Source organism: Harpia harpyja, chromosome 14 (assembly GCF_026419915.1).
Source record: "Harpia harpyja isolate bHarHar1 chromosome 14, bHarHar1 primary haplotype, whole genome shotgun sequence".
NCBI classification, from domain to species: domain Eukaryota; kingdom Metazoa; phylum Chordata; class Aves; order Accipitriformes; family Accipitridae; genus Harpia; species Harpia harpyja.
Genome location: NC_068953.1, coordinates 1,658,616 through 1,764,209, shown reverse-complemented (window position 1 = coordinate 1,764,209; position 105,594 = coordinate 1,658,616). Strand labels below are relative to the sequence as shown.

Below are 105,594 nucleotides of genomic sequence, written 5' to 3'. Positions count from 1 at the left end.
ACCGGCAGCTCTACCCTCTCGCGCGGGGCCAGCGCGCCTTAATTGAAGACCGGCACGGCGCTGCTCGCCTCACCTGATGCTGTCACAGGAGCACGGCGCTGGCTGAGACAGCGCAGTCAGGAGGGATTAACATCAGCCGGCTGGTGGGAGCCGACGGCGAAGGCTCCTGCGGGCTGGCCTAACTCTGGCTGGGAAGAGCAGGCACCCACTCAACTTGAAAAACTGTCTGGGAGAGATGGGCCCTTTCCTTTCTCCTCTGCGGCAGCTTGGGCAACACAGAGCCCTGGGGCTGGATCCGGCCTTGGGGAGATGGCAGCAAGGTCGGGGTGCTGGGAGGCTCAGGATCAGGGAACGGGTGGCTGCATCGCTCCCACCCTTCCTGAACCCGTCACCGGTTCCTTTTACTGCTTCTCAGCAGCTTTTGAAAGCAGAGAAGAAAAAAAGAAAAGGCTTGAAAAGCACTTTGAAAAGCAGGGCAGGGAGAAGCGCCCGAGTTTCCCAGCAGCCCCGTCCCCTCCTCCTGCCGCCAGCGCCTGCCAGCTTTGTCTGCCGACACAGCCTCGGCCGCGCAGGAGATGCTGCCGAGCGAGCCTGGTGCGTTCCCCAAGCCTCGGTGCTGCAGCAGGGCATGGGGATCACTGTCCGGACACCCCAGGGTGCTGGGAATGGGGCATTGCCCCCCCAAACCCCTCCAGCCCCCAGGCCCAGTGCTGGTTGCTGCCAGACACCTCCCCAATAGTCCCCGCCAACCCCACGGACACCAGCTTGCACCCACAGACGTGGGGTTTCACCCCTTCCCCGTGCCGTTCGCCATGGGATGAGCGGTTATCCGGCGCACCCCCGGCAGAACCACACAGCCCGCTCACCGCTGGCACCCGTGGGTGCACGGGTGAGCTCCAGGACAAGCTGTGCGCAGGTCGGAGCCTGCCACAGGAGAGCTCTCCCTGCAGCCGCTCGCCTTTCCCACCCGGCACGCTCCCCTGGCCGGCAAGTGCCGGGGAACAGGCTCGCAGAACCCGCTGCCCACCCGGGAACCCATCGCCCGGCCACAATGCAGCCACCCCGGCTTTCCCCAAGGGGATCCCACCTGGAGCGTGGCTGCTGCAGGGACCCACCGTGGCCGGCAGCACCCGTGGAAACCCCCTGCCCCGGCAACAGCTTCGGCGCAGGGACCCCTTCGGATGGGGTGCCACGGCGTGAAGCGGGCACCCGCGCCCGCAGGACAGGGTGCACAGACCTGGGTCCGTCCTCTCCGCCGCTTTCCTCTCCCCGCCGCCCCGGGAAGGCTCCGCTGCCGTCCCTGCTGCCGGCAGCTCTGCCCATGCCGCCGGCTTCGCAGCCTGGCACGGCGCAGGAGGCGGCAGGGCCTGGGGCACGTGGGGCTCTGAGGATGCGTCGAGTCCCGTCTAGCCCCCAGCATGGCAGGAGGGGCTGTCCCTGTCCCCGCAGCCCAAGGCAATGGAAAGGTGGGGACACTTGGCTCTGCCCCGGGAGCCGGTGGGGAATCGGGAAATCTGGAGGAAAGGGTAAGCCCGGGCTGCGAGGTTGCTTCTCCTCCACTGCACACGGAGCAGTTCTCTTTGCTCTGGTTACTCCTTGCTTGATCTAATCTCAACCTGGAAAATAAACTGTTACTACCTGACTCCTCCAACACCAACACCGCTTCAGCTAAAATAAATACATAAAAATAAATCACGGAATTCAGCCCAGCTTTACAGGTCGCAACCCCCATTTCTGGCACGTAAACATCTCTCCATCGCATCAAGGGCAGCGAGCGGGTACCGCTCCAGTGCTGCCCCGTCCGCACGGCAAGGTCTGAGGGTACAGCTTCTCCCCTCTGCCCCGCTTTGGCTCACCCAGCCCTGCTAAGCGAGCGGTGTTTTGCCCTTGGGAGAACCACAGGCCACTGCCGAGCCGCAGTTGAGAGATACGTCAAGGCCAATTCGGTCCCTGGGGACTGATTGCTACCGACAGCTCGCCCTGCCTGTCTGCTGCACAGAGCCGGCAGCGCAGGCAGCAGCGGGGCTGGGCACGGGCAGCTCAGACCTGCCTGGAGGGACTTTTGGAAAAAGCCGGTTGTGGCAGCAGCATGGTGAAAGCCAAGGTGGGAGAGGGGTGGCTGTGCTCAGCAGGGAGCACGGCATCTTCCCCCACGAGCCCAGCCGGTCCGGTTGCATCTGCGCCGTGGGGAAACTGAGGCAGTACAGGTGAGCGAGAGGTCCCGCTAGTGCCACTGGTACTCAGCCCACCTCTGCTGTGCCCATACTGGGCTTTGTGTCCTGCACAGCTCCCGGACCGTCCTGAGGAGGTTCCCTGGTGAGCAGAGAGCGAACCCACAGCCGCAGCGGGATGTGGGATCCGCCGATTCCTCAGGTGCTGCATCCTTCAGCTGTGGGAAACCACGAGCAGAAAGGGATCGCCTTGGCTTCGCCGCCACCGCTGCCACAGGGCCCCAGGTCCTCCGGCCACAGCCACACCGGTGGCTTCACCTCCCGGCACGGCACAGGTCCAAACCTGCCGCAGACGTTGCTGCACCCTCTGGCTTCTCCTCCTCATGGCCAGGGATGGCGAGCAGGGGGGGCCGGGGCTCTGCTCTGCCTCGGCTGCCGGGGCTGCGGCACGCTGCCGTGCTGGGGAGCACACGCAGACCCCACGCAGGAGACTCCTGGGACCTGCATCCCACTGTCCCTGCAGTGGGGGACACATCCAGGGACCGCGTCGGTGGGTCATTGCTGCTCACAGGGGCCGGCACATGCCCTGCGCTGGAGGGGAGCATCCCTCGCACGGGGAGCATGCCTTGCATGGGGAACTCGCCTGTGTTGCTCGACTCCTCAGACCTGCTCTGCCCCGCGTCTCTGGCGGCTCCGCATCCCAGTCGCGGTGGGAGGAAGGTCTCTCTTGCACAAGCCGGGACGCCTGGGGCTGGAGCTGGGCTGCAAACGAGGGGCAGGATTTGGCCAGCCAAACGCAGACCCCCCCTCCCCGACTGCCCCCGTGCAAAACATCTCCATCCCAGCGGAGCATCGGGGCTCTCTCCGCTGCCCAGGGAGAGGACGGGCACCCCTGGGTGCTGTGATCCCTTCGGCGCCAGCTCCCAAGTAGGTCAGATGAGTCACCTGCCAGAAATGCCCTCTGCTCCCGGCGATGCGCCAAGGCGGGGACGGCTTTTCCATCGGCGGCCACCGCAGCATCCCTCCCGTTTCTCCCCAGCCCATGGGATGGCCGAAGGGGGGCTGTGGCACTGGGTTGCACCCCCCCCCCCAGCTCCAACCGTTTCCCCAATGCAGCACCTGCAAAATGCTCCCTCTGGCAGCCTCAGACCCTTCCCCATGTTGGGGTGAGGGTCCGGGCATGTGCCCGCAAGGGGGTCCGAGCCCTCTGCGGGGTCCTGCGGCAGGAGGCTGTGCAGACCCCACAGCCCCCAGTCCTGGTAGCCCCCAGCAAGGGAACAGCCCCCAGCCAAGGAAGCGGGGGCCGGTGCTTTGCTAGCGCTGTCGGCAGGCTGAGCTTTCCCCAGCCCTTGGCTCCAGAGCCATGCTGTTTGCTGCCAGAGGGGTGAAGGCGATGAAACCCGAGCACAGCACCTGGATTTTCCTGCCAGGCTTGAAGGGCAGAGCAGCCCGCACCCGGTGAGCGTGACGGCGAGGGTGGCTGCAAACCGCCCCAGGAGAAATCCCTGGCGCTGGTGATGCGGGACTGCTGCTGGTGATGCTGAAAGCACCCAGTGCAGTGGGGTCACCTCCCTCCTCCCCCTGTCCCACCACCAGGTCCTGTTTTCCTCCAGCTACAGACCCCACTGGGATGGAAACACGGCCATCACGGCTCCCCGCACCGTCCTGGACCTTATCCCGGCACCGCAGCCTCTGGCACCCTCTGCCCGGCTCCTTCCCCAGTGCCATAGGGCCGACAGAAGCCCGGCCAGGGCAGCAGGACAGACGGACGCATCCCGCCAGCCCCTTCGCCGACGCAGCAGGGTGACAGAGAGGCGAGACCGGCTGATCCTCAGGCTGTTTATTGGCATCTCCCTCGGCTCAGCCCGGGCGCCACGGCCCCGCCAGGCTGGTGCCTGGCTCACCGGTAGGCACTGCGGGGGTTTTGCCATGCAGAGACCACCACCACGGCCACGGCCCTGTAGCCCCCCACCCCCCCCAGGGCATCGCTGCCCCCTCGTGCTCCCAGGTCTCTGCACAAAACCCCATTAAAAAAAAACCCCAAACCACCAGAAATGCAAAGGGGTGGTTACGGTCACCACATCACCCCGTCTGAGCCCTTGCCAGAGCCTCTGCACGGCTCCGGGGTGCAAAATCAGTGGGGACATCAGCACCTCGTGCACCCCGGTGGGGCTCTCCTGGGGTTTAAGTCCTGGGTTCTCCGGGGGGGGGGGGGCTGTGCTGGGCCAGGCACAAATGAGGGGAGGAATTAATTGCCCCTTGGTTCCTAGCACAGTGGCTGCCCCCTTCTCCCAAAGGCTGGGGGATCCAGGGTGGGGGTTTCCTGGCCAGCGCTTTTTAAGATCAGCAGAGCTCCTCTTCTCCTCTGCAGTCGGGGGTCTCTGTCACCGCTTGTCCCCAGGTCCTGGGGGAGCCAGAAGCGGAGGCTGGCGGAGGGACCGGGGTTTGGCACGGTGAGAGCCCCTGCACCCAGCCCGGCAGCACCCATGGGACCCCAGTCAGCAGCTCAGGGGCAGCCACGGCAGGCGGCAAGGGCAAAGTCCGGTGCAATCCTGCCGGCACCCCGAGCCCTCCAGCCCCACCTCGGCCGAGGAGTCCGTAACGCAGAAAGCTTTGGCCAAAAAGAGGAGCTGGGTTTTTTTCCCTAGCCCCAGGGAAGGCGCTCGGCGTTCTGCTCCGGCACTGCTGAGAAAGCGAAACACCCGCCGGAGCGCCGAGCCTGAGGCCGCTGCCCACCACGGTACTGCTGCCATCCCCAAGGCCCTTCGGCCTCTCTGCTTCCTCCTCCTCTTCTCCCCCTTGCCGCTTTTTTCTTTTTTCTTAATTTCTTGGGGCTTTTCTTTTTTTTTCTTTTTTTTTTATGTTTTTTTTTTTTTCCTCCTGTTTGTTTTTGCTTCTGTTTAAATATCAAACAAAAGAAGAAAATCCAGCGATGGGGGCTCTGGAGCCAGGGGCCAGGCTACTGGGTGGACGGTAGAGTGTACCGGGCTGGCTGGGGGGGTTGCCGGGGGTCTGGGGGGTGGGAGTCCTGCTGGCTTTGGGGCGGAAGAGGCTGCCCTGCTGCGTGGAGGTACTGTTGGAGAGGGGCGCGTGGTCGGGCTCCCCCGAGTCGCTCTCGGTGTAGCTGTACGCCTGCGCCCGTGAGATGCCCTTCTGCTGCCGCCGCCACGAGTTGTAGTAGGTAGGGTCGCTGATGTAGTGGTTGACGAAGGAGTGGGCTTTCTGGTGGCCGGGGTCCACCTCGTATTCGCTGTCGCTGCCCTAAAAGAACAGGATGGGGAGGTGAGCATGAGGTGGGGGGGCATCACCCACCAGCCCCCAAAATAGGATGACCTCTCCCACTGCTTTTTTGGGGATGCTGGCAAGCACATCTCAAAAGACTTTAGGGGCTGGGACGGCTGCAGCGCCGCTGGGGTGTTTCTGCCTCTTGCTAAAGCAAAATAAAACCTCATACAAAAGGGCTGCAGGGTCCTGGGGTTCTGGGGGGGGGGGGTCCCCGAGGCCGTGATGCCCCCAGGCTGACGGGGAGGGTGTTTTTGGGAGGCGGGTGCTGGCGGCCCTGCCTGCCCGCTGGCAGTAATTGGATTCAGCTTCCCCTGGCCGTGCACAAAGGGCCCATTGAGGGCGGTGGGGAAGCTGCTCCGAGCCAGCGCCAGCTCCTGCCGCTCTTCACAGCTCCTCAAAAGCCACTCGAGCCTCGCTCAGGCAAGAGGGAGCGGAGCCGGCATCTGCTGCGCAAAGGCAAAAGAAACAGCCGGTGTAGGCAACGACTGGGGGCCCCCCTGGGGCCGATCCCCCTCTCGCTCGGCAACAGCCGCGGGGACCCCCGGGACCTTCCCCTGGGCTTCAGCCTCGTCTTTTCAGATGCCGCCCAGCATCCATCCCGGGGGCAACGCTCCCATGGCCTCCCCGGAGCTGCTTGCCTGAGGAGCTGCCCGCGGCCACGCTCCTGCCCCGCCACAGCTGCCCGTTTCTCCGGGAGGAGACAAAGATGCCATTTTGCGGGGTTGGCAGAGCCGCGGCCGTTGCCACCAGCGACCGGGCAGCGGGACAGTCCCCAACCCCGCTGCCCTCCCGTCCCCTGTCCTCGGCAGCCCTGAGGCTGGGGGCTACACACGGGCTGGGGGCTGTGCCAGCTTCGCTCTGGCTCCGTGCCACGAACCCACGGGGGATGCTGCTGCCTAAAAAGCAGGATGGGGTAGGAGAGAGGGACCAGCATTGCTTTTCCCAAATGCGCACCAGGACCTGCATCGTGGTGGGCAGGGGTGATGCTCAGGGAGGGCTCCCAGCACCGTCCATCCTCTCCAAGGTCCCCGTCCCCATGGGCAGCCCCGGGCGGTCACCTGAGAGTCGGAGACCTCGGAGGGCTTCTCCGTCAGGCTGCTGCTCTCGGCGGGGATCAGGTCGTTGTACTTGGTCACGTCCTCGTCCGAGTAGTGGAGGCTGCCGGGGCTGGGCCGTGGCGGGGACCTTGGGGAGAAGTGGGTGCTCAGCGTGGGTCCCCCATTGCGGCTGCGCCACGCAGCGATGAGCCCAGCCGAGCCCCGGGGCAGGCGCAGGGACCACCCCCTAAGCTGTGCTGAGCCCCCACCAAGGACCCTGCCTATGGTCCATTCCCAGCTTTTCAGGCTGTTCAGCATCCTGGCACATCAGGTGCCAGCCTTCCCCAGCCCCGTGCCCATCCCACGGCGAGTGCACGATGGAGGGACAGGAATGACATCTGAAAAACTCCCCCCTCCCCTGTCCGGGGAAGGGGCTGCGGCGAGGGGTTCCTACCGGGTGTAGATGCCATTCTTTCGGCAGAAGGAGTTCTTGACGGAGAGACGCCGGTTGTTGAGCTCCAAGGCGGGGAAGCTGCCTTCGTCCAGGCTCACCATCTCGCCGTGGCTCAGGGCGGTCGCCTTGGAACCGTTCCCTGCGGGATGGGATGCTCAGCCTTCCCCAGACCCTCCCCGGGCAGCACAGCATGGAGGGGCCTGGAGCCTGCACAGGGGGGGCCCAGGGAATGGCCCAGGGAGGGTTGTGCCAGCTCGAGCGTTGGACAGACCAAAGCCTGGGGATGCCCACGATGTGCCAGTCCGGGGGCAGCGGCCACGCATCAGCCCCGTGCCCAGCGCCGCCGGCCGTGCCGAGCCCTGCCCGCCTTGGCTCACACCCTGACCTGCCCCATCGCCTCTGGCTCCCGGCTCAGCGGCTCTGTTTGCTTAACGAGGAGGTCTGGATTTTCCCCACAATTTGAGCCCTTGATACAGCTAAGAAAACAGAGCTGTGTTTGACTAATCCCAATGACCTCTGCTGAGCCCCTGGGCTGCCCTCCCTCTGCAGCTGACAGTGGGACAAGTCACTTATTTAATCTCTAGCTCCCAGTGCTCTCCGGGAAGCTCACAGCATCTTTATCGGATATCACCAAGTCTCTGGAGGAGCCATGCCCTGAGGCAGGCTCCCACCACCCCGCTCAGACCCCAAAGGCAGGCAGGGAGGCCCCGGAGAGGCTCCTATGGGATTGGGGCTCTGCATCCCCCAGCAGGCACCCCAGAGGGTCCCATCACCACCCACCACATCCCCGGCACGCACCTGAGTCTGACTTCTTGGCGTACTTCTTGCTCTGCCCGCGGATGATGAGCACAAAGACGAGCAGGAGGATGAAGATGAGCCCCACCAGGGCGATGACCACCAGGAACCACCACTCCTCATAGAACGGGTTGGCTTTCTGGGCTGGGGCACAGCAGGGAGGATCAGAGGGGGACAGGCATGGGGGGAAAACCAGTATGGGTGGGTAGACCCTGCTGCAGGGCATGGAGTCTCCTTGGGGAACTTTGTGAGACCTGGATCCACGTGAGGGAGGGGGTTAAAGGGGGATAGCAGGAGGCTTTGCAAGGGGAGTGCTGGCAGAAGCTGCTGGCAGCAAGAGCTGGGGCCCTGTAGGAGCCAGGCAGGGTCAAGGAGATGGTTTCAGTGATGGCCATGGGAACAGAGCAATGCCGGGACTCTCCCTCCAGCACAGGGGTGACAGCATCCCCCCGGGGACACCCACATGCTGCCCCCACTGGCTACCTGACACGGAGGGGGAAGGCGTGCTGGGGGTCCCGTAGCCATAGTCATTCACAGCGATGACGCGGAAGTCGTAGCTGACCCCCTGCTTGAGGATGTCCGTGCTGAAGGTGTAGGAGGTCACCTCCTTGGGGATGTCTTTGATGAGGATGTCCCAGAGCCCCTCGTCTGGAAAAGAGAAGGGGCCTAGGAGGGGGAGACCGGCTCTGCAGGATCTCCCTCCATCCAGGAGCGTGTGCCCTCCGCCATCTGCCTGGCCCTCCCAGCCCTGGCAGGCACCGAGCTCACTCGCTGCAGCATCATTAAAAAGCCGTAGCGATGCACGCAGCTGATTGATCTCCTGCCCTGCTCAAAAGCCCAGGGCAAGGCAGCTCCCTGGGGACCTGCTCCCACTGCAGCCCCGGAGCAGCGCCAGCAGCTCCACAGGAGTGAGGGGTTTCCCTCCCTGGCGCTGCTCCCAGTGCGAGGAGTGGTACCGACCCCCGTTAGCGATCGATTGGGTCGTCTGAGCTGCGGTCTCTGCGGCAGGGAGAAATAATTAACTCGGGGCTGCAGGAGAGAGTGTGGCCGTGCCTGCTGGCTCCCTGCCGCGGGGATGGGGAGTCCCAGCTTCCAGCCCTGCCTGCCCCTGCATGCACAGGAACAGGGCCTCCCTGTTTTGGGATAGCCTTGGTACCCCTCAAACCCCCTTGCGTGGCTGGGGGAGCATCAGGACCTCCGTGCCTGTGAGAGCAGCAGCATCGGCAGCGTGGTCCTCATGGACCGGCACAGAGCCGACATGCCAGACACCCGGGTCCTAATCCCCAGCCCAGCCTGCCGGGTGGCCTGGGAGAGGTCGGCACTCCCTGCCTCAGTTTCTCCTGAATCCAAGGCACTGCTGATATTGAGGTAGGGATGGAAAGCAGACAGGAGCTGCAGTACCTGAAGGACGGGCTTCGATGACGTATCTGGTGATGGGTCCTTGGCCGGGGTCCCCGCTCGACCAGTGGATGGTGATAGCCGAGCCGTAGCGAGAGATGAAGGGCTCGCCAGGGGGGCCGGGGGCACCTGAGGACCCAGAGCAGAGCTGGAGGCGTGGGGGTACAAACTGGCATGTGGCCATACCAGCCCTGGTGGCACTGGGGGAACTGTCCCCACCGCACCTCCTCCCTCACCCCGGCACAGCCGTCCCGCACGCTCCCCCCCCTACCTTCCCCAGGCCCCGTGGTGATGTTTGCCTCAACGTCTGGCCCGTAGGCGAAGGTTTTGGCCCGGATTCGGAACCGGTACGTCACACCCTCGGCCAGGTCCTTCACCTTCATCCACAGCGGGCTGTTCCCCTTCACATCCACTGTCACGATCTTACTGACACCTGCGGGGACGGAGGCTGAGCTGGGTCTTCCCCGGAGCCCTCCCAGCTCCTGCCAATGCCCCCAGCCTCCCCCCAGCACCCCCGCCGTGCCCTCACCGTCCACGGGCATGCAGGGCTCGTAGACCAGCCTGTAGCCCTCGAGGACGCCGTTGGGCTGTGGTGGTGGCTCCCAGGACACGTTCACCGACGTGGTGGTCAGCTCGCTGAACCGTATGGAGCCGGGAGCGCTGGGGGCTGTGAGGGAGCAGGGTGGCCGGGGCCGGCTCAGCGCTCCCAGGGGTGACCCCCAGCACCAAGCCAGCCCCCCTCCCTGCCTCCACCTTAACGGGGCTGGGGCACTCGTCATCACCATCTCACACCACCCTGGTGCCACCCCACTGCGCCCTCATCCCCACTAAAGCAAAGACCCTGCCAGGCCACCGCGCACGGCTGGGGGAATGAGTCTCCTTCTCCTTGTCCCTCCTCCTGAGACCTTCGTCCTTCTCAAGTCTCAGCCAAGACCTTCACCTCCACGTGCCCCCCAACCCACAAACCCTCTGGGGTGAGCCCAGGGCTGGTCTCTGCTTGGGATTGCAGGAGCTGGGGTGCAGCTGGGATGAAGGGGGCATCAGCCAGACATCACTGGAGCTGGACCCATGGAGACAGCTCCCCGCAGAGCCCAGGGGCAGGAGGGTCTGGATGCGACCGTGCTGAGTGAAGGGCTGGGGGCAGCCCTGCCATGGGCCCCACCTGCCTGCTGCGTTCGGCCCTTGACGGGGGGGCTGCGGGGTCCGTCTCCCGCAGCATTGAAGGCGGCGACGCTGACCCAGTACGAGGTGTACCCCGTCAGGTTCTTCAGCTTCACCCCGTTCTCGGGCAGAAAGAGCGTCTTCACCCGCGCGCTCTCGTTCTGGCTCTGGGCCTCCCAGAAGTGGATCTGCAGGAGGAGGAGGGGGCATGGAGACCCCGGTGATGCACACATCCAGCCCATCTCACCTTCCCCACACCCTTTGCTATGCCCAAACACCCTGCACAGCCCTGTCTGGGCTCCTAAGCCCCTGTCCCAGAGTGGCTGGGGGTCTGAGCATGCTGGAGTGAATGGAACGGCCTCTCCTCCAGGATGGCTCCAGGCTGTGCTGGGCATCAGACATGACCCCCGCTCGCAGCTGGCTCAGGGCCCAGCATCGCTGATCTCCACACCAAGCACGCTAAGGTCACCTTTGAGCTGTGCCTAATTCTCAAAGGACGGCGCCGAGCAGGAGGAACCACCGTGGATGTGACCAAGGAGGTGCCCAGAAGCGTGGGGCTGGGCATCCCGGCTCCATCCCGGCTCCATCCCGGCTCCATCCCGGCTGGATCCGAGGACCGACGGCGCCATCTGCCGCCCCGCGGCCGCTCGGCACCGGGATGGGACACCCGGCATCTCCCCCGGGATACCCAGCATCTCCCCCGGGATACCCAGCATCTCCCCCGAATCCCTTCCCCAACGGCATGCATAGCATCTCCCAGGGCACCCAGCATCTCCCCGACACCCGACATCTCCCCAGATCCAACAACACAGCGTCTCCCAGGGGAGCTCAGCACCCCCCAAAGACACCCAGCATCTTCCCAGGGCGCCCTGTGCCCCTCCTCTGCCAGGAACCCAGCACCTTCCCAGGGCACCCTGTGTCTCCGAGCCCCGGCTCGGTGCCAGCTCCCAGGACGTGGTACCTTGTAGCCCTGGATGTCCCCGTTCTGGCTCTCGGCCGGTGGCGGTTCCCAGGTGACATCCAGCTGGGTGGCCGTGGCCGCCTGTACCGCCACGTTCTGCGGCGTGCCGGTGGGCACTGTGCCGAAGGAGGGGACAGTGTCACAGCCCAGCCGGGACCAGGGAGGGGAAAGCCCCCCCCTTGATGCGGGGGACGCGCTGCCTTGTTTTGGCACGAGCGTGGGGTACCAGGGCAGTGGAGCCCCCTCCCCGCAGCTCCCGGCTGTGGGCAGCCCCTCGCAAGGCAGGACCGTGCCGGCAGACTCACCCGCTTCACCCACGAAGACCTCCTGGGGGGGGCTGGGGGGGCCCTCACCCACAGCATTATACACACTCATGCGGATCTCGTAGCGCCGGTGCTTGCTTAGGTCTGCGGGGGGAAAGGGGAGAAGGGGTGAGCGGAGCCCTCCCCGCAGCCAGAGGTGTGGGGGTCCTGCTACCCCCGAGGGACCCAGCAGAGCCCCCCCTTGCTGGGGGGGCTCCCCAAGGAGCAACAGGAGCAGACAGGCAGAGGTGTCCCCTGGGCACGGGGCATGCGGTTCACCCCACGGCACAGGCAGGCAGAGGGGAGGGACACACGGGGGGGGTGGCAGTGGGGAGGACACGTACGGGGGGGCAGGGGAGCGGTGACTTACTGTCCAGCTCATACTGGGTGAGGGAGACCTCGCTGAGGTTGTGCACGGTGTAGACGGCTGGGTGGCACAGGGCAGGGAGAGCAGGCAGCTGGTTAGTCCCGCAGGTGGCATAAGTGGGTTCCCACCTCTGAGCACCCACCCCAGCACAGCTGCCCACCCCAGGGTGGGCCAGGGGTCCCCTGCAAGGGTCCTGTCACCCCCTCAGGAGCCAATGGAGCTGTCACAGCACCAAGGAGCCTTTCCGTCCTCCAGCCCCATCCCCTGAGCGGCACAAGCTGGGCATCGGGGTCTCCACGGGGGGGGTCCGACCACAGCTAAGAGCGGTGGATGGGGCGAAGTCCGGTCTTGGGCTCTGCCCTTGTCACTCGTGTCTCTGCTGTCCCCAGAGTGGATGTGACCCTGTTCCCTTTGGGGTCTGAGGACGGCAGCAGACCCAGACACACACAGCGGGACGTCACACAGACACCCACGTTAGGTGCAGACACATGGACACCCACACTACAGGGACACGGGGGCTGAGCACAGCGGGACTGAGCCAGCGACAACACAGACAACCGTGTTAGGGACCATGGACCTGGTGGCACGAGGGGGCCGGTGACAGCTCCGTGGGGCGCAGCCCGACCCTGACAGCTCCAGGCTGGTACCCAGGAGAGGCCGTGGAGCGCAGGATGCTGCCCTGTGCCATCCTCCATCTGCCACTGCTGGGTCGCCCCCCCCAGCCACACACCCCCAGGGTCCACGGGGCCGCGGGCACTCACGGGTGAGCTCGGCCCACGTGGCGCCGGGGTTGCCGATGCCGCGCAGGGTGAAGCCGCGCAGGCTGTCGTACACCAGCTCGCGGTAGCGGAGGCGGAAACCCAGCAGGATCCCGTTGATCTTGTCCTCGGCTGGGGGCTGCGTGGGGAGGACAGTGAGGGGCTGCTCTGACCCGGGGCTCCCCGGCACCCCGAGATGGCTGTCCCCAGTACGCCCCGGTGTCACCTCCCAAGGGGGCAGGCGGCCAGCCCTGTGACACTCCGCAAGGCGGAGGGTACTGTACCTGCCAGCGGATGAGCACCGACGTGGTGGTATGCGGAGTGACGGAGAGGATGGTGGGGGCTTCCTCGGGGGCTGGTGGGGGGGGGAGAAGCGGGTGGTGAGGCTTCAGAGATGCCCTGGGCATGGGGGGATGCCCAAGCAGGGGGGCAACCCCTCTCCCTGCCCCAGGAGCCGCAGCCTGCTCTGACCTGCCTGCAGGGTGGTGAGCGACTCCGACTCCTCGCTGTACTCGCTGTCCCCGATGTCGTTCGTCGCCTTCACGCGGAACTTGTAGGAGGTGAAGGGCTTCAGCCTGCATGGAAGCAGAGCGGGTCGGTGACAGTGAGACCGGTGGATGACCCCGTAAGCCACCCTCCCTCCCGCAGGGCACATCGGCCAGTGCTTCCCGACCTCGGTGCGAGCCCTTCTCATCGGACGGGGAAACCGAGGCACGGGGCAACTGCCCAAAGCAGAGCCCATCACCTCCCCGGCTCCCCATCGCACCAGGGCACTGTTGAAGGCGAACCCGCGCCTCACCTGTCCACGACGAAGGCGGTCACGTTGTGGCTGACGGAGGCAGAGTGCAGTGCCCACTCGCCGTCGGGCAGCTCGCGGGTCTGCACCGTGTAGTAGCGGACGGGGGAGAGCCCGTCGCTGCCCGGCTCCCAGGAGAGCATCACGCTGCGGGCTCGCACCTCCTCCTGCTGGGCCAGCGGCTTCCCGGGGGGCTGCGGGCGGTCTGGGAGAGGCGAGGGGCTGGGAGCACCACGGGCACGCCGCAGGCATGCACAGCCCCGTCCCGCAGGCTGGACCCCCCCCCCCCCCATTACCTCTCTTCTCCGTGGTCACCACGAGAGCTTCGGCCGCCTCGCCCCAGCCCTTGCGGGTCTGCGCCGCGATGCGGAAAAGGTACGTTGCCTCGGGCTGGAGGCTGGTGGCCGTGTACTGCCGGGCGCTGGGCTCCAGCACCTCCACGGCGGCCGAGTTGACGGCGGTGGTGTTGAGGCGGTGGGTGACCTGGTACGCTGCGGGGAAGGGAGCGGCACGGTGGGGCTGGTGGAGGGGATGCCGTCCTGGGCTCCCCCCGTCCCGTGCATGCCTCCCTCCTCCCGCCCTGCTCACGCAGAGGGCCAGCAACAAGGGGTTTTTGGCTCCCTGCACGGGGGAGCTCACACGCAGCCAGGGACCCAGCACAACCTGCTGAGTGGGGAAACTCCAGCCCTGGGGATAACGGGCTTCGAGATGCTCAGGGGGGTCTCAGGGAGCTGGTCTCTGCCACCCCATGCTGATCCCTGCTCTCACGGGACCTCCGGACCTGTCTGCAGAGCATCCCACCGTGGCACAACCGGGATGGCTCCCCACCTACCCAGGATGATGCCGTTGGGTGCCGTGGGTGGCTGCCAGATGAGCCGCACCAAGGTGGTCCTCACTTCGGGGAAGAGGATCCCCACGGGGGGCCCAGGCACTGGAGTGGGGAGAGACAGGGTTCACCGGGGAGTGCACAAGCGCGTGCAAAGTGCCAGTTCCCATCCCTTGGGAATGGGAGCCCTGGGTGTCCTGGTCAGGAGGGAGAGGGATCGCCCCAGGGAACAGGGATGGGATGGGAAGGCCTTAGGCACCCAGGGGACCCCCCAGCCCGTTTGGGTCTCTCTGCCCATCTGGGTGCTATTACCCACCATCATCCAGCGTCCGCTCGAGGATGGGGGGCCGGCTGGGCACACCGTCACCGATCCTGGTGAAGGCCAGCACACGGATCTCATACAGCGTGTATTTGCCCAGCCCGGTCAGCTGGGCGCTGCGGGAGGCATTGCCCTCCGCCAGCCAGAACCGGGCACGCGTGTCTAATTCCTTCTCCTTGTACACCACCTGCAACAGACCCCGTGTGACATGGCCAGACAGGGCTACAGCCCCAGGACGGAGCAGGGTGGCAAAATTTGGCACAGGTGGGCACCATTTCTTGCAGGTGGCACAACCGGGGACCTGGCAGGCTGCAGGGTGATTCCCCCCCCCAGGGAAAGCCATGCTTCCCGGGTCTGCGGGTGAGGTTGGCAGGGCACGGGGCAGGGTTGCAGGCAGGCAGGCAGAGCCGCAGCACCGGGGCTGGGGTAGGTGCTCACCTTGTAGCCCAGGATGAGGCCGTTGCAGTCTGCCTCGGGGATGTCGCTCCATTGCACCAGCATGCTGCTGGAGGAGGTGGCCAGCGCCGACACGTTGCTGGGGCCGGAGGAGGGCACTGGAGGGGGGAGTGAGAGCGGGGGTCAGTGGCCAGATCCAGCCGGGGTGGGTGGCCGGTGCTGCGGGGTGGGCAGCGGTACCTGACTCCCGGGTGCGTCCCACCACCGAGCGGCTCCAGGGCCCCGAGCCGATGGCGTTGAAGGCTTGGACCTGCACCCGGTATTCGGTCCACTCCTCCAGGTCCTCGATGGTGTACTCCCGCTCCACGCGGTCGTGGACGACGTGCATCGCCGGCTGCCCTCGCCCGTCCGAGCGTGCGTACCGGATCTTGTAGCCCACGGCGTCGGGGTTCCCGTTGTACTCCTGCTCCTGGAGGGGCTGGCCCCAGCCGGCAGAGATGGGCACCGTCACTCCCACGTTCCCGCAGCCACCCCAGCACAGCTCCCCACGCTCCCGCCTGCCCCCACAAGCCCTGCGCCTGTGGGCACAGACCCCCCCCCAGAGCCACGGTCCCCCCCCCCCCTCACCATCCAGCGCAGCCACAGGCTGGTCTCACTGGCTGTCCTCAGGGTGACGTTGGCGGGTGCCATGTCCGGGGGGGCCTGGAGGGTCTGGATTCTCCGGGAGGGCAGGCTGGGGGGGCTGGTGCCCACGATGTTCACCTGCCGCATGCGGAAACTGAGAGACAAGGGGGGGGGGGTCACGGCGGGGGGCAAGAGGGCTCCGGTCCCCTGAGGACGATGCCACAGAACCATCCTGGCCACTCGCCTGTAGTAGGTGTAGGGCTTCAGGTTGGGCACCTCCATGGAGCGGGCATCGGGCTCGTTAGCGAGCTGGTGGACGAGCCCCCACTCTTCAGCCTCGCCGCTCTGGCCCACCTGTGGGATGGGAGTGGGGTGAGCTGTTCCCCAGCACCCCCTGACCCCCCCCTCCCCAGCCGCCCCATACCTGTGCCTCCACCTGCCAGCGGGAGATGGAGGTTTTGCCGTCGTAGCCCGGGCGAAATTGGAGGGTGACGGAGCGGGGTCCGATGTTGGAGATGCCCAGGTTGGTGGGCGCACCGGGGAGCTCTGCGGGGAGAGGGCAGGGTGGGTGGCACCGGCCGCTCGCCCCCAGCACCGCCTGCAGCCTGCCGGCATCCCCGCACCGCCGCGCTCACCTGGTGGTACCCCGGAGGAGATGGTGGAGGAGGAGACCTGGCCCTGGCCCTTGGACGTCATGGCAGCTACCTCGATGGTGTAGGTGGTGAGGGCGGTGAGACCGGTGACGCGGTACTCCAGGGTGACGTTGGGCAGGTAATGGGTCACCCGCGTGTTGGTGCGGTTGTATTCTTCCCAGGAGATCCGGTAGCCTGAAATGTGCCCCGTGCCGTCAGCCCCCATTGTTGCCTACCCCGAGGGGCTGAGTGGGGCCAGGGGAGATGCTGTGGGGTGGGAAGGGGACCCGGGGGAGGATGCTGCGGGGTGGGAGATGCTGCAGGGTGGGAAGGGGACCAGGGGGAGATGCTGCGGGGCGGGAGATGCTGCGGGAAGGATGCTGCGGGGCGGGAGATGCTGCGGGGCGGGAGATGCTGCGGGGCGGGAGATGCTGTGGGAAGGATGCTGCGGGGCGGGAGATGCTGCGGGGCGGGAGATGCTGCGGGGCGGGAAGGGGGCCGGGGGGAGGATGCTGCGGGGTGGGAGATGCTGCAGGGTGGGAAGGGGACCAGGGGGAGATGGTGCGGGGTGGGAGATGCTGCGGGGCGGGAAGGGGGCCGATGCAGGAGCTGGCTACCTGTCGGTGCTCCCTTACCTGTCAGGATGCCGTTCTTCTCCAGCGGCTCTTGCCAGCTGACTTTCAGGGATGTGTCCAGGATGTCACTGAAGCTGAGATGTCCCACGGGGCCAGGCACTGCCCAAAGACACCCAGGCTCAGCACGCAGCCGCACACCCGAGGGCAGGAGCCCTCGGCACCCACGGGACCCCCGCAGGGAGCGAGCGTGGAGGGGACTCCCCTTGCCTGGGGCTTCCCGGGGCTCAGCGGCACCCTGGTTCCACATCCCCACAGGCAACACCAGTGGGACCAAGTCCCCCATTTCGGGGCTGCTCCCACCCTCCCCGGGAGCCGCGGGTGGGCAGGGTCCGTCCCGCGGGAACGCAGAGCCTCCCCGTACCGTCCTCGTGGGTGCGCACCAGCTGGGGGGGGCTGCGCGGGCCGTCCCCCGGCGTGGTGAAGCACAGCACCGAGGTGAAGTACTCGGCGAATTTCCGCAGCCCGGCCACATAGCCCACGTGGACGCTGTCCTGGAAGTTGGGCCGCACCGTCACCACCGTCGCCTCTTCCTCGTGCTCCGGCTCCCAGGCGATGAGCTGCGGGAAGAAGGAGCTGGGACAACGATACCGGGTACCGGCATCCCCACCGCGCACATCGGTACCACAAATACCCTCCTCCGGGGCACCTCCGGCCTCTCCTTATTTATTCAGAGTTGATTAAATATCAATTAATTGTGCAGGGAACACTTGATGCCTTTAACAGCATGTGTTTACCCGTACGAGCCGATACGGAACGCGTGCTTTGTGATTAACTCCCATTGATAACGGCGTGTAATCGCCCACTCGCCTGCATTTAGGAGGGATGTTTGGGCATTTAATTGGTATTGTGTGAGATAGCCTATAGCAACTTAATTAAATACTAATTAGGCCCTAAAAATACTAATCAAAAATACTAAGTGTCATTTAATAAGAATGTTAAATATCCTACTTGCTCTGGTTATCTCATTCAGTGGCAATTAAATTCCTGAACTTCTTTTGAGTGGATTAAGAAACAAGTTGAATGTTTTAATTCAATTTCATTAATGTAAATTTGAATTAATTGCAATTTGGAATTAATTACAGAGCATGGGAGGCTCCGAGCCCATGCAAGTGTTAAATCTCAGTAACTATTATTTTAACAGTCAGGCCGGAACCAATTAAAATCTGGGGTTTTGTCGAGAAGTCGAGCCAGTTTGTGAAGGTCGGCTGAGGGGCTTCCCCTCCCCGGCTGCCCCGATTTTGGGGAGACCCGCAGGAATCGCCCCTCACCTTGTACCCCTGGTTGATGCCGTTGATGAACTGGGGGCTGGGGGGGTTCCAGGTGAAGCGGATGGTGGTGGAGTTGGTGGCCTCGGTCTGCACGTTCCCCGGGGGCACCGTGGGGACTGCCGGGATGAAGGGATGGCTCACAGCGGCTCCGGCTCCGCAAGGTCCCCTCCATCGGCCAGGCGTCAACCCCTTGGGACCCCGAGCACCCAGGGTGGTGCCCCAAGACACCCCTGACTGGGCCAGCCCTGCAGCCCCTGCTCATCCCTCCCCAGCAGGTCCCAGTCTCCCTGGGACCCCCAAACCCATCCTCCTGCCACCCATCCCCAACAGCCCCATGGCACAGCCTGTCGCCATCGGGGCGAACGCCAAGCTCCTGCCCGTCCCTGCCCGTCCCTGCCCGTCCCTGCCTACCTCCCTGCAGCGTCCACTCGGTCACCTTCATGCTGTAGACCCCCAGGCCGGCACTGTTGTACGCCGCCACCTCAATCTCATAGTTGGTCCAGATGATGAGGTCCTCCAGGAGCAGGTTGTTGACATCGGCGTTGGTGATGTTCTTGAACTGGTAGCCCACAGGCAAACCAGCCAGGCAGTACCTGGGGACCAGGGGCTGTCAGAGCTGCCGGCGTCCTCACCGGCACCCTGGGATGCCGGGGATGGGGCACCCGCGCTCCCCCGCTGGTGCCTACCGGATGATGTAGCCCTTGAGGACACCGTTCTGGTGGCTTTCGGGGGGCGGCTGCCACTGGATCATGATGGACTGGTTGGTGCGGCCGCTGGCGATGACGTTCTGGGGAGGTGCGGAGGGGGGCTCCTCAGGCAGGGACACCCTGGAGGGGGGGGGGGGGGATGAGCCAGAGATGAGCACCCAGGGCCACCGGCCCCCCCTGGGACCCCCCGGCCACGGCTCACCTCTCCGTGTCCTTGCTGAACTGCCCCCTGCCCACGTCGTTCACAGCGCAGAGGCGGAACTGGTAGGAGCGAGCGGGGACCAAGCCCCGCACCATCACCGACGTCGACTCGGGGTCCACGCTGGCCAGCAGCACGGTCCAGGGCGCGTCTGGGGGGGGGGGGGGAGAGAGGGGCAGCGGGGTGGAGGACCCGACCTACAGGACATCGGGGTCCCCTGCCCAGCTTATGAGTCCCGTGGTCCCCAAGCTCCCCGCAGCATCCCTTGCCCACTGCCCCCGGGTGATGCCAGACTTTGCCCGGTGCCAGCCTAGCTGGGGCCAGCGGTGCCGGGGAGGTGGGAGCAGCCCCTTACTGTTTTCGGAGACCTCCACGACGTAGCGGAGCAGGGGGCTGTTGCCATCGAAGGGCTTGGCCCAGGTGAGGTTGATGGCCCGTTTCTCCAGGGGGCTGAGGGTGGCCGTGGGGCTCTCGGGGGCATGGGGGAGCTGCCTGGACAGGGGGGGTTAGGGAGGGGACGGTTAGGGAGGGGGCACAGCCCAGGGCGTGGGGTGCCGGTGGGGATGAGGGGGGGGGGGGGTCTCACCGGACGCGGAGGTGGGCGCTGCGCGAGTCGTTGCCCCCGGCTGAGACCACCTTGCAGGTGTAGGTGCCGATGTCGCCCGACCAGGTCTGGGAGATGTGCAGGGTGCCCAGCTCGTCCAGGCGCACCCGTGGGCCGCTCTCCGGGCTCAGCGGTGCCCCGTCCTTCTCCCAGACGTACCTGTGCCGGGGGGGGGGTACCCAGAAGTCCTGACACCCTGCAGCCCCTCACAAGGAGAGGGGCCCAGGGGTCCCGCCGGTGTGCCGGGCTCCCCGTGCGCAGGGCACCAGGTGGCACTGCAGGACCAGCAGTGCAGGGCTGGGGATGGAGGCACCCACCATTTGCCCACTCCCTCCCCAGGCCCCCCCGGGAAGCGGTGATGGCAGGCAGGAAGGCTGGGGGTGCCCAGACCCCCCCCCAAGCCTCCCAGCCCCATCGCACATACCTGACGTCCACGCTGGGGTCGTGGGTGACCCCGCAGCTCATGATGGCTTTGGTCCCTTTGATGACGCTCTGGTCCTGCGGCGGGTCGGTGATACGTGTCCTTGCTATGGGTTTGGGGGGGGGGACATGCAGGATGAGGCACTGGCACCCGGAGGGCTGCAGGGGTGGCATCGGCAGGGGACAGCCCAAGTTTGCACCCACGCAACCCAACCAGCCACGTGCCAGAGCCCATCCTCGGCACCCCCGGAGAGCTCCATCCCGCACCACGCACGGTGGGAGACAGCACCCGGCTGCCCACGGAGCTGGGCAGGGTCCATCCTGCGCCGTGCAGGCAGGCAGGGCGGCAGGCAGAGCCCGGCTGCCGCAGAGCCGGGTGACGCGGGCACGCCGGCGGGTGCCTTACCCCAGACCACCAGGTCGGCAGACGCCTCGTCCACGCCGCGGGAGTTGGTGGCCAGGCAGGCGTAGGTGCCGGCGTCGGCGAGGTGCGCGGGGCTGACGAGCAGGCTGCCCGACTCCAGCAGGGTGAAACGCGGGAGCTGCACCGAGCCGCTGGCCAGGATCCGCTCCCCTGGGTGACGCAGGGGAGCCCCATCAGCAAACAGTGCCCCCCGGCCATCGGCCAAGCCTGGTGGCCACTGAGCCAGGTGGCCGTGGAGCTTGCGGAGGATGCCCTGGGGCCACGCTTGCCCGCACCCCAGCGCCCTCAGCCCCTTTACCTTTCTGCCACGTGATGGCCGGGCGCGGAGCCCCCGAGGTCTCGCAGTTGAGGATTACGGACATGCCATCAATCACCGTGCTGTCCTGGGGACCCCTGGTGATGTTGGGGGCGATGCCTGTGGGGTAGAGAGATGCACAGCCCCCCCTGAAGCCCTTCCCAGTGCCCAGCCTGGAGCTGACCCGCTCCTGGGGCATGGGGGGGGGGGGGTCCCATCACCACGGGAGGGTTTCCTGGGGTTCCTGAGCCCCCCGTGGAGCCCAGCCAGGGTGTCCCAGGCACATCCCACCCACTGCCCAGGCAGGGCACCCTGGGCTCCAGGGTGGGGGGGCTGGCACCTACTGGTCACGGCCAGGTACGTGGTGGTCTGCACCTCGCCGGCCGCGTTGCGGGCAAAGCACTGGAACATGCCGGTGTCGTCGGGGACCAGCCCACTGATCTGCAGGCTGCCGTCCGCCAGGAGCTGGAAGCGGGACAGCTTCTCCAGGCGGATGAGGGCAGCATCCTTGTACCAGGCCATCTCGGGGGGGGGCACGCCTGCAAAGGCCAGGGCCAGGTCAGGCACGGGACCGTGGCAGCACGGGGAGGGCGGCTGGGGAGCGGCTCACCTTTGGCTTGGCAGGGGATGGCGACCACCTTCTCCATCTCGGCTGTGATGTGCCTCTCCGGCTCCTTGATGAACTGTGGTGGCTCTGCAAAGGGAAGCCCGACGATGGGCAGGGGGTTGCATTAAAGCTCGGGTCCTCTGGCCCCACCATCAAACGACCCCCACTGACTCCCCCGCCTGTTGCTTCCCATCTCAGCCCCGGGGGCTGAGACCGCCTCAACTCATTGCACGTGTGGTTTAGGCTACCCGTGGCCAGGGCCTCACCCAGGACGGAGAGGTAGGCACCCTCAGCCACGGCGGGCACGCTGCTGCTGCGGAGCACGGCCTCGCACTCGTAGTAGCCGCTGTCGCTCAGCGTGGGGTTGAGGATGGTGAGCCGGCGGCTGTAGTCGCTGATGCCGCTGGAGAGGGGCACCCCGTCCTTCTTCCAGATGATGTGCAGCTTGATCAGCGGCCTGGGGGGGGGGGGGGGGTCAGGAGCATGTTGAGAGACAGCCCCAGCCCCTCCAAATCCCCACCTCACTCCATCCCATGGTACCCAGGAGCCCTGGTGGGAAGGGACCTGGGGGCACCCAGCCCTGGAGCCGGGCGATGCCAACAGGGAGATGCCCCGTCCCCATCCCGTGTGCCCCGACGCTACTCGCCTGGCGTTGGCCACACACTCCATGGTCACCTCCGAGGTCCCGGCCACCACACTGGTGTTCCTGGGTGGGACAATGATGGTGGGTGCGATGGGATCAGCTGGGCCACCCACATCTGGGGAGAAGGAGGCCAGAGGGACAGCCATCAGCACCCCCTGCTCACCCCTATGGCACCCCAGCCCCCAGCGAGGCTGATGGGGCACCCAAAGCCCCATGCTTGCTCTGCCTGGCATGGAGGAGACAAAGGTAGCAGGGACCAAAGGGCCGTGGGCTCTGCTCTCCCGTGGAAAGGACGGGCAGGTCCAGCCCATCACCTTGGCATCAGGGTGCCTTCATAGCTCTCCCTAAGCCCTCTCCTCCCGCAGGAGCCTGTGGCACCAGCCCGGACCCCAGCCTCCGTGGCAGCACCGGCTGGCAGGGAGGAGGGAGAAGGGGAGTATATAAAGCAAAATGATTGCAACAATAAAAAACCCTCATGTAGGCGCTGTAAAAATGTGATCGGCTTGAAAGCTGCTGATATAGCTGAATCCATAAACATGGGCTCCAGGTTGTTTATTACGCACCAGGATGCCCGAGGTACAGAAAAACAGATTAATGGGGCAGGAGGGGAAGGGGGACAGGCAGAGCCCTCAGTGGAAAGGGATAAACCCCACCACAGTGCAGCAGCAGGGGGAAATGGGATGAGAATACCTGGAGGATTGATTCCACTTTGGGGCATCTTCCCCGGGATGGGCTGTCACCACCTGAACGGGGGCCGGGGGACCTTCGGCCAGGTCCTGCAGGGTCCAAGGGGACCAGAGGGATGGGGGCCACAGGGGTGTCCCCCAGGCAGGGGCTGATCCGGAGCGGCGTGGGCTGAGAGGGGAACATGGGCAGGAGCGGGGCAGGCTGTCCCACAGCAAAGCTGCTCCCGTTGGGAACACCATCCCATCCCGCAGACCAGTCCCGGGGCACGGTCGGATCCAGCCCCGGCGGCAGGGACGGCGGGGGAGGCTCTGCCCATGGTACAATTAGTGCCTGCAGCACAGCCCAAAGTGCCTAAATAAATTTTGAGGCGGCTGAACTGTTAAGTCAGCAGAAGCCGGAGCCTCCGAAGAGATTTACTGCAAATTAAACTCAGGGGTGAGCCAGGCGGTGCAGGGGGAGCGGGGCCAGGGGGGGCAATGCCCCCGCACTCACTGGCCACGGTCAGCGTGATGGGCTGGCTCGTCTTGTTGTCCCCGTTCTTGTCATTCACCGCCTGCACGTAGTAACGTCCCGCATCCGGGGCCACGGTGGAGAGGATGACGAGGGTGTTCTCCAGCGTGATGGCTCTGCGGGGACGAGCGGGCGGTGTGAGATGAGGATGTGAACCCAATGGGGATACCGATGCAGCCAGCTGGGATCCCGCACGCAGCATCTGCACCAGCCCCAGGGCACCCAGGTGGGGTGGGCATGGCCCCCAGCCTTCCTCCCGCCTGCCCCCGGGCAGGGGCTGGGCTCAGCCACTGGCCCCAGGCGAGAGCCGGGACCATGCTGGGACCAAGCCCCACACCCCCGCACCAAGCGGAGCACATCGGACGGTGCAGATTAATAGGACTTTTTTTATTTTTTTTATTTTTTTTTTTTTATGGAACGATCTAATCTGCTGGAAACATAAAATGGTTTGGGGAATATATTTTTTTACCATTAAATATGAGATAAAGGAGTTTTATCTCCTCAATCCTGCTTTGCAAATAGAAAGGAGACCAGTTCAATTCCTGCATAATGTGGGTTACAAATTCAATTCCTGCACGCTGCGTCTGCCAGCGCTGGGCTTGCCGCTCCGGTGGCGCCGGGGCCTGCCGCAGCTCCACAGGGATGCCTGGCACACACGCGTGTGCCGTGCCCGGCTCTGTCACGCTGGCTGCTGCCCCAGCACGTGCTGTGCCCCTTTTGCCCACCTTCCTCCCTCTTATTTTCATTTTTTTAAAAAAATTCAATGACAGAGCCATTAGTCACCAAGTCTGTCTCCGGGTTTTAGCACGACGCGCTCAAGACGTCCGTTAAACATCCTTATTGCAAGGACGACGGCAGCCGAGGGAAACGCAGCCCCCCTAGATGGGATGCTGGGGGGATGCCGGGGGTACTCCCCCCCCAGATGGGATGCTGGGGGGATGCCGGGGGTACTCACATGCGGCTGCTGGGGGAGATTTTTCGGCCATCACGAAACCAGGTGACCTGGGGCTGGGGGAAGCTGGCGATGCGGGGCGCACGGATGACGGCCGCCTCCCCGTGGGACACGCTCTGCTGCGTCTCGCTGTCCTCAAAGCTCCCCATATCTGCAAAATGTGCCGGAGAACCATGTCAGGGGTTGGGGAGGGGCCAACAACGCAGCCGGGGACCCAGCAGGGTCGGACCCTGGGTCCAGCTGGGGAGCAGGCTGGAAGCTACGGGGATGGGCTCCCCCAGGGGATGCCCTGGGGTCTGCACTCTGCTCCCCTCCTCGGCTGGGGTGGCTCAGTTGGCACAGGGCATGGGATGGCGGTGGGCACGCTCCTTTGTGCCAGGGGCTGCGCTCAGATCAGGATCCGTCCCTGCAGTACCCGGAGCTGCACAGCCCCATCGTCCGCGTGCCAGACCGGGGACCCCTGCCCATGCGTCCCCCACCAAGGATGGGGTGCAGGCGCAGCAAGGAGGGCTCAGTCCTGGGGCTCCCCAGCATCTCTCCCTGCCCCAACCTATAGCCCAGCTCCGGGAGGACGCCGGAATGACCTTGGCTCCGCGGGCAAGGTTGGGGCACCCGCTGCCTCCATCCTGCCCAGCCGTTTGCAGGCTGGAAGCACGCAGCAATTGAGGAAAGCAGAGCGAAGCAGGGTGCACGGAGAAGGGGGGCAGGGGATTTTTATTGACTTCGCTTAATTGCTGTAATTAAAAACATGTAAAGAATCTTTTTTTAACGACTTTGCCATTATCATTAGTTGTTAGCACAGCTGCCTTATTAATTTCTCATTAGTTTCCTGATTTGTCACTGCTCCTCAGGAAGGGGTTTAAGTGGATGGGATTGGGGACATCCCGGAGAGAAGGGGTGACAGAGAGGGGCAAGTCCCCTGGGGCACAGAGCCAGCATCCCGGGCCTCAGCACCCTCCTGTCCTGCTTAAACCCCCCACGGTGCCTCTGCATCACCCCCCAGCGCGGACCCCCGAGGTCTGGCGCATCCCGCTCGGGTTCGCTCATTCGCAGGATCCATGCCGAGCCGTGGCAGCAGCACTCGGGACCGAGCCGCCAGCCCAGCTACCCGTGCTGACGGATGCAGCCGCCCAGCCCCACACGCTCCTGTTTGCTTTCAGTAACGATTATAAACGGTGTTTGCTTCCAGCACTCCACGCAGCCGGGGAGGAGCGGGGCTGCTTTCACGCTGCAAAGCGTTTTATCCCTCCAGGGAGCTGAAGCCGCCTGCCCGGACACGGTGCTGTGGGTTTCCCGGCCCCAGAGCTCTCTGCCTGCACCCTGTGCTCTGCCCTGCCCTTGGGGTGCCCCCCCTGCACCCCCAACCACCACGGCTCCAGACCGGGCAGCGGGAGCAGCAGAGGCAGCAACAGCCCCATCCCTGCCAGCATCACCCAAGGGATGCTCCGGACTTGCGTGTGCCGGCCGTGGGCTGCACCAATGCCCGAGCCATCCCGCAGTGCCGGGGAGCTGGGTGTCCCCGGCCGGTCCCCCCCCCCCCACGAGCGGGGCTGTCACTTACAGGCCACCTGCACCTCGGTCTGGCGCTGCAGCAGGGCTCCCATCCGATTGCGGACGATGCAGCGGTAGAAGCCGGCGTGCGTGCGGTCCAGTGAGGTGATCATGTACCTGCGGGAGAGAGGAGCCACCTCAGCGGTGGATGGGGACATCCAAGTCACCGCCACAGCCCCCCGGGAGAGGCTGCGGGTCCTACACAAGCCCCCCATTTACTGCTAGGCAGCAACCCCAGTGCCAGGTACCGGCTCCTTCCCCGAGGAGCGGCTGCTGGAGGTGGGTGTACGTGCACGTATGTGCGTGTCCGTGCAGGCACGTATGTGTGTGCACGCCGGGGAGACAACACGGTGTCCCTCGCCGCCGCAGAGCGACTCGTGGCCACGCACACAGGAGGTAATTTCACGGCACCACGCGGCACGAGCCGGTGACCGTCGCCCGCCCGGTGCCGGGGGTGGACGGTGACTCACTGCCATGAGTGGGATGCGCTGGGTAAGTGGCTTCGAGCTGTCAAAAGCGGAGGCGGCTGCCGGCAACCTGGCACCCGCTGCCCCGACCCCTGCGCTGAGTCCCGGTGGTGCGCGGCAGAGGCACGCCGGGGTCTGCCGGTGTCACTCTGCCTCGGCCCCGTGTGCGGCCGAGCCCAGCACCGCTCCGATTAGCCGGGGCTGAGCCGCCTTATCATCCCCAGCGGCTGCTCTTATCAGCCGCCAGCGCCAGCAGCTGATAAGCAGATAAAGGAAATAACCACGTCTCGATTCGCCCACCGCCCCCGAGCATCGCCCCGGTCCCCAAGCCGGACCCTGCTGCCACCAGGCCTCCCCAAGCAGCCCCCAATCCCAGGAGGGATGCAGGTGCTTCTGCTCCATCACCCCCCAAAATAGGCTGGACCCCCCCAACAACGGTGCAGACGGGTGACCCTGGGCGGGGGGGAGCAGGCGCCGCAGCATCACCTTCCCCAATGGGGAGTGCTTGGAGATAAACTAGAAAGGGAATAAATAACCAAGCTCAACCCTCCTTGCCCAAAATCTAATCTTGCATTAAAACATGCCGCGGGCTGTTTCGGCAAAGCTTTGTTTGTTCTTTTGATAACTGAGCGTAAATTAAACTTTCGTAAGACACAAGGAGCACGTCCCCTCTGCAGCGGGGCCCCTGTGCCCACCCCCCTGGTGCAGGAGATGGTGCCGGGGACACAGGGCTCCCACCTCGCCCAGTGGCACCACCGAGCCATGGTGGGCACAGTGGGACTGGCATCAAATCCACTGCCGACACCCACCCACCCATGTGGCGTGCCAGGGATCACCCATCCCCGTGGGATAAGGGAGGATGCCCTTCGGGAACACATCCTTGAGTGTCACAGCTGGTATTTAAAAATGATCCCCAGAGGCTTTAAATAAGATATTTCAATTCCACGGAGCTGTCAGGAACTGATGCGGACACCAGGAATAATGGGCCCGCTCTCCTTGTGGTGTCCTCGTTAATAAATCACACGCACACACTGTGACTCCTAAACACACACACGCACGCGGATGGATGGACGGACGGACGGACACTCGCTGATGCCCACCTGCCCACTCAGCAGCGGAGGGTCACGCACGGTCCCCACACAGACCCCCTGCGCATCCCCCTGCCACGTCCCCTCCAAACCCTCATCCCAGGTAGGGGCCAGCACAAAGCCCCCGGCGCAGCCCGTGAGCTGCCCTGTGGGACCCAAACCCCCCCTTGGGGCTCACGTGCACCCACGCACGAAGCACCCACCGATGCACAGCCCCACTGCAGCGCCTTGTCCACACACACGTGGAGCCGGGACACCTCCGTGGGCACCCCCCCCGCGATGGGGACACCCCTGCAGATCCAATTAATGGGGTCTGGTCCCCGCACCACCGGAGCTGGAGGAGCTATTAAGGAGCCGAGCTTCTGCACACACCTAAGTGGCTGAAAATAGCCCAGAGAAAGGAAATCAATTACCGGGCGCAGCCTGGCCCGCAGTCATTAACCAAATACGAGCAGAGACTTTGTTCTCTGCCGCTCGGCTTCCACGGAGGCTTTTATCCAAGACTGCTCTGATTTGATTTCCTTCCCCCATCACGCCTGGCTGTAAGGGGACGGTAACCAATTTCACCCCCTCGCAGGGAGAAGCGCTGCGGGCAGGAGGAGGGGTGAAGCATGCAGCCCCAGCACCCCACGCAGCTCCCCCCCCCCAGTTTGAGCAAGCAGGAACGGCCACGAGCCACAAGCCACGGCTGCTCCTCCGTGGCCAGCAGCTCCTGGCTCCACCGTGCCATCCAAGGAGGAGGCTCCTCCACTTGGGACCGATCCTGCCACCCGGTGCCGGCAGGCACTGCTCCAACCGGGTCGCTTTGCCCATCTGCCAGCCCAGAGGCGCGTTTCGCACCGCTCAAGCCGGGACGGAGGTCTGGCCGTGCTCCCGGCGCAGCCCTTGCTGCTGACTCTGCTGTTTCGAGGGGTTTGTTTGGTTTGTTTGTAAAGACAGAGGTTGACAGGGCATCGTCTGTGGGGAAAAGCACTTCCGAAGCGAGAACTGACCTGCGCTTCAAAAAAAAAAATAAAAAAAAAAAAAATGCACTGATGGAAAACAGCGGCGGTCTCCAGGCTCGGTCAGGAAGCGGCTGTGCCACGCTCAGCCCCGGGGTCAGGAGGGGCCTCCGGAGCCAGAAGCTCCGTGCCGGGGGACCGGCGGGTTTGCAGAAGCAGCCGGCCGGTGGAAGGCTTTGGCACCGGATCGATCTGACAGATGGATGGGCTGCACGTCAGGAACGACGACCTCCCCATCCATCTACCCAGCAGCTCCACCGCAGTGAGGCAGGACAGGGCGCAGCACCGCGCTCAGCCATAACCCCCCCCTCGCCGTGCAACCCTGGCAAGGCACCGGCAGCACCGGTACGCTCGACACGCCGGGCTGCACGCACCGCCTTGTTATGGTAGGGTTGCTCACGGTGCCGCGAGAGTGATGCCCCAGTCCTGGCTGATGCTCCCAGCTCGATTATTGTAGGGTTGCTGAGAAGCGTGGGGCTGACGCTGCCGAATTATTATTAGATTGAGGGGGTGGAGAGGGGCCAGGAAAAGCATCAGCCAAAGGATTTGATCCATCAAATTGAAAGCCAGAAGAGTGCAGAAATCTGTGTGGTTCTTCCAATGTCGCCCAGTAACAGCAACAGCTGGATCGGATTTTGGATATCAGCACATTGGCATGGTCCCCTTTGATTAATATCCTGTATAACGACTAATTCATTCTAGAGGGGACATGTATTTGAATAGTTACTGTGCAATAATGAAATGTCAAGCGAGCATTAAAACACACTTAGCAAAGGTTTAACGACTCCCAGCACCTGAGCCACGCGTCCCAGCACCTCCGCTTGCACCCAGCCGCCGCGCTGGGCTTCCGCTCAGCATGTTTTTAAATAACCCCCCTGGTACTTCATCAGCCCCTGTTAACTGTATTATCGGAACTCAATTAGCTCCTGATTGGAAAGGGCTCTGTTTTGATACACGTGGTGGGAGCTGTCACCTCTCCGCTTGCCGAAGTGTTTTCCTTTGGTCAGGGGAATTCGGCGGGTGCCAGCAGCCCTGTAAATCGCTGCCTCAATTGGCCCTGCCAGAACAATGAGCCATTTAACAATTAATGCCCACGTATTAATCTGCCACCTTCCTGCAGAGCGGAGAGGGGAGCGAGCGCACAAGCCTCAATCCGTGTTACGGCATCCGGAGGGCTCCGGCACATCCCTCTCCAGGAGCTCGGCCACGGCTGCCGCCCAGCTCAGGTGGCGTCTTTGGGTCCGAGAGCCCTCTGCCTGTCTCCTTCCCACAGCTGCCTGAACCCACGTAAGATCCCAGCAAGGAGATCCCCTCCATCGCCTTCCCCCCCACGTGCCTCCCGCCAGCCCCGATGCCTCCCGGGCACCGCTGCCCTGCACCCGGCAATCGCTGCCGCTTGCTCACACCAACCCCCCCGTGTCCCCCTCAAAGCCGAACGAGGCACAGAGAAAGGCAGGAGCCTTCACAGCACGAGCATCACCAGCAAAGCCCACCCCACGCTGCCCATTACCGGCTCCGTGGTGCCTCACCGGCACTCCTGGGGGCTTTGCCGCATACGGCAATGCCAAATACGAAGCCGGCCACGCTGGAGCCACAGGCACCAGAAACTCACTGCTGGGCTCCCACTCAGCCTGGCTCCAACCCCTCCAATGCTCATCAGCTGCCATTAATTATATTACTGAATGGCAATTAGCTCCCCAGGGGAGAGGGCTGTGCTTCACACCTGGGCTGGCAACGACCTGGTCCAGCCACAGCAGGGACCTGCTCCTGGCGAGCAGGGGCACAGGTTGGGGTCCCAGCAGGGAGCCAGGCGTGAACTGCCCCGTTTGCCACCAGGTCTGTGTTTTTGAGAGCATCTTGGCTCCATATTTAACATAATTTGGGGACAAAGTATAGGCATCAAACATCCGGGGTTCTCAAAAGCCATAAAGGCTTGGCAGAGTCCCGTGTGCGCAGCATGCCGTGTTCCCTGCATCCCTGGGGGAAACGCACCCCAAAACATCCCAACCCAGCAGGGTGGGGTGTCGAAACAGCCCCAAATCTGCCTCTCCTCGGTGAGCCCGTGCAGGGTGGCTCCTGCCAACCCTCCCCACGCATGGAAGTAGATGGGGATGGGTAGAAGGCACCACGTGCTGGAAAAACAACCCCGGCACTCAGGCGGTCTTGGTGAGGGGCCGTGGGGCTGCGCCGTGCCCGAGAAACCCAGCGGAGCACCGGGAGGCTCAGTCGTGCAAACCCGGTTTTGCTGGGGGAAGGCACGGTGAGCACAGCAGCGGCAAAGCCAGCCAGCATCAGAGATGTAATTACACTTTCCCAGGCTCCGAGCTCCCGGCAAAGGGGATCCAGGCTCTTGGGAAGAGACAGGGGATCCTTTAGTAGCTGCTGGGCTCCTGCACCAGCTGCGGAGGGACATGGGGAGAGGAAAGAGGGCTGATTTAGTAGATAGAAGATGCATCTCTACGGATGGGAGTCTGTCCAGAGGTAATCTATGTGTAAGGTAATTTCCGAAGGCAGCAGGACTCGGTGCAACCCTTAATACGACAATCTCATGTGATAAATTACCAGACCCAACTAATCTGCATGTTAAATTTCTTGTATGAGAAATAAATATCCCCAATTCACCAGAGAAGCGCTTTCCTTCTGAGGATTTCATTAAAGACATCAAGCTGCCTGATTTGCATGTTATGATTCCTCGTACGAGAAGAAGTCAGGCTCTGGAGAGCTCGCAGGAGAGCCCGGCACCGGCGAGATTATGCACGGAAAAACAGAGCTGGCCCTGGAGAGCGCAGTGCCGGCGTGCCAGGGCACGGGAGCAGAGCGTGCGGGAAAGACTCCACCGCCCACCCGCCTCGCCGTCACCTTAACGAAGGTCACGACGGGCATCGGAGGGGACGGGGTTTTGCTGTGGGGTCCCCACGCGCGGGAGGCAGCTGGGGTCCCATGGGATAGCTGTCTCCGTGCACCCCATGCCAGCGGCAGGCAACGGAGGCAGCAAGTGGGTGAAGGCAGGCTGGTCCTCGATCTCCCGCAGTCCCCAGGGATGCTCCCAAGCGGGGATGACTCCATGCACACACAGAGCCGGGCTGGTCCCCAATCCCTCTGTGGTCCCTGATTACACTTGATCCCCAGGGATGCTCCCGAGGGAGGACAGCTCCACACGCACATGGAGCCAAGCTGGTCCCCGATTCCCCCGCGGTCCCGAGGGATGCTCCCGAGGGGTCGGCTCCAGCTGCACGCAGAGGCACTGCCGTGGCCCTCGCCGGCTCGGGGCCGGGGATCTGCCGAGCCCACTCCCCACCTGCCCTTTGCCGCACGCCAACAAGTCGCTCGGGTGGCAAGCTGGCGGCTGAATCGTTGCGGGAAGGAAAGGGCGGTCGCCATGGAAACACGCTCCCAAACTGGGAGAGTGGCTCCTTCCCTTAAAACGCGGCGTGAGCTCGTCTGACCATCAGACGAGGATGAACCGAGGTGGTTCGTGGGGAGCGCGGGGCTGAGGGGCCGAGAGCCCCAGCCCCCAGAAAAATGGGTAAAATGCACAAGGGCGATTAGCAGCCGGCGGTGCCGGCGGGATGCCCTGCTGCAGGAGAGGATTTGGGGAGGAACGGTGAGGATGCCGAGGACGAGATGCTCGCTGACATGCCATCCTAGCTGGGAACCGCGAGGTGATGCCACCAAGCCCCGCTGCTCCCCCCCCCAGCACATGGCCTTGCTGCAAAGGACGATGCCTCCTGTCACGGGCATGGCCAGGCCCCGGGGAAGGTCCCTGCTGTCCCCAGAGTGGGGACATGCCAGGGGCCACGTGCCAGCCCCAAGCTGGGGGGCGGTGGCGACTGCACCCCGCATCCCTCACCCACGCTGCCGATGCACCCGCAGCCATTCCCGGCCCCCGCACGGACAGGAGCATCCCTGAGCCTCCCTGGCCATAAACACCAGCCCTCCCCTCTCCAAGGATTACTCTGTTTCTAAACTCGTTAACTTTTAATTACTACCTTCCCACTGCCTAAGCAGGCTGGCTCCGTGCCACCGACATCTCTATTAAAATTCAATTTCTGCCCATCATAACTAATTTTGGTACTTCGCCTTCCTCACCGGCAGCCTTCAATTCCAGGCAAGGTGTCCAAACTCTCATCTCGACACATTAAATCCCCGCGGAGACCCGGGGACAGGCAACACACGCCAGGCAGAACGAAGCTGATGCCAGCAGGTTGCGTCCTCGCTGCTGAGAGGACGGGTTAAAGCCAGGCAGCGATTTGCATAGAGGCTGTTTGCTTCATTAGCTGCGGCTGGGTTTGTTTGGGTTTTCCCTACGTGTTTGTTTATTTTCTCGCTTCCTTCCTTAATCCTTTCTGGCTGGATGCTGGAGCTGGAGGCGGGGGCCGGGGGCTCCGGGGAAAGGGAGTCACCTTGGCGCAGGGACACGGGGCTCCAGAGCTGCCGGGCATCCCAGAGCAGAGATACGAGTGGTGGCTCCTTTCCTACAGAAGGGTAAACTGAGGCACGGAGCAAACCCAGGAGCACAGTCATGAAAGGAAGCCAGGAATCCCCGTTCTGGGTTTGGAGGTGCCCCCCAGGTTCCCCGACCCCCTCCAAGGATGGGGGAGAGCCTGATGCCTTTCTCCTGCCTGGGGCGGGTGGCTCTGCCCCAGTGCTGTGCAGCTGCCCTGGAGGAGCCCCTGCACGGGCCCTGCGTCCCCCCACCCTGCTGTCACCATCTTCCCCACAATCCTATTTAAAGGTTGACGTTTTGCCTTGTTCCCGCTGCAGCCAACGTGACCGCCCGACAGGCGTGAGCTGTGCGAATCGCGGGGCTCAACAGGTCTCTGAGCTTCGACACCGGGACTAGGGACAAGGCACCTGTCCCACGGGGCACCCAGCACTGCTAAAAACACCCAGCACCGAGCCTGGGGCATCGGGGACATCGCAGAGCTGCAGTCACCGTGGCTTGGTGGGGGACAACCCCCCAAAGATTGTCCCCAAGGATGGCCACTGCTCCAGCACCCAGCACGGCACCGTGCTGGGGAGGGGACCCAGCACGGCACACGGTGCCGGAGAGGGGACGTCACCCAGCCACATTGTCTGCGTTCCTGGCATCCCGGAGCAGCCCCGCGTTGCTACAGCAACACGAAGCCTTTGGATTCAATGCCTTTAAACGGGGAACGGCTTGTCTCCGGCTGAATTATTGATTAAAACAGAGAGGATGACACACGCACACAGAAGAGACGGCGAGAGGTGCCCGGCTTGATTTGGAGGTGAGCTCCAAGCGGGCTCTGACGTGGGGGACGGCCACTCTGCGGCAGGATTAGTCGGCACATGGGGCTGGATGCCCGAACCCGGGGCGATCTCTCGTGCCGCCCTTCCCTTGCTCTTTCCCCGCATCGGGCCGTTCTTGGGGAGCCACGAGCCGGCCGTGATCTGTGGCCGGGTGTTAATCCCGCTTGTGCAAACGCCTCCTCCCTGATGTTGACCTGCTTAAATCCACCATTTGCTCTCCAAACAGAGGCGGCAGCTCCCGGCGTGCTAACCGCTGCCTCCACGCCGCCTGCCTCCCCGGGGACGGCATCCCCTCGCAGGGACACTGGCAAAGCCCTCTGTGCCACAGCGATTGCCGGCAGGGACCGGCGTGCCGGGCGGGATTCGCTGCGGATGCTCGGCAGCGGCGGTGGTGGGGACTCACCGGTACTCCAGGGAGAACTTGGTCAGCTCCCGGCTGTTGTGAAGCCACTTGAACTCGAGGGGCCAGCTGCCCTCCGCCATGCACGTCAGGACCAGGCGGTTCCCCTCCAGGTGGACCTGGCTCCGCACCGGCTCCGTCTTAAAGTATGGGGAGACATCGTCTGCGGAGAGAGGAGGGAAAGGGGGTGAGAAACATGCCCGGCCCCATAGCCTGCCGGCCCCATAGCCTGCCAGCCCCACGGCAGCAGGACCACTTCATCACAGGCATAACCATAAACCTGCAGCACGTGGGCAGGGGGATGCTGGTGGTCACCTCCCTGTCCCCCTGTCCCAAGCAGGGCCCCCAGACCCCTCCACTGGCCATTTTCCTCCCCCGAGCCATTTCACAAGCCTATCGACAAGAGCTTAGCCCATCTAGGGTTTATCTAAGCTGCTTGCTTTGCTTTATTCCCGGCTGCCTTTGTAGCGTTTCAGAAGCACTGAGCTTTTAACTCGGGGGGCGAAGGGGGCGGAGGGGCTGGGAGCAGAGCGAGACATAAACACTTACTCCTCTCCTGTTTTATTTGCTAAGTAAAACTATAAATCGAAACACACAGCTCCATTTTCTGCTTAACAAATGGAAGCCCTTTTACTTCAAAGACACATTCATATTCCCCAGCAGCTTTCAAGTGCGCTTTCAATCACAGCTTTAGGTTTTTTCTTTGGGGTAGGGCTTCACTTTCTTGTGTGCGCGAGCTGAATTCCTGCCACGGCTCTCCGCACAGTGAGCCGGCACCAAAGCGGTGCCCGTGGGCTCAGCCTGCTCCGCTGCCCCACTGCCCTGGGGGGATGTCACGAGTTTGCAGGAGCTCAGAGGCACCCAGACACCGCCAGACCTGCACTGGGGGTCCCTCTCCTCTCCTCGCTGGCAGGGCATGGCTCCTGCACACCCTGGGGTGCCCGCCTGGTGCACCCACGTGGAAATGCCCATCTGATTTACACCCGGCTGCCCTGTCCTGCCTGTCCCCGGGGCGGGCACGGTGATGCTAAATGCCAGGCAAGTCATTAGGCAGGGAAGGAGCAGCTCGTGGCTCCTTAATTCAATCCTCCTCTTTGACCTTCAGCAGCGCTGGCTGGCACAGGCAGCTCTCACCCCGGTGCTCCTGCCCCAGGTCCGGGCTTGATCCGGGCATCAGGGCACCTCGCAAAGCAGGCGTGGGGCACGGGGGCCAAATCCTGCCGCAGCCCAGCTCCCCAGCAAACCCCAGACGCCGCAGGGGCAGAGGGGTGCCCACGGGCACGACGGCAGCTCGGTGCCCCAAACGTGGGGTTTGGCACCGAGGGCAGCTGGCTGCGAGCCCGGCCCGTGGCCGTGTGGTTCCCCGGTCTGGAGGGATGCCCAAAGGGCTTTTGGGATGCCCAAGGAGCGAGGCACACGCGTGCCGCTGGGCCTGACCGAGCCGGGCTCGTGGGAACATCCAGGGCGCAGGATCTGTGCCTGTGCATGACGCGTGCCACCTCTGCACGCGTGTGCGTGGGGGTGAGCACACGTGTCCCCACCACGGCGTGGCAGGAGCTTGACCTGCAATGCCGGAGCTTCGCCCACGTCGGGGCTGGACGGCACGGCGGGACTGAGACCCGGCGTGTTCGGTGCACCCCCCCCCCAACTGAGCCCAGCACCCAGCTTTTGGGAGGTGTTTGGGAGGCGTTTGGGAGGCAGGGTGCTCCTGGTGCACCTTCCCCTGGGCCCGCACGCCGTTTGCATACATCCTAATTTGATTTTAAGCAGCTAAGGCTCATCTCGCTTTGAAGCACCCGAGCCATCTGTTCTGCATTAAGGGGTGAAAAACAGCACAGAGGAGGAGAGGCGGCTCCTAATTCCACTATTGATCGTGCGATCATTATCCACCCGCGAAGGTCACGGCAGCCGCCTTGGACCGAGCGGCTCCCGTCCCCTCGCCCGCAACCGGCTCCTCTGCTCCCCTGGGAAAGCCAAAAGAGCCCAGCTGCAACAGGGGACAGCGGGGCTGGGGATCCCGGGTGCACCCCGGGCATCTCTTGGGGGGGGGGCGAAGGCGGGCACCGAGCTCTGGCCGTGCTCCTCCGGGACGGCTGTGCCGGAGCAGCTCCGGCTGCACATATGGGCGACCGCGCGTGAAATCCTCATCATCCTCCCAGCCGGCCGGTGCCTGGCAAGGGCAGAGCCGCCTGGGAGCCCCGCGCCCTGCCAGGGACCCCAGCCCAGCGCCGGGGACGGCAGGAGGAGCGGAGGGACCCGGGGAGGGCAACACGGCTGGTTTAGTGCCGACATCTCTGGAGAGGCCTCCGGGAACAAGACAGGCTGTTCAAGGCGGCTGCCCGCACCGGCTCTCGCCGTCAGCGCGACGTTCCGCGGCACCGAGGGGAGACGAGTGGGGGGCCCTGATGTTGAGCAGCGTGGCACCTCCTCGCACCCCAGCCCTTCTGGCAGCCCTCCCTGCCTCAGTTTCCCTCTACTCCCCGGCACGCTGGCAGCACCCAGCATCTCAGCTCTGCTCCCGGCAAGCCGGGGGGGAGCTCCTCTCTCCCGCCATCCTGGTAGCATGACAGGCTATGGCATCACCAAATTCGGGGTGCACGGGGGTGCCCACCACCTCATCACCCCACCGCCGAGCCGGCGTGGATGGGGGCTGCTATTGCCCCCATCCTGGACCCAGTAGGAGGTTTCCCGGTGCATGACAGCCACGTCCCCAAAAATGAAGGGTCACTATTGCTAATTCCGCCTCTCCCCCATCTGTTGTGACTGTTTACACTCCACTTGCTAATTAGAGCCTAATTAGTTGGTGCAGAAATTCATCACTTTCCAAACACAGGCGGCAGCGAGAGGCGTCCCCGGGAACATCTGCACATCTGCCGGTGGCACGGGCCGGTGCTGAGCTCCTAGGGCCGCCGGCCGGGTGCTGTGCCAGCTATGCCAGCACAGCACGGTCACCTCCATGCAGAAAGGTGCCTCCAAACCACGCCGTCCCCATCCTGCCCGCACCGGTCCCCCCAGTACCGGTGACCCTGGTGCTGAGCCCTGCCAGGGAGCAGCGCAGGGGACGCTGCCTCCAGGCTGAGCCGCTCCAGCCGAGCTGCCGGCGGTGATGGATGGGATAAATGGGATGCCAAGAGCTGGCAACAGGGAAGGGGGACAGGAACAGGGATGAGCCCAGCTCTCTCCCTCCACTGCGGATGACATTTTAATGCCAGGGCCTCACAAGGCACTAATCCTGCCTAATGGGATCACAATCTTTGCCCCTGCACTTTATTTACATAAGGGTTGCCGGGAGCTGGGTCTGAGCCCGGTGCATTAGTGCCGGGGAGGGGTGCGGATGTAGGGCAGGGAGCCCCGGTCTCGTCGCAAAAGCAGTAATGGATCCTAATTCCTGGGTGTAATGGGAGAGCTGGGAACTAAGCCCCCCTCTCCCCAGCTTCAAATCCCTCTTGATGGGAAGGGACGGGGAGTTTTAAGCCCGGAGGAATCCTGGAGTGCCTGCCAAGGGCAGGGCTCTGCCGGGCAGCTGCTGCTGGTGGGGGGGAAGGAGGGTGCGATCCCCCCTGCGCTTGGCAAACCCTGACAAACAGAGACGAGATGGGGATGGGGGCACAAGGCGTGACTCCACAGGTCCCCCCTGGCCACCCCCAAAGAACCAGCAGCTTGTGGGACACCCGGGTCCTTCTCCCATCTTTGCTGTGGATGCCTCGCACGAGCACCGGCAGGCGTGGGTCCCCCTCCTGCCTGGCACGGTGACCCTTGGGACAACACGGTCCCCCCCCAGCTTGGGTTCAGCCCTCCTTCAGCACGGGGTCACCACCCCGCTGCCCCTTAGGGACAGGGGGTGACAGGCAGCCGCTCCCCTCCCCAGCTCGCTAATTGGAAGCTGATCAGCCCAGCACCCATTCCTGCTAATTGACATGAATCGGGGTGAGAAACAGCGCGATGTACCGGGAAGCCCCAACCGAGCCGATGCTCACCAGCACCGGTGGGATGCCCTGAATCCAGCCCGTGGGCTCCAAGCACCCAACAGAACCCAACCGACACCGAGTACCAGTACCCAGCACCGTGCCTGCCACCTCGGCCACCCAGTACCGACATCTGCCTCAGATAAAATAACACGTTCACCTCCCTCCCTTCCCACCGGCCCCTCTTTGGTCTGGCCAGGATGCGGCCGGTGCAAAGGGGCAGCCCTGGGAAGGGAATGCTCCGCTGTCTGCACCCCACCTCGACCATGGGAGGGGGGACAGAGCTGTGTCCCTGGTCCCCCAAGCTTTGCAGGGCTCCCCCATCCTTCCCTGGGCATCACTGCCCAGAAAGCAGGATGGCAGCCCTCCGGGAGCCCTGGCACAGCCACCGAGCAGCCCCGCGCTCCCGCTCCGGCCCCCCTGTGCCCCCCCAGCACGGGGAGATGGAGCTAAATCTCTTCTGCATCAGACTATCGCTGGCGCTCCGCAGCACGAAGAGATTAAAAAACAATAAAGAGAAAGCGAAACCCTCTGCTATAATTACCAGCCTTTAGCCGCCAGCGGAGGCAAGGAGGGAGGGAGGGAAGGAAAAAGGGGGAAAAAGAAACAGAGAAGAAGCAATCCACTAAAATTTTAATAGGAACCACTGCATTTAATTTAACGACACATTTTTTCAATTACCAGAATAATTGTTTTATTCATAAAACGAGTTTCAATAAGAGGGTAATTTTCCTTTGTTTTTATTATTCATTTGTGTAACATATTCGCAGCGCAGTTCCCCGGCGCCGCAGCAGCCGCTCCGCATCTGGGGGGGTGGAGGGGGGGCGCGGGGGGGCCCTGCGCCAGCACGGCAGGGAAGGGGTTAACGTCACCAGGGTACCCCATAACCCCCAGACACAGCACCCATGGGGGACCACCTGAGCACCCAGGTGGGGTCAGAGCCCTGGTTGGGTGCGATGAGAGATCGTCCCGGGGAACCCATCCTGGCCAAGGCACGCTGTCCCTGGGGACAAACCACGTCCCCTCCGTGGCCACCCCGGCTGGGTGACCCTGTGCCCAGGGTCGGGCGAAGCCCTGGGGCCGTGCCGCTGCCCGAGGAGCCGTCTCTTGGCTAAGTTACGTTTTCTGCTTGTCGGACGGCAGCGTGCGGTTGGGAGGCACCAATTTTTCAGTGGATGTTGGTAAAGTCACTGGGCTGATTAAATGGCACATGTCCCCGCGGGTACGGAGGGCACGGCCCCGCCGCGGGGATGGGAACCGCTGTAACATCCCGGCACGGTCCGCGGTGTCCCCACCACGGTTCCCTCCCGGGGAGGTGACAGGGACCACGCAGGGTGGGTGGCCGGCAGGTGCTGGGGGATTAGCAGCGCTCTCCACCGCTGCCGGAGCCATTAGTATTCCTGAGATGAGGCTTCATCCCCTTAATAAAAAGCAAACACAGAATTGAAATGCCGAACGCTCCGGGCACCTGGGGAGCTATGGAGCACAACGTGCTGCTGAGCAGGGACCCAGGCGTCCGGCGGGGGGGGGACCCAGGCATCCAGGTGGTGCCAAGGACAAAGCCAAGCACGGGGTCGAGATGCCGCAGGCATCTTCGCTGAGCCCGGTTTGTCCTCCTCCCAGCACCTGAGCAGGCACGAAGCAACCAGAGTCGCTGCCCCCCAAGCGCAGCCCCCCCAAACTCGCCGCACGTGCGGCCCCCGCTTGCCAGTACCCATCTGCTCCGCTGGCAGCCCCCAGCCACGCCGGCCTCATCTGGCACAGAAGGGCCAGCGCTGAAGCCGTGCCCCGGTGCCCGCACGCACGCTCCGGCAGAACGCGTCCCCTTCAATTCATCGTCTCTCCCGCAGTGACTCGATGCCGGGTTCAAATTTAGGGGAGGGGTGGCAGAGAAAGCACCGAACCCAGCCGCACGGCGATGGAGAAGCACCGGCAGGAGCAGGGATCACGGCACCCACGCAGCACCGCTCACCTGCGGGGACATCGGAGCCCCGAGCGTGGCCGTGCCGTGACACCCCGCCGGCACGGGGCTCTCGGCAGAACCCAGCTTTCATCTCACCGCCTGGCAAACGCAGCAAAACCTACCAGCAAAGGGTTTTGGTGCCCGGCGGCAGCGTGCCGAGGCGCCGTGCCAAAGCGCCTTTGCTCCTCTCTAATCTGCCTGGCTCACGCGAATGCCCCTGTGAAGCGTGGCGGCGGCGTGGCCGTGCGTGGCGGGAGGCACGGCGCGGCGTTTGGCTCGGCTCGCTCCAACCGGGGATGAAAGGCAGCGTTGCCGCGCTGGATGCAATGGGGGAAGATGCCCTTCGCGCGGCACCGGCCCCGCTTTACTGTGACCCCCAGTCCCTCCACACCCCCCAAAGCGTCACGGCCGCGAGCTGCAGCACAGAGACACAGTTGGGGGTTGAGGGACTCCCCTTCCCGCTTGCACCAGGACCGGGTGACCCTGGGGGCATGGGTGTCCCCACGTCCCCTGGTACAACTGGGGGGGGCTCCAGCCCCGGCCGCACGCTGCAGCATCCCTGGGGCTTGCACGGGGCTGGCAGCGGGGCAGGACGGCTCCATCGTCCCCAACCCATCGCCCACCAAAGCCGATATCCATCCCAGCATCCGCCCTCGGTCCGGATCCCAGCGGAAAGGCCTGGCCCAGGAGCACAGGGTCAGCCACAGGGGACACCCCAGCCGTCCCTTGTTCCCCCTAAGGCTGGGCGGGTGGCCATGGGGTGCCGCGGGGTGGCCTCGGTCCCCACTGGCACACCGAGTGGGGCAACCGCACACAATCCTGCCCGGCACAGGATCCGGCACAATCCTGCCCATCTCAGCCCCGCGGATCAGTCAGGCCACGCTGCGGACCCATGGTCTGCCTTTTAATGTGCTTTTTTTACTTTTTACTAAGAAAAAGACTTATAATTGCAAACGATCTGTCTTTTCATGTGTGTTTTTTACTTTTTACTAAGAAAAAGACTTATAATTGCAGATGTGTCCATTAATCGTCACAACTTACTTTGTTCCCTTCCTTCCCTGCTTTTCCCCTCCCTCCCTTCCTTCTCCCCCCACTGAGACCAAGAGCTTTAAAACTCTCCTTCTGGCTATTAATCAAAAGCAACCTCTCTGCTATCATGAACGTACTTGCCATAAATTAATAGGGGCCTTCTTAATCAAATCTTATCTCCTCTCCGAGCACCCGGCACACGGTGCTGGGGTTGGTATCCCAATCCGCCTGGCCGTGAAATGCAATTTCCAATACTCCGGTGGACTCGGCAGCTCTGCTCAGCCTCCTCCTCCCTGCCCGTGCCTGTACCTGTGCCGGCCTGGCAGCACGGCCGAGAGAGAGGGAGAGGGATTCAGCACACTAACCGCGGAGGTGGCTCCCAAAAGACACGCTCCATTTCTCCGCCATTTACCGTGTTTATCCACAGCTCCTGCAGACAGCACTCGCCTTCCCGTATTATTTAGAGGGCGCAGCCCGAGCCAGGGGGTTCGGTGCTCGCCGGCGGCAGGAGGCTGTGAACAGAGCAATCGTGGGAAATCCTCCTGCCCGAGCTGGGGCCATGGCAAGGCAGTAGGGCCAGAGCACAGCTTCTCGGAGGGTCAGCCCAGAGCTCTTGGACCTGCAAGCTCACGGTGCTTCACTCACCATGGCACGCTAGAGAACACCGTCCCTCCGGTCCCCGCAGCACAGCCCCCCATCCTTGTCCCACCAGGTTTCCCTTCTCCCCATCCACACGGTGCCTTCTCACCCCACACCCTTTCCCAAGGGCAGCTGCAACCCCAGCGTGACGACGAGGACCCACGCGTCCCAGGCAATGCCACCCCAGGGCAGCCCTTGCCCCACGCACGTCACCGTCCATCCCGGCTGCAGCTCCGATCCGTCCCTGGGAGCCCACCTCAACCCCAGACCTCCCCTCCAGCCCTGTCTGAGCTGCAGCAGTTCCCCAGTCCCGTGGGGTTCCCAGGCAGCAAACGCTGAGCTGGGACAGAGGGGGACCTGAAAACAGTGCCCTACAGCTGCTGCTTCGCCACGCTGGGGCTGCTAATTCCAGCCCTCTCCTTTGCCGCTCAGAAAATCCTGTGCCGGTTGTGATTTTCCTGCTTGACGGAGGCAGCCCTGCCTCCCCAATGGTCTGAGACAGGCATGGGGGCCTTCGGCTTGGTCCCTCCTGCAGCTCCATAGTCCAAGCCAAGCCCCGAGCGGCGGGGAGACGATGGGGGCTGCAGCCGGGAGCCACACCAAAAAGGAGCTGCTTCTCGTAAAGCGATTGCAGAACAGAGCTAAGAGGGTTTTTAACCGAGGCAGAACAACCTGGAGAGCCTCCCTCACTCGGCCCCAATCACACCGAGATCACAGGAATAAAACCATCTTTGTTGCATGGAAGAGAGGCCACGGCCCTGAGCCATCGGCAGGTCGGAGCAGGGCTCCGCTGCCTGCGTTCAGAGGACATGGGAGCATCTCGCAGCGGCCGCATCCCTCCGGCAGCAAACCCCAGAGCTGTGCCAGGTGCCATGCCCATCCTGCCCAGGACCGGGCACCAGTGCAGCCCTTGGGAAAAGAGCCAGAGCAGGATGGTGCAGCCGAGAGGCTCCCAGGCTGCACGGACCCCCGGTGCCCTCCAGCCATCTGCCGCCGGCACGCACCCTGCAATGACCTTGCTGCCGAAACGCATCCGTCTCTGCTCCGATGCCTCACGCCGAGCCCATCAGACTGCTCACGGCACAGGGATCTGCCGCTCTGCCACGGCAAAGGGGCACGGGCAGCGGGAGGGCTGCCAACCAAGGGCACGCTGCTCCGTGGGCTCGGGCGATGGCTCTTGCCCTCTTGGAGAGACACAGCTGGAGCCGGGCACCTTTTCATCTCCATCCAACCCTCCACGTTTTTGTGCGATTGCTTTAGCAATTTCCTCACGGAGGCAAAAGGTCGTCTGGGTGGTGGGGGAGCCCTCGGGACATGGAGCTACCTCCCAGCAAGGGTGCAAGGACACGTGCATGTCGCCCACGCCGCAGGAGGGTCCGGCAAAGGAGGGGAGCCGGGCTGGACCTGGTAGAGCCCACGGCTCTGGCACCGCTGCCCCGCTCCCCTGCGCCTCCCTCGGAGGAGATTTGGGGTTTCTTACATGCCGTAAGCTGATTGCAGAGGTGTGTTAACTGGATTAGGTGGGAGGCTGAGAGAGACGCAGACCTGGAAGAGCTGCTCAGCGGAGCACAGCTCCCGTCCGTGTGACGCCGGCAGGATTTACAGAGCCGTTTTTTAAACTGATTTTCTTCCCTTAAGCCTTCGGAAAGGTGAAGCTGCGGGGGGGACATGGGCTCTGCCACCTCCTCGTCCGCTGCAAAAGTCCTGCAGGGCCCTGGCGTAGGCTGGCAGCGGGGTCACGTCCCCACATCGGTCCCCACGGCCACCCCTGCCCTCGGCGCTGGCAGTGAGACGGGCAGGGTGACACCGCACAACCTCGGGCAGCACCAGCCCGGCTGGGCACCCGCAGCACCTCGGGGAACAGCACAGTGACCCCGAGCCCCCGCACGGCCCCATCAGCACCCACCCACCCACCCATGGAGATAATCCCCGTGGGCAGCAGGCACTAGCTCGGGGCTCTCGGTGACAGCCCTGCGGTTAATGCAAGCTGACCGCTATAGGGCACAGCCGGGGGGGGGAAGGCCACGGCCTCAGCACCCCCCTCCCCAGCTGCACCCAGCCCAGGGGAGCTCCCCAAATCCCCCTGCCCAGACCCAGCCCGGGACAAAGAGGACACCGACGGGGACCACAGCAATCCCGGGATGCAGGAGCAGCCCAGCAAGCGATGTCCCCCGCACGGCACTGGTGTCACCTGCAAACCGCACAGCAGTTTTGCCGGTGTCACGCTTCATCCATCTCCGCCGGAGCTCTGTCGCGGCGCTTCCCAGCCTCAAGGGCAGGGGGAAGAGGCAGCGGGTGCAATTTCCAGGGCCAGCGGCGTTCACCAAAGCCCAGGCGGAGACCAGGAGCCCCAAACCCAGCCAAGGCGGCCCCGGCACGGTACGTAGCCGGATCTGCTGTGGCACAGCCAGCACGAGCCGGGATCCAGCCCCTCGCACCCAATGGCTCCGAGCGGGGTTGGCGCTGCCCGCCAGGGCCATGGCATCCCGCGGGACAGACAGATGGATAGACGGTCGCCCTCCTCCCGCGCTGCCTCCCGCCAGGCCGGCGGGGACACCCCAACCATGCTGCCATCTCCCCTTCCTCCTCCCACATCTGTCTCCAGGCCCATACTTATTTATTTATTTGTTAATTAACTGCCGTTTCCATAACAAACGCTCCAGCTTCTCCCAGCCTCCAACAGCCCTGGGGCTGGATTGTTAACTAGGATTTTAATTTGTTAATTAAAAGCAGGATGGCTCCATAACAAGCTCCTCTTCTGCAGCCGGGCTCTCAGAGGGCTCAGCGGGCCATCGGCTGAGCCGGCAGCCTCGCCGTGCCCAGCCGAACCCTCGCACAGGGATGGGGAATATGGGCAGGCGTGAGCGTGGCTCCCCCAGGACAAGGGGTGTTTGGAAAAGGGACATCGAGCTCGGCAGCACCGCGGTGCCTGCTCAGGACCTCCCTTCTCCCAACAGCGGTGCTGGAGATGACACCACCTCCCTTCGCGATTTCAACCCGGCGATCCCTTCCCCAAACACCACGCAACCCCCAGCACACGTCCCCGGCCATCGGAGGGTCCCAAACCTGGCGACCGACCCCCCCTCTGCCCACCGCGGCAGAGCCGGAGCTGTGCCAGCATCATCCCCTCTCAGCTCCCACGCTTCTGCCCAAGGACCGCAGCCCGGGGCAGCCCTCAGCACCCAGCCCCTGCGGCACTGAGCACCCAGCCCGGGTGCACCCCGGTGCCGACGTGGGCCAGGTAAGGCTGGAGATGCTCCTGGAGCCAAGGGAGAGACGTCAGCCCTGGCCGGGGAACAGCGTCTCATTCAGCCCCGCGGCGAGGCCGTGGCTGGGAACAGAGCGGGGCTGTGTGCCTGCCCGTCCCTGCCTGCCTTCGCACACCCAGCCCCTCTGCCTGCCCGCCCCGGCAGCGCCGGCTGGAAAAAATAACATTTCCCCTCGCGGGAAACCCCGAACAGACGCACACACGGCACCGTTGTGTGTTGCCAGCCCGCGAGCCCGAAGGGGGCCGACAAACAGAGCTTTGTGCTCTGAAGCACCGCGTGGCCCCTACGGACCCCCACGCCTGGCCCTGAGCACACGGACCCCGGGAGCATGGCCCCAGACCTGACCCCAAAGGCACAGACCCCAGCACGGAGCTCCAAACCCAAGCCCAAATGCACGGAGCTGCAGGGAGCTGCAAGGGACCCGCAGCAAAGGGGCCATGCAGGGATGCTCCTGGGGGGGACAGGAGCTCCCCCAGCCCAGGGGCACGTCCCCAGCTCTGCCCTGCTGCGGGTGGCATAGCTGGACATCACCGTGGGCTGCAGCGAGCCTTTTCCCCTGCCGAGCATGTCCCCACGCAGGGCACAGCCCCGACCCCAGCCAGGGATGTTTAACAAGCTCCAGGCTCCAGCTGAAACTCCTTCCCCAGCAAACTCCTTCCGATGCCACAAATCCTCCTGACCCCGCGATTACGCAGCTCCGCCGTATCTGGGTCACTGCTGTGAGTCACGGACACCCGGAGAGTGACTCAATGCAATTAGAGGGGCCAGATCCTGCGGCTGATTTCCCCAGGAGAGACTCCAAAACAGCAAGGAGGGGAAGGACAGACAGACATCACCTCCAGACCCCCCAACAGCCACCAGCCAGACACTCTCCGGGCAGGAGAGAGGGTGAACACGGATCTCCCTCCCCACAACCTTGGAGGGGTGGAGGGGCCCTTCCCAGCCCCATTCCCAAAGGCTTCGCAGCCAGGACCGGAGCTTCCCCGCGAAGGTTTGGCAGGAATGGGCTCCACACCCAACTGCCAAGCAAGGCGGGGGTCCCGACAGCCCCGGCCCCCAACCCCAGGGTGGTCCCAGCACTGGGTGGGATGGCTGGTACACGAGCCCGGTGCAGCGCAGCACAGCTCGGGGCTGGATTTGGCCCCATGGGACATATCGAGTGTATCCTCCAGGTATTCCTGGAAGGCAACCACAGCCCCGGGCTGCGGTGGCTCCCAGGGCCACCGCGGCCGAGGAGGGGTGGGAAAGCAAAGCCACCACCAGACCTGCCCTGCAGGAGCCCCGACAGCACCGGGGATGTCACTTCTGCAAGGGACATCCGTCCCCCTCATCGCCATCCCCGAGCTCCTGCCGCCCCCCGCATCCCCCAAAAACGCTCAGCACAACCCTCGCCCTGCGACCCCCCTCGCAGACAGACAGACAGCCGCTTTCCAGGCTCACCGCGAGAATCTCAACAAGGCGACATTTCCCAACTGAAAAAATACAGCGGGGAAAGAAAAACAGGAGACAGAAACCACAAGAAAAACCCCACTCAGCCTTTCCCATGGCGCTGACGCAATTAAGTCGCCAGCCCCGCGGGATGGAAAACACTTTGCCAGCTCCCTGCCCCCCCCATGCCGAGCGGGACGAAGGCACTGGCGGCCACGGTCCTCCTCCCTGCGGCACAGCCCCGAGCCAGCAGGCACCGGGCACTCGCCGATTTACTGGGGTGTTGCCCAGACATCCTTTTTTCCAAAGTATTAATTAGTCATTGCATTGCTCACTTGAAACATAAATAGCTGTAGCATGACAGCGAACACGAGTTTTCCTTGGAAAAAACCTTTTCCAAAGCTTTTCCTTCCCAGACGCCCCTGTTTGCAGATGGGGGACAGGAATAACTCGCAGCCTGGCAATCCCCCCTCCAGCCATCCACAACAGCCCTGAATTTCCAGGGCAGAGAAGCGAACTCTGGTCATTGCACTTATTTACACACTTGTGGCTCTCCCAGCCAGAGGGGCTTTTCCAGCCAACGCCGTGATGCCGGGCCAGCGATTCCAGCGGCAAAGCCAGCGCCGCTGCCCAGCCTGACGTGAAGCTTATGGGGGAGAAGCCAAGCGAGCAAGACTCCACCACCGCCCCAGGTGAAGCGCTCCGGCAGCTCATTGCCCCCGCTCGCTGCACGTTTCCACCCTCCACTGCACAGCTCGGCTCCCCGCCGCTGCCCTCCCAGCCCTTCTTTCCACCATGCAAGCGAGGAAAATGGAGAAAATGGGGAGATGATCCATTCGCCTTCCTCCGCTTGCACCCCATGCGTGCAGGCAGAAGCCGGGTGCTCAGCGCTTCCCGGTGCTCAGCCAGCGGGGAGGGCTCTCCCAACGGCAGAACTCTGAATTAAACATACCACCCTAATGAGTTGATTTTATTAGTTTGCGAATGCATTGAGAACTCATTATCAAAATAAACATCAATTCACTCCACCGAGCGCGGTGCCGCACAAGCGCACGCCCCGGCAGCGCCGCAGCTGGGGCCGCACGCGGCTCCCACCCCGAGACGTGCCGCTGGTCCCCTCTGCGCCCCATCTCTGGCACCCACCACGGGCTGGCCCCAGGGTGGTACAGGGGCAGCAGGCACCTATCCATCCCCAAAACCCAAAGCCTCTTGCACTCCATTTTGGCTGCCGGGCTTCAGGCTGGGCACCCAGTGTTGCTGCTTGCTGGGGTGGGACAGTCCCCGGCTCCTGCCACCGCCGCAGCGGGCTCTGCGAGGTCCCCTGGGACCCGCTCGGTGCTGCTGGAGGGCGAGAAGCCGAGCCACGACCCCTCGGGGCTGCTGCGGGGCAGGCAGAAGCCCCCACCCTGCCCCAGAGTCTCCAGTCCCTTGCAATCACCCCCGGGAGCCTGTGCAGCACCCAGCGCCGGTGCATCGGGGACTTGGCAGACCCCCAAGACCCCCCAGGGACAGCCAGGGCAGGAGGCAGCACCCCGGCCCCGGGGAGCCAGCGCCGAGCCCCTCTCCGGCAGGGCCGGCGCGCCGAGGCGTGAAGCGGGTGCACAGCGGGCGCATTGTCCGGCTCGGCAGGACGCGCTCCCTTTGGAAACAGCAGCTAATCCCATTTCATCCCCCTTCACGGCCATCAGCTGTTTTTCAGGCATTCAGGAGGCGGGTTGCTGAAACCAGAGCTATTGTGTCCGCCTCGCCCCAGCCCCCTCCATCCATCCATCCATCCATCCATCCATCCCGGCCCCACGCTGGGCCGGGATCCGGCAGCACGTCCACACCCAGCTCCTGCCCCAGCACCGTCCCCAGCCAGACCTTCACGGACTGCCGGGAGATGGGGATGCCGGACCCACGCAGGACTCACTCCCCTTTGCCTCCCCCCAAGCTCTCAGCCTGACCCCATGGTCTAAGCCCAGGCAAAGAGGAAGAGGAGGGGAAGCGCTGAGCATCTCACCATGCTGAGACCCATGGGCACAGGCTGAGCCCCAGAGACAGCCACCTGCACAACCCAGCGCTCGATTGCTCCTCACGCAGGCTCCCAGAAGGGATGAATAAGGAACATAAATGACCCCAGTTAATGTCCAGCCTGTGCCCTAGATTCAGCCCGGTTTCCTCACCCAGCCGCGGCTCACAGCCAGTGAACTGGGATGTGCTGGAGGCGGATGGCTCTGCAGGACAGGGACAGAGGAACAGGCTCCTCCAACCATCCTGGCAAATGCAGCCCAGCCCTGCAGGTCCACGCAGGGAGTGGGTCCTCAGCCCCGCTCTCGCCCCAGGGGAAATGCCCTCTGGCTCGGGCAGTTCACACAGGAGTGGGCATAGGCACCCTGATCTATGAAGGGGCTCTAAAAATAGTGTTTCTCTTCATCAGCTTGTTGTAAGCCATGAACACAGCCATGCTGCCGAGTGCTGGGGCTCTCCCACCAGCCAGGGTGACCTGCTGGCCTCAAGGGACAGCCAGAGTCTTCCCCCCATGCCACATGTGTCCCTGCTCCCCAAGAGGCACAAGGGACACCCATCCTTGCAAGCCAGGGGTAGCAGGACCCTGCCAGGCACCCCAACCCCTGCCAGCTTCGTACATGGACCCGAGTATCCTGGAGAAACCCCTCCAGGGACCGGCGCTCCCACCAATAAATCCACATCCCGCTCCTCACCCCGGCAGGACCCGGGCGACGCTGCTGCACGGAGCCAGGAGGGCTCAAGGTTACGGATGAGGACTTGCAGGTTGTCGTCTCACCCAGCAGTGCAAAAAGCAATTAGCTATCGCAGCTAAAATTAGCTCAGCGGTTTCTTTCTGCTAATGGTCAAACTCATCAAGGTTTCCCTACACCGGGGGCCTCGGCACCTCCGCGTGGGCAGGCAGTGATTGATGAGAGCTGACGGAGCCGCTCACGTGTGCCTGCGTATGCAGGGCAGCGGGACACCAGCCGGCACTGCACTGCAGTCCCCTTCCCACCGTAGCCACTGCCACCTTTGCCCAGTGCCTCAGTTTCCCCCCCCAGCTACCCAGGGACAGAGCTCCCGGCACGCTCAGGACGGCCAGCCCGGAGCTGCCACGTGCCGAGGTGGACGATGGGGACGACGATGGGGACGACGACTGCTGGCGGGGAGGGTGGGTGGTTTCGGCATTCCTCGAATCGCCACCGCGCCATCCCCGCTGCCGGCCGGGATGCCCAGCTGCTGGCACGCCGCGGCAGCTGGTCCCAGTGCCCAAGGCCTTCCCCAGCCCACGGTGGCTGCCGGCCAGGAGGTGACACCGATCCACGCAAGGAGGTGACAACGCGGAGCAGCCGGCTGCTGCCAGTCACAGCATCCCCAGAGCCCCCCGCTCCCCAAGTCTCTGCTCCTGGGGGGCTGAGGATGGGAGGGGGGGGAGCAGAGCCACCCCATCAGAACGGGGAGACAAAGGGGGGGCCGGGGACCAGCTGCAGCCCGGGAATGTCCCCTGCCCTCGGCCCCGTTCCCAGGGATCAGGTTACCCAGTTCCCAGGCAACCCGAGCCCGGCATGGCTTTCCAGGCGCAGGCATTCCTGCACCCCGCGGGGCTGGGGGCGAGGGGAGGGGGCCGCCGAGGGGGCCTCTGCCTTCCCTGGGTGCAGGCAGGTGGTGGGCGTCAGGCAGGGAAGAAAGGGGGGAAGGCGAAGCATCGCTGGGAGCGAGGTGGGGGATGCACCCCCAAAGCGTCGCTGGGAGCAGAGGGCTGCACCCCCAAAGCAGCGCTGGGAGCGAGGTGTGGGATGCACCCCCAAAGCAACGCTGGGAGCAGAGTTGCACCCCCAAAGCATTGCTGGGAGTGAGGCGAGGGTTGCACCCCCAAAGCATCACTGGGAGCAGAGGGTTGCACCCCCAAAGCATCACTGGGAGCGAGGCGAGGGTTGCACCCCCAAAGCATCACTGGGAGCAGAGGGTTGCACCCCAAAGCAACGCTGGGAGCAGAGAGTTGCACCCCCAAAGCATCACTGGGAGCGAGGCGAGGGTTGCACCCCCAAAGCATCACTGGGAGCAGAGGGTTGCACCCCAAAGCAGCGCTGGGAGCAGAGAGTTGCACCCCCAAAGCATCACTGGGAGCGAGGCGAGGGTTGCACCCCCAAAGCATCACTGGGAGCAGAGGGTTGCACCCCAAAGCAGCGCTGGGAGCAGGGGGCTGCACCCTGACAGCCGGTCCCCAGCCCCACGGAGGGGGTACTCAGGGCAGGGCCCACACAGGCGACATTGCCGGCGTGCCCAGGGTGTGAGGGATGCCAAGCGGGACCAGCAAGGCAGGGAGATGCTGCCAGCACATTCCAGCCTGCCGGCGGGGCGAAGGGTGGCGGGATCGCGCTCTGAGTCCGGACAGACCTCCACGGATGGCTCTGGGGATGCAGAGGGTGGGAACCTCAAAACAGAGCAGCAGCCCCGGGGATGGGGGACGTCCCTGGCATTATCGCTGCTCTGAGTGACCCTGGCCCCGTGTCCTCTCCAGCAGCTCCATGCAACGCTCCTCTGCACAGGAGGAGAAGCTCCCAGGACATCACTTTGCTCCCACCACCCCCAGTCTTCCCAGTCTCATGGGTGCTGGATCCCCACGGGTGCTTTGGAAGACCAAGGCCCGGTGCCATGCGCAAGGAGCCATACGGTACCGGCAGAGCACCGCAGCCACCGGCTTCTCCGCACCACCCTGTGCCCACACACCAGCTCCGGCACAACCACGGAGACTCAGATCGCCCTTCATTAGCACGATCACATCACCACTGACAGCAGTATATTTATTACTGGCCTGGCACTGACCATTTTTTACCCAGTGACATGCGACTTACTAACAAGCTCGGGGAGGTAATGAGGGCTCGGAGGCAAGGGGACCCAGAACCCAAAGAGTTTTGCTCCCACACAGCTCTGCACCCCAGTCTGAGCAGGGCCTTAGTCATCCCAGGCAACAGTCTGTGATGCTGCTGCAAAACATCAGCGCACCCCCAAACAGTAATGTGTGTTGTGGCTGGAGCTCATCCCCAGGCAGGAACCAGCCACATCAGGGATCAGCTCCAGGCACAGGCTGGGGACGAGGACACGGTTCATAAAGACACAGGGTCACCCCTCATCACACCGCCCTGCCGGCACCCCGCGAGCCAGCCTCCCTCCTCCCAGGTTTCATTATCAGCATTTTCCCAGGTTCACAAGCAACCTGCATCTGCCTGCCTCCCTCCTTCCCTCTCTCCAACTCCTTCATTTGCTCCCACTGAGCAGAAATGCCACCGAGCAGAAATGCCACCGCATCCTAATCCCCATCACTAAGGGACGAGCAGCACTTGTCACTGCCACCCTGGCTGGCACTGGGGCAGGAGCCGCTCAGCCGTCCCCAGCTATCCCAGCCCACCGATGTGTGCCCAACCATGCCTGCAGCTCCAGCCCTACCAGGCAGCCGAGGTGGGTATGAGCTCACAGCTGCCCTCCTTCCCGCTGGCAGCCCTCGTCCTGCCTGTTGTCCCCCCCGGGAGCCGGCTCCCAGCCCGCGGGCACGGTGGCATACCCCAGTGCTGCTGTGGCTCGCATCACTGGCACCCCAAACCTTTGGGGACCGGCCAGGGCACCAAGCACAGCGATGGGGCATGGCGACACGGGCTGCCTGGGATGTGACTGTATCCCCCTCCCCTTACGGTTATCAGGTCATCAAAATTTCATTGCTGTGCCTGGTCACTAATGGCTTCCAAAGCAGCATCAAATTTTAATCTTTCCTTCCTTTCCCCTAAAAGCCACTTTCCTTCCTGAGCCAGAGCTTTGTACAAGGCCACCGGCTAATGTGACGGCCACGCTTGCGGGGAAGGGGAAGCCGGGGCAGGAGACATCCACGCTCAGCCATCCCTTCCCCAGCAGCACCCTTCACAGGAGTCCTGGCGTGAACCCGTCACCAGCATCACGTCCCCGGGAAGGAGCAGGGACTCGTCCCCCTCCTGCTCTGCCCCACGGGGCTCCACGCATGTGGACGTGCCCAGGCACCATGCATGGGTGCCAGAAGGTGCCAGCACCCCCCCACTCCAGTCCCTAATAAGCCTCTTTGGTGGAAGCTGCCCGTCTCAGGCCCCTGCCCCAAATCCCATCTGGAACCTTAAGCCTCCCAAATCCCTCCTGGGACTGGCTGCAGCCTCCTCAATCCCATTAGAGGTGCTGTGCTAGCACAGGGGGTCCCAGGCTGTGCCCCCAGCCCTGGGTGGGGGGAAACTGCACCCCTGGGGGTCACAAAACCTACAAAAGGTGGGAAGGAGGGGACTGGGACACCCCCAGACACCCAGCCCCCCCCCAGCTCTTGGGGGGCTCTTTATTGTCTTGCTAATCGGCTGAAGGCACCTTTGCTGCAGGCGTGGGCTGGCTGGGGCAGGGCTGGCAGCAGCAGGCTGCCCGTGCCCCCCCCGGCCATGGCACAGCCTCCCGGCCGTGGCACCGGCGCTCGGCCCCGGCACAGGTCGCACTGCGACACAGCTCCCGCCCGGGCGGCGCTGACTGATTAGCCTTCCACCCAGCACCGCATTCGGCTCCGGGTAATTAGCGCAAGGCCTCTAATCAATAAGTTATTTTTTGCCGTGGATAATTAATAATTACACAGCACAGACGGGCTGTAATTAAACTTCCATCCCCTCTCTCCCTGGCAGAGCGGGGCCTTTGTTTTACCAACTGCAGGTATTAAAGTGTTTCATCCTGCGCCCGGGGAGCCCCCATGCCCCAGCCAGGGAGGTCTCGCGCCGTCCCCTCCTCCTTCCCTTCTCTATTGATCCCATTTTCTTTGGCTGCCTGAATCAATAGCACCGGCACAAAGCGCTGCCTGCCTCCGTTCCCGCTGCCAGCCCCGCCGGGATGCCCAGGCAGGGCTGCCCTGCCTGCCCCACCGCAGCGGGGCTGAGCCAGAGGCCAAAGCCGATGCGGAGTTGCCCACCCGCACGGCAACTCCTTCGCCGGCTCCCTCGCCCCAGCGCCCAGTCCGCCCCAACGGGCTGCAGTGGTGAGCGTCGGCAGCCCATGCGTGCCGGGCACCGCAGGCAAGGAGGTGACCCTGCCGGTGCATTCCCGGTGCCATCTGCAGCGGGGGAGACAGGCACGTGCCAGGTTTTGGCAACGCTCCCCCCACCGCAACTCTGTCGCGGGCAACCACCGCTTTCACTCGCCCGTGGCTGCTGCCTGCCACGCAGCGCCGGGGCCGGGCACCGAGCAATGTCACGCCGCCCGCGAGGACGTGACACACACCGCAGGGAGCCGAAGCCGCAAAGCTCGGCTCCCGCACCAGGAGAGGGGAGCAAAGCCCCTTCCCCAACGCTCGCGAGGGCCGAAGCACGGGCAGCCCCAGGTCTTCCACCCCACGGCAAGACCCCAGAGCCCAACAGACTAATGGAAGGAGATTCGGTCACACCAGGAGCCCGTCCCGCAGGCGGGAACAAACGGACCACGGGGGACCCGCCAGCCGGAGACGCCAGCCAGGAGAAGAGAAACTCGGCAAGGGAGTGAATCAATCAAAGAGACCTTCACAGCTCCCCACACAGGGCCTGCCCAGATAATATACTGCCGCTTTAGATGTTATGTTCTGAACTTAATTACTGAGAAATTATAGCAGTGCTGGGGGAGGCTCAGGGGGAGCAGGAGGACGGGAGCGCACAGGGACTTCTGGCTCCGCTTGCTGCCACAAACAAGGGCAAGAAATGTCGTGGGCGAGGACCCCCAGCGCTACGCCCCACTGTGCCCCCTCCCCGTTTCACAGCCTGGATCCGCTCGGTCCAAGCGGCAGGGACGGAGGCGGCCGTGCTGCAGCCCTGGCAGCTGGGAGCCTCCTCTGCAGCCCCGTGGGGAGCCTTGCTGCTGGGGAGGGGACGGGACCCCAGGGCCCCCCGGCATCTCTGAACCCCAGCTGCACCCCAAAGGGCCACAAACTATTTCTACATCCCTCTCAGGCAGCTAAAACCAGGCTGTGCCATGCCACAGCTCCAGAGGTGACGAGCAAAGAAGGGCTCACCCTGCCCAGCAGTACTGCCTCACCCCAAGGGCCGGCTGGGTGCACAGGGAGCCCCAGGCACCCACGGGGGCTCAAGGCTGCAGACCCCCTCCGGCCCCAGCCCCCTGCCCAGTCTGACCAGCCAGCTGGAGGTCGATGGGACCAACCCCAGGGCAAGAGTTGCTCCCTGGGAGCTCCCCAAACTTGCGCCCCAGGTCTTGCGGTTCAATGGGAGTCCCTCGGGAGGGGGTGAAATGGGTGCCTTTACCCTCCGCCATCCCCGGGGAATGCTCACCCTCCCAAAAGCGGTCCAGGGCAGTCTCTACCCCATGCTCAGAGCAACATTTCCCCCTCTCATCCCCAGCCTGGGGGCAGTTATTTGGGGCAGGGGGATGGAGGAGGCAGAGCAGAGCCGTGCTGCTCGCCCCCGCCGAGCCCTCCCGGACACCGCGCTGTGCTCAGCACCAGCGGGCCCCGGGCCCCCAGCTCCGGGGGGGGGGCTTCTTGAACACCATCGATGCTGTGCCCCCCCCAACAGCAGGAGCTCCGGGGCCACCTCGGTCCCCACCCCCCAAGCTGGCACAAAGCTTCCCCAGCCCGGGAAGGTGAGGGCTCGGCTGAGGGGAGCAGCGCCGGGACCCCCCCAAACCCTCTGCGGTCCATCTCCAGCATCAAAGTCGGAGCTGGAGGGTGCCCCCCCTCACCAACCACATCCCCTTACCTTGGGCACCGGCTCCCGGGGGGCCGGGCAGGGCGAGCACCGCGAAGAACAGCAGCCCCCAGCTCCCGAGCCGGGCCATGGCTCCGCCGAGATGGGGTGGGGGGGAGTGTGGGGTGGGGGGGGGGCAACTTCCCCCGACTTTATAATCCGGTCCCCGCTGCTGGCCGGGCACCGGGGCGTCCTCCGGGCTCCGGCACAGGGACCCCCGCAGCAGCTCTGCTCGGGGGGAGGCGAAGACGTTGGGCTGAAAGGCTTCTCGTAGAGCTTGGGGGGGGGGGGGGGGTCCGCAGGCAGCTCCCCACCATGTGCAACTTCCCCGGGGACGTGCGGCGCCGGGACCCCCAAATCCGGAGCGGGGGCCGGCAGCCGAGCCCCTCCCCAAGCGTTGCGCCCCGCGTCAGGGAAGGGAACGGGAAGCGCAGGGCTGCTCGCCCCCGGCCCCTCCTGCCCACCCGGGCACCATGGGGGCCGGGCCCCCGCCGCCGAGCGCACCGCAGCCGCTGAAAAGTTTGGGGTCCGGGGGCTGGGGGCGGCAGGCGGCCCCTCCCCAGCGTTCAGCTCCTGCCTGAGGACATCCCCGCCTGGGCGGCTCCGGGCGACGGGGGGGTTGGGGGGGAGCCCCCTCTCCCCCCGTTGCCTCCCGCTGCGTCCCGGCACCCGCGGGGAAGGGGGTGGGGGGGGGGGGGAAAGTGCGGCGGCGGCGCTCGGCGGCGCGGGGTCCCGCTCGGAGCCGCCGGCGGTGCGCGGCGGGCGGGCTGGCGGCGCCGCGCCGTCCCCTCTCGGCGCTCCGGCCGGCTGCTTGCTTCTCCTGCGCGGCTCGGCGGCGGAGTGAGCCGCGGCGGCGGGGTTCGGCGGAGCCGGGGGCAGCCCGAGCCGGGGAGGCGGGGAGACGGCGCGGCTCCGAGCGCTACCCAGCGGCCGCTGCCGGGCGCGCACGGAGCCGCGGGGGGAGCGGGCGCGGCAGGCGCGTCCCCCCGGCCGCCCCCGGTTCGTGCGGGTCCCCCGCCCCCGGTATTCCCAGCTGTAGAAGCAGGAGCTCCCGTCTGCAGCTTTCGCCTCTCCAAGCGCCTGGAGCCGCCCCCCAGCCCCTCCGACAGCACTCCGAGCATCAGCAGCCCGTCCCTGGGAAGGGGGCACAGCGTGTCCCCGAGGTAGCTCAAAAGCAGAACTCATTGCCACAGGATTATCAAAGCAAACATTTTAGGGTTCTCAAAAAAAAAAAAAAAAAAAAGTTCTAACCAGCAGCACCTCCCAGATAACATATCACCTCTTCAGGCCTGATCCTCCAATTCCTCAAGCCCAGATCTCCTGACAGGATTAGGCCTTGAATGCACATCCTTCAGAGATGTCTGTGCTTTATGCCAGTACAGTGCCTTGCATTTGGTGGGGAAGAGCGGCTCAGTCACGGCTGCTACCGAGCATTAACACCCAAGGACCTACACCATCTGCATAGAAGGAAATATCCACCCTGAATGCTGGATCAGCCTCCTGAGCACACACAGTACCTCTGAGCCAAGGGACCTACAAGGATCAGGGTGAAATGAAAGCGTGAGCAGATTAGCCTGAAGCCAAGCCCAGCACCGCCGGGTCAAATCAGGGCAGGGACGGAGGGAGCACTCTCCCACAAGCATCGATACGACTGTGTGCATTAGTGCCTGGGCACCGGTGTGCATTTCCACTATATTATACGCACTCACGTGTAAATCATGCACAGTCCTCGGGGGGACAATGCCTGTGTGCACATCGCGTATTTGGAGAGCTACTGCCAAATTTCCCATCGACCTCTTGAAGAGAGACTGAACAATAACCCAGCACTTGCCCACCCCAGCATTAATCAGCTCCGTGGCTGGCATTCTCAACTGAGATGACGGGGATCGATGTGCTGTGGGAGGCTGCAATCCTGGCTCGCCCCTTGAGGAGGTGTTTCCCAGTACAGGCTGGAACAAGCACAGGGAGAGAGGCTGCCCTGCCAGGGGTGAGCTCAGACCCCTGCGGTGGGCTTGGACCCCGCTCCCCAGGCACCGACACACGTGCTGCAGTGGGGAGCAGCCGCAATAATGCTCAGCAGGCTCCCAAGCCCCTGCAGGATCAGGGCTTTGTTCCATAAAGAACAGGAATTCCTGTCTCCAGGGCCATAAATTCAGTGCCTGCCCCTGGTGTCTGCACTGATTTATGGTTATTACAATTAATCTTGCCAAGGTGTGAGCCATTTATTACCCACTTGCACAGGTACCTGATTCCCCACCATCACCCGGGCAGACTGGTTGAATTTTGATCTTGCAGCAACACTCCCACCAGAGCATGTCCTGCCTCCCAGCCCTGGCAGCACAGCCCTGCCCACTCCATACCAGCTCTCCCCTGCCCAAATCCATCCAAGCAGGAGCACGTTCCAGCACGCAGCACTACAGCTGTCTCCAGGAGTGGGTGGAAAAGCCAAGAGCTGCCCCATACAATGCTGGCACATCCCAGGGATCAGAGGGCAGCAGGCTCTGCTGGCACTCACATTGCCACCAACCTGGTGACCCTGAGGACATGCCAGGCGATGCCCAGGTGGCCACTACATGCTTCTGGGTCACCGCTGTCCCACACAGGGCAGCCCCTTCTCTCCATATCTAATGAGTTTTGGCCCAACCCTCTAGGAACATCACATGGCTTATTGAGAATCCCAACTCTTAGCTATGATTTGAGGTAGCGTCACTTGTAATTGCACCAGGAATCACAATGACACATGCACACAGACCAGCTACAAGACATGTTGCATGACTCTCGCCTCTCCGAGACTCTTCTTGAAGGGGTGAAGGCGCACAGGTCTTCAACTACAGTCAGGGTTGGGGCTTTTGAGCTCATCTCTAGACATCCCTGAGCCCCAGTTCAGGGGGCTCCAGCCCCCAACAGCAGCAGCACATTCACCGGCTGCTGCTGGAGACCTCGGCTAATGAGGGGTTCGCCTTGCACAGCCGCCGCACCGGCCCCGCGGGCAGCAGAAAGCTGCCTCAGGCCTATTTGTAGATTTGAAAGCTGTTATTTTGCCTCCTGCTTGAAGAGGGCGCATCAAAGTCAAACCCAAAATACGTTGCTGGGCTTGAATTAAAAACTCTTGTCTGAAACCAAGGCAAGTTCCAAAAAAAGATCAAGGCTTTATTTGAAATGTAAAAGTCTTTGCTGGGATGTCAAGCACTTTGGGGACCATCAGCATTATCCAAAGGCAGCAGGACAACAGCCAAGAGCTTCCTTTGGCTGTCCTCAGCATGCCTTGTCTTCCTTGGAAGAGGCACCAACTCTCAGCAGCGCTGCTGTTCCTTGAGCACAAAAGCAGTATCCCATGGGAAGCACCGTGCCCCCTCCAAGCTCCCTGCTTCAGGAAGGGGCTGGGAAGTGTAAGGAGAAGCAAGGTCAGAAGTGCTGCCTGCGAGTGAGAGACTCCAGGAGCTCAGTCCTTCGCTGTCAAAGGGGAGAGAAGGTAGATGTAAACACAGGCTGTCAGCACCAGCATGAGGAAGAGAAATTGGATAATGGAGGCTCTGCAGCCTCGCAGACAGAGGTATAACAAGCTCCCACAGGCAGAAGCTGAAGCCAGACCCATCCAGACTAGCAATAAGGTGCATGTTTCTAATGGTGAAGATAATTGACTGGCTGCAGCGAGGCTCCCCAATACTTCTTTTTGTAACTGAGATTGGAAGGGGCGTTTTAATTTCTTCAGAAGCATCTGCTATCCCAGAAGACTTAATTCAGGGTAGTGCTGTAGGCCACAAGCAGTCTTTGTGATCTGTTAACTCCTCTTTTTAAACCTGGGTTTAGGTCCCCTCTCCCCAGGAGAACACCTGCAGCACAGGGTGAGATGCAGCCATCGCACACCCCCGAGCCGTGGGGATGCTTCCCAGCCCCCAGGCAGGGCCACATGCAGGCAGATGCTCTGTTTTCGGTGGGACTGAAGCTGCCTCCCCTTGAAGGGCATCAAACAGGGCTCCATGCTGCCCTCAAATGCTGTGCAAGGAGCCTCCAAACCAGCTCGGAGCAGAAACATCTTAAATATTTGATGTCTTCAAAAAAATACTGAGAGAAGGAATAGCAACAGGAGCAAGCCCTCTCCTTCCTGCCAGCACAGCTCCTCTTCCCAGCCCAGAGCTCTCTCCCAGCATCAGCTGCTTAGGGATTCTCGGTCCAATTAAGATCTTCCTTCAAGCCCAGAGCAAGACCATGCCCAGTGCTGGGGCTGCAGAGCTGGGGAGCTCCGAGCTGGCAGAGAGCAGAGCAACAGCATCTCCCCAGCAATGGTTACAGGAGCCCCATTTCTGAGCAGGATCTGGCTCTCTCCTTGGAGAACAGCGGTTTGGGAACAAGCCAAGAAGGGTCAGACACTTCCCAGGGAGACCTGCCCACAGCTGCCACAACTCTGCTCCACCTCCACACCCACGGGTCCCCACTGTCAGACAGATCCATGTTCTCAATGAGCCCCTGGGGCAGACGGGGGGTCCCAGGCAGCCCTGACCTTCCCCAGAACCCCTCACTGGGGGTCCACATCAGCAGCATCTCCCCAGGAACAACACGCACCAAACCCAAAGGGCTTCCCCAGCACTGCCGACAGCGCAGGAGCAGCCCTGCCCAGTGCTCCCACCTCCCCGCAGTGGGACATGGGGACCGGGACGGGGGGCTCAGCCCTGTCTCCACTGAGCTCAACTGCCCCCCATTGCCCCCAAACACGAGGGTTTGGCACATGCAGCACCACGAGGCTGGGGCCTCCCAAACCCGCTGCCGTGCAGACAGTGCTGGCGTTAAAGCTCTTTCGCCTGCTCTAAACTGCTTCTCATTGAGCACCCCGAGACAGGCTGCACACCTTCCCTTCCGCCGGCGAGCAGGAGATGCAAGCGGAGAGGAGGCATTAATCCCAGCAGCCATCCTCTGCCGGGGAAGCTGGCACAAACAGGAGCCTTTGCTCCAGCCCAAAGCTTTTATCAGCCTTCCCGCAGCGTGGCCAGCTCTGCGGAAGAGCTCGGGGCAGCACGGCAAGAGCTGCTTGCAACTGGGGTGGGGGGCCCTCTCCCCCATGCAAAAAGCAGGAAATTGGGGATCCCAGCTGGATCCCCACATGCTGCTCCAGGCAAGAGGGTCTGCAAGCCCCACAGTGGGGGGAAACGCTGTTCCTGCTGCTCCAGACCCATAGCCCTTCCTCAGCTGGGGAGCTCACCCTGGCAAATCCTCGTCCAGAGTATCTTCTCGAGGCCACAGGTACTGGGGTGCAGAAGCATTTTTAAATGTAAAGCAACCCAAAGCCACAGCTGTGGGACCAGGAGCCCCACAGCTCTCAGACACAGCAACTGCTCCTCCACCACCCTGCAAAGCTGAGTTTTGCTTTTTTTTTTTTTTTTGCAAGATGGAAAGAGCCGAGAGGAGCCCCCGGGATGGGCCATGGGGAAAGCTGGCTCTGCTGTGTACTGGCAGGGTAAAGGTGCAACCACCGGCTTCGTGGCAGCCAGCTCGGTGCTGGCCCCGTGCCCCGAGACCACCGGCACAGAAACGCCTGCTCAGCAGCACCAGCCCCTGCCAACAGTCCAGGCCTCAAGGCGGATTTTTAAATCAGAAGATTAAAAATTTAAACTAAGGCTCTGGCTCATTTTAACATGATCTCTTAACATTTAAAGGCCACCTTCCTGAGCATTTCTCAAGAGTAGCAGCTGGGGACCAGACGGGTTTGCTAGGGGCCAGATCCAAGACTCTCACTTAATCACACACTTCCAGGAGTTGAGGTTTTAAAGGCACTCACTGCTGAACCCCACACACCAGCCAGGGCTGGGCTGGGGGTGCCAGGAGCCCCCCCAGCTCTACTCCCCTTGGCCAGAGCATTTGCAATAGACACATTTCCAATCCCCAGCTCCCTGCATGCCCCAACATCTCATGCTCAGAGAGGGGTTTTTTTTTGCTGGGCACTTCAGACCTGAAAGCAAAGAACTTGGGCGTACACGAGGTCACTTTTTAGGAACACATATCACATCTGCTCACGCTCTCTCCAGCGCCTCTGCCTTTACAATCACCACACTGAAGCACATCCAGGTATGTGTGTGCCCGCTGCAGCCCTGGGCACTGCTCACACCCCACAGCTCAGGGTGTCTGCAAGCAGAAGCTCACAAAAGCAGCAGAAAAGCAGCAAAGCCCAAAGCCCATCTTACCGGTCCCCCATGAGCATCTGCTTGTGGTTCATCCCTCACGGAAAGGGCCAGCTCCAGCATCTTCTTGCCCTGGCATAAGACTGGGCATCCCCAGCATTTCAGAGCAGCAACACAAAGCTCCTCACCCCAGCCCTGCTGCATCAGGGTCATTTAACTCCTCTGCATTAAGCCAGTGGATTTAACCCACCTGCAGGTTAAACCCCCCCAGGTGTGTGCAGGGAGTGACTGCAGCCCCCAGCTTCCCCAATTACTACACTGTTACCCAAGGAAGGGGGAAGCCCCATCCCCGACAGTGGGACAAGATCCCACTGGAACAAGGGCAGGGGGCTGCTGGCTCCTTGCCCGTGGTGGGCTGCAGCACACGTTGATCCCCAATGGGATATAATTAGGAAGCCACAGAGATGCCCCCAAAGTGGCCGGCTGCTCCCCAGGGCCATCAGAAGGGTGGCAGGAGGCTGACCCGCCATGTCCTTGCCCCCCACACCCCAGCCTCGCCATGCCCACTCGGCTCGGCCCCGGCCTCGGTGCTCTAGCCCGGCGTATTGCAGGGGCTCTCCATCATCCGGCGGGCAGTTTCCCAGCACAGGGTGCTTCAGGTGCTGCGCTGATTTCCAGCACTACAAGATTAGGTGATAAATAATGGATAATAATAGGAGAAATAGTAAATAATATATTTATATACTTGCATAATGAATAACACCGAGCACAGCCTGCGCGGGTGATCGCCGGTGCCTGGCAGAGCTGGCTGCCGCAGCGCTGCTGAACCGGCAAAGGGGAGTGGGCGCAAGCTGGGACCCGGGAAGGGGGATGCGGGGGTCCCAGAGCCCGTCACCCCCCAAATATCAGCCGTTCGGTCCCTGGCTTTTGTTCCCACAAAGCCCCAGGGACATTTTAGGGAGATGTAATTACAAGGTCCTCAATCAATCCTGTTAGCAGCAGCAAAACCCGAAAGTGAATTACTCCATGCTCGTGGGCAAAAAATCGGGTTGGGATCAGGACTGGGGGGGAACCCCGGCAGAGGGGTCCCTGCCCAGCCCCCTCCCCACACCGAGCCCACCGGACCTGCTGGGTTCGCTGCTCCAGCCAGCTCTGCTCTGCTCCTTCTCGGGGCTCCAACTGCTCCCAGGGCCGGTGGGATGGGGGGCAGCGCCGGGGGTCACTGCACCCCGAGCATCGCCCCACGTTGCCCCAGGGAGAGCCGGGGAGCACGCAGACGCTCGGGAAATGGATTCTGGCTGGTTCCTGCTGAGTAATTACGCTCAATAACGGGCCGTCGATGGGATTTGCTGTGAGTTGTCACCCCGTGCAGGGGGGGGAACGGGCTGCGCGAGAGCTGCTGACTCATTAAAAATTAGCGAAGGAAGCGGAGGCCGTTCGGCAGCGGGGTGGTGGGGGCAGGTCTGTGCTGCAGGGCTGCTCCGCCAACACATTTCTTCCCACACCAAACGGCCTCATGGAATACAGCCGGAGAGACCCAACCGCTGGGTCCAATTCCCAGCCCAAACCTCGCAGGCAAAGGTTGACTTGGGGGAAAACAACCCCCCCGTGCCTCAGTTTCCCCATGCCCAGAGGTAGGAGAGCTCAGGCGGGTGAGGTCTGGCACGGCAACGCCGGCTGCCGCCATGTGCCGTGGGTGAGAGGGGGACCGGTGCGGGATCACGTGGAGCCCTTCACAAATGGCTTGTGCCATCATGCCGGCCGGGAGCGAGGCGGGAAGAGATCCATCTTCCTGCCTGCCAGATAAAACGGCTACGTTTCAGATAATTCCAGATAGTAAATTTTTTGAGTCCCTATAAGCTAAAATCAATATTGGCACAACTGTGCGTCATTAAAAACTAAATGAACATGACAAAGCCAAACTGCTGCCTATTAAACAAATGAGTTTTCTATCCACACAGGCACAGCGGGTTATTAAATTCTTTATTACAGGAGCATTGCTTTTTATAAAAGGGGGTGGGAACACATCTCCCTGCAAGGTGCGCTGCCGCGATGGAGCGAGCGTGTGCCTGCCCTTCCCGTGACACCGGGGACACACTGTACTGGGAGCAGAGCAATATATTGGGCAGCCCTCGGCTTTCTGAGCTCAATGCATGGACCGATGTGGAGAAGCCCAGCCCCAGCCCCTGCACTCAGTCCCACGGGCCCCCCTCCTCGACCGGGCTTTGCTGCAGCAAGGAAAAGTCACCAGGATAAGAGACCTCTGTGGCATTCAGACTTCAGAGAAAAGCTGAGGGGGAGAAACCCTATCAAACCAGTGTGCTCCTGGGGCTGTGCTGGATGCAGGGCTGTGCAACACCTAGTTGGCAACGATAGGGTAATGCGATGAAAATGGTACAGCAATGCAACGGTAACACAATGGCAATGCAATGGCAACACCATGGTAACGCAATGGTAACAAAACAGCAATGCAACGGAAACACAACGGCAATGAAATGTCAATAAAACAACTGCACGCCCGTGCGGGGCGGTGGGTAACCTCCCTTCCCTGCTCTTGAAAGCCGGTAGCATGGTAGGAAGGCTGCACCGTGCCTTTTCAGCCCAAATCTTGGAAGTCCTGGGAGTGCCCGCCATCCTCCGCGGGGAGTGGGAAGACCAGACTCTGCCTGTCACCCTCATCTGCCACCATCACTCCCTGGTGTCACAGGTACCACCACGTTGGACACGTTGCCAGCAACCCACTGCCTGTCCCCATGTAGTAATTGCGGTGTCCTGATTGTGTCCAAGTTCTCACCGCACACCCAGAGGTATAAATATTAATAGGTGCTGGATGAGTGCTGGGGAGGAGAGGGCTGGGAGGGGAGCGGAGCGGGGGGAAGGGGCTGGGGCTGCTCATCTGCAGCCGCTCCCCCCCTACCTCCCACCCGCGCCGAAGCGGGCAGCCGGCAGGAGCGGCGGCTGGGGGCTGAGCCGGGAAGCGCTGGGAAAGGTCAGCGTGCTCAGCCATGGAAAGGAGAGCGCTGGCGGGCAGCTGCTGGCTGAGTTGCTCCGACAAGTGCCAGCGGCTCCGGGGATGCTGGGGAAGGTCTTCCCATCACCTTCCTCCAGGACAGACTCCCCCCCCCCCGCCAAACGCAGACACACACACGGGGCCAGCACGGTGCAACGGGTGCTGTGCTGAGCTCTGCACCCATCTGCACCTGATTTGCACTAGCATCGCATGATTCCTGGTGACGCACGGTGACCTGCACCACAGCCCCTGGCCGTGCCCTCCCCCGGGACAGACACGGATCCTGCCTGCTCCGCGCCGGTGCTGTCCGCACAGCTAAGGGGGATCTCTGCAGCTGCGCACATCGAATGGTACAGCGGGCTGGTTCGCCCTGGCTGCTGTTGGACACGGCTGCACGCCAGGGCTGATGCCCATGTCCTGCCTTTGGCAGGGCCCACAGCCCCCGGCACTTTCCAAAAGCAGGGACCAGTCTCGCTGCAGGCACGGGGGGAACAGAGCTCCCTGTCCCTGTCCCGTTCCCGACTGGCTGGGCTGTCCTTCCCAGCTCCCGGAGACCCGCTCGGGTTTGGTGATGATGAACTTGTGCCGACACACTGATTTATGCCTTCCCCGCGCCACCGGCTGCCCGTGGCACACGAGGGGACCTGTGATGATTAATGCTGATGAGCTGCAGGCAAGACCTTCCCCGTCCCTCCGGCACACACCGCCGGCCTCACCGTGGCCCCGTACCGCACCGCCGCTCTCCGCCTCGACCCTCCAGCATGGCAGCACCCTCACCGCTCGGCACGGGGAGCTGTGCCACATGGCACCAGTGCAGGATGCGGGCCGGTGCCAAGATGGATTATCCCACTGGGGACAGCATGAAGCAGCCCGGTTCCTGCCTTGAATGGACCAGTGGCACCGAGGGCTGTCACTTGGAGACCGTCAGCAGAGTGTGAAGTTCACCTCTGCAAGGAGAAAAAATTGACTCGGAAGGGAAAGCCGCGGCAGGAGGCCGAGTGCAGGATCCGGCCACAGCCCCCGGCCCCCGGCCCGACTGATGCTCTGACAGCGTGATGGATGGCACGGCGGCACATGCGCCGCATCCCTTAACTGGAGCGGCTCCGACGGGGAGCTGGGAAGAAGCTGCACATCCAGGGATGCTGGATATAATCCCGCTGCAGGCAGAGGAGTCAATCTATTGAAGAGAGGCAGAGCCGGCTGGGAGGGGTGGGAGCTGCTGCAGGAAGTTTTATGGAGCCTGAATCAATCAGTGGGAATCCCATAAAAGTCGGTGGGTATAAATGGGCTCCTCGGATAGGTTTTGACATCCAATTGTCTTTTCCATTTCAGTTGTCATAAAGCTATGCACACCCATATATACAGCGAGAGCGAGTATACACACTCAGAAATACTGATGCGCAGCCACGTGTACAGCAAAGCTCGACACACGTGCACACAGGCATGGAGGGGCTCTGGACACACACGTGTTGCACATGGAAGAGCCCCTGCTCCTGCCCAGGACCTGGGGATCCATTTACCTGCCATTACCCACAGCAGGGTGGGTAAAGGGCAGGGGATGGGTGACAGGGGATCGATTAGTGAGGCTGTTTAAAAAAGCCTTCATTTAAAGAACAAAAATAAAAGACCCTTCCAGCATCCAAGCGTCGCTGCCGTGTCCCAGCCGCGTCCTGAGTGGCATGATCCAGCGGCCAGTGGAAGAGCGAGCCTGCGAGGAACCCCCCTCCTCCCAGCCAGCACCGCTCTCTGCGGAGACATCTCAGCTACAGGATGAGCCGCAAACTTAGATGAGCAAGCAGGTCGTACATCATCTCTGTGTAAATCGTTTGCCGGGCTCGGGTACGTGAGCATCAGAGCCCAGGGATGGAGGGCAGCTCGTGTGTTTAGATAAAACGATGGGAAATTTGCACCGCTGAAGGCAAGCAGAGAAATGCAAATCCAGAGCAATGGGGGAAAGCAATGCTCCGGCCATGGCACTGAGGCAGCACGTGGCTCCCAGCCCACCCATGGACTTTATATTGCTTTTATTTTGCCAGTGATTAATTGTCCCTGAAAGCGCCACAGCCTCTCCATCACACCGTCACATGTCACTCTTGGCCATGGCCGAGGACCCGTTCAGAGGATGAGGTGCAGCATTGGCAGCATCAGGCACGGGAGAGAGGGGAAAGGAGCTGGAGGGGGATCGCTGCCTGGTGGTCCCGGCTCCTGGGGCAGGGGGCTGGGGACGGGGGGGCCCAGGAGCCGGGGTACCCCGCTCCTGGGCCCCCCCGTCCCCAGCCCCCTGCCCCAGGAGCCGGGACCACCAGGGGAAGGTGACTCTGCCGCATCGCATCGCAGATTTTCTTCTGGATAAACAATTACAGATGATTTGCCTCTGCCCATCTGGCGCGCGGGAAGAGGTGTGCAGGAATGAAACACCCGGCTCCGGTGCCTCCTCTTCCTCCTCCTTCCCCACCTTGGGCTGCAGCCTGTTTGTAAATGAGAGCTAAAGAAGATGGAAGGGCTGCGGGAAAGAGGAGGGACTGCATGGTGCAGCACGGTGCAGCTGCAAGGCGTCACAACGTGGCACCGGCATGGGACAGGAGGGGACCAGGAACCGTGGGGTCCCCTGCACATCTCGGTTGCAGCCATCCTCCCCATCATGGTCTGTGCCGGAGACCCGGCATCCCTGGGATCCCACACCAGAGATGTGGCATCCCTGGGGTCCCACACCAGCTGGCATGAGTGCTCCCCAGCCAGTAACTCACGGCCGAGCCACTGCCTTCCTTCAAAAGCCATCACATCTGAGCGCACGGCCATGGCGAGGGGGATTTATCACTTCCCTGGGTGCTGGATCCCCTCTGTGGATAAAGTAGTTTGTGCAAACAGATGCCAGCCTGTGTCACCTTCTTATTTCTCTCTCCTCGACTCGCAGCTCATCATCGGTTACAGCGGTGACCGGTCACCTAAATCACCCAGCTTTGCTCTCGCTCCCCGCTCTGATTGATGCTGTGATTTTTCTTCTCTCCAAACAGCCACTCACTGACTGCAGCTCTGCAGGGACCCCAGAGAGGGGGAGGCTGGGACCGAGGGGCTCCGAGGTGGCACCTCATCCATGGGGCACTTTGGACCTGCAAAGGAGTCCCCAGAAACCCACACCCTGGCACTAATCCTGCTTGTTCAGAGCAGGCACCAGAAAGCATCAGGCTCACGCTCAGCAAATATGAGCATCCACAAGCCCCGCCGTTCCTGTGGAGAACGGTCCGACAGATTAGCAGGGGCTTGCTCACCTCCGCGTCTCCCCGGCTTGGCACAGGCAGCGGCACGGCTGCCCGCTGCCAGGCTCTGGCAAACAGCTGCTTCCTTCTGGTTGCCATCAGGGCCGAAGGCTTGGAATTGCTGAGAGCAACCAGGCTGCTGGCAGGGCCGGGACAGCGGCGCTGGGAGCTCTGCGGCCACGAGAGGTCCAGGCTGCTTTGGCATGAGGACCCTAAATAAATTCACATCACGGTCCTCTGATGTGCTGGGATGGGCAGTGGCTCTCACAGCGGAGCCGGCCAGGGAGGGATGCTCTGCCCTACCCAGTTTTGGCAGTGGATGATGCTCAGCGTGCCCGCGCCACATTGTCATTTGCTTTCTTGATTAAGTGTTGAAGTGGAGGATGCCGGTGTCCCACCGGGGCTCAGGCAGGGTCTGCTCCTGCACCGCAGAGCTGCAAGGGAAGGGAGAGACAGAGAGACCGTGGGCTGTGCCGGACCCGAGCATCCTGACTCAAGCCTCTGCTGAAGCCCAGGCGCTCGCAGCCAAAGGAGGCTGGAGGGGAATAAAGAGCGTCGCCTCGCAGCATATGCAAGCTAAGAGCGAGCGGTCCCCAGGCAGCGCAGCGAGCAGCCGGGCGTGCGTGGAGAGCTGGCTGCTACAGCCCGTATCCCCTGCAGTGCCTGCCCGCATTTACACGCTCTCGTCCCCCTGCCAGGTTTCGTCACCACCGGCTGCACGGGGGGGGGGTGATGTGCACTGATCCGCGGTGCTGGGCTCGGCCCCTGGCATCCGCGGCCAAGGACGTGGCACAGCCCCACGGCCCCGGGGAGACTGCACTGGCTACGGTGCAGGATGGAGCTGGAGGTCCCCATAGCCACCGTGACCCCTAAAGGGAGAATGGACCCATCTGAGCCCCCGGCTTGCTGCTGCCCATAGAGGGGAACCCAGTAGAGACGGCAAGGACAGGCAGACGGTGCCCCTTGTTCCCTGTGCTATGCAGAAGTGACCATGGGCAGGCCATGGGGACTCGCGTCTCTGGGCGCTGGGGACAGTGGGACTGACTTAAATCAATTTTAAATGCACATCCCCCTCTAGGAGTTCTGGTCCTGGCTCGTGCGATATTAAACTCCAGCATCACCAGGGCTGGATCAGCTGCCCTGCACCGCGGCTCCCAACCGAGCCAGATCGGGCCCCGTGCCGCGTTCAGCTGCCAGCAATTCAGCTGAGCACGAGGGGGTTTTGCAGGGCGGCGAGCTCCCACCGAGTCCATTTGCACCTCCCTAGCAGGGCACTGCCAGCCCAGGCGAGGTGCGAATGAATCCCTCCTGCTCCCCCCGATACGCTTCCCAGCCACGCGCCGGTGCTGCCCTCGCATTGCCCACGATGCCCACCCTCACCTGGCCACCAGCTCCTGCAGACCCCCACCCTGCGTGTCCCCGTTCCCCGTGGAGGGCTCTGAGCTCAGCTGCGCTGCGGTCCCCAACATCCCACAGGGCACCCCGGGACACCCCACGCCTCCCCCCGCCGGAGCCCGGGGCCGTGCTGGCGTGGGCTCCCCGGTGCCTACCAGTAACAAGCTTCTGTTAAATAATTGAATCCCTCAAATTGTTCCCTTTTCCCTCCGGTTTCCGTACACATTTGTCATCGTGCCATTAGGCAGACGCTTTGCTCGCACTTCATTTATTCATAAGCGCGGCCGTGGCTCAGGCAGCGGCGATGACAGCGGGGCTGAGCGCGACCGCTGGCACGGGACACGGCCGTCCCCAGCGCTCCCGGCTCTCACGGCAGCACCGGGACCGTGTCCGACACCAGCGTGACGATGGAGGCTGGGGCCTCCGTGCATCCCCCATCGCCCTGGCTTGTTGCGTGCTTCCCCTTGTTGGGGGACAGATGGGCACGCGTCAGCTCTGCGCCCACCGCACCCCATCTCTCCGCAGCAGCTTCGGGAGCCCCTTTCGGCAGCGCGGAGGCAGCACCCGCCCACGGCTCGTGTCACCGTAAGCGATTCCTGTACCGAGCAGCCAGTGACAAAGCAAAGCAAATAAGCCCATTATGGGACAGCATCCCGTCAGCCAGCCGGCCCCCCCACCAGCACAGCGGCACGCACCAGGCGAGCTGAGCTGAGCCGGAGGGACGCGTGCTGCCGCGCCGCTGCAGCGCGTCCCAATTACGCGCTCCGTCGTGACAGCACGCGTCAGCGGCTGAAACGACTCAAAGGCAGCCGCTCAGCAGCGTGTCCCCCACCGCCAACACTCCATCCCCGCAGCATCCCGTGGGCTGCCCAGCCCCGTGGGACCCATCCTGTCTCTCTCCAGACTGGGCTCCCCTTCCCGCTGAGCAGAGCAGCTTTGCGAGACCAGCCCAAAGACAAAGGGTGAATGCACCCATCACCGTGGCCTCTGGGCTGCTCCACCTTGCCAGGGCCAGCGCAGCTCCCCGTGCTGCTGGGTGCAGGAGAGGAGCCACCCCAGGACCTCTGGAGTCCCTGGAACTGGAGCCATCTCCGTTTCTCATCTCTCATGTTGCCTATGGGAGAAGGCCCAAGGGAGGAATTAAAGATAAAACATGGGCAAGCAGCAGGAGCTGCCGACACCTCCCTGGCCCCATTCCTGCTCGGCAGAGCCATGGAGCTGCTGGGGGCTCCTGCTGCGGTGCTGGGAGCCGCAGCAGATGAGAAAAGCCATTAAAGGTCAGCAGAGAACAGCAACACCTTGGTGTTGAATGTCACCAACCCCACCGCAGAACCGGGGGACCAGAGCCACGCGGTGCCGCAGGGCATCGGCACGTGCCTGTCCCACAGCAAACTGCTGGGTCCCTGTCCCGGAGGGGCAGTGCGGGATTGGGATGGGGATGGCTGAGGCAGCTCCGGGGGAGGGCAGCAAACCCATATGCCTGTCCCGGGGTCCCCAAGTGACTGAGCACCCCTTCAGGGTGCTGAGCTTGAGCCCCCCGAGCTAAGTGGAGCATCCTCAGGTCCATGCGGGCCACGCTTGGTGGTGCCACCACCATGGGCTGCAGGGCTGGAGGGGATGCGACTTGCCATGCACAGGCCAGCAGGCACTTGCAGGAGCACTGCTCAGCTAATTGCAGTAATTAGCCCGTAATGAAGCAATTATTTGAGGACATGGTGCCATGTGTTCCTGCAGCGGAGGAGGACAGGGGGATGCAACCTGCATGTCTCGGAGCAGTGCAGTGGGCAGCGGGCACAGGCAGTGGGCTGAGCTGGGGCGATGGAGGGGACAGGGTCATCATCCCAGCCCGCGCAGCCCCCGAGGTGACCGAGGGGACGTGGGGGTCCCCTGTGCCGCTGTGAGGCACAGAAATGGAAACCGGAGAGAACGATACAGCCGGGGCCAATGCCCCCCCCCAGCTCCTCCCTGGCTGTACGAGGAGGCATCCTCCCACTCCACCCATTTTTCCATGAGAGGCAGTAAATCTCCGAACGAAGCCTCATTGCCGAGCGGGAGCGGCTGCGGCTGGCAGACGCCAACACGGCACGCAGGCTGTGCCCGGCGGAGCTCGCTCCTCCTGCAAACCGCTTGGCAAACCCAACCGCCTGCTGTTCGCTCTGCCGTGCCACGGTCCCACCTGGATGCGCTGCCCGCGTGTCCCAGTGGCGCACACGGTGACAAAGGGGCGTCCAGCTGCAACAACGATTTACAGCACTGAAAAATTGCCGAGATCGGATGGATGCAACGCCCGACCGCTGTGCCACTTTCCCCTTGCGACAGACCCCTGCTGGGTCCCCGTGCCGTGCCCTGGTGTCCCCACGCACAAAGCAGAGGCAGGCTGCATTTTCTCCGCGAGTTTTTGCCCCGGGTTGCCTGCACCTCCATGACCCCCCAGCCCAAGGGGGACGCCAGACCCCCATGGTGGGATCCTGCGGTGCTGGCGTGGAGGGATGGAGCCGAAAACCCGAGCGGGTCGGGCTGCTGCGCTGGCGGGTGCTGCACAGACACGTTGCTCCGGAGGCATGTGCTGGTGCCGGAGCCAGGCGAGGGGCTGCAGCCAGCTGGCCGGCTCCTGCCTGCCGGACTGGCTCCGTGCCGGGCCCTGTCTCCGCTTGCACGGCGGTGGCCAAGTTAACCCCCTGTGCACGGAGAGGGTCCAGGGCTGGCTGCAGCCTGCGGCGCAAAGGTGTCGGCAGCCCCAGAGAGCTGCCCGGTGGCGTGGGCGCATGCCCTGGTGGTACCCCCGCCGGCAAGCCCTGCAGTGCCGGAGCCACGTGCCGGGGCACAGCCAGGGCATCCCCTCTCCTTAGGGCTCCTGGAGCGGCGGAGGCACAGCCAGAAGTGTGGGGGATGCTGGATCCCCCTTGGGGGCTGCCGTCCCCCAACCCCTCCCCACTTGCACCGACCCCACCGGAGCAGCCAGCAGCTGACAGCCCGGATTTCCCCGCAGCACCCACGCTGCTGGAAAAATATGGGCTCGTCCCGGCTCCGGCGAGGGACATGAGGAGCCTCCGATGCCATCGCAACCGCCAGAGCACTGGCACCCACCCAGTCCCTCCACGGCAGACTGGCCCCAGCCCACGCCTCTGCACCGGGAACCATCATTCAGCGGCACCCCGGCTATGCCGGCACAGGCCAGGCTTGCGGCAGCAAAGCCCTCGGCACGGAGCACGGCTGACAAGTGAATCGTGGCTCCAGCGGGGAAGGAGCAGACGGGAGGGAAATAAAAGCAAATGACATCAGTGCTGGCATGGGAGCCCACCCCAGCGAGCTATTTCGGGAAGGGCTGGGCCGGCTGCGTGGTTAAGCGCTTGCAGATGTTGCTTTGTGCATCTCGTGGGGCTCCTTCCGCCGGCGCTGCCGGGCAGGGATGCTGCCAGCACCGGGGATGCGGCGGTGGAGCAGCGGCGTGGGGCTCCCTCCAGCACCCCATGGTGCCGGATTCTGTCCCCGGGGGTGGTGGGAGCCCCAGGAGCCCCAGCACAGCCTGGGTGATGTTGGATGCCTGGATGGGGCCCTTGCGCCGGGGTGGGGAAGGTGGTCCCCGGTGCAGCCCTGCTGCCACCGCATCCCTCTGCCACGCGTGCCGGAGGAGCTCAGGGACCGGCGGTGGGAGCAGCGTGCCCGGCTGGTGACCGGGACGTGGTGGCATCTCAAGGTGACTGGCAAGGGCAAGGAAATAGGAACCTGCCCGTTGCCATGGTTACCGCCTAGCATCCATCAGCGCTGGCTCCAAGCACATGGAACGCCCGTGTTTAATCACCCGGGGTGGGTTTTAGGAGGAAAGGAAAGACTGGACGGCTCCTAGCTGCCCCGACCGCAGTGCCGATTGGTATTGGGGAAACTGAGGCACGGCCCTGCACCCACAGTCAGCACCCGCGGGAGCTCGGGCACCCTTCGCTGCACGTTTGGGCACTAACACAGCCCTCCTCCCTTCAAGGGCAATTAAGATACCCCAGATTTGCATGGTGAATTCATCCTGTTGGGTTTTTTGCAAGGCACAATTTGGGGGTGAAGGCATCCAGCCTGGCGAGAGCTGACCCCGGGCCAGGCTGGGGGGGGGCTTTGGTGCACATCACCCCCCAAACACTACTGCTGTTGAGCCATCTCGGGAGGATCTGAGCCTTCGGCAGAGATCTGGACTCGGTTCTGGCTGCCGAGGGCTGGAGCCCGGCTCAGAGCTGGGATCTGATCCCAGGTCTCCATCAGCCTCAGTGTTACCCTTAAACCAAAAGAAAAAGCAGCTCAGGGTGGAACGAAGTCAAATGAAAGACGTGGCAGATGTTTCTCCTCTTCCCAGCTCCCAGTTTGCTTCACGGGGTACGATGCTAGCGGGACCCCGTCCTCGCTGCCACCCATGTCACCCAGCAGCACGGGATGACAGGCACCGCGATGGCAGGTGGCATTTGCCAGCTGCCCCTGGCCGCTGCGGGGAAATCAGCATCTCCACCGCGACAGGCAGGAATAGCCCGTTCGTTAGCTGCCGCCAGATGTTTCTCTGCAGAATAATTTGATGGAAAAACAAGGAAGGGAGAGCGAGTTTTGCCAGCAACATCTTGCTTTAATAAAGAACTAGGAAATAACGTTGGAGGAAGGAAAGACATGCCCAAGTTTATCCCCCTCCTGCGCAGAAATATGCTCTGTTCGGGGGGGCAGGGGTCCGCGACGCTGGGCTGCACTACTTGCCCCAAAGGGATGGCTGTATGAAATCCCATTTCCAGGCTTCACAGCCCATCCCAGCCCCGAGACCGTCCCAGCACCCGGAGGAGCCCAAGGGTGTCTGGGCAGACGCTGCGTGGGCTGGCGATGCTCCGCAGTCCCCGGCCACGCAGGGGTTTCGGACTGACCCGCGCCACATCTGACACCCAGGATTTATAGCCCGGCCGGGCAGCCAAGTCCCTCGGCAGCCTCCGAGGAGGAGCCAAAGACAACACGGTCCCTGTCTGACCCTGGAACAGCCTCCCCCGGGCCCCGGTTCCCGGCCCCACCAGCTCGGGGTGGCCCCACCGCAGTGGGGGGAGCACGGGTGCCCCTGCCCCAGCTGGCACTGGGGAGCACCCAGGTGACACCAGTCCCCAGGGGTAACCAGTCCTCTCTGCCCACCCTGGGGAAGGCAGAAAGCCCTAAAATCAGGCTAAGGCGACGAGGTGGGAGTCACCCATGGGGCTCGGTGTTCACGGCCACCTTCCTGCCTCTGCGCAGTCGGCTGCCAGCAGGCTGCAGGGACAGGATGGGGAAAGGAGCAATTAATAATGCAGGCAACCGGCTCCAGCCACAGGGCCATGGGTGGGCTCCACATCCCCATCCCCATCCCCTCCCCATCCTCATCCTCATCCTCATCCTCATCCTCATCCTCATCCCCATCCCCTCCTCATCCTCATCCCCATCCCATCCCCATCCCCAACCTCATCCTCATCCCCATCCACATCCCCATCCCATCCCCACCGATTGTCCCTGCCATGGTCCAGGCTTGCTGCCGTGTCACTCCCACCATCAAGCAGCTGCAAACAGGGACCAGGAGGTCGGGCTGGAGGAGGAGCAGGGCCGGGACACAGACACCAAAAGGCAGTGTGGTCCCCAAGGAGAAAAAAAATCCCCTGGGAGAGGAGGGGAAGGAGAAGAAAAGGGAACCAGCAGGAAAAAAAAAGTTCAATCAGATTTGTAAAGGGCACAATTTACAAAATCCATCACATATTTTACTAGGCTGGGATTTACGGATTAGCCTGTAATACTTAGGTGGCTTTTTGTAATAAAACCCTGAGCTGCAGCAGCCTTGGGAAAGCGAGAAGGTGGAAGAAGTCTCCTCTACATCCCGCGCTCATTTTCCCAGCATTTCCTCCTTTTCTTTCTTTTTTTTTTTTTTTGATCTAGGCAGTCCCGTTAATCTGGGCTTTATCTGCCTATGGAGAAGGACTGAGCTCTTTATTGGATTTTTGTCAAGAATAAATGATTTAGTTTGGGATATTGTGGAAACGGTTTCTGTGGTATTACACCATCTAATAAATGAAACAGCGGGGATCAATTCCTCCCTTGCAATGCGCTCAACAGGCTGCGGGAAATGTGCCCCGCTCCTACGTGCCGCTGCCGCAGGTACGGCAGGTACGGCACAGGGACGGCAGGTATGGGGCAGGTACAGCAGGTATGGTGCTGGTATGGCGCAGGTATGGCGGGTACAATGCAGGCATGGTGGATACACGTGATGCTCACCCAACACCAGCGGGCACCTTCGCTGAACTTCCCTGCATCATCCCTGCCAGGCTGCAGCCAGCTCCTGGCACCCTGGGTGGTTTGGAACCCAGCCGGAGGAGGATGCATGCGGGCTCACTGCCGCGCCGGGGCAGCGGCTGAACCATGTCTTGCCTCCCCGGTGCATCCAGACACTGCCAGCATCAGCATCGCTCACCCACGGCTGTCCAGCCCCGGCCCCATGGGCAGCACCGGGATCAAACCCAACCGATGAACGGGCAAAACCGTGCCGGGGAGGACGTCGGTCGGCATGAGGTCATCAGGCAGGAACATCTCCGCTGGGGACAGGAGAGACAGGGCAGGGGAAGGAAAGCGGAGGCGCGTTTCCCTTTCAGGCAGGATTATAAAATCCATCACTAAAGTTCTTCTTAATCGTCTTAGCACAGACCTCATTAGGGAAGCGAACTTCAGGGGCCAGGAACGCGCCCCGTCCTTTCTTCCCTGGGCTCAGCCCTGGGGGAAGCAGGATCCCCGCGCCGGGGGCTGGGGAGAGGGTCTGTGCCCCCTCCTCGCCGCGATGCCACCGCGATGCCCCCGCGCCGGTCGGGCCCTGGTGCCCACCCGCAGCACTGCGGCAGGGTGGGTGGGCAGAGCCTTTGAAGAGATGGAGATGAGTGGGTGTGCGTGTGTGCGCGATAGCGAGCTATGAAGTTTCCTAATTAAGAAAATCCTTTGGGGAATGAAAATCCCTTGGCTGTCAGGTCTGTGTGGGAATGCGAACAGGCCGAGCCAAGGACCTTGGGGACGGGGGTTTTGCCACCAGCACCAGCAGAGCCACCCCTGTCCCCCTCCCCATCCCTGTCCCTGTCCCATCAGTGATACAGGCAGGGGTCCACAGTCCCCATCCCTGCCCGCAGGCAGGAGACCCAGCTGTTCTTTGGCATTACATCGGGGAAAATGCGACGCTGCAGGACCGGGTCCCGGGGCACCCCTGCCTGTGGGCACCCAGACGTGGGGATGAGGAGGTGCCCCATACCTGCCGGGGTGCCAAGGGCCCGCTCAAGGGTGCGGAGGAGCCCCGCCACCCACCCTGGGGAGCGTGGTGAGTTATTGCTGCAGGAAATGAAACTGCTAATAAATCCCCAGGCAGAAGCCGGGAAGGTTAAAACTCCATCTATAAAGGGAGGCGATGATATATAAAGTGGCATCCAACTCCTGTTCCCTGCTGCGGGGCTCTCGGGCTCAAGGGAGGGAGGGTTGGGGCTGGTACCCACCTCTGCCAGAGCTTGCCAGGGCATGGGGCTGCGGTCTCACCTTTTGGCTGGTGGTCCTGTGAGATGGAGGGGAGGGAAAGTCCCACAACGCAGCCACCATCCCACCCCATCCCATCCCATCCCATCCCATCCCATCCCATCCCATCCTGTGTCTCCCAGGGATGGAGAAGCACCTTGGGCAGCCCTGGGTGTCGGATGGGACCTGCAGCACCCCAGGGTGCAAACACCACGGCTGATGCTGCCTGGCCCTGCCGGGGAGGTACAGGCAGCGATGGGGTCGGTTGCTTCGCCCACCCCGCTCCCACCACCGCTGTCCCAACATCTCTCCTCCCGCCGTGCCGCGGCCGGCAGCGGGTCCCTGCGGACACGCACCGGCACACGGCAACTCGGAGAGAGAAAACCGAGGGAAAATGCAAGGCAGCGAGCGGAGCAGGAGAGCCCATAAGTCACCACCACCCTGAGACGTTCATAAATAATGCACACGGCACGGGGCTGGGGAGCTTTTTACCCAGTTAATTAATATGTACGGTAAGCGCACGCACGCTCGACTTGATGGCAGGGCTCCCCCCTCCCTCCCAGTAAAAATACTTCTCGCAGGACTGACACATTTATTATTTCTCCCATAATTACCTTATTGTGAGCGTTTGTTAGAAAGCACCCTGGGAACCCCGGCCCCGTGCAGGGCTCCCAGGCGGGAGCCGGCTCTGAAACGCTGGCGGAGACTTTTTTGCTCTGGAAAGTGGGTCAGGATCGGACCCGAGGCCTCTGTGCCGTGATGCTGTGCACAGCTCGATGCCGGGCTCCGCTCAAGCTGGTGCACCGTCTCCTGGGTGGAGCGGCGAGGATGGGCATGGGCTAAACCAGGGCTGGAGCCGCTGCTCCTGCCCACAGGCAGTGGCTCAGGGCAGCTGCGTGGATGGGCAGCAGCAGGCATGGGTGCTGTGTGGGGGTGTCTTGGCGCTCCGGCACTTGCCAGGCTGTGCAAGGATTGGGATGGGATGGGATGGGGATGGGACGAGGCGGGATGGGGATAGGGATGGGATGGGATGGGATGGGGTTGGGATGGGGATGGGGACGGGATGGGAATGGGAACAGGGCTCAGCGACTGCAGTGTGAGCCATGAAAGTGGATATTAAAGGCTTTATTACAGGGTGACGCTTGCTAATTGCAGAGCTCCTTTCAGGGAGCCAGCAGCAGATGAGCTTGGGCGACAGCACCCAATTATTGCAGCTCAGCAGGGGGAAAAGGGAAAGAAAGGAAGAAAAGAAAGCGCAATTATCGGGACCTCGTCTGCAGCATGGCACAGGGCTGCAATTTCCAAGCAGGCTCGCTTTGCCCTGCCCTGCTTTGCTCCCGCTCCCGAGTGCGTGACAGCTTGCATTTATTTTTAAATGGGCAGTTGCCCATCTCTGCCTCCTGTCCTTCATCCCTGCCCCTCCGGGACAGGCTCCTGCATCCCACCAATGCTTCCCCGAGCATCCCTGCCACTGGCTCAGCTCCAGCCCTTGGTGGGTACCAAAACACCGCCCGGCTGACTGCACTGGGAGGCTACGATGCTTTTTCTCCCCCCTCCCCATCTCACTTGCTCCCACCTTTTCCTCCCAGAGCTGCTCCCGGCTCCAAAATTGCAGCCTTGTATATTAAAAAAGGTCAGATTTCAGCTCTTGTGAAGTAGCAAAAACCAGAGCAGCGTGAACAGACATAGCCGCTTGTTTCTTGGGGGATTGGGAAGCTGGGGCGCGGGGGGAGGTCCCGGTGCTGGACCCACTCGCCTCCGCTGCAGCAGGCTGGGGGCGTTTGTGTCTATTCCACATCACCACTTAGTAATTGACAATTAAATTTAATTATACCTTTGAGAAATAATAGTGTACGTTGGTTTAATGGGCCTGTCTGGAGTGGGGCAGGTTTTCTCCCGCGCCTTCTGCTCAATAAGGTGGGTCACGGGGTGATGTTCATGGCACGGTGATGCCGTTTGCCGGGATGGGGTGCCAGGCAGTGCCAGCACCATCCCGCGGCAGCACGTTTGCTGCCGTCCCTGCCAGCGTGGCGGGGCTGAGCAGCGGCTCCGGGGACCCCACCACCCCGGCATCACCGGAGCCGGCCTCGGCACGGGGACGTGGTCCATCGCCAGCAGCGAGCCCGGCCCAAGGCACATCCCGGTCGCTTTGCCCAGGGGGATCCGGCAGCGTCCAGAGGAAGCAATGCCATCGGCTTCATTTGGGCCCCGTGCTAGGGGATGCTTTCAGAAAGCTGAAGAACCCCCAGAATGGCTTAATTATTTATCTCCGTAGAAAAGACAGGGCATGAAGCTGCCGCACTGGCTTTTTTTAAATTTTCTTTGAAACAATATCGCAGAGATCTCCCATTATTTGCTGCCTGATTTATGAATCCTTCAGAGGCAATCACCAGCAGCTCTCAAGGTTTCTGCTGCAATTAGGGAGGTTTTCGAGAGAGAGCAGGCAGGTGTTTGGTGGGAGCCAAGGTGGCTGGGGAGCTCAGCAATCCCAGGATTCCACATCCATGGCTAACTGGGAGCTCAGCATCTCCCTGAGCCTGGCAGCCTCTACCTTCCCCATCCCCCTGATTCACACTCCTCCCTTTCTTTAATTAAAGATAATCACCTGCAATTACCTAATTAGTTATCTGATTTTTGCCCTCTGATCCCATCCACGTCGCGCTCCCTCGGGACGGGATGCTGCTCGGTGCCGTCAGCACCCGCAAACACCCACGCCGGGGCACAGCGAGGGGTGACGAGCTCACGGTCCCACAGCACCCCGACGTCCCCAGGCAGGGGACCCTCCAACTCCCCCTTGCACTGGGGTACTTGCAAATATCAGCCCAGCGTGGACGCAGCCCTCGGTGGGACAGGAGAGCCCTGGTCCCCCCGAGCCGCGGTGCCATGCATGCCACAGCGCCATGCATGCCGCAGCGGTGCAGCTGCCCGGCCGGCTGCCCGCGGAGGCACGTTGGGCAGGGTTGGTCCTCAGAAATAGCCGTGATCTCCCCGGTGTGTGCCGGGCACACCGGGCAGGGGGGAGACCGGGGGCAAGAGGCCGACGCTGGTGCCGGTCCGGGGGAGATGTGCCGGTGCGGTGCGTGAATCCAGCATCCCCCTGCAGTTTCCCAGTCCCTGGGATCCCCACGTCACCCTCCGACGGGGCATGGGGACACGTGCCAGGGCTGCGGCGGCACGGGGCTGGGCTGCGGTGCTGTGGGAGCACCAGGGATCTGGGTCAAGGACACCCTGCCGGGGAGCGGAGCGATGCCTCAAGGGATGCAGAGGGAGTTTGGCCAGAAGCGGGTGGGAAGGACAGAAGGAGCCCGGGGAGGCAGTGGGGACACACGGACACCCCAGAGTGTGGGGGCTTGTCCTTGGGATCCCCGGGGCCACTGTGCTCCTGAGCGATGCAAACGTGCCGGCAAGAGGTGACCACGCAGAGACGTCCTCGCCATCCAAGTATTCCTGCTGGCGAAAGCCGGTACCTGGGCAGGGACCGCGGGTCTCAGCGTGGCATCTCAGCCCTGCTCCAAGGGACGGGCACAGAGCTGGCAGGGCCACTGCCACCGGCTGGGTACGGGGACAACCCAGGCTACTGGACACACCACACGATCATGGAAGAAAAATTAGGCCAAAGCAGGGCCTGGCTCTCTCTCTCCCTCTGAGTGCTCATCGCCCTCATTAAAAAACAACTAATTATTATTCTGGCTCATTAGCAATTATAAATCTCCAGCTCCGGTACTTCATTAAAAAAAATGACAAGTTAGCACTTAATTATGTTCCCCAGCAGCCCGATGGGTAGAAGCATTAACCCTCCCCACACTGCTGCCCACCAGCGCCCGCCAGCGCCAGCACCCATGCCAGCACCCACGCCAGTGCCAGCACCTGCACCAGCACCCACACCGGTGCCAACACCCACACCAGTGCCAACATCCATGCCAGCACCAGCATTGGCACCAGCACCCACAACAGCACCAGCACCCACAACAGTACCAGCACCCATGCCAGCACCCACACCAGTGCCAGCACCTGCACCAGCACCCACACCAGCACCCACACCAGTGCCAGCACCCATGCCAGGGCACTTCAGTCTCCTCGCTCCGTGCTCCACAGAGGGACACTGAGCCCCAGCATCTCCCTGGATGCTCGCCCTGCAGCAGCTGGGTGCCCTGGGCTTGCTGAGCCTCCTCCCGCGGCACAGCGCCGTGTTCACCCCAGCACGAGGGGAACTGGGAGCGGGCAATAAACCAGCCCGTGCACCCAGCCAGCATCCGCAGGGAGTTTACAGGAGGCAGCGAAATCACCCCTGCCCAGAGGGCAAAGCTGACCCTGGGCACGTGTCCCCAAGGAATGCCATCTTCGTGTCACCCCCCACCATGGTCAGCGATGCTGCAGGTCCCCGGGGCAGAGGTTTGCAGGCAGCAGCTGGCAGCAAAGCCAATGTTTGGCGCAAAAGACCTCAAAAAGCAGAGCCGTGGTGGGGCTGGCAGCTCCCTGCGTCCCCAGCACTGGGCTGCCTCGCCGGTACGGCACATGGCACACGGAGCCTGCAGCGAGCACCTTCCCGCTACCCGATGGATAATTGGCCACTAAATCCCTCCGGGGGAGAAACGGTGGGGAAAAAATTACAGCTGCAGAACTAGCTCTCCAAAATTATATCACCTTCTCTGACAGGATAATTGCTCCTTTTCCCCAAGATTTAATACGGATCTCACATCCTTAAACAGTTGTGTGTTATTTTAAGGGTTCCCAGTGTTTTTCCCTCCTCTCCCAGGTAGCGCAGGATCCAGCGGCAGAGGCAGTACCCCCACCAGCACGGTGAGCTGTTTTGGGGTGGAAGATGGTGCTACCGGCACCGTGCGTCGCTGCTGGGGGGGTGATGCAGGGAAGCACACGCCTGTGGTACCCAGAGGAGAAGCAGGGAGCGGGGGGAATGACCCTGGTCCGGGTGTCACCGACGTCTGCCGCACACGAGCGAGGCCCCCAACGCTGCGGCACCGGCGGCGTGCCTTGCTCTCCCTGCACTCTAATGGCTACATCAATATTATCTCGCCTGCAAGTTGCCCTGTGACAGATATATTAATGATACGGTGCGGAGCCCGCACGGCGCCCGGGAAGGACATGCACAGCGTTCAGGGGCCGGCGCGGGCAGTGGCCTCGCTCGGAGCAGGCAGGGCCAGGCAAAGCCCACCCCGGGGGGGTCCAGGGGAATATCTGGGGGGTAAAGCCCTTGGCCAGACCCCAAGGACTCGGGCTGTTTTCAACCCCGGTGCTCCTGGGAGCCAGGAACCCCTCCCTGAGATGGAGCCTTATATTTTGGGGTGCCCAGTACAGAGCATGTGTGGTTCCCTGGGGTCTGTGCCAGAGCCAGGCACCCACTCCCAAACACTTGCACCCAGGAAAACTCTCCCTCTGGCTTTCATCCAGACTTCGATCCTACAGACCCATCGCAGCGAGCGATAAATCAGCCTGCGGACGCAGGAGCCCAGCGGAAACATCCGCCCGCACCGCCACCGGCTGAGCCCCATCCATCACCGGCTCGGGGCCCGACCCCGCCGTCCCCGCTGCCGCTTGCCACCTGCGTGCCCTGCTCGGCGACGGTGGCCCCTGCACCCTGCCAGCCCCCAGGGATGCTCTGCCACGGGGACCGCGGGGGTCCCCAGCAGCACCAGTCCCCCCTTCCCCAGCACAGCCCTGGATGTTCATTAGGCTTCCCACGCACGAGCCTCATGCCGGCAGCGAGAGCCATACCCCACCTCCCCGGCAAACCAACACGCCTGTCCCGGCATCGATTCGGCGGCAGCTGGTAGCCGGCGCGCAGGAGCAGCTGGCGAGCGCACGGAGCGTGCCGGCGAGGGGGTCCCGGCAATCACCGCCCTCCCTCTGCCCCATACCTGCCCCACGGTGCCACCAGCCCACTACCAGGCTTGGGATGGGCGAGGGGTCCCGTGTCACCCCCCCTGCTCCCCCCGCACCCTCCTCTCCCTCGCTCCCCCCATACGCTGAGCCCGCGCCAGCTATCCAGGGCGAGGAAAGGCAGTCCTTGCTGTTGCATGTATTGCTCTGAAAATAAACCACCATTAAAACGTTTTCAGATTACAGGCAAGTGAGATTGAGTTGTTTCGGAGCCAGGGAGCATGCAAAGATGGCTCAGCAAGAGGCTTTCTGTCGTGCAAGCCCCATTCAGGAGCAATAATCCACGGTGTTTGGGAGCCGCTGCCTGATGACGCCTCCATGCCGTTCACCGGTGCCTCCCAGCCACAGGCACGGCATGGGGCCTGGCACTTTCCGGCAAAGGTTGGCTTTTCCAAACTGCACCGAGCCACAGCGTGGCACTGGCCATGCCCACGGCTGCGGGGACCTGCCGGCCCCATCCTCAGGAGCCGGCTGGGGCAGGACTGCAAGTCTGTAAATATATTATTTATTATTTCTATTACCCTTCTCCATTATTCATTGTTTAACTCACTCCTATTCTATTATTAACTCTCCCAAGTGCTTTGGCGATGCTCTGACATGAAAGAGGCACCGTGAAATTTCACTTGTGTACCGTGGTCCTCGCACCGGGGGCAGAGGTGTGTGCGGGACCGGTGGCCCCTGGCTTGGGTCCAGCCATGCCCCATCAGTGGCCATGGGGCTGGCCGGGATCTGGCCGCTGAGCCCACAGCTGGAGCCCTCTCCCCATGTGCCATGAAGCAAACTGGAGCAAACTGTTTCCTAAAGCCTTTGTAGGCAGAATTTGGCTGTGCAGGAGTCTTTTAGCTGAATTGAAGTGCAGCTCTGCATGTAAAGCTGCCGCTGACGCCTTCACTTGCATCCAGCTGCTTCCCTTGGGGGGGTTCGGCAGGTTTTACCCACCTTGGGGGAGGTGGGGCTGGTCAAGGCCAAGCCCCCTCCTCTCATCTCCCCCACAAGAGCCAAAAAATTAAGGCATGGCTGCAAATCCAGACATGGGAAAATTTGTAAAAAGAGCCAAGAACCTTGTTTTCCTTAAAAGTCACAATTTGTCAGAAAAATGGCCAGAGTTCGGCTGCGTGGGTTCCTGCTGACCCCAGGCTGCTGGCCCCGGGCAGCACCGTGGGGCAGGGGTGGCTGACCCCGGCGGTCCCCTCGCCACCCCGGCAATTTCCACGGTCCCGGCATTAATCTCCACGGGGGCAGCGCCGGGGCTGTCGAAGGGAGCTGTGGGTTGTACATCCTTGGTCCTCCAAATTCCTGCTCCACGGTCAGACACGGCAGGGATCTCACTGAAGAGTCTGAGCCACCATGGGAACCCCAAAATACAACAGCCCCTCTTATTCTTTGCTGGGGGACACTTTTGCTGATGTGTTTTTGCATCACAACCCTGCCAGCGTGCACTGTCGCTGCTAAAGAGCTTATCCGGGAGCGAAGGGAGCGCGCCGGGCTGTTCAGCAAATAGCTGTGGCATAATAGATGGGGCACCCACCGAAACAAACACTTACAAATGGCTCTAGCATTTACCTAAATGTTACACCAGCTGCTTGGCAAAGAGACAGGTCCCCAGCTCTGCCGAGCTGGCAGAGGAGCTGCGTGGCATTTTGGGGGGCTGGGAGGTGCTGCCCAGACCCCCCAGACCTGCAGGGACCCCTCGCCTGATTCCAGCAGCTCCTTCCTATCTGACGGGTGCCCGTGCCAGCACAACCCACCTGGCAGTGTGCGTGTCCTTTCAGCGGAGCGCCGTGAAAGAGCTCGGGAAGGCAAACTGCACAGATCCATCCCAAATCTCCTCATCCATCATGTTTATTCCCCTTCCCTATTCCCCCAGGTGAGGGGATTGCAAGTAGCTGACCTGGACTAAGAGTCCTCATTTATTCCAATTTATGCAAATGCATTCCTTCTGCACGCTCATTCATTTAGCCGGGCAGGCGGTGGTTACAGTTCACCGGGGGGGACCCAAGTTACACCCCAAGCACCAGGCTCCCCTGGTCCGTAGCGCGGCTCCGTTGCTTTTCTGCTGATTTGGGCACATTTTTATGCAGGGCACGATCCGTTTGTTGTCCCCGAGCTCATCCGGGGCCAGGCATGACGGGGACCCAGGGAGGGGATGGGTGGCAACGAGGGGCGCACAGCCAGCGATGCAGACGGTGCTTCACCCAAACCAGCTCCATGCAGGGCTGCATCCTGCCCTGGTGCTGCTGCAGTGGGTAAGCCGCCAGGGCAGGGGGCTGGGGACCGCATCGGCTGCAGCGTTGCAGCGCAGGGCAGCCCACCTTCCTCCTCGGGTGCTCACGGGAGATCCCACGGACAGGAGCCTCTGCATCCCAGCTCCCTTCTCTCCCAGCCGGCCGGAGACCTTTGTAAAGCATTAGCCCCTGACACCACGTGGACCGCACACTCCTGACAACTCTCCGCAGATTAATACCCGGGGCGGCTGCTTGCACGCAGCTCCGGCGGCTGCAGCAGGTCCCTGCAACGCCGCCGACAGCCACGGTCAATCTTCCGCCGTTGCAACTCGGCGTTGGTTCTACCTTGGGTGCGGAGCATGGCCCTGCCAATAAACCTCACCTCCCGCTGCCGTTACCGATGTGCTGGAGCAACAGGCAGGTCCCTGCTCCGGGCTGGGCTGTGGCTGCTCTCCGGAGGGAGATTTGGGATGCTGGGGGAGCAGCGATGGGGATGAGTGTTTCCCACGGCCGCCTGCGAGTCCTGGGCCCCTCCGTGCCTGCCCGCCGTCCCCGGGAGGATGTCTGCTTTAAATTGCTCTGGTTAAATTATGCATTAGCTTTTTAAAGAGACGTTTAAGCTTGGAGCAAGATGGTGGGGGTTTTTTAACAGCACCTGATGCCCACCTCGGGCTCTTAAATTTCATCTCAGGATGATCAGACGGGTCATAATTTCTTCTGTTATTGAGACATGGGAAGAAGCTCCTGTCCTGGCACATGGGCACGGCGGTGCCCGTCAGCACAGGCTCTCCAGTTCTGGTGCCTCACCCCTCCTCATCTCGCTCCGGGATTAGCTTTTTGGGGTGATTTTCAATGAAGGCAATGGGTGTGAGGTATCATGGAGATGGTGGAGCCCTGCCCGCCCCCGCCCGCTGCCTGCCCATCAGGATGCATTTATACCAACGACTGGGGAAAAGGGATGCTCATTAATTTGGTGGTGATCGCAGCAAGGGCTGGGCTCTGCAGCTGGTGCAGAGGCAGGATCCGGCACCAGGAACCTCTCCAGGTCTCCATGGAGGTGGTGGGGAAGGGGAAACAGCATCCCGCAACCCTCCCTGGGGGACCAGGACCCGATGCAGACCCCAACACCCTGGGGACGCAGCCCCTTGCACCGTGGCCGGGGCTCTGCTCCTCCGTCACACCTCCTGGTGTCACATGCTGCCACCAAACCTGCCCCCAGCCCTGCACCCTCCTCCAGCACTGGAGGACAGCGGGACAGCGAGGAGACACTTTAATCTCAATCAATTAGAAAAAAAGCAGTTCAAACGGCAGGGCAATAAAAGAACACTTTAATTTTAGAGCTAATTAAATATCAACAATTGGAATGCAGCAACAGACAGTTAACCTGGAGTAACCCATTATTTATAAGGAATATAATGCATTGACTGGGGGGATGAAGTGAGTTGTAGTCATTTTAATATCAGCTGTCACAGTCTAACTGTTCTCTTTTGTCTCACTCCAGCACAATCATCTCGCCGGCTTCCTCCGGGACCATTACCACTTCTCTGCTCGACAGAAGATTAATTAAGCCCAGGTCCCAGCAGAGAACGGGTACGCGTGCTCCTGTCCCCGCTCGGTGAACCGGGGTGACGCCGGGGTGCAGCCAGGGCTTCGGGGCTCCGCCGGCTCAGCCGAGCGAGGCGATGCCTCCAGCCTGAGGGTTCAATGATAATTGCAACCCACCGACTGTCTGACAACACATTAGAAGCTGTAAATTATTAATGGGGAGCAATCACGCCTCTGCTGGGTACCCCACAGGCTGCGGTGGCTCCGGAGACGAACGGACCCACAGTCCCATTGGGGACCAGGTGGGAATGGCTCCCCTGGGGGGCAAACACCCCGATACCCCAAAACCCACAGCAAAGCCCTCTGCTCCCCATGCTGCCACGAGCCCCCGGCCCCCCGCCCTGGGTAGCAGAGGCACATGGAGCTGGGGGAATCCCAAGCCTGCCAGTCCCAGCACAGCCCTTGGGGGCTCTCCCAGCGTGCCCCATGCACCGGACCAGGGCTCTGTACCCCTCGCCGAGCCGGGGAGCTGGGCAGGAGGGGATGTTCAGCCCCAAAACAGCTGCTCAGAAGGGATGCACGTCCTTCCCACAGCCCCAAAAGCCTCCGTCGCTGCAGCCCAGGCACATTCATCACAGGGCTTCGGCAACCTCCCGGCCTGCTGCGGGGAGGTTCATTTAATATGTGCAAAAGCAGTATTTAATTTAGTGCATTTGTTACATTTTTTAATAGCTTCAGTGGCAGGGAGGAGCAGCAGGGACAGAAGAGCGAGTCCAACCATCACAGGCAGCAGCTGGGTTGCTGGGGGTCCCCAGTGCCTGGGCTGCTGGGGGTCCCCAGCCAGCCCTAAGGGGACACGGGGCCGACATGACACCACAAACCCCCTGTGATATCAGCCCCTGGAGACCTTCTTCCAGCCAAATAATTTGTGGTGGATGAAACCCCCCCTGGCAGGGGCTGTGCCTGCCTCGATGCTCACTGGTAGGCTCAGTGCCAGCGTTGCTCCCGTAGCAGCAGCCGTCAGGCGAAAGGAAAACTCCCGTGTTCCCAAAATTTGCATTTTCCTCTGCAAAATGTTCCCTGAAACTCATTTCGGTCTCACCAGGGCACGGTCCCAGAGCTCGTACTCAGCCACTGCTACTGTGCCACCCCTGTGCCACCCCTGTGCCACCCATCTCCCCCATTCCCATCCCAGCCCCTCCGGCATGTCCCTGCACCGGGGGCTGCCTCGTCAGCTTGTGCCCGCACCCTTCCATCCGCTCACCCCCTGTGGCACTGGCACGGTCCAGGGGGGATGAGCCACCCTTGCCACATTGGGGATGCCCCATGCCACTAATACCTGCCACTCCTGCATTTAATAAGAGCTGCTGACAGTCAGATTCACACTAATAGAATTATTCCCATATTCAAGTGATAGGTTGACTTTCCCCTTTAGTTATTCGCGCTGCCAGGCTGGCTCCAGCCTCGCTATGTCCCTGAGCGTGCGATGAGGCTGCAAATGGAATCATAGAATATCTCAAGTTGGAAGGGATCCATAAGGATCATCAAGTCCAAGTCCAACTGTTCGGGATCTGCACCAGCAGTGTGGAGCCCAGCGTGGTCAGCGTCGCCCCAGGACTGCGAGTCATGGGGAAAGGGGAGGAAAAGGGGAATTTGGGGGACGCAGCAGCAGCAGGAGCGAGGGGCATATTGGCAGAAACCCAAGGCGCTTCGCTCAACGCGGAGAAAATGTTTTGACTCCCAGTCACCGGGCTTTTGTTACAGGTTTGATATATTGGCTTTAAAAGAAAAATGCCTTCGTGTGACAAAAAGTCAGGAAATTTTCACTGGGAAATGTCAAAACGAAACACTTCCAGAGTGAAATGTCTCACCAGCAAAAGGCTGGCGGCAAATCCCCCCTGCCAAGGCTGGCACCATCACCGCAGCCCCGAGCATCATCGCTGCTGGCAGTGATTTGCCACCGAGCTGCCGGGGTCCCCAGCAGGAGCAGCCACCGGGGCTGGGAAAGGGCAGGGGGAGGGCAACCCCCCCCAGCCACCCCCTCATCCGCAGCGTTTCCATGGGAGCTTGTCACAGCCCTAATTACTGGGAAAAATCACAGCCCTTTTCCACCTGCCAAAGCGGGAGAGGGGCTGCTCTGAGTGGGAAGTTACGTGGGATTTCATTAGTATTATTATTGTTATTATTTAATTCTCAAGGTTGTAGGATTTATGGCCTGAGCTTACTTATTATCAGACCCAGCCAAATAAAAATGATAGATTCCTGTGCCTGCTTTACAGCAGCTCTCGGTGGCTATTATGGTTGCTAAAAACGTTTTCTGTAAAAAAAAAAAAAAAAAAAAGAGGAGGAAAAAAAGAAAAGGGGGAAGAAAAAGAGCAAAAGGAAAAATGCAATAGGAGCCAGGGAAATGATGGATTGTGGGAGGTAATCCATCTTGTCAGCCCAGGACTACATAACCTTGATGTCAGCGGGTATTTTTCTCTGCCTGAGCTCTCCGGCTCGCCAGCACTGTGACAGAGCCGCGGTGTGCCGGAGAAGGCGGGTATGGCTCCCACCGCTCCTCCAGAAAACTGCTGGGATTTGAGGGTTCCCCCTCATTCCTGTGTCGCAGATGGGGAGAGGGATGTGAATGCCCAGCCCCGGGTCCCCACGGGGATGTGGGGGAGGACCAGGGCTGTGGGTGAGACGTGGCAGGGCGGCAGGGGACAGCGGGGGACAGCGGGGGACAGCGGGGAACCGTCCCCAGGCACGTCCCGGCAGCAGCTCTGCCTCCGCTCTATCCTCCCCTCAATCTCTTTTTGTCATCTACCGGTCCCCCCCCGCTCCCCCCCCCTCCACCGCCACGCTCTCTTCCCGGCGTCTCTGCCATTTTTATCTAACGCTGGCCGTGAAAATTGGTGTGAAATAAAAAAAGGCATCTCTGCCCACAGATGAAATCAATTGATTTGGCAGGTCGCCCGTGGACACCTCTGAGCAGCACTTCCAATTTGCAGGACGGACGCCGGCTCGGTGCAGTTTCTTCCCTTTCTTCTCCTCCATCTCCCCCACCCCTGCTCCTCCGCCCTGAGTTTTTTCTTCTGTATTTCCAATTTCCCTTTGATGTTCCTGTTATTTCTGCTTTCCACTTAATGGAAATCAGCCCTGGGTGGGTGGGTGTGTATGCGGGGTTTGTTTAGGGAGTCTCCGCACACACGTTCCTGTCTCCTTTCATCGGAGGCGGCTCAGGGACATGCTTGGTCCAGGCGTGCTGGGGGACAGGGATGATTTTGCAGATCCCATGGACCTGGGCGGGAGGTGTAGCACCCCTGGTGCGGTGGGTGTCTGGTCTCTCACCTCCCATCCTGCCTCTGCCTGGTCTGGTTCCGTAGGTGGTCTCTGGGCTGGGGACGGTCCCTTGGGCTTGGAGCAGCCTCACATGTGGCAGGGCGCAGAGAGGACCTGGAGAGGCTGCACATGTTGCCAGCCCTGCCCTGGGCTCTGCTCCATCCCTCCTCTGTCTCCTTCCTTCCTCCATCTCCATCCCTCCTCCATCTCTATCCCCCTTCCATCTCCATTCCCCCTTCGATCTCCATCCCTCCTCCATCTCCATCCCTCCTCCACCTCCATCCCTCCTCATCTCCATCCCCCTTCCACCTCCATCCCTCCTCATCTCCATCCCCCTTCCATCTCCATCCCTCCTCCACCTCCATCCCTCCTCATCTCCATCCCCCTTCCATCTCCATCCCTCCCCCACCTCCATCCCTCCTCATCTCCATCCCCCTTCCATCTCCATCCCTCCCCCACCTCCATCCCTCCTCATCTCCATCTCCCTTCCATCTCCATCCCTCCTCCACCTCCATCCCTCCTCATCTCCATCCCCCTTCCACCTCCATCCCTCCTCATCTCCATCTCCCTTCCATCTCCATCCCCCCTCCATCTCCATCCCATCCCCAGGGACACACTAGAGAACAGGAAAAATGGAGTCAAACAGGTGTAAAACCGGCTCTCCCCAACCTGCGAGCAGCCAGGCAGAGGTTTCCAGCCCCAGACCAGCCATGTGCATCCCCAAAACCCAGCAGCACATGTCAGGGGCAGCAGCCCAGTCTGCCAACTGGGATGCGGCGAGCCACCCCTCTGACCATGAAGAACCCCGGCAAAAACCCAGCAACGGGATGGAGAGAGCCCGGACCATGGCAGCTCCCATGCTGTGCCGGCAAGGAAACGTCTGGGCGGCTTCGAGTGAGTGCAGCCGGGAGGGAAATGCTTCTCTGAGCCATGGCAGAGCCTGGGGCTGGGAAAGCGGGAGCCCGGGGCTGCTGCCTGGCTGTCTGTCTGTCCGTCCATCCCTGCAAAGTTTCTGCTCAGCAGGGAGGGAGTCACCTGTCCAGCATTTTTAGCAAGGGGTTAATTAAATATGGGTCTCCCTGGCCACAGGCACCTCTGGGGCTGATGGGGCCGATGTGCCACTGACCGGTGTGCATGGAGAGCGCAAGGCTGGCAGCATCGGCTCCTGCCCGGCTCCTCCGCTGCCCTCCTGCCCACGCAGGCAGGAGCTCGGCGAGGGTTCACGTGCAGGCAGGCACTGCCTCGGTCCCGGCTAACATGGGCCCAGTTATTCCCCAGAAGTTAAATGTTACACAACTCCACTTCATTAGAGCTTCAAGGCAAATGTGACGTTAATCACGAAAACCTTGATATTCTGCAGGAGACTTAAGCCCTGAAAGGGAAGGGGAAAAAAAAAAACACGCTTTCTTTCCAACGCTTTCATTTTACTTTGAGGTTAATAGAAGGCTAATTTGAAAGCACTCAGTTAATGAGAAAGCTAAAAATACTCCTCCCATGCAGACCCTTCCTCTGTAGCGCCTGTCTCAGTGGCATCAGCTGCAGATGATGCTCCTTACAGCCTGGGGACACGGTGCCCCTCACCTGCCCCCTGTCCCTACCCTCTCTGAGGGACATAGGTCCCTCGTGATGGGGAGACGTGGTGCCTTGGTGGCCTCCCCAGCAGGGACGTGTCCCAGCCACAGCTGGGGTCATGCCATAGCCCCCGGGCTGGCTCGGGCAGGGATGGGGAGGGAGGGGGAGACCCGTGGGGGGGTCTGCAGGGCTGTGGTTCCAAGGACATCAGGTTGGCCACGCGTGGGGCAGGGGATGCAGACGGGGACAGGGACAGCCGGGGCTTGCAGCCATGCCATCACCCCCCAAAAAGGAGCAGGGCTGGGGGGACCAGGGTGCCCACAAAACATGAGCCTGCATCCCGCCAGTCCCTGGCTGCCTTCCCCGTCATCTGGAACACGCCGCTGCCGAGGGAATACGTTGTTTTCCAGTACATCACTCTGTGATGGGAAGCTAATGTTGTGTGGCTGGTTCCAGCATGGCCCCGGCGTCTCGGGGGGACAAACCATGATCCGCCCTGAAAACACCCTGCAGAGCCCTGAAGCAATGTGGGGGGGGGTCCCCCTTGGACCCCCTTACCCCACCGACACCCCCAGCCTCTGCAAGCTGCCTGCTCCCCTTTGAACCCACTGCAGCTCCCAAGGGACACCTGCGGGCACGGACCCCCTGCCACAGGGACATGGCCTGGCAGAGCCCCCCTCCCTCCGCTCCTCCCGCCGGCACAGCCGGAGAGGCAGGCACCCACCGTGCCGCGGGGCCAGGGAAGCCAGCTCAGCCACCCCATGCATGAAACAGGGTTAATAAAGCTCCTCCGCCTCCCCTGGGTGTTTGCATGGGCTCATCCATCTTTCTGAGCATCCTGGTTTAATTTCCACGGTGAATTCACGTTGCCCTCCCGGAGCAGCCGATGATGTTCCCGCAGGAATCAACCGGCAGTAATGGGTGAGCGGAGGGAATTTGCCAGCTGCGGGAGGGCTTGAGTCCGGCTCTGCTTCACCCAGCCGCCTGCCTGCTCCTCACACAGGCACGGCTGCCGGAACCCGGTTTTCCATCACGGAGACTGGACCGGCTCCAGGCTTGGCGGGTGGCAGCGGGGGGCTGGCGGGGAGCCACCGCTGCATGCCGCTCGGCACAACCCCCTGCCAGTTCGCACCCCTGGGAGCTGGCACCTTCGCCGGCGCTCCCGGCTCGCATGCAGTCGCTTGGGATGTGGTTTAATTAGGAAATGATCTGCATGGAAAATTGTGCGTTCGAGTGCCTCGAACCTCACACTCGTGGCTCAGCTCCAAACCGGCGGAAAAATCACCCAAGTTTGCGGCCAATTCCTGGAGACTTTCCGGAGCTGATGGTTGGAATCAGCCGCCGGCGGCCGCGTGGTGCCGCACACACGTGGCACGGGGCTGAGGACGGCACCAACCGCTCGGAGAGCTGCCAATGCCTGGGGAGTCGTCAGCCATCCAAAAAGAAGCCACGTCCCCTGCACCCCGTATCTAAACTGCTTCTAAACTGAGGTCTGGAGGAGTCCTGGGGCCCTACCGGGCACTGCTGGGCTGTGGGCAATCACCTTGGTACCCCTGGGAGATGCTGTGAGATGCCAAGAGGTGCTGGGACATACTGAGAGATGCTGGGAGATGCTGGGATGTGCCATGACATGCTGGGAGATGCCAGGAGATGCTGGGCCATGCTGAGAGATGCTGGGATGTGCCATGAGATGCTGGGAGATGCTGGGACAAGCAGGGACATGCCGGGAGATGTCCCAGCCGGTGGCAGGGGCAGCAGCAGGCAGCGAGCGGCCGGCTCTGCCCGCCACCCCTGGTGCTCGCCTCTCCAAAGGTGCCCTAGCGATACCAAAGCACTTAGAGCAAAATGGAGTTCAGAAGGGCAGGGCTAAATTGCCTCCCTGGAATAAACGAGGAGACTTTAATTCCCTTTCTACAGAGCCACATTAAAGGGTTTCTTGTTCTCCTTGCTGGAGAAAGGCCGTCCTTTTCTCTGTCTCTCTTCTCTGCTCCTCCGGAGACAGACTCACATGTCTTTCCTTGCCAGCCCTTTGAGGAGGGCTGGATGTTTTTAACCTCCGCTTCCCCGGACTATTAAGAAGCTTTACTGGGGGACACAGTGAGATGCAGGGGGGAGGCACTGGGGGCATGCACACCAGCACGCCGGCGGATCTGCTGCTGCCACCATCGCTCCCTCCGGCTCCCTGACTCCTATTGATGGTTTAATTTTCCTTGGGGTTGGGGGGGAGAAGAAAAGCACTAGATAATTGTAGTGGAATGGGCTGATAAGTAATGTTTGGTATCCTTTTTACAACCATTCCCCAGGGGCCCATTATGGTAATTTTTCTTCTATAACTGGCAAATTGTATAACAAGTCAGATGATAAACTAGCAAGCCAGGCAGAAATTTGCATTTTAATACAACTGTCTAAATCACTTCTCCACGTAGGGCCGGACAGGGCACTTCAGCCATCTCTGCTGTGCAGGGTGTTTCGGGGGGGTGAGGGTCGGGACCCCCTTCGCTGGCCCTGGCGGGGGTCTGCACCCCCACAGCGTTCACGCACGAGGGCCACGCCGTGGGGCCAAGGGGTGCCACGGGGCTGGGTGCTGGGACCCTCCCACCCGCAATGGCAGAGCTGTTTACCGAAGCCTTTCCCGGGATGCGAAGTCCCCAAACCCTGTGCCACAATGTCCCATTGCCCTGTGCCATGAAGTCCCCAAGCCCTGCGCCGTGACGTCCCCAAGATCTGTGCTATGAAATCCCCAAGCCCTGTGCCACGATGTCCCCAAGCCCTGCGCCGGCTCCACCTGCCCGTTCAGCAAGAGCTGTTCGCAACCCGTTCACCAGAAATCTGATAGTGAAATGCCAGGCTCCCCGACAGCTTTATAAATAGCTGCTTGGAGTCCAATTTGAAGTTTTGATTAAAAAGAAGAACAAAAATAAAAAGAAGAAGCTGGGGGCGGGGGGGAGAACCCTGTCTGGAGAAGCCATCAGTCACCCCTCTGCAGCTGAGGGATGCGGAGCTGCAGCATCCCCGGCGTGCGAGGCCGTTATGTCAGAGGCTTGTACCCATCGTGAAACCTAATTAAGATTTTATAAACACTCACCCAACACAGAAAACTGCCACTGCATTAACAAGGCAAATAACACCCAAATTAAGTTATTTTCTTGCCTTCTTTTAGTCCAGTTTTTAATTAGGTAGCTGCTGAGACGTGGCGTGGCCCCACGTAATCGTGTCACTGTGATTTATTAGTGCTCTTCGCTGGAGTTACTGCTGCACTCCAACCTTTGCAGCTCCGGTCACAGATCGGGTCCTTCGTGCCAGAGCGCAGCAGGGAGCCGAGGATGTCCCTGTCCCTGTCTTGTCCCCATCCCCACGGTAGCTTGGGGACCCCCTCCTGCTGCTTCCCTCCCCACTGCCTTCCCAGAGGAGGGGGAACCTGCTGGGTAACCACAACACCTCTACAAACAGAGTTTTAAAAAAAAAAAACACAGAAAACCCACAACAGAGCTGAAAAGATTCTGTGCCTATGTTTTTAACAATAGGAAAAATGTTTTTGAACAAAGCCTGATGATGACCCGCACCCTCACGCCTGTGCCACCGTGCTGCCGGCCAGTGGGGACGGTGGCACGTCCCCATGGGGTGCAGGGGAAGGAGTGGGGTGCCCCAGCATGGGGCTGCAGCGATGCACTGGGGCAGCTACACCCACTTTTTGGGGTGGGAAGGGGTAGGCAGGACTGCGGGGACGGCCGCTGCGTGCCAGCTCTTCAAAGGACATTAAACCAATTGCCACCGTCTTGCCGAATTAGCACAAGTGACACTCGCTTTGTACCCACATGTTTCCAGCGCGGAGCAGATGGCGAGGCTGCTGGATGCGATTCAGCACCACTCCACAGCACTTCGCCGAGCCGGGCACTGCGACGACAGAAAAACCATATTTCCCCTCGATCCACTGGGATATTCATTAGCTCACAGCCAAAAAGGCATCGGGACTCTGCCAGCTGCCAGCGCGTTCAGCGCATCGCCCAGGCGCCGGGAACAATCCTGGCGCGCTCCCACGCTGCCAGGGCTTTGGCTGGAGTTGGCTTTGTTTGGGGGCTTATGGGATGCACAGGTAATTAATTAATAGTGACAACATTTGCATTGCCAAATTGCCTCTAACGGAGGAAGAAGGGGTAAGAAACAAGCTGGTTAAAAGTGGGTATTTACCAAATGGCGAGGACATTTCCTACGTGGCGCGGCAGCCGGGTGATGGGCAGTGGGTGCCAACCTGGGTGACAGCCGTGTGTTTTGGGAGAGGACCTGGCAACACCATTGGGATGCAGGGATGTGGCACCAGAGCCCCATCTCGGGGCCATCATGCATCTGTGCTGGGGTGCTCAGGCCCTTGCGAGGTTTTCAGGAGGTTTGCCCAGCACAGCCCTATATGAGCGGGATGCTGGGGCTGGATCTGTCCCTCCCATGCCAGCAGAGCAAGGCAGATTTCCTCGCCTTCCCCTTGCAGCCTGCCTGGCTCCTGCCACCTCCACTGCTGCTCTGTGATTGATGATATAATTCAAGCCCAAATGACCGGGAGAGAGAAACACGAGCACGTTGTGCTTTTTCTTTATATAAGGGGAAAAAAAACCTCCCAGGGAGCTCTAATGGCAGAGTCAGGGAGGGGAGCCGGGGTGAAGGGCTGGGGCGGGAGGGCGAGCTCTGCCTGCCCGGCTCGGTGCGTGGTCCAGGGGGGTCCCACAGGTCATCCCCTCACCCCGTCACCGTCTCTACTGATGGAGCGAGACGGGCAATGCTGGGCAGAGACACCCGGGATGTTCAGCCAGGTGCTCCCATGGTTCCAGACCCCCCCGCATCCATCCTGCACCTTCCCTGCTGCCCCGCTCTCCCTGCGCTCCTAAACTTGCCGTTTTCACCGCACTTTGAAGTCTCAGCTAATTTTGTACCCCTTGGCAGGGCTGGTGCTTGGGCAGCCAGCAGCAGCAGCGATTAAAGCCAGACCTGGGGAATTTGCCGCCCCGTTTGTCAAGCCACAGCCTTCGCCACTGGTCGTGCCGGCAGAGAGCCGGGCGAGCCGGGATGGATGGGCGCCGAGGCCAGGCTTTGCCTGGGAGCTCTCCTGAGCGTCCTGCTCCAGGCAGGAAAGCACCAGAGGGACAGGGAATCCTTGTCCTGGGCACCAGGGGCAGTGAATAATGAAGGAGGAATCCATAATTACATTCTAATTAATTAAGGATGATGGATAGAGGGGACTGGGTGACTCCACGTAAATCGCACAAGCTGTAAAGGGCCTTGCTCCTGCCACCATCAAATTGATTTGCTGGTTTGGAGGAGGGGGGAAAAAAAAAGAAGAGGAAAAGGAGCTTCACATTATAACATTTACAGCCTTGGGGGTACCACTGCACCGCGGCTCCCTGGTCGCCTGCCCGAGCAGGGCATCCTCCCAGGCTGGCACCGGGGCTGGCACATCCCCGTGCCGGCTCCCGTCTGCGGCAGAGGAGAGGCGAGGGGTGCATGGCACGGAGCCACGGCAGCCGCGCAGCCACGGCCGCTTTGGGGACAGAGGGATTTGGCTTTGCAAACCTCAGCCCCCGGGTTCGTTTGCAAGCTCACACACAAACTCCTAATGACCTGGCAGCGCCGCGGCTGCCGTTCGGCGTGACAGCCGGCACTCGGCTGAGGGCTCTTCTGTGAGCCGGTGCTGCAATTAATTAGTGCTCTGTCTTATTAGCACCTTTATCTACTCAGCCCTGCACAATGCAAATGCCACGCCGCTTCCCATCCGAGGCGACGTGATGCCATTTGGCAAAGGGCCCGGCATGGAGGTTCACGTGCCGCCGGCCACGGGGCTGCAACCTGGTGGGGTTCCCCCCCCGCCGAGCCCCGCACACCACCGGCCCCGAGCAAGGGCTGGAGCAGCAGAGCTGCCACCGACGCTGTGCCGCTGCCGCAGCGGTGCAAAGCCGGAGCACCGGGGTCACTTCCCCGGGGCCGGCAGCCACCCCCCCTCCACATTTGGCACTTTGCACATTGCTTTCTGGTTCTGCACACGCGTGCACACGCGTGCACCGCCACGCTTCCCCGCCTGCTCCCCTCCCTGCCGCGCACCCGCTTCTGAGCAGCTCCATTTCCACGGCAGCGACGGCGCATCGTCCTCGGCAAGGGGCTATTGTTGCATTACTTTGGAGACTAATTAAGGCGACCGTGAGAGCTGGAACACCTTGACCGGGGGAAGGTTAATGGCTCGCGCCTGTCTCGCGCTTGGCGGGAAGAGGCTGGAGCTCAAGTCAACTCTGCGACATTAATTGTGGTATCGAGCGGCGCGGCGCGAGCGGCCCTGGAACCGTTCCTCGCCATTACATTAATGGTGTTGCCGTGTCTATATTCTTTAAGTAATTGGCAGCTTTTTCTAGGTCTCATCCTCCATTTATTTTCCCAGGACATTAGGAGTCATTGTGTACAACCGCTTTGCAAACCCCAATTCCCACATTAAGTGGGATCGTGCGGGAAAGCAGCCGGTAATAAAGTGAGGGACAAGAGGAAGGGGCAGCGGTGCTGGCAGGGTTATTCCCTTGGGAAGGGAAAAACTCACCGGCTGGGACCACAGGACTGCCGGGGCTGGGCATCAGGGATGGGTATGGCCATTGAGAGAGGAACCCCCAAATCCCCGGGCAGGCACATGTGGGATGTGCACCGGGCAAAAAGAGAGCGGCATGGCTGCTTCGCTGCCGGAGGAGCCGGGACAGAGAGGTGAGGGATGGGATGGGATGGGATGGGATGGGATGGGATGGGATGGGGTGGGAAGTGTCATGATTTTGGATGTCAGCTGAGCCATGCCTGGAAACTCGCCGCTGTTGGGAGGTGATGGGTGGATTGTCCCTGCCCGGCAGAGCCGGCGTGGCATGCCGTGACCGTGAGCCGTGCCGGAGGGCTGCAGGCGCCGGGCTGCCAGTGGGGAGGCTGCGCCGCTGGTTAGCATTCTCCCAAGGAACCCAGCAGGTAATTACACACAGATTAAAAATGTAAGCAAAAGCAATTTTTCTTCCTCACAAGTCTGGGCAGAGACGTGCGACCTGGTGCTGATGGGGAGGATGGAGCTAAGCTCGCTCCGCAGCAACCGGAGCCCCGCAGGGAAAGCAGCGTGCTGCACCCCACAGCCCTGCACCCCGGGGCCCGTAGAGGGGTCCTGGTGGGCCACAATCCTCCATCCCCATCCTCCTCCTCTTCTTCCACACCTCAGGGCTGCTAGACCCTCCTTGAACCTGGGCTCTTCCCTCCACGGTGGCATCTAGCCGGCTTCAAAGAGCAGCCAAGGAAGTGAGCTCCTGGTGCAAAGGGCACGCTCGATGCTCCAAGCTCATTCCTCGTCTGTGATTGCTGGCTTTTAGCAGCCCAGGGAAGGAAAAGTGTTGTTTAAGAAAAAGCATATTTAAAAAAAAAAGTTGCCAGCATCCCTTTAATTAAGCGATAAAATGAGTTAGAGTGTGAGGAACTGCACGCTAATTCATCCTGAAGACATTGGGCACCGGGCCAGGAGAATCCTCTTACTGCAGCGATAAAATTTCGTTTAAAAATGGTTTATTTTAACTTTTTTTTTTAAACACTTGTTAATTTAACCAAGAGGCTAAAAAGTTATGAGCAGGGAAAGCTGTCTTCTACGAACTTGCCACCCTGTGAGCCCCGGCGCTGCTCGCTTCCCGTGTGCTCCCTTCCAGCGGCCGGGGAAATGCTTGAGCCACTGCTTCCCTCTCCCATTCCTATATTTAATCCAAAATTATTTTATCACCCACTGAAGAAAAAAAAAGAAAGTGCCTAAGTAGTCATTTATTAACAGCTATAAGTATCATTAGGCAGAGAGATGTGGTAAAATATAGATTACACCGGGAAGAACCAAGTATCCAAGTGCCATTTTTCCTGTTCAGCATGTCATTACACATCCCGTCGTGGCATATCACAGCGATGATTAGTAGCATCAAATGACTTCTGAAAAATGATTATGTGCCATTAAAAACATTAGTCTGTCTGAAACCAGCACAAACAAATGGCCGTGCTGGGGATGAGTCATTAGCTCTGGGGCCGGGGGATGTGACGGGAATCCCGGAGACACGGTAGGTGCAACCAGTGGGTGCCACGGTGGCACCTTGGGAATAAGGATGCTGCAGGGTGAAAGCTGACGGACCGAGTGCCGGGCTGGCTGGGTCCCGAGCTGGCGGCTGGAGGGACCCATGGGGAGGGCGGTCACAGGATGGGTGCAGGAGGCACCTGCAAATAACTCCTGTCCCCGCGGGTCCCAGGCACGGGGGTCCCCCTGTTTTGCACTCAGCTTCCCCCCCTCTGTCTTTCCTTTTCACTAGGTGCAACTCCAGAACACGGCCCAGGCGTCTCCTCGCCCTGGCACAGACTTGCCTGCATGTACCGTTGCATCAGCTCCACCACCTCAACCCATCACTCCAACCCGTCGCCCCCAGGTCCATTGCCCCGTCTCCATCACCCCAAGCCATTGCCCTGGCTCCCCCCAAACCGTCACCCAGGCCCCGTCACTCCAACCCATTAACCCAATTCATCACCCCGACCCATTTCCCTGGCCCCAAACCATTGCCGTGGCTCCATCACGCCAACCCATCATCCCAATCCGTTGTCCCGGCTCCATAATCCCAGCCCATCCAACCCATCACCCTGGCCCCATCACCCCAACCCATCACCCCAGCTCCATCACCGGGCCCTGCCATCCCCACCCCACAGCCGTGCCCACGCCGCGCCAGCCCGCCGCCGGCACTTCACTCCCTGCTGTTTCCATTTTAAGAGGACATAAATCCAGTTAGTACGTCCAAAGAAGAAAAATCAAAATGTCACATCTGTGGAGACAGTTCAATTGAAGGGGTATTGATTGTCACAGAGAATATTCTCACTTTATTCACCTACTTAGTCCCTTCCCCTAGGCACATATGAATTCATCAAACATTGTCACACCACATAATAATACTTGTTCCCGGGTGTTGTTGCAGCAGCTCAGACTTTGTCCTGCCTTCCTGGGCAAGCAGGAATTTAGGGAAGAAAGGCTTTGCTGGCAGAACAGATGCGTGATGGCAGCCAAGGTGCAGGTTAACCCTCTCGCGGCCAAGGGAGGACTCAAACCCTCTCACCACAATCATGCACAGGACTGCTTGGTCTTTGTTTCCAGTTCCTTGGGATTTTCGGCGAAGGGTATGAAAATAAGTTGGCGAGAAAAGACATTTTCCCTTTGTTTGCAACCTTTTATTGCCGCATCTTCACTGCCTCACACGGCCCCGGGAGCCCTTTGGAGCAGGAGCTGGCAGAGCAGGGATGCGGTGGCTGCTTTTCTTCTCTAGAGGGGAAACAGGGCAGCGAAGGACAAAGTACAACTGGAAAAGAGATTTAGATGAGAAAGAAAGGCCACGGAGCCGGCAGCGTGTCTCAGGAGGAAAGCGAATGCCTCCTCCCCAGCCAGCCCTGCTGCTGAGGTGGGGTCCCGCATCCTGGGGATGCCTGGTGGGACCACAACTGGGAGAGGTGGGGAGGGAGTGTGGGGTCCCCAAAGACCCTCACCGGGGCAGAGCCGGGGCCACCAGACATTGGCACAGAGTGCCGGGGTCACGCTCAGGTGCTGCCATTGCGGGTTGCTAATTCCTCCCAGGTAAAATGTCGCTGCTAGTTACAATTCCCAATTAAGAAAGGCTGGACGGGGTGCTGTGGCTCAGGGATATAACCTCTGAGGGCCGTGCTGGGGTGCTGGTGCTATGGAGGCTGCAGGGTCCTGTTGGGGTGAGCAGGGTGCTGGTGGGGTGAGCCTGGCCTGGACCCCAAACAAAGGGGCTGGGTCACACTAGCACATCTCCCTGGGGATGTGCCAGGCTCCCTGAAGGCCGGTGATCCATGGGGACATCCCGAGTGGTGCCACTGTCCCCAACCATGGACCTGCTCTGTGTGCCCTCAGCCCTGCAGGGAGCTGAGCCAAGTGCTGCCACCGCTGTCCTAAGGCCATGTGGGTGGTGGCAGCCACCAGCCCTCGTCTTCTGGTTGAAATAAATTGGAAGCATGAGCTGGTGCCTCTGAGCCATGTTTATTATTCATATTATTTGCGCGTTGATCTGATTCTGTGTAACGATTTAATCTGTTAATGGCCCCCGATTCGATCTGCTCCTCTCCGCTTTAATCTCCTTTTGCCATTTGCACCTGATTTGCTGATTTATCTGACGGCCTTTTGGCAGCTCGGGGTCAGGTTCGCGGCTTTCCGCACACCGCAGTGGCAGGTCACCGATGGGTGATGGCAGGATGCCGGCACGCCGTGGCCGTGAAGGGCGAGGAGGAGGAGGAGGCAGCATGCAGCGGGTCCCTCCGGAGGGAAACCCCTTGGGGGCTGCCCAAACCTGGGGACCCAGCGTGGGGCTGGGGTGCAGGGAGCATCTGGGCAGGTCCCAGCTCCATCACCACCACGGGACCCAAAGGTGCACCTGGGTGCCGGTGCTGGCTGGGACCGTGCCCCGGGATGAGGGCCAGGAGGGGTGCACGGAGCCGCAGCCCCCCCTCCCCGTGCCTGGGCAGAGGCGTTTTGCATCGCACCTGATTTACAATTCATAACCTGGATGACGGTGGCGTGCAGCCTGCCGGGGTTGGTGTAATTTAGACCGAGGAAATATTTGCAGCGTTTTCAATTCCCCTGACATGTCGGGGGGGTGGAGGGGGATGCCTTCCCCCCCGAGCCGGTGGTGGAGGAGAGGGGCTGGGGACCCCCCTGCAAAGGGAGGGAAGGAGATGGGGACACAGGGAGCCTGCCTGTGTCTCGGGGGCACAGAAAGCTCTCCTGCTGCAGACCCTCCACCGAGACCCCCCCCAGGGAAGGGGCAACTCCTGCCCCGCCGGCACATGGCGGCACGGCGATGCTCGTCCCCTGCCCGTCTGCTGCCTGCCCGAGAGGCACCCGCCGTCACATTGCCATTCCCCACCTCGCGCTGCCAGACCTCCAGGGCTGATTTATGGCGGCGCGAGGATGCAATCAAGGCCCTGGCCTCCGAGGAGGAGGAGGACGACGACGACGACGCGGCTCCTCCGCTGCATTTTGACCGGGAGCACGCGGCAGGCGCGGCGGCTGCATGCCAATGGGAGCCCGTCCCGGCAGCGGTCGGGGACGCGGCAAGTCTCCTCCTGGGAAGATGGATCTCTGCACCGGTGCCTGAGGATGCTCGTAGCAGGGCTTGAAGGACCGGGATGCTTTTCTGCTACTGGGAACATGGTGTCAGGAGAGCTTCGGGGGATGCACTGAGCCGCACGTAACCGTAACGGGGCAGCGACAAATGCCATCCCTCCGGGAAAGAGCCCTCCGGAGGCAAAGCAAATGTCCCCTGGCCAAAGACAATAGCAACCATGGCAAGTAAAAGGATTTGTCACCAGTTTTGGGGAATAAGCCAGAGCCAAGAAAGGAGCCTTTGCCTTTGCCTTCACCTCCCAGGGAGTCCCGGGTGTCCTGCACATCCCTGCCTTGATCCCGGCACTGCCGAGCCCGAAACGGCAATTCCCGGCATCGGGCTGGTCTCTGTTCTGGCTCCTCTCGCCTGACATGAAATGATTTTTGGAGGCAGTTGGTGGCGAGGGAGTACAGCTGCCGCTAAGTTATCCAAACGATTTATCTTAAGATTCATACAGAATTCATTGTGCGGGGAGCCTGGGCAATGTTGGCTTTTAATATTCATGCGGATTTGGAGGCAGTGTTAATCACAGGGTCTGACAATTTGCACTTCCTTTAATTGCCCGTGCAGCCGGCTCTGCCTGGCCGCAACCCCTCACCCACCGCCCCCGAGGATGGGTGCGGGGTCCCTGCTTGACTTTTTCTCCCCCCTGCAACACTTGCCGTTGCTCGGCCGGTGTGGGTGGCTGGAGGTGGGCAGGGGGCTAGCCGGCGGGACCGTGCGGTGCCGGAGGAGCACCGTGGCCACTCGCTTCGCCCCAGCTCCCTGGTCAGAGCATCCCCAGTCTCAGCCCAGCTGGGATGAGCATCGGTACATCCCACTGCAGAGCTCAGGGGCCCGGAGCATCCAGCCCCCGGGGGGTCTCCCCGTCCTCCCGTAGCGTGTCCCAGCATGGGGACGTAAGCAGAGCTGTGCCCTCGCTGCCGACCCGCCGGCTGCCGCCGTCCCCGTGGCTGACGTTACCTGTCACCGCTGTCACTCCGCTCCCATCCAGCCAGCTGCCACCGCGCGGGGACGGAATACCAATGAGGCTCACGGAGCTGCAGGCTCGCAGGAGGCCCCTCCTCACGGAGCAGCACGGCGGGCACCCCCGGGTGTGCCGGGAGCAGGGGTGGCAGCTGTCCCCCACGCCGTGTCGGCAAGGTGCTGAGACCCCTCCAGCTCGTGACAGCCAGCGAGGTGAGGGACAGACCTGTCACCGGCATATGCAGCCTCTGGGTCCTCCAGCAGGACCCCCGGTGGCATGCCCGTTAGGGGACACATCGGAGGCCACTTCCATGCCCTCGGGGCCATGCACCCCAAAGCCAGCGTCACCCCGGCATGACCAGCACCACGAAGGAGCCCTGGGCCAGCGACCCACCGACCCCATCGACCCCCCCTTGCAGAGCCAAAAAGACCCCAAACGCCCCAGTCCCCCCCTCTCGCCGCCAGCTCAGCCGAGGAGGCTGATCGTGGTGCGGCTTTGGGTGGGTTTCAGCTGTCCTCGCGCTGTAATTGTCCTAATTAGATCTACATATTTTGATGAAGGTTTCACAAGGAAAAAAAAGAAGGAAGGCAGGAGGAGATAATCGAATCGCAGATGACATTCCCATCACCCAGCCTCTCCGCACAGCCTCTGCTGCAGCCGAGTCGGAAAATTATGCATAAGGGGGGGAGGAAAATTACCATAATCTTCCTCTGCAGGATGACACCAAATTCGGCTGGAGCTGTGCGGGGTGGCGGGGAGCCAGGCGGGCACCGCAGCTGCTCTGCCCTCACCCTGACGGTGCCACCACCAATGCCACCCCTCAGTGCCACCCGCCTGCCCGGTCTGTGTCCCGCGGCCACCGGCACCCTCTGGGGTCCTGGTCTGGGACCTTTGAGGCTGCCCACCCATCGCACCCTCCCTCCTTGCAGCACCCATGGGGTGGTGGTCCTGCCTGCACCGCTATCAGCCCCTGGATATGTCGGGCTGGTATTTGCATCACTGGGTCACTAATGGTGACCCCCCCCATGAAGGCAGGTGCAGGGGACATCAGGGGGACACGACACAACACCTCACACACCGCCCTGTGTCCCTAACCAGGGCAAATCCCCTTTGCACGTGGAGAGGGGCAAGCGGGGCGTTGCATCAGGGCATCACCCTCAGCTCCCCCTGCTCAGGGAACGGGCAGGATGAGGCATCGGGGTCCACAGCCGGGGCTCCCCGGCTGCCCGCTGGGACCCATCCTGCAGCCAGCGGGTCCGCCGGAGAGCCGGGCACGTCCTGCCCCACACAGGGGGATTGCCCACTGTTAGGGTGGGGGTCCCAGCCCACCACCCCAAAAGCCTGCTCCACACCCTGCCCTGTGCCTCAGTGCGTCGCACGCTGGAGACCCAGCTGATGCCCGGGGGAGCGGTGGGGCTGGGCGGTGGGACTTGGGTCCTTTTTATCTCTCCAGCTTCAGAGGGGATCCCGGAGCTGGGCTGCGAGAGGGTCCCCAGGCAGGGGTGAGGCCGGCATCGGGGGGGGCTGGGTGAGTAGAGCGTGCTGTAATGAAATGCAATTAAGACGGAGTTCTCTCCCTTTTCTCTGCACATCTCCCCTGAGTTGCGGAAAAGCTCCTTTGGAGAGGCAGCTGCTGCTCCTCTGCAGAGCACCTGGTTCTGCCGGTGCCGGCATCCCGGGCCACGAGCTCGTGCCATGCCATGGAGCACGATGGTGCCCGCTCCACCGGATAAATGGCACACGGTGCCATCACACAGATACCCTGGCAGCAGGACCACCGCCACCGTCACCAGCTTCTCCCAGTACTCGCACGTACACGGGTGATCGAGGAGGAAGGAGGGGAGCAGCCCTCGGCACCTCCGAAACGCCAAGCCCTTGGAGCCAGCATCTCCCCCACCAAGTGCTGGCATCCTCCTCGGGGCCGGCGGATTATTACTGCTGTTCGGTGGCTGTAATTTGCAGGCAGGAGCCCGGAGCTGCCTGCCTCAGCGCTGGGCTCTGCTCCTGCCTTTGCTGCCTGCATCGCTCGTGCTGCCGGGTGGCATGCTTGGCTGATTTCGGCTGGACGCGGCCAGCGCTGGTGGCAGCGGGTCCGATGGCATGGCCGAGGCACCGCACTCACACCCGCCCAGGCTCAAGCCATTTATCCGCGTGGCAAACGCCTGAATTCCAGGAGCATGAGATGGGAAAGGGGGGTCTGTGCCTCCCCTCCCTGCAGCTATCTCACCCTGCCTGAGCAGCCAGCCTCCGGGGAACAGATTCACTTTTACTTTATTAATATTATTTAAAGGCAGGAGAGCCAGTCCCTTGTGCTGGCATCGCCCACTTCCCCCCCCATCATGCCACCTTCCCTTGGGCTTGCACAGGGACCGCTCCCTGCATCACCACCCCAGCCAAATCTCACCCTGGGTGGAGAAGCATCCTCACCCCCCCCCACCCTGTCCCCCCCCCGAGGGACCTCACCCCACAGCCCTCCTGGTCCCTGGGGCTCTGTTCTGCATGGCCACATGCTCCCACAGACCCGCTGAGACCGGAGCAATTCATGACAAGGGTGGCCAGACACCGCACTGGCAGGAGGGGCAGC

At 62.0% G+C, this 105,594-nt stretch overlaps 1 protein-coding gene across 3 annotated transcripts; it reads right to left on the bottom strand.

The window, feature by feature from the left end:
- Positions 1 to 3,996: 3,996 nt before the first annotated feature.
- SDK2 (sidekick cell adhesion molecule 2) lies at positions 3,997 to 55,133 on the bottom strand. Of its 3 annotated transcripts, none has more exons than XM_052808407.1 (45): positions 55,022 to 55,133; positions 34,015 to 34,174; positions 25,795 to 25,901; positions 24,237 to 24,384; positions 23,264 to 23,397; positions 22,088 to 22,199; positions 21,708 to 21,898; positions 21,445 to 21,528; positions 21,179 to 21,373; positions 20,838 to 20,954; positions 20,522 to 20,689; positions 20,120 to 20,222; positions 19,678 to 19,854; positions 19,447 to 19,583; positions 19,095 to 19,242; positions 18,872 to 19,012; positions 18,597 to 18,778; positions 18,186 to 18,301; positions 17,279 to 17,474; positions 16,918 to 17,016; positions 16,286 to 16,477; positions 16,075 to 16,196; positions 15,895 to 16,004; positions 15,654 to 15,804; positions 15,267 to 15,504; positions 15,069 to 15,184; positions 14,628 to 14,817; positions 14,318 to 14,416; positions 13,782 to 13,976; positions 13,489 to 13,690; positions 13,161 to 13,264; positions 12,974 to 13,044; positions 12,693 to 12,828; positions 11,935 to 11,991; positions 11,568 to 11,669; positions 11,263 to 11,378; positions 10,303 to 10,489; positions 9,670 to 9,807; positions 9,412 to 9,588; positions 9,144 to 9,269; positions 8,226 to 8,390; positions 7,746 to 7,886; positions 6,948 to 7,086; positions 6,515 to 6,641; positions 3,997 to 5,432 (listed from the first exon to the last, which is right to left on the bottom strand). In XM_052808407.1, the coding sequence occupies exons 1-45, from the start codon at positions 55,098 to 55,100 to the stop codon at positions 5,079 to 5,081; spliced, it is 6,549 nt and encodes a 2,182-aa protein (XP_052664367.1). In that variant the 5' UTR covers positions 55,101 to 55,133; the 3' UTR covers positions 3,997 to 5,078. The 3 variants fall into 3 exon arrangements, with proteins under 3 accessions (XP_052664367.1, XP_052664368.1, XP_052664369.1); XM_052808408.1 differs by having other exon boundaries at positions 9,412 to 9,573; XM_052808409.1 differs by lacking the exons at positions 21,445 to 21,528; positions 21,708 to 21,898; positions 22,088 to 22,199; ... (3 more) ...; positions 34,015 to 34,174; positions 55,022 to 55,133 and having other exon boundaries at positions 21,210 to 21,315.
- Between the last annotated feature and the right edge of the window lie 50,461 nt (positions 55,134 to 105,594).

Excerpts from the sequence above, each read along its gene's own strand:
- SDK2 (XM_052808407.1), bottom strand. The coding sequence starts at position 55,100 with ATGGCCCGGCTCGGGAGCTGGGGGCTGCTGTTCTTCGCGGTGCTCGCC. Across the intron at positions 19,013-19,094 it reads TTCAGCAAGGACACGGAGAG|GGTGTCCCTGCCTGAGGAGC; the intron begins GTGAGCCGTGGC and ends CCCCCCCTCCAG. Across the intron at positions 18,779-18,871 it reads CTCAAGGGCTACATCATCCG|GTACTGCCTGGCTGGTTTGC; the intron begins GTAGGCACCAGC and ends CCTGGTCCCCAG.